At 44.0% G+C, this 131,991-nt stretch overlaps 2 protein-coding genes across 4 annotated transcripts; one reads left to right on the top strand and one right to left on the bottom strand.

Annotated features, from left to right (window-relative positions):
* Window positions 1–11,122: 11,122 nt before the first annotated feature.
* Window positions 11,123–107,338, top strand: LOC137419517 (hemagglutinin/amebocyte aggregation factor). 3 transcript variants are annotated; one of them, XM_068105546.2, is made up of 5 exons: window positions 11,123–11,223; window positions 35,783–35,858; window positions 65,244–65,438; window positions 80,760–80,912; window positions 107,050–107,338. In XM_068105546.2, exons 1-5 carry the CDS (start codon window positions 11,172–11,174, stop codon window positions 107,093–107,095), a joined length of 522 nt encoding a protein of 173 aa, XP_067961647.2. In that variant the 5' UTR covers window positions 11,123–11,171; the 3' UTR covers window positions 107,096–107,338. The 3 variants fall into 3 exon arrangements, with proteins under 3 accessions (XP_067961647.2, XP_067961645.2, XP_067961646.2); XM_068105544.2 differs by lacking the exon at window positions 11,123–11,223 and adding an exon at window positions 15,320–15,470; XM_068105545.2 differs by lacking the exon at window positions 11,123–11,223 and adding an exon at window positions 35,177–35,277.
* LOC137419516 (uncharacterized) lies at window positions 43,725–44,598 on the bottom strand. Its single transcript, XM_068105543.2, has 2 exons — window positions 44,227–44,598; window positions 43,725–44,110 (listed from the first exon to the last, which is right to left on the bottom strand). The coding sequence occupies exons 1-2, from the start codon at window positions 44,515–44,517 to the stop codon at window positions 43,793–43,795; spliced, it is 609 nt and encodes a 202-aa protein (XP_067961644.2). The 5' UTR covers window positions 44,518–44,598; the 3' UTR covers window positions 43,725–43,792.
* Window positions 107,339–131,991: the final 24,653 nt, after the last annotated feature.

Genomic DNA, 131,991 nt, shown 5'->3' with positions numbered 1-131,991 from the left:
GGGCCCGAGAATCCTGGAAGAGGACTCCGGTGCCAAATGCCTAGGTTGGCATCAATTGGGAAGAGCCAAGGAGGGCCTTCCCCAGATAGGTTAGTGAGGAGTAGGTGAGCTCGGTAGACGGCACCGGTGGACCAGGGGGTGCAGGCAGGTAGACCTGCTGGTGAAGCCACACGTCCCAGCCCCGAAAATGTGCAAGGGCACAGATTTAAAAAAAATCGTAGGGCGAGACCCAAATTCAGGAGAGCACCACAGTGTGGGCAATGGGAATTCGGGTTCTTAGAACCACATAATTTAAAGAAGGCCGATTGGCAGGCTACAACCCCGTGGAGATTAAATGTGTAATGATGTTAGTGTAGCTAGGATTTTGTGAAGACCCCTTCGCACCATCCACAACCATCCACAAGGGGATGAATTTTGCACCACGGGGCTCAATGTTTGATTGGTAAGATGCATCACGACGTGAGTATCAAACATTGTGTTCATTCTGCCTTTCCTTCCTGGGAGAACCTGGGGGGAGTTGGAGACGAGTTTGGCATTAAAGAGGGGACGTGGGCGACAAGACGTACATACGAATTGTAAATACAAGGAGGGCTAGGGTAGTGTAGTTAACGGTGGGGGTACGTATGGGTAGGGCCAGGCTCAAGTTCACTCTGCCGGCGTTCCTCTCACCTGCTTGTCATACCTGTGTTTTGCATGTACCACCGTGCCCTTTCCTTGTGCTTGTTGCGTTTTCTCCTCCTCCCCGATACAGGACCATCAAGAAGACTCACCTTGCTGTCGCAGCATCTTGCTGCCATCCACATTCACTTCCATCATCACATCACTCACCCATTATGGACCACGAGCTCTGTAGCTACACCCATTTCCACTGTTACACCTCCTGGCTGCCCCCATCATCTTGCTACATGGACCACCTGTTGGGTGGCATTGGCACCACACATATGGATCACCTGTTGGGTTGCATTGACGCCACACATTTGGACCACTTGTCAAGTGGCCCTGCTCACAAAATAAAAAGTGATCCATGTCCATGTGTGCAATTATGAAGATTTAGATGGCCCTGATCTTGAAATGGCCTGTATGCCGGTCAGGGCCTGCCGGTTTTGTTAGCCCGCGTGCCAAGGCAAGAAGCCAGAAGATGATAACAGCAACAAATTCTCCAAGTTTTATTCCTTGATTACAGGTCCTGGGTCATCGTTTTTGTCATAGTAAAATGTAAAAATGTTGCCCACCGGGTTTTTTTTTTTTTGTGTGTACAAGATCAAGGCTCGTGAAAGAGCTAACGTTAATCACACAGAAGGACAAACCGACACATAAAACATATAACATGGGGAGCGGTAGGTAAGATGGGGCAAGAGGGGGTGGAACACAAACACAACATCTGAGAGCAGGGACATCGAGAGATCTGTGGGAGGGAGAGGGCTTTGGGTGGAGGGGGTATGGGAAAGGGGGGGGGGGGGTGGGAGAGGTATAACACATATGGACACTGCCGGGACTTCCAGGAAAGAAGTTGGAATTTCAAACAAGGTGGATCTGGGGTGAATTAGTGGGGGTAGAAAAGATCAAGGTTTTGGATGGGGAAAGATAAGAGATGGTGGTGAACAGCTGTTTTAAAGACCTGGAGGGAGGAGTGGGATTGAAGGGAGTGTGGGAGTTTGTTCCAGGGGTGGGAGAAAAGAGGAATGAAAGAGTGAAAGAGTGAAGGTGAGTAGAGAGCCGAGATTTCGGCAGTTTAACCATCAGAGGGTTACTGGCAGATCTTGTGCGACCTGTAGGAATATTTGGGGGACAAAGCACAGAGAGAGCTGGGGGAGCAATGCCGGAGAGGAGTCCCTGGTTATGTGTTTTGTTTCAAAATTCCGGCAATACGTGAACAGTATAAGGTTGTGGGTGTGAATCTGTTAGGTAGTTTCTCAACGCATTAGGAGGGACATATTTAGTTGAAAAATGTACATTTAAATGAAAGAAATTAATGAATGATCGTTTTAAGGCCATTTTCCCCGCTAGAGCGGGGGTTAGCCTTGCGGCCCCCATGACAATCATGGTTCCCTGTTTGAGGCAATGTTTTTATGGCCGGATGCCCTTCCTGACGCCAACCCTTGGTCGCCCCTTACGATGCGCAGGGATATGGTGTACCTATTCTAAATCAGGGTACACACCGTGATCATTCATCCCAGCAAGCTGGTACTCAATTTGCCGACCTCGGAAGGATGACAGGCTGAGTCAACCCCCCTGGCGTTAATTCAGCGATCGATCAGGATTCGAACCCAGGATCCCAGGATCCCAAGCGGGCACCTTAGCCGCTAAGCCAACACCAGGCTATTAAGCCAACAACATTTAAATGTTTAAAAAAAAAAAAAAATGTCGCACACATTGGGATTAGAGTTTAAAATGTTAGGGGAATCACATCTACGTGTCACACTAATAGTAATGTTTAAATGAATGCCAGTTCACCCTAGCCGCTCCATGTGGACGACTCGGGTCGAGTCTCGGTGAGAGGAGGGGGGGGGGGTAGTGTTGCGGTCTTGCCATAAAGGCAAACCCCCTATAGTTAATTGCACGACAACATGTAGCCTGCTTTAGTTAGTTACTTCTTATTGAATGTAAAGATTAGCCCTTTCCCGTTGTGTAGTAATCAAGACCAATATGCGTTGAGAGTAGGCAGGATTTCAAACCTTCGTGTGGTTAAGGGAAGACATTTCTAATGAGCAGGAAGGCGTGGCCAAAAGAACAGGCCCACGTGACCAAGGACGGGTCGGAAACACGTCACCAGCAACCGACCAATGGGGTGTGAAACCTCCCCAAATGAAAGGGTGAAGGACTGAAACCTTCATTGGGGGAGGAGAGATTGAAGGCCAGCATGTGACCAACCTCAGCCAATGGGAGGCTGTGGAACATTTTGGAGGTGTGGGTGGGTCTGATAAAAAAAACCCCGCCCATCACATTTTTATTCTCTTGCTTTTTGCGTCGACGCCCGACACCCATCGCTCTTCGCCGATCTCTCTACTCTGGCTCTGGACTCTTGCTCTTGCATTTTGCTTCGACACCGCTTGCATTTGTGCTTCGCCGACGCCTCTTGCTTGTCCAACCTGTGCTGAAGTTCGTCCGTGCCGACTTCGAGGCGGCGGTTCGTCCTTCGGACCTCACCTCATCCAGGATGCACGTCCGGATCGAGCGGTGCTCTGCGCACACCAGACCACGTGGCCACCTTCAAAGTCAGTCCCTGCGAAGCACATTGGTACGATAATAACCCGAGTGTTATTCCCTATGTGTGTGTGTGAGAGTGTGAAGGCGCCAGTGGGGTTTATAATAGGTAAGAATTGATCAGGTACATCTTCGTCTTTTTCTCTATGCCTTCAAAATAAAAGGCTGTACATTTTTGTTGTTACTTTCAAACCTGTTCAGGTACCTCTTTTCTCCATTGGCCTAGCATCATCCGAGACCGAATTTGGCTTGAATCAGGTCCGCAAATCGCGTGAGGTAACGCCGCTTTCCACACCGTGCTAATCCATTGTGCTTTGCATGCGCTCGTGCACTTTGAAGGTATCCGTGATTTTCCGGTATTAACCGAGGGGAATCACGCAACAAAATTGGTGTCAGGAGTTTGGGATATTTGGATGGTGGTGGGCGAGATGGGCGAGAAGGTCCCAAGGGTGCACGACGAAGCAACGCGGGTTGAGGAGCGCTGGTTGAGCGAAGTGGAGGAAAGCGCGGGTACAATGATGGGTATAGAGATCGCGACCCGGGGTATGGGGCAGCCGGCGACCGCTGAGGTAGAAGAGGGAATTTTATTAAAGCCAGCGGTCGTCGAGGGGAATAAAGAAAAAGCAGTAGTGGGTAAAATTAAAATTGAAGAGACGACGGAGGTAGCCCAGGAATCGGAGGAAGGAATGGAAACTGTACAAAGTCCATGCTCACATCACGATGCTGTGCTTAAAAATCCTTATAAAGATTTGCAGGTGTTGGTGCAGGGAGGAAGAAGAACCCCGAAGGTGAGACGGGCTGTGTGTGGTGCCGGGAGATTTTGTAAGAGGGGGTTTGGCGCGAAGAGAATTGTCACGCGATTGGGGTCAATATGGCACCCGGGCGTTGAAGGGTCCCGTGTGAGTGGAAATGGCGCGCGTGTGAGGAAAAAGTGTGCATCGGCGAGTGGGTGTGTTATAAAGTGTGGGTGTGAAACCGAATGCGAGCGAGAATGCACTTCGGGGTGTACGGAGTGTGACACAAGGAGTGAAAGCGATACGGAGTGTACGTGCGAGGGTGAGGGTGAGTGTGAGTGTGACTCGGAGAGTAAAGTGGTGGTGGAGCGTGTGCGAGGAAGCACACCTGAGTTGGTTGTGGCGCGAGTGCGAGGGAGCACATCGGAGCGCGGTAGTGGGTGGATGCAAGAGTGCACGCCCATGGTGAGTGGTACGGAGTACGTACCGAGGGAGAGTGCGCAAGATGGTGCGTGAGGTGTGTTAAGGGAGTGTGCGAACGGCGAGTGTGCGCAAGAGGTGTGGTGTGTAACAGGGAGTGCGTTGGTGGAATGGATGGAGTGTGTGGGATGCACTGGAGGTGCCGAGACGCCAGGTTTTGTGAGTGTGAAACGGATCGCGTATGCAAGTGAAGCATCGACATTGAACGGGTTAGCGTTTAGGGCGACGGATAGCCGACGCGGGCGCTCGGTGCACAGTGCGCTTTGTTGGATGCTAGGCCCCGCACGGTCGAGTCCGGGCCTTGTCGGGCGAGATGACCAGTCCGGTTCAAGGGCGAGTGGGAGGAAGCGGAACGGTGCCCCCTCGTGGGGACGGGGTTCCGACCGGGCGAGCCTCGGTCATCGGGCCCGGGACCGCAGGGTACCGAGCCGCGATGATGCGTGGAACCTCGGTCCGAGCATGCCTCCTCCCCAGAGTCGTGAATGCCGGACGGATCCAACTGCAGGCGACCAAACCACCCAAATTCATTGCTCGGCTTTGCGAAGCCGAGTTTTAATGATGTGACGACGCACCGAGGCTCAGATAAAGTGGACTGTGATGATGATGATAGTGTTTTTGATCCGAAATTTAAAAAAAGTGAATAGAATTGGCAGTAATTGGAAAATTTTTGATTGGCTGGAATTGGATGAACAAAATTGATAGTGGTAGTGAGAGATACCCGATGTGGTGGGATGGCAACTCTGCCATCTCTCACAACGGGGGCAAAGGAGCACTAGTTTTATGGGGTTGGCAGTGAAAACTAGCCCGGGAGGGTTAGGATAATGATAGGGATCTAGAGAAGATGACCTTAGGTAACGTTAAGATTAGGTAGTGACAATGATACCTGTAGTGGGGACGCAGGTAGATTAGTTTGGATGATAATGACGTGGTATGTGCTTAGTTTAAAGGGAAGACGGGGAGCACTAAGTTAGCAGGGCAACAGGTAGTTCAGATGATGCCGTGTGTGTGGTTAAAAGGTGTGATTGCACAGGTGTGCAACTGGACAGGTGTATGGAGCAGGGTTTGAGTGAGTGATAGTGATGTGAGTTGTGCTGACCAAATGGTCCAGGAAGGAAGGAGGTTGCAGGTGGCACCAGGTGAGATTGCACAGGTGTGCAACTGCAGGTGTATGGAGAATGGTTGTGTGGAAGACATGGAGTGTGGAATATATGGAGTATGGAATGGGTGGTCGTGGAGTGAGTATGGTGGAAACTGTGGAGTGGAGTAGATGGTGCGAAGGTGTGGATGGGGGAAAGGAGGATGGACCCCCATCACGAATACCCGGGGAGGGTAGTGTAAGTCTTAGGTAGAGGGTACAGGTAAATTGTGGTTGGATATTGGCATCTGTGGTGCATGGTGGAAGAATGGTGATTGGATGGGTGCATTAGTGTTATGGAAATGGCTGGGCGTGTAGCCTGTTAGTGCGTGTAGTCGGATGGGCACTCCACCACTGTGAGGATGTCGGCCAGGTGAGGCCGCAGTTGGGCTCTGGGAGCCGGTAGAGTTGTTGTGGATGAGGCCCGAGGATCCGGAGGATGGACCCGGGTAGCCCAGTGCCAGAGGGCACCAAGGGGTGACAGAGCCAGGAGGGGCCTTCCCCAGTTAGATAGGTTAGGGTGAGGAGCTAGGTAAGCTCGGGTGGCAACTGCAGTGGTAGAGGTGTGCAGGTGGGTAGGCCTGCTGGGAGAGCGACACGCCCCAGTCCTGAAATTGTGCAAGGGCATCGGGAGATGAATCGGGGGAGTGAGACCCCAAATTGATAAGCACCACAGTTTGGTCAATGGGAATTGGTTTTTAGAACCCACAGAGTAAGTTGGCCAATGGCTTGGCAGGGAAAGACCCCGGGTAGTGTAAAGTGCGTTAGTCATTTAGGAAGTAGTTAGGTTTGAGATCTCCTTGCACCATCTACATGCACTCACCTGAGGTGACAAAGCTCCACACCATGCCGGGGTTTGTTGGTTTTTATTATTTTTGTTGTGCAAATGTCTGGAATGTGAGATGCATCATGACGTGGGTGTGACATTGTGCTTTGTTGTTCCATCTCTTCCTCCTTATGAGGATTGATGACGAATTGGGTGATGGCAAATTTTGGTTAGAGGGATTGTGGTGACGAATTTGGTGTAGGAGAAATATGGGGGAGACGTGACAGTAGTGACGAATTTGTAAATGTGTAGATTCTTGTAAATATGGGGTAAGGGCAAGGGTAGTGTAGGTGACAGGGGGGGTGACGTACGGTAGGGACGAGCTTTTCTCCGCTCCGTCTCCATACGCACCTCGCCTTGCATTGCCTTTATTGATGTGTACCCTTGTGACCTTACCCCTCGCTCATCTGTCTTTTCCCCCCTTGTCTCCCACACGAGGACACCACGCCACTGGGCATCGAGGGGAGCGTGCGGAGGTCGCCTTGTGTGCCAGGACCCTCGCAACCAGCATGCATTGCATTGATGTACCACTTTATGGACTGCTGTTCTGCGGCCAAGTACCACTTGATGGACCCCAGGTTCTGGGGCAGGGCACCTCTGTTGGAGACCGGCCATAGTGGCCAGGGAATCTTGCTTGCGGACCTCGGTAAGGTGGCACCTATGCCAAACAGGTTGACCACCCTTAGTTGGCCCCTGTGGCCCTAAATAAAAATGGACACGGTTTGTGCTTTTTATATTTCCAAGTAGGCCGCATGAAGCAAGAAGACATCGGGAAGAACATCGGCCCAGCAGAGAAGGAGAAGACCACCACCAGTTGTTGGAAGACCACCACCAGACCACCACCAGAAGACCACCATCCTGTGGGCGCAAATCTGTTAGGCAGGGTGCAATGCAGCAGGGGGACATATTTATTTGTGTTTTAAAATTGTCGCACTCAGGGTCAGGTTAATTGTAGAGGGAATTACACCTACGTGTCACACTAAAAGTAAAGTTTTATAGGCCCGAGGACGGGCCTGAAGGAAGGAGAGTGCAGTGTAACGAATTTGAGAAGTGTAACGAATTTGAGAAAATGTAAAGAATGTGAGAATTATGGTTTTGTTGTGTGTACATGGCACCCTCCGTAATGTAAAGAAAGATCGAAGCTCGTCCTCTTAGTTAATTCCATAAACCTACACACAGGGCACCATATATCCTTTTAAATAGTTAGTCCCTTATTTTATGTAGGTTAAGGATGTGTTTCCCAATAGTTTGACTCTTCATTGCACCGAATTAAATGAGTAGGTCCCTCCGACGCCCCATGGCATCTTCCAAGTGCCAGGTTTGCCAGGTTTGCTGCAATTGACTTCTTTAGCAACTTTGCTGCATTTCATCCACTGTTTGCTGCATTTGACTCCATTACGCACGAGGTAAACAACGGAGCAGAAAGGCGTGTCTCCAGCTCGTCATCGGGGGGGAGGAGTAAGGCATGGCTTTGCCAATGCGTCATCAAGAGGGGCGGGATCGGTAGCCCTCGCGACCAATCAAGGCCGAGGCGAGCTGACCGAGGGGCGTTTACAACGCACGTGGGTAAGAAACCCAAAAGCACGTTATAAAAGGACACGCGTGGGTTTCTATAGGGCTGGCTTTTTGGAGGAGATTGAGAGAGAGGTGCGGCAGATGCGCGATCCAGCTAAAGCAGCCAAGAGAGAACGAGACGTGAGGGGGTGCTGATACTGCAGCAATACGCCGAGACCCTCTAGGCCCTATTGCCGGTTGTGGAGACGCGGAGCTGCCAGCTGCTGTTCGCTTCGAGCACGGAATGTGGACCTTGACGGTGTGGAATTGCCCGGACCTTCCTGCCCTGCCATCGGCTTGGACCTTCTCCTCCCTCCAGTGATTCCTGCCATCATTTCCCCCGTGTAAGTGTGCCCGTTTGTCCGTCTTTCATGTTGTCTTGGGGTTTATAAGTAAGACTGCCATATATATAAGCTAATCATTGCACTATGTCTCCTGCTCCTTCCATTGCCTTATAAATCATCTTTCTTTTCCTTTCTGCTTAGTGTGTATAAATAGTAATAAATCTTGTTATTCCCTACTTTGTCTTTACTTCTTCATGCTCTTTCGGTCGCTTTAGAGGTTTCCATATTGAGTGTACGTGGCGCGATTCGGCCAACGTTCAGGATCGGGTTTAGTGAAGGCTAATGACTCGAACTTCGGGTTGCTAAAAACCGCTTGGCAACTAACTAGACCATCCAAACCGGGGTTCGAGCGGTACTTGTCTCCCTAGTCTGCGGAGGGATGCATAAAGGTATTCGGGATAAACCCTGGACCCATAACCCTGATCCGTTCCATCCCACGGGATAGCGTTACAAGTACCAGGACCGGGGAGAGGGCCAGCTTAACAGGACAAGGGGCTAATCACCCCTTGCTAACGGGAGAGCCGTCCCCCGTATCCGTAACAATATATATATATATATATATATATATATACACAAAGAATTAAGTTAAGCACCCCTACACAACGAATTAAGGTAAGCACCCCCTAATATATATTCTTTGTGTATATGTATACATTGGCATATATTCTAAGGTATGTGAGATCAAATAATGATTGGGAATGGAACAACCTGCCACAGCAACGCATACGACGGCTTACAGGGTCTATGAGACGTAGGGTTGAGTCAGTGATCCGATCACGTGGGTCCTACACACGTTATTGACGCAAAGATCGCTAGAGGTCCTCTCAGAACAATGACTGTACGTTAGAAAACATAAACGTCATCCACACTGTCCGTGATGGACCTATAGCTCCATACTTAAATTGAGGTGAAAATATGCCTAAAATTCCCAAAAAATTTCACCTTAAATTATTCAGAATAAAATATTGAAAACGGCATGATTGTTATGTTTTTATGTGACCATAATATCACTTCTCCAGAAAATATAGCAATATCATGGGTATATTACACTGTTTTGACGACAACAAACTTGTAATGTGCGAGGTTGTTAAAAAACGGGGGGGGTGCTTAACTTAATTCTTTGTGTATATATACGTGTATATATATATACGTATATATATATATATATATATATATAGATATATATATATAGATATATATATATATATATATATATATATATATATATAGATATATATATATAGATATATATATATATATATAATGTACTGTCGTGGCCAAACATATTAGCACCCTTGCACTTTTCTCAAATAATGCACCATTTCTTCCAGAAAATTGGTGAAACAAAAATATATTTTGGTATCCACAAATGTATTTCTTTGTTTTGCAGTGGAAAAAAAAAAAAAAAAAGCCGAAAAAATTACTAAATCTTATTTTATTCCACAAAGATATCCTAAAATGGCCAACAATGTTATTGACACCTTTTAGAGGTTAGAAATAATTAGATTTCAAGCAGGTGATTCTCCTTTACATTGGAATTGAACTCACCTGTGGTCAGTTGCAGGTGCCTGCAATATAAAAATCACTCATTCAACCAGTTTGAAGAGAGAAAAGGAGTCATTCTGATGTTTGAAACAAAGAAAACCAGAGAATTGTCTGAGGAGGTCAGACACAGGTTTGTCGTCAAGCATGGACAATCTCAAGGCTACAGGTCCATCTCCAGAAACCTTGATGTTCCTGTGTCCACCGTACACAATGTTATCAGAAAGTTTAAGGCCCTTGCCAACCTCGCTGGACGTGGCAGCAAGAGAAAACGTAATCGAACATTGCAGTGGAGGATTGTTCGAATGGTGGAGAAAGCACCTCTATCACCTGCCAAACAGATTCAGGCTGACCTTCAGATACAAGGTACGACAGTTTTAACTCGCACCATCCATTGCCAACTCTATGAAAGGTTCTATGGTAGGAGACCCAGGAGGACCCCACTGCTGAGAGGGAGGCGTAAGAAAGCCTGACGAGTTTTCCAAAACACACCTGAACAAGCCAAAATCCTTCGAGGAGAATGTCCTGTGGACAGATGAGACCAAATTAGAGCTTTTTGATAAAGCACACCATCTCTATGTTTATAGAAAACAAAATGATGCCTTCAAAGAAAAGAACACCTTCCCTCCAGTCAAATATGGAGGAGGTTCAGTGATGTTTTGGGGTTGCTCTGCTGCCCATCTGGCACTGGGTGCCTTGAATGTGTGTATGGCATCATGAAATCAGGAGATTACGAAGGCATTTTGGAGCGCAATGTTCAACCCAGTGTCAGAAAGCTGGGTCTCCGTCGAAGGTCATGGGTCTTGCAGCAGGACAATGACCCCAAACACACTTCAAAAAGCACCCAGGAATGGTTCAAGACAAAAAGCTGGACTGTTATGAAGTGGCCAGCAATGAATCCAAATCTAAATCACAGTGAACACATGTGAGGAGATCTGAAAACAGCAGTTTGGAGAAGGCACCTGTAATGGAATTTATCCAAGACCTCGTTCACAGAAGTGAGGCTTTATTGAAATCGATCTTCCACATCAATATTGGATCAAAGAAAACCCCTTAAAAATCAGAAGATTTGGCTTGCACCAAGTCCTTCACAAGACTGCACAGGGTAAGTATTCTATGAATACCATCTAGTCTTTTGTCGCACCACATGAATGGATGTTTTTTCTTCTGTACATATGAATAAACCTTTGCTTTCAATGTACGCATGCCTTTCCTCTCTCACATGTAAATAAATAAACCCCCCCTTACACTTGTTCTTCTAATCTGCCTGTGATGTCTTTTCCTCTGTTTGTGTAGCACAGTTGCGGGACCCGACGACACAGCTCGGCCAACCCGATGGAAACACGGGAGGAATGGTTGTGGACGTTGGAGAAAGGGAGGAGTCCCCTTTGGCATTCTCTGGGGGTGCGTGGTGGGGGGGGGGGGGGGGGAGAGACTTTGTTTGAACATTTTCTGCAGTCATGTCCCTCCTCTACCCCCTCCTCGATGTGGCCATGCTTTTTAGGTGGCATGATGCCCTTTTTGGATAATGATTTGAAGATCCATCAGGGCGTGCTGGATGTCTCAGTGTGTGCGTTGCTCCAAGTGGTTTCCTCCCTCTCGGACGGGGTGGTGATCATGGGGCACCATTTCTTCCCCGGTGGAAAAGGGAAGGGGGGGAGTAGAGTAGAGTAGAGGAGGAAGGGAGGGAAACGGGGGAGAGTCGAGGAGGAAGGGGTGGGAAGGGGGGAGAGTAGAGGAGGAAGGGATGGGAAGGTGAGAGAGTAGAGGAGGAAGGAAGGGAACCGGAGGAGAGTAGAGTAGAGTAGAGTAGAGTAGAGTAGAGGAGGGAGGAAGGAAGGGAACCGGAGGAGAGTGGAATAGAGGAGGGAGGAAGGAAGGGAAAGGGAAAGGTAGCAGGCATGGTCTATGCAAAGAGAAAGAGGAACATTTAAGCCTTGCACCATGTAAAGGCACTCGACGTGGTAAATCAATCAAAAATGAACGATTTTCAAACAATTTGTTTTCATCGAGTCTTTATCTGTCTAAGCAACTACCACAAATGAAAACAGATATGTAATCTGAGTTAAAATGAGGGTGTGAGGCAATCGGGAATAAAAACTACATTTTCACCAAAGAAAATTTTCAACAAAGTCATAAAATGCAATTTCTACAAAAGTGATGTATACAGCAAATTGTCAGTATGAAGATCAGACATTCGAAGGATGAGTGAGGAAAGTGAAAATATATATGTTGAGCATGTTACGTGTTACCTCCCCATACCCCGGTTACGGTGCTCCTCAGAGTCTCGAGAGGGAACGCGGCAGAAAGATTTTTTTATTTTGAGTGTTCTAATAAACCATGGTAAAACCACACCAATGCAATTGTAGAACAAAACAAGTAACTGTATTAAAAACTCTCACATACACAATAATAACACTATTAAAGAAAGTACCATGAAAATATCACTTGCATCAAATGAACAATACATATGATGGTACCATCATTCCACAATGCTCTCAAAGCAATAAACTCACAATACGGCAGACGTGAGTGGAATGTAACACTTCCAAAGTCCGTGCACGAATCCCAACACAGCGTGAAGATGGAAGTCATGTAGAACGGCAAGAACAGTCAGGTATCGGCGCGGCTGCGAACAAGCAGTTATGAGGTGAGAGGTAGATATGGGAATTGAGCCGATATGGGAACCAACGGCAATCCACACAATGATGTCGATATAGGAATCCCAACGACTAAGCACCTGGCGGACGGCCTTTTCGAGGAAAAAATGGCGGATAGGCTTGTAATGGAGGCTCTTGCTTTCCCACCAACAACAACTCACGCTTGGTAATAAAACCTGAGACACCGTTTTAATTGCAATCACAATATAGGACGATGTCGCAGGCAATCCCTTTCACGGGAAGCCTCGACTCATTTGCGACCAGTATCAAAAAAGTCCGCTCGCAGCCTCGATGCAACTCACGGCTGTATCTCTCATGGCCGTCTCCACCCCCTCTGATCTCCTCCTCTCTCCTCTTCCGGTTTCTTTGCCGCGTTTTCCTTTTTCATACACAAACATTTATTTTTACCTTTTACTAAAGTCATCTCCATTTCACACAAAAATCTTAACAACAATATTACCTGAAACTAAAAATCCTATAAGTACAAAATAACAACAAAGGTGGAAGTGACGAATCCGTAACAAGCACTTAATCGTGCAGAAACCATTGCAGCCTGTTTCAAGGCAAGGCGTTTTGAGCTAAGACCCCTGCGAGGGATAGCGGGCTGACCAAGGATAAAGCCTGTTTTTGTTTAAATTAAATAATCCGGTCAATCATCTTCTAAAGGGGTGTTTTTACATACCAAAAAACTCAGTTTTCATTCATGCACTCCCTTGGAGTTCGCTAAGTATGCTTGCAATGTTTAGGGCTGATACGTTTCCTGGTTTTGGAGTTATGGAGGAGACACACACACACACACACACACACTGACGGATACACATTGCCTTTTTGTATTATAGATTATGAAAAGAAAATACTTTGAGTTAATCGATGACATTATATTTACAACGAATACCCATTTACCATTATATGGAGCAATCGCATTGAAAAATATTGTAAAATTACTCGAAATAGGAAAGATTGATAATAAAAAGCTGACTAAAGCAATCTGATTCGATAGGATTTTCACAAATTACATTTGTTCATGCTTTTAGTATTACCTCCACCACCAAAGGTGGATGGAGGTTATGTTTTCACCGCTGTCTGTCTGTCCGTTTGTTTATTACTTGCCGGAAAAGATTCCGGCAAGTATGTTGGTTGGTTGGTTTGTCTGTTTGTCTGTCTGTTTGTGCGCAGTACTACGTCTATACCGTTGCACATAGAATAGCCATACTTTACACACATATTTGTCTTGCCCTGGTATAGACTGTGCCAAATTTTTAACTCTCTCGGCCCAAGGCCTCCATTATGACGTCATAATTCGATAATTCGACAAATACAAGACTTCATCCAATCAAGATGCAATTTCTTGAGCGCCATGTCGGCACAAGCTGGTGGAATTTTTTAATATAATGATGACGTCATCGGTCATGTGGTTCAGCCGCTATCTTGGAAAAACCGAAAAAAATTGCACCTCTATATCTCCGAAAGTGCTGAATAGAAAAAACTGAGACATGGCTCATTGTAAAGAACTCACCATGGGGAATAAAATATGTTAACTAGAACGCTACTCAGTAGAGCGCATACTCCCGCTGTGGGTGGCCGCTGCTGAGCCCTATCTTCCAATTGTAAAAAATCCTGCAAAAAATTCCTGTATCCGGAATAATATCCCGAGCTTCACCAAAAACTAATCAATTCTTTGTTATCCCAAGGGCAATCATCCCACCAACTTTCATTCAAATCCGTTCAGAACTTTTCCAGATATCGTGTTCACAAACACACGAACACACACACACGGACGGACATGATCGAATGCATTCCTCCCTGGCGGGAGTAATGATGATGTCATCATGGTTGCCTCCATTATGACGTCATAATTCGACAAGTACGAAACTTCATCCGATCAAGATGAAATTTCTTGAGCATAATCTAGGAATAAATTAGTTTAGAAAACAAATAATGATGGCGTCATCGGTCACGTGGTTCGGTCGCCATATTTGTCCAAAATGGCCGATAAAAAATTACATTCCGGCAATTCCTCGGTCTCTGACCGATTTTTCATTTGTCTGTCTTTCCGTTTGTGAACAAAATATCTCATAAAGTTGTAGACGGATTCGAACAAAATTTGGCAGAGATGTAGCGTATGCGACAAGGACGAAATGATTAGATTTTGGTTAAGATCCGGACTCTGGACCCAGCTACTAGAATTTTTTAAGTGATTCTTCGCCATTGGGAGATAGGGCCAAATACGATACATAGCAGTATATCTCAAAAAGTTGTGGACGGAGTTGGACGAAACTTGGTGGAGAGGTTGTGTGTGTGAAAAGGACTAATCATTTCGAATTTGGTAAAGATCTCAACATAGATTCGGATATGAGAATTATTTAATTTTTAAGTGATTCTTCACCATTGGGAGATAGTGCCAAAAACGATACATAGCAGGATATCTCAAAAGGTTATGGATGGATGTGGACGAAACTTGTTGGACAGGTTTTGCGTGTGACAAGGAAGAATCGATTCCATTTTGGGGAAGATCCGGATCCGGATCCGGATCCGGATGCAGCTAGTTGAATTTTTAAAATTATTCTCACCATTGAGTGATATGGCCAATCAGGTGGAGGTATGCTCTCTCCTGAGTGCCGGTCTAGTTTTGTCTATGAATAAATATACAGTGATGTCAATTATGTCATGATAAAAGTAAATGAAGAGAGAAGTGTTCTTTCAGTCCATCTTTTCTTTATTTGTGGTCTCGGTAAGGATTTGGGTCTTTGCTAACACATGTGGTTTGTGGTTAAAGTTTGGTAATAGTGGTTTCTAGATTGTATAATGTCAACCTACATGACTCAAAACTCCTTAATCCTCTGCTTTCAAGCAACCAGCATATACTTCTTGTGCAGAAAGACGTGTGGCCCAAAATGCAGCTTAAACCTGAAATATTAGTAAAGAAGAATGGAATTATTGTCAACACATGTGCCTGCATTGTTATTTATATGACAATCGCGAGCATGGCTGGTGAGTAATTTAACTTGTGATTTCACAGTATCAAACTGAATTGCAGAGAATGAATATAACAAAGCTGTTATGTATTTTTAAACAAATTAATCATATTCCGCACGAATGCACGGGCGTGTCTTATTATATTCTGAATAAACTTCAAATTTTTTATAAATTTAGCTGTGCATACCAATGGTTTTAATCAGCAAGTATGTTGCACTTCACAAACATATTGCATATCTATCTGCGAGTCTCAATGAGAATGTAAAATTAAGGGAAAAGGTGAGAAAAAATTTATTTTGTTAAGTTATAATGGAAGCGACAGGGTATCAGAAGTTGTTGTTCGTTGTTGTTGCAACAATAGTTTTGTTCCCTTTTCCAGCAAAGATTGGCGGAGGTTATGTTTGTTGTTGCTGTCGTTGTGGTTTATTACATCATGCTATTTTTCTTCCTATTTAAAAGGCTTTTTTCAAATTCCTCTCCAACTCATTCCATTTCAAAAAAAAAATTCAATCTCTTATAACTCTAAATCACTACATGCTCTAAATTCACATTCATTCCACCCCTCCTCTATCGTTATTAAACGGATCGCTAACTTGAAAATCACTATAAACCCAATTTGTTATAAATGTTCCTCTTTAATTAATCATCCACTTCCTAAACTCCCCCCTTGCCCCTCCCCTCCAAATCTCCCCCTTGCCCCTCCCCTCCTAAACTCCCCCTTGCCCCTCCCCTCCAAAACTCCCCCCTTGCCCCTCCCATTCAAAACTCCACCCCAACCCCTCCCCTTCTAATCTCCCCCCCAACCATCCCTCCCAAATTCTCCCCCCTCCCAGCTCCTCCTCAAAGCTGCCTCCTCACCCACTTCATCTCCCTTCTATCTCATACCTCCACATCCCCCAACCTTCTACTTTCCTCTGCCCCCCCCCCCCCTCAAACAACCCCTCACTGTGCCTCATCCCATCACCATCAAACCTTTCATTCTCCTCATCCTTCCCTCTCTTGTAACTCTTCTGTAATCTCTGACACACTATCAACTGCTCTCCCTACCTCCCCCTCTCATCCTTCATCTGACCCGGCCCCACCCATCCCCTGTCCTACACCCGATGCTCCTCTCTCCTCATTAGCGGTATGGACCTCAAACATCCGGGGCCTTCCCTGAAACCTGATTGATCTCTCCATTCAGGTTGCTTCTGACAATCCAGACTTGATCTGCTTAACAGAAACTTTCCTCCTTCAAGATGTCTCTGATTCCTTATTATCTCTTCCTGGTTACTCCCTCCTCCGGTATGATAGACCTGAGCCTCGTCCTGGTGGTGGGGTTGCTATCTTTATCAAAAACTCTCTTCCTCACTCTCCTTGCACTGCCCTCTCTCCACCCCACCCCCAGGAGTACCTCTGGCTACGGCTTCCTCTCCGCTCCCACCTTTTGTTCATATGTCTTTTTCATATGTTCATATGTTCATATGTCACCATCGCTCTCTTGTCTTTTTTGAAATTGTTGTTTTCATGTATTGTTATGCATTATGTTTGCCACTCTGTCAAAGCGCCTTTGGGCTTCTGGAAAAGCGCTATACAAAATAAATGAATTATTATTATTATTATATGTGTTCTGTACCGTCCTCCAAACACTGATGACTCCATTTACATTTCGCTGTCTGACAACATGGACCAACTTCTATCAACTCATCCAAACTCTCTCTTCCTCATATGTGGCGACTTCAACTGTCATCATGCCAGCTGGCTGGGTGTGGGTTCCTCTCTCACCAGCCATGGCACCTCAGCAAAGGACTTCTGTGACTCATTGGGACTGACACAATCTGTCAATTTCCCGACCCGGATATCAGTCAATGGAGTATCTTCTCTTCTAGACTTGGTTATGACAAACTTCACTGCAAATGTCTGCTGCTCTTCTTCTGCTCCAATCAGTTCTTCTGTTCATGTGCTGTTAAAGTGGACATCTCTCTGGCCATTCTCAGAGAGCCTCCTCAGTGCCGACGAGTCTGGCATTTCACTCAGGCTGACTGGCACGGTCTGCAAGCAGCCATCAATCATCTGGACTGGTCTCCCATCTCTACTGCCTCTGACATCAATTCTTCCTGGGAATTCTTCCAAAGCAAACTGCTCTCTCTCTCTCGTGCACAGATTTATCCCATCTTGTCTTCAGTTGTTTTACCCTTCCTCCCGTCCATGGTACACTGAATCTTATGGTGAGGCAGTTGCCCTGAAACAACTTGCCTTTGCCTCTTGGAAGGCTAATCCAACTGAAGGCAATCTCAGTTCCTTACACCAAGCTCGGAACAAGTGTGTGTCTACCCTCAGGAGTGCCAGGAAGCACTATCTCTCCACTCTCAAGATTGAACTCTCAAACCTGTCTCCTTCCTCCAAATCCTGGTGGCATCTAGTCAAATCCGTTTCTGGTGTTTGTTCCCCCTCCATCCCCTCCCTTACCTCAAATGGCTACACAGTTGACACCGCACGTGACAAAGCCGAATGCCTCAACTCTGTGTTTGCCTCAAAATCTTGTGTCCCAAACCCATCTCTCTCTGTTCCCACCTTTCCCAGTCGAACCCAACTGCTCCTGGACTCTGTGTCCTTCTCTCCTGACAAGGTGGAGAAGTTTTTATCAAATCACGACTCTGATTCTGCAACTGGACCAGACGGCATAAGCCCACGGGTCCTAAAATCCTGCTCTGCCACTCTATCTCACCCTCTCTCTGTTCTTCTCACCCTCTCTTTTGCTCAAGGTCTTCTGTCAGCATCTTTGAAATCAGCAAACATTTCCGCTTTCCACAAAAAAGGTGCAAAAACAGATCCTTGCAACTACAGACCAATCAGCCTGCTCCCAATTATCAGCAAAGTCATGGAATCCATCATTGCTTTGGATCTCAAATCCTTCCTCTTCTCCAATGGCATCATCTCTGATCATCAATTTGGATTCAGACCTGACCATTCTACTCTGGACATGCTGCTTCTGCTGTCTCAACAATGGATGGAGGTCCTCCATGCCAAACAGGAAATCAGAGCTGTCTCCCTTGACATATCACGTGCCTTCGATACGGTCTGGCACCCCGCTCTGCTCACCAAACTCTCCTCCTATGGTATCCGGGGAAATCTCCACTCATGGCTTGCGGACTTCCTCTCTGGTCGTAGGCAACGTGTGGCCCTGAATGGATTTCTCTCATCTCCCCTTCCTGTTCTGGCTGGAGTTCCCCAAGGTGGTGTTCTGGGCCCTGTGCTATTTCTGGTCTTCATCAATGATCTCTCCGACTCTCTGGAAAATCCTCTCTATCTCTTTGCTGATGACTCGACTATCTGACGCTCCATTCCTCGTCCCTCAGATCAGCAGTCTGCAGCCTCCTCACTCTCTGCAGACCTGGCCAAAATCACAGACTGGTCAAACAAGTGGAACATGTCTTTCAATCCTGACAAATCCCACACTCTTACTAAGTCTCTCCGAAAAGACCGACTGGAAAACCCTCCCATCAACTTTCTCAACAATCCTCTCCAAGAAGTTCTGTCGCTCAAGATTTTGGGTCTCCCTATCTGCCATGATCTTTCTTGGGATAACCACATTTCCAAACTGGCCTCCAAAGCCAGTCGCCGACTGGGCATCCTCCGTCGTGCGAAGACCTTCCTTGGCACACCTGAGCTCCTCACCACATACATGGCTTTCATCGGCAGCTCAATGGAATACTGTTCCCCCCTCTGGGCCGGTGCTCCTGCCTCACACCTAGCTCGGCTTCATGCTGTTGAAACCAAAGCTTTCAGAATCATTGGAATCTCCTGCAATGAAGCTAACTCCGAGGGCCTTTCACTCACTCACCACAGGCAGGTTGGTGGTCTTTCTGTCTTTTACCGACTCCTCTCCGGCCTTGCCCCCCCTGCTCTCTCTGTGCTCTGTCCTCCTCATATTCCTACAGGTCACACAAGATCTGCCAGCAACCCTCTTATGGTTAAACTGCCAAAATCTGGGCTCTCTGCTCACCTTCCCTCTTTCAGTCCCCTTTTCTCCCGCCTCTAGAACAAACTCCCCCACTCCCTTCAATCCCACTCCTCCCTCCAGGTCTTTAAAACAGCTCTTCACCACCATCACTTATCTTCCCCCATCCAAAACCTTGATCTTTTATACCCCCGCTATTTCAACCCAGATACACTTTTTTTGAAATTCCAACTTCTTTCCTGGAAGTCCTTGCAGTGTTGATATGTTTTATACATCTCCCACCTCCCCCCAAGCCCTCCCCCTCCCACATTGCTCTCGATGTCCTTGCTCTCAAATGTTGTGTTTGTGTCCTTCCCCCTCTCTCCCTCATCTTGTGTTCCGCTCCCCTTATTTTGTGTTTTATGTCGGTTGACTTTTTGTGTGAGTAATATTAGCTCTTTCACGAGCCTCGATCTTGTATACAAAAAATAAATAAATAAAATTGTGGCTTTCGTTGCTGTTGTTTGTGTTTCCTTCAGTATACTTTCATTTTTTTTTTAAATTGCTTTGAGACGTATTACCATATATAATTTTGTGTACTTCCATGTCCATGTCAAAGTTGGTCGAGACCTACCTATCCCAACAGAATCAGCTGTATTTGCTATCAAAGAAGCCTCCACCACGTATTAACTCAGAGGGTGGACACTTATCCAACCAAGATAATCTAGTTTTGTATTTTAAGTTAATTTTCTGAAATTTGCAGAATTTTTCACTTGGAAGTTGTGGGTTACGACGTGTAAATAAAGATGGAAAAGTCTGATTTAATGCACTTTGATTCCATGCCATAAGGGAACAAAATGTGAATAATTTGAAAGGTGGTGTAGACGTTTTTCGGCCTTTCACTGGGCATCCTCCCAGATGGCCGCAGTGGTGGTATGTCCAGTGCATTCAGAAAGTATTCAGACCCCTTCACTTTTTTCACATTTTGTTATGTTGCAGCCTCATGCTGAAATCGTTTAAATTCATTTTTTCCCTCATCAATCTACACTCAATACCCCATAATGGCAAAGAGAAAACAGGATTTTAGAAAGTTTTGCAAATTTATTAAAAAGAAAAAACTGAAATATCACATTGACATAAGTATTCAGACCCTTTGCTATGACACTTGAAATTTAGCTCAGGTACCTCCCATTTCTGTTGATCATCTTTGAGATGTTTCTACACCTTGATTGGAGTCCACCTGTGGTAAATTCAATTGATTGGACATGATTTGGAAAGGCACACACCTGTCTATATAAGGTCTCACAGCTGACAATGCATATCAGAGCAAAAACCAAGCCATGAGGTCGGAGGATCTGCCTGCAGAGCTCAGAGACAGGATTGTGTCGAGGCACAGATCTGGGGAAGCCTACAAAAAAATCTCTGCTGCATTGAAGGTTCCGAAGAGCATCGTGGCCTCCATAATTCTTAAATAGAAGAAGTTTGGAACAACTGGGACTCTTCCTAGAGCTGGCCGCCAGGCCAAACTGAGCAATCAGGGGAGAAGGGCCTTGGTTAGAGAGGTGACTAAGAACCCGATGGTTTCATGATGTCTCTGATTCCTTGGTATCTCTCCCAGGTTACTCCCTCCTCTGATATGATAGACCTGAGCCTCGTCCTGGAGGTGGGGTTGCTATCTTTATCAAAAACTCTCTTCCTCACTCGCCCTGCACTGCACTCTCTCCACCTCACCCCCAGGAATACGTCTGGCTACAGCTTCCCCTTCGCTCCCACCTCTTGTTCATATGTGTGTTGTACCGTCCACCAAACAGTGATGACTCCATCTACATCTCGCTGTCTGATAATATGGACCAACTTCTATCTACCCATCCCAACTCTCACTTCCTCATATGTGGTGATTTCAATTGTCACCATGCCAGTTGGCTGGGTGTGGGTACCTCTCTCACCAGCCATGGCTCCTCAGCAAAGGACTTCTGCGACTCACTGGGACTGACAATCTGTCAATTTCCCGACCCGGATCTCAGTCAACGGAGCATCTTCTCTTCTGGACTTGGTTATGACTAACTTCCCTGAAAATGTGGGGGCTCCGGGCACATGGTTATATTGCCCCCACCCTCGCCCGAATCGAATGTTCCAAACCCCGCCTTTTGCCGCAGTGGTAAGTCACTCCCCTTGAGCCCTGATTGGCGGCTCGCGCTTACCGTTGGATCCTCCTCCACCTTCCTTTGCCTTGATCGACTTGTACAGGCCTGCCTCGTGGTATTTCACGCCAAAACCAAAAGCAGGGAGGCATCGTAAGGCACCTAATTCTCATTATCCTACTCAACGCAAAACTAACACAGGAAACGTCTACGCTTGCATTTACTAAGAAATAACTGAGCTTAAATGAGGCTACATGTTGTAGTGTAACGAAACTATGAGGGGAAATTAACCTTTATTATAAAAACACAAAACCACAACAATATATATATATGCAGTCATGTGAAAAAGTAAGTACACCCCATGTAAAGTTTTGACTTTTTCAACATATTTCAACATACAGCTATTTGATCTTCATTTCAACAATATTGATCGATAAAGATCATATAATGTAACAAATTACATGAAACATTTACATTATGTAGTCCATTGTATAATTTAAATAAACATAAATGCAAATTTCGCATGTGGAAAAAGTAAGTACACCCTTGGCTCTAATCGGTGGTATTGCCCCCTTTAGCAGAAACAACCTGAAGTAGGCGTTTCTTATAACTGTCTACCAGTCTGACATCGACTGAGAGAAATTTTTGCCCACTCCTCCATGCAGAATTCTTTCAGCTGTGCGATGTTTGAGGGGTTTCTTGCATGCACAGCTCGTTTCAAATCCCCCCACAACATCTCGATTGGATTTAGATCCGGGCTTTGACTTGGCCATTCCAGAACCCTCCATTTCTTTCTTTTCAGCCATTCCTTGGTGGATTTACTGGTATGTTTCGGGTCATTGTCATGTTGCAAGGTCTACCTTCGGTTGAGCTTCAACTTTCCGACACATGGCCTCACATTATCCTCAAGCACCCTCTGGTACAATGAAGAATTCATAGTGGATTCTATGACGGTGAGCTGCCCAGGCCCTGATGCAGCAGAGCTGCGCCAAACCATAATATTTCCACCACCATGCTTTACAGTTGGTATCAGGTTCTTGTGGTCAAATGCTGTCTTTGGTTTTCGCCAAACATGTCTTCTTGTACTGTGGCCAAATAGCTCTACCTTTGACTCATCTGTCCACAGCACATTGTTCCAGAAGTGCTGGTCTTTGCTCAGGTGTTCATTGGCAAGCTTTAGTCTTGCCTTGATATTCTTTCTGGACAGCAAAGGTTTCCTCCTGGCACACCTCCCATGTAGATCAAATTTGTGCAGCCTATTTCTAATGGTAGACTCGTGCACTTTGACATCAACAGTGGCAAGAGCTACCTGTAGGTCCCGTGATGACATTCTGGGGTTCTTAGAGACTTATTTCAGCATCTTGCTGTCTGCTCTCGGGCTGAACTTGCTGGGGCGGCCTGGCCTGAACAAGTTGGCAGTTGTTTGGAATCTTCTCCACTTGTAGATGATCTTCCGGACAGTCAAATGATTGATTTCAAATTGTTTGGAGATCTTTTTTAATCCCTTCCCAGACTCGTAGGCATCTATATCCTTCTTTCTGAAGGCCTCAGGGAGCTCTTTTGATATAGGCATGGTGACGCCATACACTTCATCAACAAAGAGCAAACCAAACTAAATGTCTGAGGTTTAAATAAGACAGGTTCCTCCAAGATCCTCTCCAACGATGTTCTAATCATTTGCACATGAGCTGGTGCACCTGATTCTAATTTTAGGTATTTGAAGTAGTGATAAATGTAGGGGTGTACTTACTTTTTCCACATGCGAAATTTGCATTTATATTTATTTAAATTATACAATGAACTACAAAATGTAAATGTTTCATGATATTTGTTATATTATATCAACTTTATCTATCAATATTGTTGAAATGAAGATCAAATAGCTGTATGTTGAAATATGTTGAAAAAGTCAAAACTTTACATGGGGTGTACTTACTTTTTCACGTGACTGTATATACATATACAGGTTGAACCCCTCAACTTGACTGGGAAGCAAGGCACAAAATTGAGTCTCACCCTCAGTAATTGTTGCACAACCTGTTTAGCAACAAGTGCAGCCTGCCACGCTGACACATTGTCTCTGTTCTGCTCCTCGACAATTCGGAGGTTTGCAGTCAGGAACATTAAATTTAACTAAGGCAGCACACTAACCTTATGACATGACACTAACGTCATGCACATAAATTATACATGCGTTATGTATAATTATACACGTCAATTAGTGTCATTCATCAGGTTAGTGTGCTTCCTTAGTCATATATGTGTATATATATATATATATATATATATATATATATATATATATATATATATTGTTACTGACCGCGGATTAGATGTTATTTTGACCGAGCGGTGGTGTAACCGCGGCCGAACAGTTATTCCCCGACTAAAACCCGATTTACCCAAACCTTGGCCGTATCGCGCCGCAGCTGCTCAATCTGGAAAACTCTAAAGTGACCGAATGCAAAGAGGAAGAAGACGTGCAGAAGAGTAACTGGGTTTATTATTATTTACACACATAAGCAAAAAGAAAGCAGTCACGTTTATTTCCAGGGGACATGAGACGCAGGTGACACAGTGAAAATACTAGCTTATCTAACAGGCTTACTTACTACCCAGGACAGAACAAACAAAGACACTGACTCACGCGGGGAATTGCAGAGTGGTTGCTGGAAGGAGGTATGTGGCTGGAGGGGGAGGACGGCACGGAGCTGGCTGGAGCTTGATCCCGCACAGGACGTCGGGCTGGACCTCGACGGCCGCTGATGCCACCGAGCCTGTCGTGTGCGCGGAGTCACGGGTCGGAGCTGCTTGTCTCAGTAAAAGCGCATCTGCTCCGACGACCCAGCTCTTTCTTTGGACTCAGTAAAAGCGCAACTGCTCTGACGACCCAGCTCTTTCTTTGGACTCAGTAAAAGCGCAACTCTCTGACGACACAGCTCTTTCTTTGGACTCAGTAAAAGCGCAACTCTCTGACGACCCAGCTCTTTCCTTTGTACTCGTCTCTCCGTCCTTGTAAAAGCTCATCTCTTTCGACCCAGCTCTTGTCTCCTCTCTCCTTGTCTCAACTCTTCGACTTCCCTTGGGAACGCCCCGCAGCGGGTTATATAGGCCCCGCCCTTCAACCTTTGCGAACCTCCCCCAAACGCTCTTCCTCCGCCCTCTCAAACCAAACCCCTCGTTCATGATTGGTCGAGTGGGGCTGGCTCACTCCTCCCCTCTCTGACGAGGTGGGGACACGCCTTTCTTCCCCAACCCTGCCTCGTGGCCAATGGCGGCAATTGGAGGGGATGTAATTGGCAATGGCACTCGAGGCCTGGCAATGACGAAAGGGGAAATGGAGGTTTTGGGACTGGAAATGAAAGGGGATCTACTCTTATTTCACTTGGTGCAATGGAGTATTTAAGTTAATGGGAGACACAGCCTTACTCTAAAACACATAATAAGATATAAGCTACTGAACAAGGGTTTTATCGGGTCCTGCAATGTGGTGTTTATGGAATTAACTACCGAGACGCCCTTTTTACCTTTACACAACTCTGGAGGCAGGAGGGGCCATATCCAAACAATGTTCATCACCATTTCCAATACAATACAATTTAAAAAATGCCATCCTCATATCCGCAACAATATATATATATATATATATATATATATATATATATATATATATATTGTTACGGAAACGGGGACGGCGCTTCCCTTAGCAAGGGGGGGGGTTAATCCCCCCTTCTATTTGCACTGGCCGTCTCCGATCCTGAAGCTACCCCGCTCCCCTGTGTGGTGGGATTGGCCGCGGTGATTGGTCAAGGGATTCCTGTACACCTCCGCCAATCCCTCCACAAGGCAGGTGGGTAACTCCGCTCGAAACCACGGACAAGATGGTATTTGCCGAGCTGGTTAGCTTCAGGATCGGAGACGGCCAGTGCAAATAGAAGGGGGATTAATCCCCCCCCCCCTTGCTAAGGGGAGCGCCGTCCCCATTTCCATAACAATTGGTGTCGGGGAGTGGGATTTGAGGCCCGAACCAAAAAAAATAAAAAAAATAAACATCCAAAAATTTGGTCAAAAATACGAGCGGCCGAAATTTTATTTAACATCTAAATTTTAAAATCGTGCCATGGATGATCAAGGCGACCGGATGCCGGTAGGGGAGTTAGAGGGGGTATAATCGACCCAGGACCCCAGGGAAGAGGTGCGAATAATGGAGGAGGAAGGCAATACAAATTGGGTAGCGGAGGTTTCAGACGGACAAAATGGCGGCCTGGCGCACGAGGTTGGGGGTGCACAAAATGGCGGCACCGCGGAGGTCGAGCCCGCGGTGGCGGCTGGGGCCGCTGTGCCAATCGGGTTTGATTTTAGGTTATTCCTGACCCAACTGGATACAAAGATGGATAAAATGAGGGACGAAGCGAGGGGTACCAGTGCCCAAATTGGGAAGTTGGACAGTAAATTTGGGGGATTAGAAAACCAAATCGGGGGATTGAGAGACGGGGTTAAGTAATATGGGAAGCCAAATAGGGGAATTGAGAAATGACATGGGAAATCAAATCGGGGGGCTAGAAGCCAAATTTGAGGGTTTAGACAACAAATTTGAGGGGTTAGACAGCAAATTTGAGGGGTTAGAGAACAGGTTGGAAGGGCTAGAAGGTAAATTGGGGGGCCAACTGGAGGATGTGGGTACTCAACTTGGGGAAATGAAGGATGGGTTAACGGAGTTGGAAAATAGAATGGCCACCCAGGAGAACCAAATGGAAGGGGTGAAGAATGGGTTAGGGGGGTTAGAAAACACCACGGAAGGCAAATTGAGGGAAATAGGGGAGCAATCCGCCCGGGAAATTAAACAGATGGGGAACCAGATAGAGGAGGTGAAAATCGGGTTGGAAACTAAATTGGATGCCCAAAGGAATGATTTGGAGCAGATGAGGGCGGCATCTACCAAAGAGATGGGGGAGGAGATAAGGCGAGGTGTGGGCGAAGAGGTCGCGGGGGTACGCGAGGAGGTGAAGCGGGGTGAGGAGCGCATGGAGAAAGAGGTGAGGAACAGTACGGCTAGGTTACAGGGGGGAATAGAAGACCTGACGTGGGGAGTAGAGCAGCTGACGGTGGGACAAAAGGAATTGGGGGAGCAGGTGGAAAAGAACACGGCGGTAATAGGAGGGTTGAAAGCGACACAAAAAGAGATAAAAAAAAGAACTTATAGCGACGAAGAGGGAATGTCAGATGGTACACGAGGGGTTGACAAAGAGGTTGGACGAGGTGACAGAGGCAATGGAGACAAAAGAACGGGAAGTAAGAACGCACATCGAGACAACCAAGGTGGCCATAGAGGAAGAAATTGAGGGGGCGCACCGGGAAATAAAGGAGGTGAGACAAAAATTAGAGGAAGTGGAAGAGGGGGTAAGTGAAATTAAAAAGAGACGGGGGGAGACTAGAAAGGAGCTGAAGGAGGAAGTGATGGAATTGGTGCAAGGTCTGTACTCAAATCGTGATGATGTGCTTACTGACCAAATGAAGAGTTTGCAGGTGGCGGAGGAGGAGCGAAGACGAGGTGCCGAGGTGAGTGGCGATATACTCGGAAATGTATATGGTGTGAGGGGAGATTCAGTGAGCTTAGGTGTTGGTTTAGACCCGGGCATTCATGAGAGGCCGCTGGTAAGGTGTGCGACAGTTGCAGAGTGTGTGGAAGGAGGAGGTGTGCAAGGAGGTCCGACTATGGGGAGTGCGAGGGGTATTGGTGAGCAAGAGTGTGCGCCGAGGAGTGAGTGTGCTGTCGAGAGTGAGAGTGAACGCACGACAGAGTGTGGTGGTGAGAGTGACACGGAGCACGAGTTGGTTGTGGCAGGTGAGAGAGAATGCACACCTGGAATGGAAGAATGCACACCTGGAATGGTCGAGCACGTGTGGGAATGCACACCTGAGTTGGTGGTGACGCACGTGATTGGGTGTGCAAAAGAGTGCACACCCATGGTTGTCACAGAGGATGTGACCGAGGAGTGGGCACGAAGAGGTGTGTTGATTAGGTGTGTGAACGACGAGTGTGTGCCAAGGTGTGCGGTGGTCAGGTGTGTGACGAAGTCTGTGAGCGGAATGAGTGTGCCTGGGTGGTGTGCAAGAGAAGGTGCAATGACGCAGTGTATGGAGACACCTGGATGTGTGAGGAGGAAGAGGAACGAGCGGTGTGAGTATGTAAGGGGAGCATCGACGCTAAACGGGATAGCGATTAGGTTGACGTTTAGCCGACGTGGGCACTCAGTGTGCGGCGCGCTATGTTGGCTGTGAGAACCGGCGTGGATAGGTGCAACGTGGCTCCTGTTCGGAGCGCCGCGCACGATCCGGGCCGGACCTCGCCCTGAACGGTCGCATCCGCGCTCTGCTAAGCGGGGCGGGCGGCCCGGTTCAAGGGCAGGTAGGAAGGGTCGGCACGGCGACCCCTTGTGGTTGCGGCGTTCCGGCCGGGTGAGATTGAGCCATCGGGCCGGAGACCGGAAGCCTCCACGCCGAGATGGTGTGTGGAATCTCGGCCCGAGCGAACCTCCTCCCCTGAACCGAGTGCCGGACGGATCCAACTGCAGGAAACGAACCACCTGCGTTCATTACTTGGCTTGGCGAAGCCGAGCTTTGAGCATGTAAAGACGCACCGAGACTCAAGTTAATTGACATTTGGTAGGGATAGGGAATTGGTGATTGGCAAAAATTGATGAGCAAAATTTGATTGGCAGATGATTGGCAAATTTTGGATTGGCAAGAATTGGAATTTGATGGGCAAAATTGATGATGGAAGATGCCCGAGGTGGTGGGATGGCAAATCCACCATCCCTCACATCACCCGGGCACATGAGCACTAGTTATGGGGTTTTGGCAGTGTAAGCTCGCCGAGGGAGGGTTTGGGTAAATGTATAGGGATCTAGAAAAATGACAATAGGTAACGGTAGAGGTAAGTAGCGACATTGTACAGGTAGTCGGGGACGTAGAGAGGTTAGAATGGTTGTTAATGACGTGATATGTGCTGAGTTTAAAGGGAAGACGGGGAGCACCAAGTTAGAAGGAAACCAGGTAGATCAGATGATGCAGTGTGTTTGTGGTTTATCGAATGAGGCATTGCGTCTGGAAGAATCTTTGTGTTGAGCAAATGAGGCAATGCTCGTGAATGGTGCCGTGTGTGTTGAAAGTGTACTCAGCAGCGTATTGTGAAAAGTGTGAGGTGATTGTGCATTGCATTGTATGGAATGAAGAAGCCTGGGAGGAAGGAGGGTGCAGGAAGCCCCAGGTGTGTGAGCACAGGTGTGCAAGTGAAGAACAGGTGAGAATGGTTGTGTGGAATAAAAGGAGTATGGAATGGATGGTGTGGAGTGAGTATGGTTGAAAATGTGGAGTGGAGTGGTTGGTGCGAAGGGAGTGTATGGGGAGGATGGACCCCTATCACGAATACCCGGGGAGGGTAGTTTAAGAGTTAGGTAGAGGGTATAGGTAAATTGTGGTTGGATATTGGCATCTGTGGTGCGTGTGGAAGAATGGTGTTTGGATGGGTGCAGTAGTGACGTGGAAATGGCTGGGCGTGTGGCCTGTTAGAGGGATGGTTGGTTGAGCGCTCCGCCACTGTTAGTATGTCGGCCAGGTGAGGCCGCAGGTGGGCTCTGGGAGCCGGTAGAGTTGTTGTGGATGGGGCCCGAGGATCCAAAGGACGGACCCGGGTAGCCCAGTGCCAGAGAGGGCACCGAGGGGGTAAGCGCCAGGGAGGGCCTTCCCCAGGTAGGTTAGCGAGGAGCAGGTAAGCTCGGGAGGCAACTTCAGTGGCGGAGGCGCACAGGTAGGTAGACCTGTTAGGGGAGCCACATGACCCAGTCCTGAAATTGTGCAAAGGCACAGGGAGTTGAACCGGGGGAGTGAGACCCCATATTGATGAGCACCACAGTTGGGTCAATGGGAGTTTGGTTCTTGAAACCGCATAGAGTGTAAGATGGCCAATGGTTTGGCAGGGAAAGACCCCGGGTAGTGTAAAGTGTGTTAATGTCATTTAGGAAGTAGTTAGGATTGAAATCTCCTCGCACCATCTGCATCCACTCACCTGAGGTGACGACGGTGCTCCACACCATGCCATGTTTTGTTATTTTATTTTTGTGCAAATGTTTTGGAAATGTGAGACGCATCATGACGTGGGTGAGACATTGTGCTTGATGTTCCATCTCTTCCTCCTTAAGAGGGATTGATGATGAATTGGTGATGGCAAATTTAGACATTGGGATTGCAACGAATTTAGTATTAGGGGAGATATGGGGAAGACGTGACGGTAGTGACGAATTTGTAAATTGTTGTGTAAATATGGGGTAAGGGGCAAGGGTAGTGTAGGTAACGGGGTGGGGGGGGGGGGGGGGTGGGGAGAACGTTAGGGACAAACTTTCTCAGCTCGCTCCCATGCGCACCTCACCTTGAATTACCTTGATTGATGTGTACCCTAGTGACCTTACCTCTCGCGAACGCTGCCACTTTGTCTTCCTTCCCCACCTATGAACCGTGCTCTCTGGGCACTGAGGGGGAGCATGCGGGAGCTCGCATCTGTGTGCCCGAAGTCCCACTGCTAGCTGCCTGCATCGATGCACCACTTTATGGACAACGTCGTTGTGGCCGAGCACCACCATATGGACCACATGTCTGTGGCCGACCCCACGGGTTGGGGCCTGGCCCCACTGCTGGGGAAGTCTTGCTTACGGACCTCGGTGAGGTGGCGCCTATGCCACGCAGGTGGACCACCCTAGTCGGCCCCTGCTGGCCATAATTAAAAAGCGGACACTTTGGTGCCCTTTTTGTGGTGTTGTGTTTTTTTTGTTTATACCACCAAATAGGCCACAAGTAAGGAAGAGAGACAAGAACTGGAAGAACGACATCGGCCAGCAGAGGGAGCGGACCAGAAGATCCAGACCACCAGTTTTTTTTATTTATTGAACTGTGATGACTGTGCACTGGATGGTGCTGACTGCTCTTTGATTGGTGCTTTGGTGTTTATTGGTGCTGGTGCGTCGATGCAGTGCATGCTGTCTTCTCCCTCCCACAGGATTTTCTTTTTGTGTCTCCCAAAAGAAATGACAGGTCCTGGGTTGCAGTAGTGTAAATACAAATAGTGTAACTTGTAAATAATGCTCCCCACCGTTCATGTATAGTTTGAAAATTAATTCCGCAATTCGGTTATTCTGTAGGTGTGAATCTGTTAGGTAGGGTGCAACGCAACAGGGGGACATATTTATTTGTTTTAAAACTGTCGCACTCAGGGTCAGGTTAATTATAGAGGGTATTACACCTGCGTGCCACATTAAGTTAAAGTTTTATCGGCCCGGGACGTGCCTGGAGGAGGAAGAGGGCAGTGTAACGGATTTGGGAAACCGTGCACTTTGTGTAATTTATTGTAAATATACCCCCTTGTAAATAATGTAATGATTCTTTGTAAATACCTCCATTCATGTAAAGATCAAAGGTCGTCCTTTAGTTAGTCCATCGCACACATGTAGAAAACCATAGGACCTTCTCTATAGTTATCTCATTATTATGTGTTTCAGGTAAGTCTGTGTTCCCACTAGTTGAACTTGCGTTGCATCAAATGAAATAAGGTAGGATCCTTGCAATATCGCCGTGGCCTCCTAAAACCGCCGTTGCATTGGAGTGGTTTTCTATCCCGCAAGCCTCCATTACGGCGTGGTCAGCTCGAAGAAGAAGGGCGTGGCCCGCCCCTCGTCATCGTGGGCGGAGCCAGGAAGAGCCCGTGCCAGACAACCGGCACTGCGGTGCGCAACCCGGTATGCGTGCCCTTGTAGCCCGCGGCTTGATCTTGGGGAGGGCCATAAAAAGGGTGGATGAGGGACTGCTTAGAAGATGAGTGAGGGAGGACGCACTGAGAAGTTCTGTGAAGGGAGGCGCATTTTTCATTTGTGGCATCTTGTGGCATTTTTCCCATTCCGGAACTATCAAGGAGGTGCGGCGAGAAGGAGAGACCTGCTGCTTCAAACAAGCTCCTGCCGCGCGCAGCTTTGACGTGCTGCCGCGAAGCAATGCTGCCGTGTGAACCAGAGTACGGAGAGTCAGCGGCCGCTCACCTCCAGCCCTGCCGTTTGCACGGACCTGAACCGCATCCTTCCAGCCCTGTGGTCCCACCTTCTCATCCTTCCAGCCAACCTGCAATTCCCCATTCGTGTGAGTCTATCCGTCGTCTGTCCTTTGTGTTGTCTGGGTTTAAATAAGCCTGTATAAGTTAAGCTTGCTCTGTGTCCTTCTGCTCCTTCCATTTTCCGTATATTACTTAGAGTCTTTTCTTCTCTTTGATTTTGGTTTGTGTAAATAATTAATAAATACCTGTTCCTCCATTCTTTGATTTCTTCTTTCTCATCCGATCGTTTTAGAGATTTCCCCATTGAGTTCCTGTGGTGCGATTTCGGCCAAAGCTCCGCAAACGGGTTAGTCTTTGTTAACGGCTCGAACTTCGGACTGCTAACCCGCTCGGCAAATACCATCTTGTCTGTGGTTTCGAGCGGAGCTACCCACCTGCCTTGTGGAGGGATTGGCGGAGGTGTACGGGAATCCCTTGACCAATCACCGCGGCCAATCCCACCCCACAGGGGAGCAGGGTAGCTTCAGGATCGGAGACGGCCAGTGCAAATAGAAGGGGGATTACCCCCCCCCCCCCCCCTTGCTAAGGGGAGCGCCGTCCCCGTTTCCGTAACAATATATATATATACAGACTTGGCATTTAATATGGAATATTTTTTTGTGGGGGTGAACTTACTTTTCAAGATGTCTTAGAACCAAAAGTTCATTGGAATTATGTTGAAATTATTCTAGATTTTGTTAATGTGACCTTTAAAAGAAACAAAAACCACATTTGACATTTCAAAACAAATAAATTGATCCTTGAAAGTGATGTAAACTGATATCGAACTCAATTCATGGACAGTACTGTGTTAAACTTCTGTATGTTTTCCAGAAGTATCTCTTTATTTTGCACATCAGCCAAATTTTTTTTTAACAAAAACAAAAGTTAAATTACGACTGGGATTACGGACAGTAAAATTACAGTTCAGTACTTCATGTAACCCCCACGAGCATTGAGGAGAGCACGTACACGTTGAGGCATGCTGTTCACGAGATTTGCCAAGGTTTGGACAGGAATCGCTTGCCATGCAGTGACAATAGCCTGCTGCAATTCACGCACAGAGGTCGGCTGCTGGTCAAAGTGGTCGATTTGACGCGTTAATTCTGCCCACAAGTTCTCTATCGGATTCATATCCGGGCACATGGCAGGCCACTCCATATGCTCTACACCACGGTCAACAAGAAAGTGTTGGATCATGCGAGCGCGATGAGGCCGTGCATTGTCATCTTGGAAGACAAAGTTTCCTCGAAAGGCTGCACGAACAAATGGAAGCAATGTTTCTTCCAGAATGGCCCTGTGCTTGAAATGGTTCAGGTTTCCATTCAGAACAACCAGGTCAGTTTTGCCCCCTGCATGAAAAGCAGCCCAAACGGTCACCCCACCACCTTCAGCTTGGACTCTTGGCACTATACAATCTTCGTTGTAGGCTTCATGCACTTGTCTGCGCACTCGGACGCGGCCATATTGACGATAGACCAGAAATCTAGACTTGTCAATGAAGATCACGTGATTCCAGTGTCCTGGCTGCCATTGACGGTGCTCTCTGGCCCACTGCAATCGGCGCTGGCGGTGTTGTCTGGTCAGACGTGGCTTTCTCAGGGGACGCCTGGCACGATAGCCTGCTTGAACCAGTCGTTGGTTGACTAGCCTTCTGGATACAGGCACATTCGTCAGTTGCTGCCACTCAGCCATAAGCCGATTAGCTGACTTGGTACGGCCATTGCGGACTAACCTGTGCAGCTGGCGATCATCCCTCCTTGTGGTTCTGCGGGGACATCCTGACCTCGGTATTGGAGTAGGGACACCCCTCTGAGCATTTCATTTCAGGATCTTTGACACCTGACCTTGAGTGATGCCATACTGCCGAGCAATAGCACGCTGTTTCATGCCGGAAATTCGTAAAGCCACCACTCCATGACAAACCCCATTGTCAAGTTGACGGACCATCTCCAGGGTAAGTGGCAACAACTTTTGTAGACGTGCAGCAGTTGTTTTCCACTAATACAGAACGCAACAACCCTTATATACCCGATTGTGAAGCCAATCGTCAAATGTACCTGTCCGTACATTTTGTCACGCCACCTGTGATATAATCCTGTTATTGACTTCTTGCTGCGACAGACAATCAGTGACATTGCTCTTTTAATAAAGAAATCACCGAAGCGTAAAAGAAACTCACCAGATTGATATACCGAGTTGAGAAAGTAAACCCAAGTCAAGAAAAAAAAAAATTCCATATTAAATGCCAAGTCTGTATATATATATATATATATATATATATATATATATGTCGGATTGAGACTTAGGACTTGGGACTCAGAAGAACTCAGAAGAAAGGAGCAACGGATATATTTATTGGAACTCGAGTACTCAAGCTTGAGGACAGCAAAGTTGCATTGAAACTCACAAGGAATGACCAACAGTACAACAAGATGCTCTGAAATAATTCAATTAACATTGCTTTATATAAAGGAAAGTCAGGGGTGGAGTTAGCTCACAAGACACAGAGACAGAATGGGCTCATTGGGTCCCCCACCATAGTCCCATCCTGTTGTTCAGTTAATTAAAGGAAGTTCATCCAAGGCCAGTCATGGGTTAGCTTCTGATAAGGAGATGGTCAGCATTATGTGACAACATGTTTACAACTTTCTGTATAGCAGCTGGCTTGGGAAAGTACAAAGGGGAGTGGACACTCGTAAAACTGTCAACTTGCAAGATAATGGCAAAACAGGAAAAAGGCAAAGAGAGATAAGAGTTGCCTCCAAGGCCTGGAAAGGGGAACTAGAGATTGTGCCCACGCAGGCCAGAGCAAAAGGCAGAGAACTCCTTATTAGGATATTACACATCCTCAATGCAGTAGAAAGAACTCAGTATCATAAAAGAGTACAGTAGCAAGTCAAAACAAAACATATAATTGGTTATACTTGGTAATTGGTAAAGCAGCAAGGATATACAAAGGGGGAGGGGCATTACAGCTCCCTACATATATATATATATATATATATATATATATATATATATATATATATATATATATATATATATATATATATATATATATATATATATATATATATATATATACACACATACATATCTGTGGTCTGTGGTCTGTTGTGTTGCCACTGAACTAATCCCTCAAACTTTTGTGAAATCGTACCACACTTCTGGTGTGCACCTACCCCACCCACGTGTGGAAAAAAAAAAATTTTTCACCTTAAATCTTCACCTTCAATTGTTTATAAAAATGTAATATGACGTATATTACAAATACATTTGTGCAAAATAATTGTTTGTATTATGATTGGTGTAAATCATGACAACACAACAACTCACGTACAGTCATTATCCTCAGCTAAAACAAGCCCGTTCCTCTGTAACGACGCGTGGAGAGGCGAGTGTAGTGAGCGTGTGTGTGTGTGTGTGTGTGTGTGTGTGTGTGTGTGTGTGTGTGTGTGTGTGTGTGTGTGTGTATATGTATGTATATATATATACACAAACACACATAGCAGGCATCAGCAGACAGACTATAAGCAAGCAGGATTGAGAACATGGGTAGTGATTGCATCTGGGACAATTGCCCAAGCGGGTCGAGGTTGGACAGAACTTTTTCCATCCTCTCGGGTGAGGACTCAAAATCGAGTAGACAATTGGCATGATAGGGTAAGGTGGGGATAGAATAGGATGAATTGTGTACATGAGATATGGAGGTAAACACTAAGTAAAGAAATTGTCTCATCATTGGAAAGGTCTTCAGTATTCCATTTGAGATGAGTGAGAGCATGGGGAGGGAGCATACACCAGAGACAGACTTCACATGGTGCCCTCATGACTTTGATGAAGGTCACCGGTCGGATAATTCAGCCTTGAGATTTACAAGATGTTTTCAGGTTTGCCTCAATCAGAATGAACGTAAACTTTCTGCGGGCATTACGGAATGACCTAAAGTTACCATCAATGTTTAAATAGCCAAATGCTTGACCACAACTGCCTTCTGTATATCTGGGTTTATGTGTTATTATAGCAACAAGAAGATGATTTTGAATGTTTTTATATAATGAAATTTTGTCATCTATTTTTTCATAATTCTTTACACTTTGGTTGTCATCACTCTTTTTGCACCATTTAGAAACACGTTCCAATGACCCGAAAGGACCTATGTATGTACTCTGTCCCTACATCCAGACTATTTCATCCATTCAGAGGTATTTTTTCATGTACTTATGGATCGCTAATAATTGTTTGTTTTATTCATTATTCATGAAATTATCACGATAAGTTGTCAACTTCTTAAAGATGGTTAACAAAGACTAACAGTAAAATATGTATTTTACAGTGATCTAAGTGCCAAGGGCAATGAGATGCTTGGAGATACAGGTAGTGGACAAAAAAAACCGAAACATTAATGTAAAGTCAATTAATATTGCTTTGGGGACCCACGTGCCGTGAATACGGCCTGTATCTGGTATTCTACAGGAAGTATGTGCCACCATTCTTCCATGAGAATGTCAATCAACTCACACCTGCCTGATGGAGTTGGAAAACACTGTCTCAAGTGTCATTCTAGAATATCCCATTAATGCCAGATTGGGTGCAGATCTGGTGACTGAGAAGGCCATGACATATGGATAACATGCTCATCAAACCATTGGGTGACCACACATGCTCTGTGGATGGGGGCATCGGTGGGATCTCCTCTTGCAGCCATGCTAGCCATAATTATAGGCAACGATGCCTATGCAGCATTTTTATACATGACCCTAAGCATGCTGGGATGCTATTTGCTTAATTAACTCATGTAAGCCGTTGCTTGGTGTTCCTCATTTACCTCGGTGTTTTCATTTTTTTTTGTCCACTACCTGGAAATGAAATGCGGGACAAGGGCGCAAGTATCGATCAGTGCCCAAATGATTTACAAGAACATTGGTGGACTTTGGACAAACACATGGTATGTGAGATTTCAACCTGGGATCTCTACAGCATGATACATTATGAGCCAGGATTTAAAATAGGAACATTAATAGGCCAACCCAACAATTGCAGAGAAAAAAATACATAGCAAAAAACTTTGTCATCGAATTTAAATCGATAACAATCCTACTTTACATATTCATTTTGGAGGTTTATGGAAGAGCAGAACGACAGAAGAGAATGGATCAACAGGCAGAAGGTGGCAAGGTAAAACAAAGAGATGGCAATAAATTGATGCACAACAGCCCAAGGAGAAGAATTGTCGGAAAAGGATGAGAACAGGGTCTCTGCAGGTATGCTAAAGCTCACTCATAGAAACAGAAGAGACTACGAGGGGGCAGTGCACATCAGAATTTAAATTCTGGATGTAAGAGCTCAAGACAATGGACTCAGGAGGATTCTGAAAGAATTTTTTTTTGTTTTGTATACAAGATCGAGGCTCGTGTAAGAGCTAATATTAATCACAAAAAGACAAACTGACACATAAAACATAAGATAAAGGGAGCGGGAGACAATATGGGGAGGGAGAGGGAAGCACACAAGTACAACATTTGAGAGCAGGGACATTGGGAGATCTGTGGGAGGGAGTGGGCTTGGGGGAGGGAAGTGGGGGGGAGGGGAAGAGTTTAAATAATGTTTTTTAACTTGTAAATCGAGTTGAGCATTTGCTGTAGACTTGGATGGTTTCCGGTATGGTGTGGTATTTTCCAGTATGTAACAAGAAAAGGGTTTCCGGTATGATCCATGTGACGTGGAAGGGGCAGGGCATGGGTGGTAAGCTGAGCAATGCAGGAGTAACATCAGAATAGAGTTCTTAAAACTACAAACATGCCAATGATGAGCGCAGGGGTGTAGCCAGGGATTTCCACTTTGTATACAGTAATGTGAGACTCCCCACTCCACCTCACACAAGGATCTTTTGTCTGTTGTGACGCATATACACTTAGTTCCAAGTAAACATGTAAAATACAATATTCACGAAGATAATATTATGACAATTCAAATATATTAATTTTAATGGAGATTTAACAACTTACGGGTTCAGTACAAATGAAATACCATGTACTGTACAAGAAACCATTCAGTCAACATCAGAGGTGAGGTCAATTTCCTCAATTAGCAAAACTAGTTCCATTGCCACACAATTGATTTCACAGCCATTAACAAGGTCAACATCTTTTTTTTTTTACTGAATCAACCTCCCATATTGAAGCTATCGATATGCATGGGCCTGCTGCCGCATCACAAGATAGTTCGTTTCTCAATCCAGGGCACACTTGTTACCTCCGCCACTGAATGTGGATGGAGGTTTTTTTTTTTGGTTTTTTTTGTATACTGAATCGAGGCTCGTGAAAGAGCTAACATTTATTTCACAAACAAATCAACCAGACAAACAAAACATACAAAAAGAGGGAGCGGAAGACAAGATGGGGAGAGGAGGATGGTATGGTGTGGTATTGTTGCATATTGCCATATTGCCCTGGAATGGACTGTGCCCAATTGATGACGTCATCGGTCACGTGGTTCGGCCGCCATCTTGGAAAAACCGAAAAACTTTGCACCTCCATATCGCCGAAAGTGCTGACTAGAAAAAAATTGAGACGTGGCTCATTGTAAAGAACTCTGCATGGGGAATAAAATATGTTAATGATGACGTCATCGGTCACGTGGTTCGACCGCCATCTTGGAAAAACCGAAAAACTTTGCACCTCCATATCTCCGAACGTGCTGAATAGAAAAAATTGAGCCATGGCTCATTGTAAAGAACTCTCCATGCGGAATAAAATATGTTATTGATGACGTCGTAGGTCACGTGGTTCGGCCGCCATCTTGGAAAAACCGAAAAACTTTGCACCTCTATATCTCCGCAAGTGCTGAATAGAAAAAAATTGAGACATGGCTCATTGTAAAGAACTCTCCATGGGGAATAAAATATGTTAATGATGACGTCATCGATCACGTCGTTCGGCCGCCATATTTGTCCTAAATGGCCGATAAAAAAGTAAATTCCGGCAAGTCCTTGCTCTCTGACCGATTTTTCAGCTGTCTGTCTGTCTGTTTGTCTGTCTGTTTGCAGCACTATGTCGACACCGTTGCACGTAGAATCGCCAAACTTTGCACATGTATTTGTCTTGCCCTGGAATAGACTGTGCCCAATTGATGACGTCATCGGTCAAGTGGTTCGGCCGCAATCTTGGAAAAACCAACAAAATTGCACCTCCATATCTCCAAAAGTCCTGAATAGAAAAAAATTGAGACATGGCTCATTGTAAAGAACTCTGCATGGGGAATAAAATATGTTAATGATGACGTCATCGGTCACGTTGTTCGGCCGCCATATTTGTCCAAAAAGGCCGTTAAAAAAGCACATTCCGGCAAGTCCTCGGTCTCTGACCGATTTTTCAGTTTGTCTGTTTGTCTGTTTGCAGCAATACGTCTACACCATTGCATGTATAATCGCCAAACTTTGCACACATATTTGTCTTGCCCTGGAATAGACTGTGCCTTATTGATGATGACATCAGTCACGTGGTTCGGCCGCCATCTTGGAAAAACCGAAAAAATTTGCACCTCCATATCTCCGAAAGTGTTGAATATAAAAAATTGAGACGTGGCTCATTGAAAAGAACTCTCCATGGGGAATAAAATATGTTGATGATGACGTCATCTGTCACGTGGTTCGGCCGCCATCTTGGAAAAACCGAAAAACTTAGCACCTGTACATCTCCGAAAGTGCTGAATAGAAAAAATTGACATGGCTCGTTGCAAAGAACTCTCCATGGGGAATAAAATATGTTAATGATGACGTCATTGGTCACGTGGTTCAACCGCCATATTTGTCCTAAATGCCCAATAAAAAGTACATTCCGGCAAGTCCTCGGTCTCTGACCGATTTTTCATCCGTTTGTTACTTGCCGGAAAAGATTCCGGCAAGTATGTTGATCGGTTGGTTTGTCTGTCTGTTTTTTACTTGCCGGAAAAGATTCCGGCAAGTATGTTGATCGGTTGGTTTGTCTGTCTCTGTCTGTCTGTCTGTTTGTCTGTTTGCAGCACTGCATCTACACCATTGCACGTAGAATCGCCAAACTTTGCACACCTATTTGCCTTGCCCTGGAAGAGACTGTGCCCAATTTTTCACTCTGTCGGCCCAAGGCCTTCGTTTTGACGTCAAAATTTGATAATTCGACAAGTACAAAACTTCATCCAATCAAAATGCAATTTCTTCAGCGACATGACGGCATAAACTGGTGGAGAAAAAAAAATAATGATGACGTCATCGGTCACGTGGTTCGGCCGCCATATTTGTCCTAAATGGCCGATAAAAAAGGACATTCCGGCAAGTCCGATTTTCCAGCAAGTCCTCGGTCTCTGACCGATTTTTCATTTGTTTGTTTGTCATGTTATAACTTGAGAACGGATTAATGGATTTCAATAAATCCATCTACGGTGGATTCGGGTAACTCCCTGGAGTGTTTGTGATCCAAAAGAAAAATCCAAAAATGTTCCTGATCCAAAAAAGGGCATCCAGAAAAAATTTAGTGTGTGGTATTGTATTACATGATACGCTTAAACTCTCAGCAATTTCGTTTGTACTCGAATATAAGACCGTCTCTTCGCTGACGGAACTTATATTCTAGTACAAACTAAATTGCTGTGAGTTTAAGCGTATCATATAATACAATACTACACACTAATTTTTTCCTGGATACCCTGAAGGGCAAACATTTTTAAAATGTGGTTGCCCGGATTGAAATGTAGGTTGCCCGGAAAAAAACAATCAGAACAAGAACTGCACTCAGTAGAGAGCAAACTTCTGCCTAGTTGGCCATATTACTCAATGGTGAAGAATCACTTTAAAAATTCTACTAGTCGGACCCGGATCTTCACCAAAATTGAATCGATTCCTCCTTGTCAAAAACACAACCTGTCCACTCAGTTTCCTCCAAATCCGTCCATAACTTTTTGAGATATCCTGCTATGAATCGTTTTTGGCCCTATCTCCCAATGATGAAGAATCACTAAAGAATTCTCGTATCCGAATCCATTTTCAGATCTTCAACAAAATCTAATCATTTCGTCCTTGTCGCATAAGCTACATCTCTGCCAAATTTCGTCCGAATCCGTCCAAAACTTTTTGAGATATCTTGTTCACAAACGGACAGACAAATGGACAGGCAGACAGGCAGACAGACAGACAGACAGACAGGGGTGAAAACATAACCGACATCCACCTTTGGTGGCAGAGGAAATAAAAAGATTGTTTTAACATTGTTTTTAATTCACTAATGATAAATGAAAGGGAGGATAAACATAGAGGTAGCTTGGGAACACAACTTCACTCTTACAACTAGTACGCCACTCAGTAGAGAGCATACTCCCGCCGTCGGTTTAGTTGGAATAATACGTTTTGTTTAACATCCCCTCTCCCCAAAACAATAAATGAAAAAGAAAGTAAACCCCAACTGTCAGAGAATTTATTTTGATATATCTCGGAATTAGAGGAGAAAAACATCATTTAAGAATAAGAATAAAAGGTTTAATGCAGTAAAACAGAAAAGTTCTTTCCCAAAAAAATTTCCAAAAAAATTTCCTGGATCCGGAATAATATCCTGAGCTTCACCAAAAACTAATCAATTCTTCCTTATCCCAAGGGCAATCATCCCACCAACTTTCATCAAAATCCGTTCAGAACCTTTCCAGATATCTTGTTCACAAATACACGAACACACACCCACACACACACACACACACACACACACACACACACACACACACACACACACACACACACACACACACACACACACACGCGGACACGAGTGAATGCATTACTCCCGAGGCACACAGCCCCAGCCTGACGTTGGCTTAACTATTATGATGGATGGCTTGAGATATTAGTGCCCTGAGTTTGAACCCCTCCTGTCATGACGTTAAACGACACCAGGTGGGTTGAGTATGCCTGTTCATCCTTCCGAGGTTGGCAAAATGAGTACCATCTGACAGGTGAGGGGGCATTGCATCAGCAGCACAGCCGCATCTCCAAACTAGAACGCCACTCAGTAGAGCGCATACTCCCGCCGTGGGTCAAGTTGGAATAGTACGATTTCACAAAACTTTGAGGGAGTAGTTCAGTGACAACACAAGACAAGACAACACAAGACAGACACTGCACAGATATATATTTAGAATATATAGAAGATAATGTTAAAAAAAACAAGGCAATTTCACTTACATTTTCGGATTCAGCGTTCAATTCTATATAAGTGAGTGTATTTTGAGGCGTGTGTGACTTCAAATAAAATTGTAAGCCAGGAAAACGTTCGTTTCATTCCTTAGGGATACAACACGTAAAACTGGCCCAAACGTCAAAACAAAACTCGCTCATTTTAAGTCGTACAAGCTAATGCGACCACTCATTCTTCTGGGAAGAATCCCGTGCACATGCTGGTCACACTTATAACTCACCTAAGTCTTTATAAGTTCATCAAATACTGACACCGCGATTGACATTCGCTGAGGTAAATGTTGATATCTCTTCTGAGGTAAAAAAAAAAAGAAAAAAAAAAGGTTTTAAAGCATCATACGTATCAGATGATACATTTTATGAAACGGGGAAACCGAATACACACTTTGGTGGTTTTAAAATGACAGAATATGTCTTAATTAGAGAAAAAAAAGAACCTTGAAGACAACGCTGCTAACAAAATACACCGCTCTAATGCATAACCACGAGTTTAAACTACATTTACAACAAATATGAAAACTATTTTCATATCATAATGTTAAATATAGCATAGATAGAAGATAATGTTTAAAAAAAATGAGCCCTATCTTCCAAAGGTAAACAATCCTTCAAAAAATTCCTGGATCCGGAATAATATCCTGAGCTTCACCAAAAACTAATCAATTCTTCCTTATCCAAGGGCAATCATCCTACCAACTTTCATCCAAATCCGTTCAGAACTTTTCCAGATATCTTGTTCACAAACACACGAACACACACACGCACACACACACACACGGACACGATCGAATGCATTACTCCCTGACGGGAGTAAAAATGATGCAGCCACAGGCCACCACCAACAGGCACACAACAAAGACCGATTGCTGAATGAAAATGCACGATATTTGCAGGGCACACCTTGTTTACATTACATTGCACTTGATTTGCAGGCTCGATGTGGCAAGCGCCATGAGCAACTCACAATGTATTCAAACCTGTTAATCTAGATTTTATAGAAGGTTTTGGCAGAATAAAGGGCATGGCAGGTGACTATTGTGTGACAGTATTTTTTTAATGTCACTTGATGGACAGAACCCATCAAATAGACTCTTTTAGATGTTACCCTTAAAGGGAATTGATGATACTTTACGATCCCTGTTCAACAGATGACATATTTTGGCATATATATTATTGTTTCCAAGAATGGAGATGAACAATGTGAGATTTTCTGAAGACATACAACAAGATAGAAAATCTATTTTAAAGGGATAAAAAATACCAGTAAAAACTTAAAGGGGAACGGACATGAGTATAGACATCAAATGCTTAAGATTAATTAATTGTAGCAGCAAAAAAGATTAAGTTTGGCGCAAAAATTGTTGCTCTAGCATGCGTGAATCGTGAGATATCCGAGTTTTAAAATGCCAATAGCAGACGATTTCTCTCGCGCCGGCCAGCATCTGGTGATGACTATCATCATCATCGTGACGTCATCGGAGGAAGCTGATGTGACTGCGCAATAGTAAACAATGGCAGAAACCGACTCCGATAGTTGCGTAAGTCTGGATATCAGCGATATTTCTGACCAATCTGATGCGGAAAATGAAGAGAAAGTTAATAATCTTGGGGAATCACAATCGATTCTCCCATACAGATTCGAACCATACCGTCCAGAGAGTGAAGAAGAGAAATCGTCGGACACAGGCACAATGGCGATCGATTTTGATCTCGGGCGCCTCCAAAATACTGAATGGTATTCATTTTTATGTCTCTTTTTTAATTGAAAAAGTTTCTTTTTCTGGTCAATGGAATACATAACTAATATTTAATTAATGTTAGGTGCCGTGAGGCAAGAAATGGATAGAAACACAGAAACGAAATACGACTTTATTGACAGTGCAGCACTGCAGGTGTATCAGTTGTAGTGTTCATGTACAGGCTTTAGTAAGAACAGACATACATATGCAAATACTTATTGTTTCTGGACAGGTGCAGTTGTGGTAATTGTGAGGCCATGCCACAGGTGAATGAGTGCAAGTGCTGCAGGGAGATAATGTAAAAGCGTTCACCACCTTTTGCAATGTGCCAAACGTCAAAGAGGTGTTTGACTTCAGGCGCATTTTCCTTCAGCCATTTCCTAACCTGGACATGCCTGTCCATGACCATTGTGTCTATGGACAGGCCTTCTTTGCTCAGAAATGCCATCACTCTTTTCAGCCCCTCCTTCTCCATGTGGCCTGAGCTTGGAACTTCATTGCACTGTAAACATAATCGTGTGTTGAGAACATCTAAGTCAACTTAAATTGTCCACAACCAATACTCTATGTACCCACACTAGTTCTATGTGTATGTCTACAGATATCTGCTGATGTTACCTGAACAAGCTCAACATCGATGATGACTTTGGCCACCAGCTCCATGATAGCATAAGAGCCAAACTTCGCCGAGTGTCCTGGCGAGTCACAGCGTCCATCCCCACCAAACATCAAACCTCTGCGCTCTGCTTGCAGGGATGCCACGAGCCACTTTCTGTTCTCCAACCAAACGTGTTTTATGGCAGGAAAAAGCATCATGTTCTGGTGTCGCGAGAAAGTTCTCGATGAAATTCCTGCCACTCTCATATGGTGGAGAACCTTGAGTACCTTGCTTGGTACAGCACCTGACATGAGAATGCCAGCTGACAAAATGATATTGCCAGCGAGTGACTTGCCTATATAAGGCTGACTCTTCCACTCTGTTGTCAGAGAAAATACACCACATTGAAAATGCACCAGCAACAGCAACATCGTGCCGTTTGTGTTATGATCCACCTTGAGATCCGTCTCTCCACACCAGCTGCAGCGCACCAACTTGAAAAGTCGCGGCAAGCTGCTCCAGAAGACTATATACTTTGTGTCGTCGAGGACATTGTTTGGCTCAGGAGTCTGTTGCTCGGAGCTGCAACTGTCGTCAGTTTCATCAGCAGATGAAGGCAGGTAGTCGTTATCACTCTTATCAAGAGGTTCAGGGCTGTCACAGCCAACATCTCTTCCAGCAGCTGCCACAGCATCATTTTGATGGCCACATGTTACACAGTGGCCTGGCAGTGGCTCAGTCTGTGTGCCAATGTGTGACACATGGCTGAGCACATCAGTTTGAGAACCTGGAAGTCATCAGCAAACATTAAACATCAAAACAATTAACAAACAATTAACAAGTGAAAAGTAATAGAATCAGAAAAAGCATATCTATATAATAATAGCGTAAGGACTCGACTTTGTTATCCCTTTTACACTGCACCCAGTGTCCCGATGCCCACGGCACTAATGGATTTACGATCTACGAACCGCGCTCTTTGTTTATCATGTACAGCCATACTCGAAAAATCTGAATTAGCCGACGTTGGGGCCCAAAAGCATCCGATTAACTGCCGATACGACGCCATCTTACGACGCCATCGTATTGGCGTCTGCTGGGCGAAGGCGAAGCAAGCCGTCCGCTGATTGGACAGGCGAAGGCGAAAGCAAGCCGTCCACTGAGTGGACAATCCAGAGCATGCATTTGTGCCGGTGTCAGCGATCGTTGTTCATATACGCACTCTTCATTCTCATCTTTCTTCCTAACTCTTACTCGGACAAGCAAATCCCCTATGCCATCCATAATGGTACACTCTATCCATACACCACATCTTCCCTTCCGTGGATGTTCCACGGGTTTCGGCTAGTTAATAATAATACAGCAAGTAATACCTTTGTGTTTAAGAGTGCCGAGCTTGGTTTGTGACACCTGAACACGCACGTGTCGTCTGGTGCAAGGCTGAAGAGATGTCTCTGTTGACTAAACCTGGAAATAAACCATACATATTTGATTAGCTATGCGATTACTTCGCTAGAAAATTGCAAAAACAAGAATTATGCTGTGGCTATTATTTGTAACAAAGTGACGAACCTCACTGGACACAGCCTCACAATCAGCAGGTGCCTGGCTCTGATCACATGTAGAAGTTGTAGCAGCAGGTTGTGCTACTTTGAGAAGTGATGAAACTTCCTGTGAATAAATAAATAATATGTATCACAAACCACAATTTCACCTGCATGTAGTGATAGAAATTTCGAATATTGGTCACCAAATGTCAAATATAAACAAACAGAAGCCACACAACTCACCCTTTTCGTTTCTAGTTTTTCTGCAGCTTTCGATTTGCGCGTCGTTTTATCCGGTTTCTCTGCCGAACGAACGAAAATAGACGGTACAGCTGAGGGAATGAGCACCCGTTTATGTTGTACAGCAAATCCCAAACTTGCTTTAAGTTGTGGGATTTCATTGAAACAGTGGCGCTCAAAATGTTCGCTGCACAACACCGACGATGAAGTTGGCATCCACTTCGCCCGTGTTCTCTGAACTTGTTTCGTCAAAATATCTCTCAGCTTAACATCCTTCGGGAATTTGAAAACGGAGACAGTTTCACTTGGACAATTAGAACAACCAGCAGCCACACAACGACTGGGCATGATTCCAACTGATCGTAACGAAAACAAAGCGATGTTCTGATCGTCACGAAGCCAACAAGGCTTTAGGAACGAAAAACTGGGTTACTTCGCAAACGTCATTTCCGGTTTGCGGTTTTGACAAAACTGATTTGGCTTGTTCAGCGATATTTTGACAAATTCTAATAAAACCGCGAAGATATTTGTGAAATGAACTCAATAGAAGTGTTTAACATATGTTTATGTTTCGAAATCTGCAAAGTTGTTTTGGTCGTGTCCGTTCTCCTTTAAGGCAAAGCACAAAAGAAGGCAAAATAAATAAAAGAAATCTCTCCCAAATCTCATAAATATTCAAAAATAATGTCATCCTTTTAACATCACACATGACATCAGTTTTAGCAAAAAATGGTTTTCATAAGACACACTGGAAGATTTGTGAGAGAGACCATGTGAACTGCAGAAGAGGAAGTCAATAGTCACGTGTTACAAAAAAAAAGTGAACAAGAACGACACTTGGTCGAGCGCATATCTCCTCCAAGCTGAACAGGTCACGTTTTGTATCACACGGATCTGGATTCAGACCTGAACCAAAATCTAAACGGTTGTGCTTGTTGCCTACCCAACACATTCACCTGGTTTTGTCAAAAGTCGTCCACAGGCATTTGAAATGTCATGTTATATGTCGTTATTGGCCCGATCACTCAATGGTGAAGAGTCACTTCAAAATTACAAAATAAAAACTGTCGTATGCGGATCCGGATTCGGATCTTCACCAAAATCGAATCAATTCTTTATTGACACATACCCAACCTGTCCAGTGTCCATCGAGTTTCGTACAAATCTATCAATAACTTTTTGAGATATTCTGTTCACAGACAAACACACAAACAGGCAGACAGACAGACAGACAGCCAAAAAGGCACAAACAGACCGACAGACAAAAAGACAAACAGACAGATAAATAGATAAATAGAGAGACAAAAGGGCAGACAGACAGACAAACAGTTAAACAGACACAAACAAACAGACGGACATACAAATACATATATAGACAAACAGACAAACAATTAGACAGATAGTTAAACAGACATACAAAAACAGACAGACAAACAGACAAACAAAAAGATAAACAAGTACAGATACATTCAAAGTACACCACCCCCATGCCAAATAATTAAATATCTTACAGCGCAGCATTGCCGGGGCGCCTCCGGCGCCCGGCAATACCGCAGTGCAGCTCATAGAGGCTGCATTGGGAGGGAGAGGTGTACACTAATTGATTGATTAATTGTATAATTAAAATCAATAAAAGATTATCACAAAATATTTTCTTAATCAATTGGCTAATAGCATAACTAAACCACCAGTCCTTCATCCGAAGATGTATCTTTTAGAAATTTAATTAAATAACTCGTTAATAAAAAATTAAATAATTAATTTATGAATCAATAAATAATTAATCGATTAATCAATAAATAATTAATCGATTAATCAATAAAAAATTAATCGATTAAATGATTAATCAATAAATCAGAAATATCCTTGATAGCCACATTACTTGGTCATTGTCATGTCTAAATATTAGCTTCCGAGCTCAAAAGGTGCCTGAGATATTGGCCAAATAAGAAAGAAAATAATTAAATGATTGATAATGAAAATAAATAAATAATAATCATAAAAAAATTAAATTATTAATCAATTCGGTCAGAGAGCACATAAACCACCACCATTTCATCAGAATCTGTAACTTAAAAAAAAAAAAAAAAAAGTCATTAATCGAATAATTAAATAATTAATCGATTAATTGATTAATTGATTAATTAATAAATCAAAAATAGCCTTTGCAGCCAAATCACCTGGTCATTGGCATGTCCAAATATCAGTTTCCGAACTCAAAAGGTGCCTGAGTTAATGGTCAGAAGAGAAAGGAAATTTGATCAATTAAATAAGTACTTAATTACTCACTAATAATTAAATAACTCCTCAATTAATTGATTATTCAAAAAACAAAAAATAACGTTTTTGACAAAGGACTTGCTCACTACTGTGCCGAAATTTCAGCTTCCTAGCTCAAAGGATGGCTGAGATATCGTCCGGAAAAAACAAACAAACAAGAAAACAAGAAAGAAAACAAGTACACATACATTCAAAGTACACCGCCCCCATGCCAAATAATTAAATATCCGACAGCGTGGCATTGCCGGGGCGCCTCCGGCGCCTGGCAATACCGCAGTGCACCTCATAGGGGCTGCATTGGGAGGGAGAGGTGTACGCTAATTGATTGATTAATTGTATAATTAAAATCAATAAAAGATTATCACAAAATATTTTCTTAATCAACTGGCTAAAACCATAACTAAACCACAAGTGCTTCATCCGAAGATGTATCTTTTAGGAATTTAATTAAATAAGTCATTAATAAAAAATTAAATAATTAATTGATTAATCAATATTATAATCCTATGGCGCCCGCCTATGGCGCCCGGCAATACCGCAGTGCACCTCATAGAGGATGCATTGGGAGGGAGAGGTGTACGCTAATTGATTGATTAATTGTATAATTAAAATCAATAAAAGATTATCACAAAATATTTTCTTAATCAATTGGCTAATAGCATAACTAAACCACAAGTGCTTCATCCGAAGATGTATCTTTTAGGAATTTAATTAAATAAGTCATTGATAAAACATTAAATAATTAATTGATTAATCAATAATTAATCAATGAATCAATAAATAATTAATCGATTAAATGATTAATCAATAAATCAAAAATATCGTTGATAGCCACATCACTTGGTCTTTGTCATGTCCAAATATTAGCTTCCCAGCTCAAAAGGTGCCTGAGATATTGGCCAAATGAGAAAGAAAATATATAAATGATTAATAATGAAAATAACGAAATAATAATCATTAAAAAATTAAACAAGTACACATACATTCAAAGTACACCGCCCCCATGCCAAATAATTAAATATCCTACAGCGCGGCATTGCCGGGGCGCCTCCGGCGCCCGGCAATACCGCAGTGCAGCTCATCGAGGCTGCATTGGGAGGGAGAGGTGTACACTAATTGATTGATTAATTGTATAATTAAAATCAATAAAAGATTATCACAAAATATTTTCTCAATCAATTGGCTAATACCATAACAAAACCACTCGTGCTTCATCCGAAGATGTATCTTTTAGAAATTTAATCAAATAAGTCATCAATGAAAAATTAAATAATTAATTGATTAATCAATAAGTAATTCATCGATTAATCAATAAATAATGAATCAATTAATCAAAAATATCCTTGATAGCCACATCACTTGGTCATTGTCATGTCCAAATATTAGCTTGGCAGCTCAAAAGGTGCCTTTGGCCAAATGAGAAAGAAAATAAATAAATGATTAATAATGAAAATAAATAAATAATAATCATTAAAAAATTAAATTATCAATCAATTCGGTCACAGAACACATAAACCACCACCATTTCATCAGAATCTGTAACTGGGGAAAAAAAAATTTTTTCAGTAATTAATCGAATAATTAAATAATTAATCGATACATTGATTAATTGATTAATCAATAAATCCAAACTATCCTTGATAGCCACATCACCTGGTCACTCATGTCCAAATATTAGCTTCTGAGCTCAAAAGGTGCCTGAGATATTGGCCAAATGAGAAAGAAAATAAATAAATGATTAATAATGAAAATAAATAAATAATAATCATAAAAAAATTAAACTATGAATCAATTCGGTCAGAGAACACATAAACCACCATTTCATTAGAATCTGTAACTTTAAAAAAAAAAAATTTTTTGTCATTAATCAAATAATTAAATAATTAATCGATTAATTTATTAATTGATTAATTAATAAATCAAAAATAGCCTTTGCAGCCAAATCAGCTGGTCATTGGCATGTCCAAATATCAGCTTCCTAACTCAAAAGGTGCCTGAGTTAATGGTCAGAAGAGAAATGAAATTTAATTAATTAAATAAGTACTTAATTAATCGCTAATAATTAAATAACTCATCAATTAATTGATTAATCAAAAAACAAAAAATATAGTTTTTGACAAAGGACTTGCTCACTATTGTGCCGAAATTTCAGCTTCCTAGCTCAAAGGATGGCTGAGATATCGCCCGGACAAACAAACAAACAAACAAACAAGAAAGAAAGAAAGCTAGAAAACAAACAACCAGAGTGAAAACTGAGTACTCTCTTTCAGCGTGCGTCACTGCCGAGCCCCCTTCGGTGCCCAGCCATGACGATTTGCAATGCCTGGAGATGGCATAGGAAAGGAGCGGTGTACAATTAAAATCAATAAAAGATTATCACAAAATATTTTCTTAATCAATTGGCTAATAGCATAACAAAACCACTCGTGCTTCATCCGAAGATGTATCTTTTAGAAATTTAATCAAATAAGTCATTAATAAAAAATTAAATAATTAATTGATTAATCAATAAGTAATTCATCGATTAATCAATAAATAATGAATCGAATAAATGATTAATCAATTAATCAAAAATATCCTTGATAGCCACATCACTTGGTCACTGTCATGTCCAAATATTAGCTTCCCAGCTCAAAAGGTGCCTGAGATATTGGCCAAATGAGAAAGAAAATAAATAAATGATTAATAATGAAAATAAATAAATAATAATCATGAAAAAATTAAATTATCAATCAATTCGGTCACAGAACACATAAACCACCACCATTTCATCAGAATCTGTAACTGGGGGGAAAAAATTTTTTTTTAGTAATTAATCGAATAATTAAATAATTAATCGATACATTGATTCATTGATTAATCAATAAATCAAAAATATCCTTGATAGCCACATCACCTGGTCACTCATGTCCAAATATTAGCTTCTGAGCTCAAAAGGTGCCTGAGATATTGGCCAAATGAGAAAGAAGATAAATAAATGATTAATAACGAAAATAAAAAATAATAATCATTAAAAAATTAAATTATTAATCAATTCGGTCAGAGAACACATTAACCACCACAATTTCATCAGAATCTGTAACTAAAAAAAAAAAAAATATTTTTGTCATTAATCAAATAATTAAATAATTAATCGATTAATTGATTAATTGATTAATTAATAAATCAAAAATAGCCTTTGCAGCCAAATCACCTGGTCATTGGCATGTCCAAATATCAGCTTCCGAACTCAAAAGGTGCCTGAGTTAATGGTCAGAAGAGAAATGAAATTTAATTAATTAAATAAGTACTTAATTAATCGCTAATAATTAAATAACTCATCAATTAATTGATTAATCAAAAAACAAAAAATACTGTTTTTGACAAAGGACTTGCTCACTATTGTGCCGAAATTTCAGCTTCCTAGCTCAAAGGATGGCTGAGATATCGCCCGGACAAACAAACAAACAAACAAGAAAGAAAGAAAGCAAGAAAGAAAGAAAGCAAGAAAACAAACAACCAGAGTGAAAACTGAGTACTCTCTTTCAGCGTGCGTCACTGCCGAGCCCCCTTCGGTGCCCAGCAATGACGATTTGCAATGCCAGGAGATGGCATAGGAAAGGAGCGGTGTACAATTATTAATCAATTCGGTCACAGAACACATAAACCACCACCATTTCATCAGAATCTGCAACTGATTTTTTTTTTTTTTTTTTTAGTACTTAATCGAATAATTAAATAATTAATCGATTAATTGATTAATCAACAAATCAAAAATATCCTTGATAGCGACATCACTTGGTCACTCATGTCCAAATATTAGCTTCCCAGGTCAAAAGGTGCCTGAGATATTGGCCAAATGAGAAAGAAAATAAATAAATGATTAATAATGAAAATAAATAAATAATAATCATAAAAAATTAAATTATTAATCGATTCGGTCAGAGAACACATAAACCACCACCATTTCATTAGATTCTTTGACTTAAAAAAAAAAATTTTTAGTCATTAATCGAATAATTAAATAATTAATCGATTAATTGATTAATTGATTAATTAATAATAAAAAAATAGCCTTTGCAGCCAAATCACCTGGTCATTGGCATGTCCAAATATCAGCTTACTATCTCAAAAGGTGCCTGAGTTAATGGTCAGAAGAGAAAGGAAATTTGATTAATTAAATAAGTACTTAATTAATCGCTAATAATTAAACAACTCCTCAATTATTTGATTAATCAAAAAACAAAAAATAACGTTTTTGAGAAAGGACTTGCTCACTATTGTGCCGAAATTTCAGCTTCCTAGCTCAAAGGATGGCTGAGATATCGCCCGGACAAACAAACAAGAAAACAACCAAGAAAACAAACAAACAAACAACGAGAGTGAAAACTGAGTACTCCCTTTCAGCGTGCGTCACTGCCGAGACCCCTTCCGTGCCCAGCAGTGACGATTTGCAATGCCTGGAGATGGCATAGGAAAGGTGCGGTGTACAACAAGAAAGAAAACAAACAAACAGAGTGAAAACTGAGTACTCCCTTTCAGCGTGCGTCACTGCCGAGCCCCCTTCGGTGCCCAGCAATGACGATTTGCAATGCCTGGAGATGGCATAGGAAAGGTGCGGTGTACAACAAACAGAGTGAAAACTGAGTACTCCCTTTCAGCGTGTGTCACTGCCGAGCCCCCTTCGGTGCCCAGCAATGACGATTTGCAATGCCTGGAGATGGCATAGGAAAGGTGCGGTGTACAACAAACAGGCAAATACAGACAGACAAACAGAATGAAAAATCGGTCAGAGACCGAGGACTTGCCGGAATATACTTTTTTATCGGCCATTTTGGACAAATATTGCGGGCGAACCACGTGACCGATGATGTCATCATTTTTTTTTTCTCCACCAGATTATGCCGACATGGCACACAAACAATTGCATCTTGATTGGATGAAGTTTTGTACTTGCTGAATTATGACGTCATACTGGAGGCACCTATGACATCATCAATAAAATATTTTATTTCCTATGGAGAGATTTTTACAATGAGCCATGTCTCAAATTTTTCTATTGAGCACTTTCGGAGATATAGAGGTGCAAATTTTTTCGGTTTTTCCAAGATGGTGGCTGAATCACGTGAACGATAACGTCATCATTATTATTTTTTTCTCCACTAGTTTATGCCGACATGGCGCCCAAGAAATTGCATCTTGATCGGATGAAGTATTGTACTTGTCAAATTATGATGTCATAATGGACACACCCATGACATCTTCATTAACATATTTTATTTCCCATGGAGAGATTTTTACAATGAGCCACGTCTCAATTTTTTCTATTCAGCACTTTCGGAGATATAGAGGTGCAAAGTTTTTCGTTTTTTCCAAGATGGCGGCCGAACCCTGTGACCGATGACATCATTCATTTTTTTGCTCCACCAGTTAATGCCGACATGGCACTCAAGAAATTGCATCTTGATTGGATGAAGTTTTGTACTTGTCGAATTATCAAATTATGACATCATAATGGAGGCCTTGGGCCGAGAGAGTTAAAAATTGGGCACAATCTATTTCAGGGCAAGACAAATGTGTGTAAAGTTTGGCGATTCTACATGCAACGGTGTAGACGTAGTACAGCGAACAGACAGACAAACAGACAAACATGAAAAATCGGTCAGAGACTGAGAACTTGCCGGAATGTTCTTTTTTATCGGCCATGTTGGACAAATATGGCGGCCAAACCACGTGACCGATGACGTCATCATTATTTGTTTTCTAAACTAATTTATTCCGAGATTATGCTCAAGAAATGTAATCTTGATCGGATGAAGTTTTGTACTTGTCAAATTAAAATGTCGTAATGGAGGCACCTATGACATCATCATTAACATATTTTATTCCCCATGGAGAGTACTTTCCAATGAGCCATGTCTCAATTTTTTCTATTCAGGACTTTCGGAGATATAGAGGTGCAAATTTTTTCGGCTTTTCCAAGATGGCGGCCGAACGACGTGACCGATGATGTCATCATTTTTTTTCTCCACCAGTTTATGCCGACATGGCACTCAAGAAATTGCATCTTGATTGGATGAAGTTTTGTACTTGTCGAGTTATCAAATTATGACGTCATAATGGACGTCTTGGGCCGAGAGAGTTAAAAATTGGGCACAGCCTATTCCAGTACAAGACAAATATGTGTGTAAAGTTTGGCGATTCTACGTGCAATGGTGTCGACGTAGTACTGCGAACAAACAGACAGACAAACAGACACACAGATGAAAAATTGGTCAGAGACCGAGGACTTGCCGGAATCTTCTTTTTTTATCGGCCATGTTGGACAAATATGGCGGCCGAACCACGTGACCGATGATGTCATCATTATTTGTTTTCTAAACTAATTTATTCCTAGATTATGCTCAAGAAATTTAATCTTGATCGGATGAAGTTTTGTACTTTTCGAATTATGACGTCATAATGGAGGCACCTATGACATCATCATTAACATATTTTATTCCCCATGGATAGTTCTTTACAATGAGCCATGTCTCATTTTTTTCTATTCAGAACTTTCAGAGATATAGAGATGCAAAGTTTTTTGTTTTTTCCAAGATGGCGGCCGAACCACGTGACTGATGACGTCTTCATTATTTTTTTATCCACCAGTTTATGCCGACATGGCGCTCAAGAAATTGCATCTTGATTGGATTAAGTTTTGTACTTGTCAAATTATCGAATTATGACGTCATAATGGAGGCCTTGGGCCGAGAGAGTTAAAAATTGGGCACAGTCTATTCCAGGGCAAGACAAATATGTGTGTAAAGTTTGCGATTCTACATGCAACTGTGTGGACGTAGTGCTTTGAACAAACAAACAGACAAACAGATGAAAAATCGGTCAGAGACCAAGGACATGCCAGAATGTACTTTTTTATCGGCCATTTTGGAAAAATATGGCGGCCAATCCATGTGACCGATGACGTCATCATTATTTGTTTTCTAAACAAGTTTATTCCTTGATGATGCTCAAGAAATTTCATCTTGATCGGATGAAGTTTTGTACTTTTCGAATTATGACGTCATAATGGAGGCACCTATGACATCATCATTAACATATTTTATTCCCCATGGATAGTTCTTTACAATGAGCCATGTCTCAATTTTCTCCATTCAGCACTTTCGGAGATATAGAGGTGCAAATTTTTCCGTTTTTCCAAGATGGCTGCCGAACCACGTGACCGATGATGTCATCATTTTTTTTTTCCTCCACCAGTTTATGCCGACATGGCACTCAAGAAATTTCATCTTGATCGGATGAAGTTTTGTACTTGTCGAAATATAACGTCATAATGGACGCACCTATGACATCATCATTAACCTATTTAATTCCCCATCGAGAGTTCTTTACAATGAGCCATGTCTCAATTTTTTCTATTCAGCACTTTCGGAGATATAGAGGTGCAAAGTTTTTCCATTTTTCCAAGATGGCGGCCGACCCACGTGACCGATGACATCATCATTATTTTTTTTCTCCACCAGTTTATGCCGACATGGCGCTCAAGAAATTGCATCTTGATCAGATGAAGTTTTGTGCTTGTCGAATTCTGACATAATGAACGCACCTGTGACATCATCATCAGCATATTTTATTCCCCATGGAGAGTTCTTTACAATGAGCCATGTCTCAATTTTTTCTATTCAGCACTTTCGGAGATATAGAGGTGCAAAATTTTTCGGTTTTTCCAAGATGGCGGCCGAACCACATGAACGATGACGTCATCATTAACATATTTTATTCCCCATGGAGAGTTCTTTACAATGAGCCATGTCTTAATTTTTTCTATTCAGCACTTTCGGAGATATGGAGGTGCAATTTTTTCGGTTTTTCCAAGATGGCGGCCGAACCACGTGACCGATGACGTCATCAATTGGGCACAGTCTATTCCAGGGCAAGACAAATATGTGTGTAAAGTTTGGCGATTCTACGTGCAACGGTGTAGACGTAGTGCTGCGCACAGACAGACAGACAGACAAACCAACCGATCAACATTCTTGCCGGAATCTTTTCTGGCAAGTAACAAACCAACCGATCAACATTCCCGCAAGTAAAAATAGTCAAGGGTGAAAACATATAACCTCCATTCACCTTCGGTAGTGGAGGTAATAAAAGTCTTTAAACAGAGCATGGGTTGCCCCCTACCCTCCCCTCTTCCTAAAAAAAAAGAAAAAAACAGTAAAAAGGCTGTGGTAACTACATGAAGAAAGGCAGGAAGTGGAAGAAACAGTTGGATGCAATTCACGTGTTGAAAGCACAGAGGACAGAGCTCACAAACGCACGTGACTTGTGTATTTTAACGCAGTTCTCACACCCACAGGGCCCGGGGAAATCTAATCACTGTGTGTTTCATCAAATGCGCACAAACATGAGGAACACTTCGCACATGCTCACTCGATGGAGCTACAAGCAAAGGATAAGGCTTTTATGGTCGTTTTGCGGATCGGATCGTGGGGTCTTACATATGTCAAAAATAATGGTTGCAGGAAGTGCTTTAGTTACCCACAAAAAAACCCTTAACACACTTTGGTACATCACAGGTGGTGAAGGTTGTGGTCAAGTTTCATCGAAATAGTGTGTGTAGTTTTAGAGAAGAAAGCAAATACCGATTTTGGGGGTCAAACCTGGACCCACTTTGACCCCTCGTAGACCCAATTAGACCCCAAAAAAAATTTCTTGCTGTTAACAAACTTGAGTTGCAACATACCAAATATAATTTGTTCCAAGTTTGGTCACAATCCCATCAGCAGTTTCAAAGAAGAAGTTGCAAGTGTTTACGGACTGACAGACGACACTCTCTGGAATCCCATCAGCTCGCTGGAACTCCATTCCAGGTGATCTAAAAAGAAGTGTGACATCATTGCCCTTCCCCTTTTATGATTTATACCCTCAAATGCCAATGCCATCTCACAACAAATTCAACAAAGAAGGCAGAAACACCCAAAAATCTCCCACAGAATGTTGGAATTGCAGTATCAGGTTTATACCTGCTCTCACGGCATCATTCATGCATTCTTAATTCGATGGCACAAAGACTACAATGACAAGAAACTCGGTCAGAGTTTCTCCTGGTACCAGCCAAATTGTTTTGTTTTGTAAAATATCTTGAAATGTTTATTGTTCCAGCAGATTTTAGATACAATTGATGTATTGTACAATATGTGAGCGTATAATTCAGCTCTATCTTGTAAAAGCCTTTGCTTGCACCACTTTTCTTTTTTTTTCTTTTTTTGTATACAAGATCAAGGCTCGTGTAAGAGTCCAACATTAATCACAAAAGACAAACCGACACATAAAACATAAGATAAATGGAGCGGGAGACAAGATGGGGAGAGAGAGGGAAGCACACGAGTACAACAGTTGAGAGCAGGGACATCGGGAGATCTGTGGGAGGGAGAGGGCTTACGGGGAAGGTATCACGGGAAGGTGGGAGAGCTTAAATAATGTTTTAAATAATATTTACTTAAATGTTTTTAAACTTGATAAGATGAGATGACGGAGATATCAAAAAAAAAATCCCAAACCATGAAGATATCATAAAGGTCCTGCATCAGTGAAAGTATGCAGATGATGGTACCTTTCTCTGTAGTTTCCAGCTAGTGTCACGTTATTATAGTCCAGGAGCCAGTTTTCAAGAGAGGCCGAGAAAATGAGTTTCGTGCAACACCCACGACACAGTTGGTTTGTCATTTCAGGGTGCTTGGGATACATCTGTAGAACAAATCCAGCCCTGATGTACAGTTAAATTGTGGCAGCAACAATAAATGGCAGCCACTTTTCTATTAAGGGGTAGCGTAAAGCTCGAAATTGACTTTTTTGGGGGGGTATTTTTGTTTATTCAGCTCTTCCAATAGGGATTCTTGAACATTATAATTAAAAGGATAGTGGGAAGTATGAGGGGACTTTCGTTATGCTGTTCAAGTATGATTTAAAAAAAAAAATTATTATTATACCCAAAACACACAAAATCGCTGAAATATGTAGTTTTTGCTTTTCGACTGTAATTATGCAATATCATCTTTATGTTGTTTAAATGCGGTTATGGTTGTAATATGATATATCTTTATGATCTTTTCAAGAAACAAAATTGGACAATCCTTAAGTAAAGTCAGAAAAATATACATTTCATTTCCCCTTAAATCATCAACCCCACTCCTGTTATGATCAAAAGTCCACAAGTAATCTCAGCAAAAATATCTCACCAGGTCAAATCTGGCTGCGTATCATAACCATAGTCATTCACTGAACATTACAATGTTAACATATAACTGTTATTTGTTGTATTATTAAAATAAACACACATATTTTGCTACTCAATCATCCTCTAAGTGGTATAAAATCACGAAAATGTAATCAATAAATCTTCCTCATCATCATCTTCTGAGTCGCTTGTGGTAGGTTCTTTGTTTGGGTTTTTGCATTGTTCACCTCCCATGCAAGTGCAGGCTTCTGTGCATGGCATGTTATTGTTCTTGCAGGCACATACGGGGCTGCGTTGATATGCAGACACTCTACACTTGCACGCGGTCAGCACAACTAGTCCAACTGGAGCAGGGTCTTTTATCATGAGGGTGGGCTGGAGAGTTCCATCTTCGATGTTACATCTATTACCATCTGGCTTTGGTAGTGCTTGGTTGGGGAGCAATGACTTCTTCCAGATGAATGACTGATAGTTAGCTCCATAAATGTGTTGCCTAATACTGTCAGATGTTGGTGGTAGGCATTCACTCTTCTGCCTTTTCTGGCAGAACATCCAATATCTGATTTTGTCCGCCGTGTCACCTGCTGCCTGAGCTGTTGTGTACAGGGAGCATATGAACCGTTCACAAGCACGGACAGTATCCTCTGTCGGTGGGATAATATCTCCCAGTTGAGACACTTTCTGTTTTTTTTGTTTTGTTTTTTTGGGGGGGTTTTTTGTATACTGAATCGAGGCTCGTGAAAGAGCTAACATTTACTTCACAAACAAATCAACCAGACAAACAAAATATATAAAAAGAGGGAGCGGAAGACAAGATGGGGAGAGAAGGGGAAGCACACAAACACAACATTTGAGAGCAGGGAGATGTGTGGGAGGGAGAGGGCTTGGGGGGAGGAGGCGTGGGAAGGGGGGGGGCGGGTGGGAGAAGTATAAAACACAAGGACACCAAGGACTTCCAGGACAGGAGTTGGTATTTCAAAAAAGTGGAATTGGGGTGAAATTAGCGGGGGTAGAAAAGATCAAGGTTTTGGATGGGGGAAGATAAGAGATGGTGGTGAACAGCTGTTTTAAAGACCTGGAGGGTGGAGTGGGATTGAAGAGAGTGAGGGAGTTTGTTCCAGAGGTGGGAGAAAAGAGGAATGAAGGAGTGAAGGTGAGCAGAGAGTCTTGATTTTGGCAGTTTGACCATAAGAGGGTTGCAGGCAGATCTTGTGCGACCTGTAGGAATATTTGCGGGACAGAGCCCAGAGAGAGCTGGGGGGGGCAAGGCCAGAGAGGAGTCGGTAGAAGACGGAAAGACCACCAACCTGCCTGCGGTGAGTGAGTGAGAGGCCCTTGGAGTTAGCTTCATCGCGGGAGATTCCAATGATTCTGAATGCTTTGGTTTCAACAGCGTGAAGATGAGCTAGGTGTGAGGCAGGAGCACCAGCCCAGAGGGGAGAGCAGTATTCCATTGAGCTGCGGATGAAAGCCTTGTATGTGGTGAGGAGCTCAGGTGTGCCAAGGAAGGACTTCGCACGACGGAGGATGCCCAGTCGGCGACTGGCTTTGGAGGCCAGATTTGAAATGTGGTTTTCCCAGGAAAGATCATGGCAGATAGTGAGACCCAAAAGCTTGAGTGACAGAACTTCTTGGAGAGGGTTATTCAGAAAGTGGATGGGAGGGTTGTCCAGTCGGTCTTTTCGGAGAGACATCGTAAGAGTGTGAGATTTGTCAGGATTGAAAGACATGTTCCACTTGTTTGCCCAGTCTGTGATTTTGTCCAGGTCTGCAGAGAGTGAGGAGGCTGCAGACTGCCGATCTGAGGGATGAAGAATGGAGCGACAGAGAGTAGAGTCATCAGCAAAGAGATACAGAGGATTTTCAAGAGAGTCAGAGAGATCATTGATGAAGACCAGAAAAAGCACAGGGCCCAGAACACTGCCTTGTGGAACTCCAGCCTGAACAGGAAGAGTAGATGAGAGAAACCCATTCAGGGCCACACGTTGACTACGACTAGAGAGGAAGTCCGCCAGCCATGCGTGGAGATTTCTATGGATACCAAAAGAGGAGAGTTTGGTGAGCAGAGCGGTGTGCCAGACCGTATCAAAGGCACGTGATATGTCAAGGGAGACTGCTCTAATTTCCTGTTTGGCATTGAGGACCTCCATCCAGTGTTGAGAAAGCAGAAGCAGCATGTCCAGAGTAGAGTGTCCAGGTCTGAAACCAAATTGATGATCAGAGATCAAGCCATTGGAGAAGAGGAAAGATTTCATATCTGAAGCAATGATGGCTTCCATGACTTTGCTGATAATTGGGAGAAGGCTGATTGGTCTGTAGTTGCTGGGATCTGTTTTTGCACCTTGTTGTACAAAGCGGTGATGTTGGCAGATTTCCAAGCAGATGGCAGATGACCTTGAGCAAAAGAGATGGTGAAGAGAACAGAGAGGGGGAGTGAAAGAGCAGCAGAGCAGGATTTTAGGACCCGTGGGCTGTTGGTGGTCTTTACCGCCCTGAAGTTTCCTCAAAGCTGTCTTTTTACCAATTCCACTGAAGGCACTCGTCGAGTCACTTCCTGTTAGTGCATGCAATGATGGGAGTGCTTTGCATACTTCTGGACCAATGGCCAAGACTATTTCGTGGATTGGTATGTGTCGTAACTTTTGCTTTATTCCAGTACGAAACCAACGTTTTTGGCATCTCATTGTGGCGTACATGTGTATGCATATGACTGCAACGTCAGTATCTGGTGATCGCACGATCACCTGTGGGTGGTCATATGACGCATTGTGAGCATGCAGAAGAAGCCTGGTGTCTGCTTCTTCGTGGTCAGACTCCAGAGGCCACAGTTTAGTCACATGCCCTCTTACGATCAGCTTGCACTCCTTTCCGTTCTTGAAGCCACCACCAAGGACCAGCTGATTGCCTGGTGCTAGTTTTTCTGGTGCAGTTTGGCACCATCGATCACTTAGGAATGCACATAGATTTGCTTTGTTGTTTGGATTAAGTATATATTTGTCCCATTGTTCAGGTAGAGGTGTACTGGGTCCCAATATCGTAATCTCCAGTTCTGTAGAAGACCCTCGTCGCATGCGTTCTCCGGTCTTGATAGAGTAAGGGTGATCGTAGCGATCAAAGACCACATCTACCCTGTTGCAGCCATTCTTCCCAAATGGTGCTGATATCAGATCATAATACTTCTCGGCCAATTGGCCAAATGTCTTAGTGCCGCCAGATTTCACCATTTGGACCAATGCCATCGCATCAATGACATTAGCAGTGGGCAGTGGTGCTTCATTATATGGAAGATTTGGCAACACATCAGATTTTGTTTCCAACTCTGCTAGCAGATCACTCTTCACATTCTTACGCATACTGCCGTCAGAATGTGCCAATGCATAAGGCACAGATGATAGTTCATGTGCGAGGACTTCCTTGAGGTTGACATCACGTGCTTTAGCAACAATGAGTAATCTGCCAAAGATATCTCGATCTGCACTGACGGCAGCTGTCTTATCTTTTGCTGATTTCATCGTCTTTTTCTTTGCCATAGATGCAAATGTCATGATATTCATGTGTGGCAGTGTGTCCCATAACCCCTTCTCATTTATGTCGAGGCCTTTGGTAACAAACTGCAAACTGCAAACAAACTGCAAAATACAAAGTGCAGTTTCATGTTACAACAATAATATTGTTGCGGGTAGAGGGTGACACGGTCGAGAGGGGTCGCGTTCACTCGACTTCCCACTCCTGAATACCAATTTGTTACGGTATCCGGAGTGTTTCCACACACCCTTTGGATGCCGAGCGGTTTAGCACGGTGTGGAAAAGCGGCCTTACCCCAACTGGGATTATGAACCCGATTCGAGCCTAATTCGGTCCCGGATGGTGCAAGGCCAATTGGAGAAAAGGACGTACCGCACAGGTTGGAAGTAAAGAACAAATGTACAGCCTTTTATTTGTACAAGGCACAGAGAAGAGAACAAAGATTTAGCTTACCAAATATTCCTTACCTAATAATAAACCCTGACTGGTACCTTCACACTCTGAAGCACACACACACACTCACAGGGACAAAAGGGCACTGGTTAATGGGCCGTACCGATGTCCTTGCTGGGGTTCCTCGCTCGTGACCACGTGGTCTGGTGTTGTGGTGGTCACGTGGTGGTCTGGTCACGTGGTGCAGTTCGGTCCTCACTTGCCGCCTGGACGAGGTAGATTCAGTGCAGGTGAGACTGGTCGAAAGGCCAACGCTTGCACGTCAGCCAGACGGCGCAAAAGATCGGCGCAGACTCGATGTTTATCACGAAGACAAAGCAAATGGGCAACCACGTGTCGTGGGGGAACCGAAACTGCGCAAGCGAGGTCTCGTCCTGGATGTGGCAAAAGGGCAAGAGCGCAGATGTGCTCTTGAAGCAGTCCCAACGGCAAAGAGAGTTCGAGAGCAGAAGGACGTGGCGAAAGGGCGGCAAGAGAGCTCAGATGTGTCCACGCTGAAGTCCCGGATAAAAGAGAAAGATCTTGCGATCTGCGTGGGCTAATATCCAGACTAGTCACGCCCTTCGAAATGTTCAGAGCCTCCCATTGGCTGGGATTTGCCGCAACGTCGCGGCAGGTTGTCCCACCCCCTTACTGGTCACGTGGGCCGTATTTTTGGCCACGCCTCTCTGCACATCTTAATGGCCACGCCTCACCATTGGTCACATGCTGGCCTTCGATCTCCCCTCTCCCTTATTGGTCACGTTTTTAACCAACAAACATCCTACCTAACCTCAACGCATATTGGTCTTTTCTTTACTACACAATGGTGCAGGGCTAATCTGTACATTCAATAGAAAATAACTAACTAATGCAGGCTACATGTTGTCGTGCAATTTAACTATAGGGAGTTTGCCTTAATGGCACAACGACAACAATATGATATTTCATCACATCAATACTATTTCAACGCATAGACAACTGTGTAAAATGTTTTGATAGCAAAATATTTGGAAATTTCGGGAATTCCTCGAATTAGGCGATATTATTTTTGCATAATTATATGAACAGCTATGACATGCGAAATATAAAACTATTTTATAACATACACATATAGATGTCTCATACTCATGAATGAAACTTTCACAACAAAATTGGATGTATCTTGCCTGCAGGGGCTAAGAGATTAAATAAATAAATGAAAATATGTCAAAATCTCAGATTTACGCCTCGAACACCACCCCCCTCATAGAAAAGTGGCTGCCATTTATTGTTGCTGCCACAATTCAACTGTACATCAGGGCTGGATTTCTTCTATAGATGTTCCCCAATCACCTGGAAGTGACAAACCAACTGTGTAGTGGGTGTTGCACGAAACCATTTTGAGCAGATTCTGGCTCCTGGACAATTAGCCCACATTGGAGTTAGTTCGAAAAAGGGGCTTATGGATTTGGTCTCGTGTGTCCGCAACAATATTTCAGAGATGTATGGACCGATTTTGTTCATACTTGGTGCAAAGACAATACATGCTGGTATACATATGCACATCATTTTCTTTCGAGATCAGATCCAAGATGGCCGACTGGTAGACTGGCGGCCATTTTAGTTGTAAAAAAAAAAATAACCGATATTGAACACGTCCTCCACCATTTCTCGGATATTCATTTACCGATCTTGTTCAAACTTGGCACAAAGACAATACATGAGTATAGATATACAAAAGATTTTGTTTTGTAATCTGACCAAAGATGGCCGACTGATGGCATTTAACTCCATCTATCTATAATTCCAGTAATCTCTGTGTGTATGTTTGTATGTTTGTATGTTTGTATGTTTGTATGTATGTATGTATGTATGTATGTATGTATGTATGTATGTTTGTCTGTGACCGCTGTTTCTCGACAACTACCAGTCCGATATACTTGAAACTTGCCAGGTATATTGCTGGGGACCCGAGGATGTGCCTTTTCAAGGTTTCATATTAATCGGAGAAGTAGTTACCGAGCTATGTCCAAAAAACGATTCAACCAATCAGAGAGCAGCGAGCTATCACGTGTGCCGAACGTGGCGAACAGACTCTGCCTCGGACGGCACATTTGAGAGCGTATTCATTTATTTCACGTTGGAAAACTATGTTGCCGTTAAACTATGTTTTAAAACTAATTAAAACTAATTTGCGATTCATCGTAACTGCGATTTGCGACCTTCCGGACAGTCAAATGAGGACGTCACTTCCGGACATACGGATAGTCATAGTGACGCTGAACGTGGCGAGCAGACGCTGCCTCGGACGGCACATTTGAGAGCGTATTCATTTATTTGACGTTGCAATCTGTGTTGATTGTTGTAAGGTACGATCGATTGTAGTACATACATATTTATATTTTGTACATATTCATTACGGGCACGTCACGGGTACGGGTACGGTACGGGTACGGTATGGGTACGGTTCCGGGTACGGTTCCGGGTACGGTTCCGGGTACGGTACGGTTACGGGTACGCCACGTACGGGCACGTCCTAGTATAATAAAATTACGAAAACCACGGGGGCGATGACATTTTATGTATTTTTCTTCTTGTTCCTATTGGATGGTGAGTTTCTGATACCACTGGAATAAAGATCCTGTTTTCGGCTCTGAAACTTTTGAAAAGTGAAAACAAACTTTTTGAATCACCCTCACAGATGAAACTTTTAATTTCTGTCGCAGTTTCCCCTCTTCATCAGCCTCGTTGTCATCAGATAATTAGTTGTCTTCAGCCAGGATAAGAGTGAGTTGCACTTTCTTTTCTTCAGCACCTATATGGAAGAGGAGGGAGACCGCCTTTGGGAGGTTTCGTGCAAGGATACATACTCGTACAAACACATCATGAGCTGCTATACAACTCCACACGTAAACTGCTTCAAGGAGTCAACTACCTTCATTTGTCCATTCAACTCGATTATCAGTGGCATGCAAAGTTATTTTAGTGAATCTGAGAAGGACAGACGGTAAGCCATTGAAATTTGTTGTGTCTTGTGATTGTAACTATTCCAGCTGTTTATGTTCCATATATAATTGCAATGGTTCAGGGAAACATGATGTTACACACAATGTGATTTTAGTACATGGCAATTTTTTTTTTTGACAAGTTTGTTGATCACTCTGGTTTGTGTGGTTGTCTGTCCTCTCACTTATACTTGCCAACAGGTCACAGTTGCAAACCGATATTCACGAAACCTCACCAAATGGTGGGGTTATTGGTCTGACAAAATCCTATTTATTTTTGAGGTCAAAAGGCAACATAGGCCAAACACTTTTCAACAACCTTTTCAAATTTCTAAAAACCCTCAATTTTCTTCCGATTGAATTGTCATTTGAATAGGATTTTCATGTCAGCTAACAGAATTCAACAAACAACTACTTTTCAGGTCAACATAGGTCACAAGGTCAGTATAGGCCAAAGGTTAACCACTTGTTTTAGAATTTCTAACATCCTCAATTTTCATCCGATTGACTTGAAATTTGAATAGGATTTTCATATCAACTTACTGAATTCAACCACCAATTATATTTGAGGTCAACCTAGGCCAAAAGGCAAAACATAGGCCAAAAGATCAACATAGGCCAAAAGGTCAACATAGGCCAAAAGGTCAACATAGGCCAAAAGGTCAACATAGGCCAAAAGGTCAACATAGGCCAAAAGGTCAACATATGGCAAATTTCTAAAATTGTCAATTTTCATCCGATTAACTTAAATTTGAAGACTATTTGCATATCAGGTCACTGAATTCAACCACCAATTACATTTGAGGTCTACACAGGCCAAAAGGTCAACATAGGCCAAAAGGTCAACATAGGCCAAAAGGTCAACATAAGGCAAATTTCTAAAATTGTCAATTTTCATCCAATTAACTTAAATTTGAAGACTATTTGCATATCAGGCCACTGCATTCAACCACCAATTATATTTGAGGTCAAATGGATGCTCTTCTGAGGGCCATTCGACTTTATTCTCTTTTACCAAGTGGCACTCCATGAGCGATTTTTCATTTTATTATCTGTAGATGTGTGATCAAAATATTTTCGTATGAAGTGTATATGTGTTTTATTCCACAGGATGAAGATATAAGTATTGTGTGTGGACATGAAGAGTAAGGTAACTATCTGATGAACCACTTTGAGAGAAGGACGGAGGGAGAGAAAAGTTGAAGGTCTTTAGGCTAAGTTAGCTGAACATCACTCTTCCACTTTTATTGATGTCTAAAGGAAGAGCAAAAAGGCCAAGAGCATCACAAATTCTGTCGATGTCTATCGTGAGTCAGGAAGTGCTGTAACAGAGGACCAATTGCGTATCTCCAAAATATTGTACGCCATTCCCGATAGTCAAAATGGCCTTCACACTGTAGATGTGTTATCGGATGATATATCACTGCAAAAATACCAAATATAACGACACAAATACCAGATGTAAGCTCAACAATTTTCCATGAAAATGCACACATAATGAAAAACATGGATGGCAGGTGCCCTCTCTTGGTCAGGACCCTTGAAACAAGTTTGCGTCTTAGAAATGGGCAGCCCTCTCCATCCCTCGCCCCACCAACGCAAGAGTGTGGCATGGAAGAGTAAGGTTAAATTGATAGTGGGGTAGTAGGGCAACAATTGGGCACAAAAGGGAAATGATAAACAAGCAGTACACACAGAGAGAGAGAGACAGAGAGAGAGAGAGAGAGAGAGAGAGAGAGAGAGAGACTGACTTACTTACTTTTGAAACCCCTTTGATGAACAAATTCAAACAATCAACAAAAACACCTTGACAATATTTTTAAAAACACTAAAATAAGATATTGAAAACACTCATCAAATTTACGTAAAACATTATTTGGACACCGTCTTTGTAGAAAGGTTTGCCAATCATGTTTCTTATGTTATTAACCCTTCATTCAGGAAACATCTACCCAATTGCACACAACTAACTGTGCCTCGAATCTTTATTTTTGATCCGAGAAGGTGGAAAAGTTTCTGGCATCCCTCAACTATGATTCTGCATCTGGACCGGGCGACATCTGCTCACATTTCCTAAAGATCCTGCTCTGCTGCCCTTGCACATCCTCTTTCTGTACTTTTCACCCGTCATCATCATCATTACCCTATCTAATTTTCCATCTGCATGGAAATCAACCAACATCACTGGATTAGGTTAAAAGGTGCAAGAACTGATCCTCTTAACGACAGACCTAACAGCTTACTTCCAATCATCAGCGAGGTCATGTAATCCAGCATCACAGTTGATATGAAATCCTTCCTTTTCTCCAATAACCTTATCTCCGATCACCAATTTGGATTCAGACCAGGTTGCTAAACCTTGGACATGCTGCTTCTACTCACCCAACAATGGATGGAGGCCCTCAATGTCAAACATGAGATCATGGCTGTCTCTCTGGACATACAGAGCATTCAGAAAGTATTCAGACCCCTTCACTTTTTTCACATTTTGTTATGTTGCAGCCTCATGCTGAAATCGTTTAAATTCATTTTTTCCCTCGTCAATCTACACTCAATACCCCAAAATGACAAAGAGAAAACAGGATTTTAGAAAGTTTTGCAAATTTATTAAAAAGAAAAAACTGAAATATCACATTGACACAAGTATTCAGACCCTTTGCTATGACACTTTAAATTTAGCTCAGGTGCCTCCCATTTCTCTTGATCATCTTTGAGATGTTTCTACACGTTGATTGGAATCCACCTGTGGTAAATTCAATTGATTGGACATGATTTAGAAAGGCACACACCTGTCTATATAAGGTCTCACAGCTGACAATGCATATCAGAGCAAAAACCAAGCCATGAGGTCGAAAGAACTGCCTGCAGAGCTCAGAGACAGGATTGTGTCGAGGCACAGATTTGGGGAAGCCGACAAAAAAATTTCTGCTGCATTGAAGATCCCCAAGAGCACAGTGGCCTCCATAATTCTTAAATGGGAGGAGTTTGGAACAACCAGGACTCTTCCTAGAGCTGGCCACCCAGCCAAATTGAGCAATCGGGGGAGAAGGGCCTTGGTAAGATAGGTGCCCAAGAACCCGATGGTAAATCTGGCTGAACCCCAGAGATCCTGTGTGGAGATGGGAGAAACTTCCAGAAGGACAACCATCACTGCAACACTCCACCGATGTGGGCTTTATGGCAGAGTGGCCAGACGGAAGCCTCTCCTCAGTGAAAGATACATGAAAGCCCTCTTGGAGTTTGCAAAAAAAGCACCTAAAGGACTCTCAGACTGTGAGAAACAAGATTCTGTGGTGTGATGAAACGAAGATTGAACTGTTTGGCTTCCGTCTGGCCACTCTGCCATAAAGCCCAGATCGGTGGAGTGTTGCAGTGATGGTTGTCATTATGGGATAGTGTTGCAAAATCTTATGGGATAGTTGAGTCTCGTGGAGTTGGGGTTTAATACCGGAGTTTGGCGTTCTCACGCGATTTTGGAAAGTAATTTGTCATCTTAACCTTTAACAACTCTTTGATTGCCGGTGTCACATTGATGACCAATTGTTGAAGCAGTTTGTGATGCCATTTATAAAATGATCTGACATGAAATGACAGGTGTATTTGCCAATTTTAATCACGAATGATAGTTTTTCTTCTGAACGGACTGCCATTGTCTTTAAGATGGGCATGTACCACGTGTTACGGTCCGGTCCAGATCATCACTTTACGTCGAATTCCCATTTCTATCAATACAACCTACAAAAAATTGCTCATTTGAGAAGTAACATCTACGAACCCGTCGGTGATGGGTACCCAGCAATGCACCCTTGCAATGTACATACTGTTTGAATATGAGTTGGACCTCGACTACGTGTATTAATTACAGCTTAAACGATTGGAACATACATTTTAGACATGTAGACCTTTGCAGCCCTTACACCTTTTAGACCCCTTAGACCTTTTAGTCCCTTAAGACCATTTAAGATCCCTAAGACCCACTAGGATCAAGGTCAGGCGGCCGGGTTGGAGCTACCACCACTGGGATCGAACGTCCCAGGAGGAAACGGAGACCCGATTGATGGAGGAGATGGTGACCCGATTGACGGAACCTCCGTACTGGACTCGGCCTCATCGAATTCCCTGCAAGGCTCGAGATGACGCATCGTCACAGTAGTTTCATAGTGTGGTAAACAGGCACAGTAGCTAGGCCGAATTATTTGTACCTTGGTGAAGAACGGATCATTATTGAGGGAAGCAGGCCCAGGTTCGGAGAGCCATGAGGCCATTGCCAGTCCGCTACCTGTGCAGTGCTGACAGCGAATCATTTGCGATAACCGGTCATGTGGAGCGATGCACAATCGGGTAGTAATCAGGAACAGGAGCCGCATGCAGCGAAGAGCCGTCCCGGGGACCATGTTTTGACATAGAAACGAGAACGAGAAACGGGAGCACACTTCGAGTGAAAGAGAATAACGATACGAGCCAAACTCTAGCAAGAGCCCTTTGAAGCCCATAGCTAATTCCTCCCACGGCCGACTAGCTCGAGCCGATGTCAAAGTCTCCATTTCCGGTTTGTAGATGCGTGGTCACAGCTCCACGCAAACAGGCCTCGCTCGACACAAACGAGGAACATCCCCTACGGAATCGGGCAAGTTCCGGCTGTGCATGAAGTGGGTCAATTGCATCGCACCCATGTGACATAGCGATTCACGAAGATTGCGGAGAACGCGGAAAACTTCACCCACGGCGATGCCCACACACGCGGCCCATGTCGACGCATCCACAGCTAAACTTCCCCACCCCGGGCGATAAGTGATGCCCCCACAAGTCATCCTTTCGTTTCGAATACGCATGTCGGCATGTCACATGTCATCTATTAACACAACGCTCTGTTGATCGGTAATTACCGCGGAGGTGTCACACACATGTGTGTCACACTCATATGATGTGACAGCACAAGGGCGTCGTTCATTATCCCGTAGAAGGCGAGAAAACGCAGCCAGTCGCCCTCCCTGGACCAGGGTCGCCGCAATGTGTTGGACGGATACCCCTATTGCCAAAACAGAGGGTATGTTCTCATCCACCGAGAACACAGTCACGCTAGCTATGTGTACCTTCAGCCTTGATAAGGCGACCTTCACTGCCTCGGTCAGAGGGAATGTTTTACAATCAACAAGTGAACGAGGCATCTCGGAGTCTCGGAGTCTCAGCATCAGAACCCAGCGAGAATTAGGTGCAAACATGCTCAAGGACGCACGATCACGCGGCGCTGCCATGTCTAGCAAGAGTCACAGACGCTCGTTGTCGGGAGTTATCTTCCCATGGGTCACTGTGTACCCTAAAAGATCAATCGTCCTAGCGTAGGAGCGGCATGTGTCCTCACTGAGAGGAAAGTCATACTGGCGCGTGACCTGTAGGAACCGCCGCAAATGATCTGTTAATTGCTCTGTAGCGACGATGTCATCAACAACCCTTTGAGAACACGCAACCCCGTTAGGTACACCGAAGGGCAAAGGCAAGCCCGAACTGTCCCCCGTATAGATTTGGTCAACATCCCAGATAGGAATCTGGTGAGATATACTGCGCAAATCATGCATGTTATCGACCGCATATTGAGCGTCCTGGCCAACTAGCTCGTTCAGGCCAGAGTGGGTAGGCATCCCGCTGCGAGAATCTATTTATGGTTTGTGAGTAATCGATCACCATACGCTTATGATGAGTCTCGTTTCGGACTGCCAATGCTTGAGCACACCAAGGTGATCGACTTGGTTCGATTATTCCTTCTTTCAGGAGTCGACTTGTCTCTTCAGCGATGAATTGCCCATCAGCCCGTGAGTGGCGCCTCGATTTTATTGCGACCGGGACGCAATCAGGAGTTAGGCTCGGGAATAGCGACAGCGGTTCAATAGCCATGCCCGTCAAAGCACAGACAGAGAGGGTAGAGTCCTCATTGAACTTAATTTCCAACCGACCATGTCGATGGAGGAAATCGAGTCCCAATAAACCTGCAGCACATAAGGTAGGCAAAACCATTAGGCGGGAATCCGGGTACATTGTGACATTAATCACTAGCTTAACGTGACATTCCCCCTTAGTGAGCATCCAGAGTGCCTGCGAGGCCATGAAAATCCGCGCAATGTCCCCAGAATCGACCATCTATGCCGTCGGACGAGGCTCATATCAACGTAGCTTTCAGTCGATCCCATGTTGACAAGGGCGTTCGCTGACTGTCCTTCAATCAGTACTGGGATGACAGCGCTGGACAAGCCGTGCGGTTCGGGCAGTGTCAGGACCTTTATTGGTGCAGGTTGAGCCTCGCGTGTTGAGGAGAGGCCAGCATCGGTCGGGGACGCCGCCCTCGTGAAGGGCGGCAGACCTTTGCGGAATGTCCCTTACGGGTGCGCGAGTGGCATGTCACATCTCGTGCCGGGCACGCAGATCTGGGATGGGTCCCGATTTCCACAGAAGAAGAACTTCGTGTTACCCCCGGCCGAGGTGGTCGCCGCCAGACTCGTACCTTCGGCTCTGAGGGCTTCCGTCGGCTCTGACTCCTACGGGATATCAGCAACAGGGCACTCCACAGTAGCAACGTTCTCCAGGTGTCTCTCTCCAGTGAGACCAGCCGTGACGTAAGGGCGTCCATACGCCTCTGATTGAGTTTGGGCCTGATGGAGTACATGAGCCAGGTCATAAGCCTCTTGCAGAGTCAGGGTCGGCTTCTCCAGCAAACGCTGATGTATCGATGGGGAGTAAAGACCAGACACGAGTGCGTCTCACAAGAGATCGTCACACATCTGCTCGTTCGTTCGGACCTCGTGGGTGCATTCCTTGCCCAGGCGAAGAAGTTCTTGAACAGAATGGTGGAGGGCTTCCGAAGAATCCTGTTGCCGCGCAGCAAGCCCGTCTCGAGTGTAAACGACACTCCGAGGCTTGATGCAGATACTTTGTAGCACCACTATGGCGGCGTCGCACAATGCGATATGTAATCGTGAATGGTATTCGTTACATGGCAATTGAGAACGGCCCGCTTCTGCTCTGTGATGTCGGTATACGTTTGTAAATAGCCTATCAGCAAGCTGAACAAAGGCCCGAGCTGACCTGGCGCGTCTGCCGCCTGAGGATCCCCTCCGAAGGTGGGTGGCTGCAAAAACTTGAGCATCATGTCAATCACGAACGATGACAGGAGATTATTCAGATTAAGTGTTGTAAAAATCAAAGTCTACAACAGTGTCTCCAATCTGAGTTTAATCTGAATCAATCTCAGACAGATTCTAGGGAGAAATCAGCAATCCTAGTATCAGTAACACTACAAGCATACAAGCAGGAGTTGATATAACATCCAAGCAAACAAGTAAGCAACACGCAATGTAATTCCCCTTACCATCTAAGTATGCACATGAATGCCACATGATAGATGTCACAGGACTGCCCTCCGCGCTCCGCGGACAAGATCTTATAACAGCCATGTAGTGGACAGAAGTTGTCATAGCACCTGGGTTATAACTTGGATACAATTTCACTACAAACACTTATAATGATCAAGACCCTTTAAGACCCCAAAGACCCATCAGATACCAACACCCTTTAAAATCTTTTAGATCCCTAGATCCATAAGATGCTTAAGACCCCTAATACACTTTATAACCATAAGACCCTTCATGACCCTAAGACCCTTCAAGAGCCTGAAGACCCTTAATACCCTTTAGACCCTAATGCCCTTATGACCCTTTAGACACAAAAGTCTCTTTAAGACCCATAAGATCCTTTTGACCCCAAAAACCTAGAAGAACCTTTATACCCCTATAACCCTTTAAGACTCTTTGAAACCCTTATAGTGGGGCGGCTTAGCCCAAATATTCAAAAGAATTGTGCATTTTGTGATACAAGCACCAAATTTGGCACACTAGTAGACTATCATATTATGAAAAGATCTGGATATTGGGCCATCTCAGATTCAGAGATTTGATTTTTGCAAGATTTGCAGATTTTGCAAGCTGAGATTGCAACGCCAGGGACGGCCGAATCCTTCCTACGAGCTGCCCACGTCACCCGCACAAGAAGAGCTCATCAAATCACTGCAGCGGCACTGCACATCCTGCAACACCGTGCGTATGAACGCCACTGTATGACATATGCTGATGATGCAGAAGACCTGCCTGAGTTCGAAGACTGGTGTCACCAGAGAGGAGAAGACATTCCCAACTTTCAGTACTGGGCAACTGTGCTGGAACTAGAGATGTTGGTACTGGTCTACGTGCGTTCTCTGCGGCAGGCTTCATTCACGACGTACCTTGATGCCCTGACGGAACTGGTCCCATGGTGCCATGCCTTAGACCACACACACTATGCCAGGTGGGTCCCTGTTCACCTGAGGGACACGGTTGCACTCCCAATGAAGCACCCAGATGTAGCCAGAGAATTCAGGGCTGGCAACTTCACTGTACAGAAGACGAAGAAGGTGTTCTCTTCGATCCCAATCGAATCGAAATCTTGCAAAAATCAAATCTCTGAATCTGAGATGGCCCAATATCCAGATCTTTTCATAATATGATAGTCTACTAGTGTACCAAATTTGGTGCTTGTATCACAAAATGCACAACAGGTTTGCTATGCTGCTACACTATTAGGACCCTTGAAACCTCTAAGACCTATAAGACCCATAAGACTATTTAGACCCCTAAGACCCATAAGACCCCATTATACACCATTAGACCTTCTGTCTGAGGTCCTTCTGCAATAACACTTAAGGGTCACCAGCCATGATCAAAAGGCCCCTCATTGGTAAACCGCCTCGGTACAAAGCTAAGAGGGTGCAAAATAGAATTCAAAGTGGCAAAGATCCACGTGGCAAAGAAAAAGGTCCCATGTGGCAATGAGAAAATGGTTTCCATGACAACAAAATGGTTTCCATCAGTACAAACCTAAGAGGGTGCAAAATAGAATTAATCAATTAATTTCTCTTTTTTCTTTTTTAGGTTCTGCTCCTCTTGGTTGGTAGCACAGGGAAAACTCCCAAATGGCATAGAAAAAGTTCCACGTGGCAAAGAAAAACGTCCCAATTGGAAAAGAAAAAATGGTTTCCATGACAACAATTTCACCCCATTATAATCAAATTTGATTTTGTGTGATTATATTATAGGCAAACTTCAGGAATTTTTCAAGAAATCAGATCGAAACTTACACAGCTTATTTGTATGTTTGTGTAGTAGGTATATGTGCATACAATGTGGTGAAAATTAGTCATAGGGCAGGGTCAATGCCATCCAAAACATTTAAAACACCTATTGGGCCACTCAACTTTAACCTCAATCACTAGATTATAGTCAATCCCTACGTTTGCACCTCTCCAGGTTCTAGTACCCGAAACTGATGAGGTGCATTTTCTATTCATGTTGATGTGATCTATCTGTTTTTCATGATTCAATCTGGTGAGATTCCATCCGTCTGCAAATAGATATTTTGTGTTGAAACAAAGTTCCCATATTGTAACAAGCTTGTTCTCAGTACAAAAAACTGTAGAAAGCTCTCCATACGCATCAATCTCTCCAATACCTTGTCTTCCTATGCAGGCCTCGTTGCCTCGATGTCCTCCAACATTCGCACTCATGTCCCTCATAACAACTACAATGTCATGTCTCTGAACTAACATAGTCACAGATTGCAGTACATTGTAGAAACCTCTTTTTGTTGCACTTTTGCATTATTTGTTGGTGCGTTGTACTGAATAGTGTGTAGTACTGAAACGTGCGTGGTTGGTGAATAGGTCATTATGCATGCATGTTTGGAATGCCATCTGTTCTTCCAGACCAGATCACAGTTTCTCCTGTCGTAAAACAAATCTTCCCATTTTCCATCAATTTTCTTTCACTTATTGCTGGAATACGTAAGCAAAGTCCTCTAAATTAATTCGCTACTTGGGCCACTTGGTCTGTAACATCATCCTCAAGCTCGAATTTTCTTTAGCTATCTTTTTATAGCTCTTCGTATAGGTCTTGTAGTAGTAATCAGTCTGATGTCTTCCAAATGGCCTAACTCACAGACATCATATTGATAGCCTCTTCGGAATGACATCCCCTTTCTGAGCCCACATCACAGTTGCGGTTTCTATAGCGAAATCCTTTTTTTTTTTTGTAGGAACGGTTTGTTGGTCCCTTGCCAAATCCCAAATCTGGAGGAGCAGTGGCGAAGTTTTTTTTTTTAAATAGCCGCATGATTTTGCCATCGTTTAACCACAACCATAGGTAGAGGGGCTAGCCTTTGATCAGCCAAAATCATGCTTTCAAGGCAACAAGTAGATCATGTGGATACCATTAAATAAATCATTCAATTTGTCTGCCTTCTGATGGCATTTCCTCCATCAAGGATTCCACCTCCTTCCCAAGTACTCCTCTGCCCAAAGCTGATGGCACTTCCTGGGGTTGTTGAGTTATTTAACTGATCCTCAGCCTTCTGTGTGCAATACTTCTAACTATATAAATGCAAATAACTCGGTCTTAATAAATAATAAATAATAAAAACGTATAAATATAATAGTATATATAAATATTGATATGTTTGTGGGGGTAGGGGATGAAATGCAATAGTACAGGTAGGATTGTGTTGTATTAGCATGGACCGTGGACGTGTAGGAGGCATCTCGATGTATTTAAGTAGGGGAAACTGTGAGCTTAAGATTGTTTACGTGTCACCACATGGGGGTGGTGTTGGGGTTAACTAGGTAGGGTTTAAGGCTAGTTTCTTCCAGTATGTGATTGCCCCCTGTGACCTTTTCCTACGTTATTAAACAACAATTACAACAACAACCTTATATTAACCAACCATAACCGACACCATTCCGACAGAAGCTGGACGTTCTCGAAAGACAATTAACCCCGCCCACCAATCAAGTAAGGAAAAAGGCCACGTCCCGAAGATCGTCATTGATCGAGCCCGACCATGGGGTGATTCAGTGGAACTTGGCGATTGGTCGGGGTGACGTCACAGGGAAGGTTCGAGCAGAAGGAGGAAGAAGAATCGCTGGGTCTCTCTCGGTCTGGTTTTCGGCTCGGACGGTCGCTTTGACTTGGGTGCGCTCATGAAGAGAACTTTTCAGAGCTCTGTGAACCTTTGCAACGTTGGTCGAGGGGGTGTTGTTTGACTCGGTGCATTTCAGGGGAAAAGAGAGCCGCATCTCTCTTGGCGGTGGAAGCAAGGTAGGGCCAGTTGGCTGCTTGCTCACGCCTGGTCATTTTCGGCGCCATTTGTTGGAGCATTTCCCGTGCGGGTGGCTGCATGGACTGCTGCAGCCATCAAGCTCCCAGGCACATTTTTTGACCAGAGCTGAGTGCCGGTCGACTAAAAGAAAACCTTTTATTTTTATTATCTTTCCCCTGTGTGTTGTATTTGTGACTGATTGGAGACGTCTCAAAATTAGGATTTCGTTTTACCTCACCTTTCATTTCACAATTTTTGTGTTGTATTAATTTTTATGAAACCATTATTGTGTTGCATGTCATTTGCTGTTTCGTGTTTCTTTGTTGTGGGTTTCGGGAATCAACCTGTGTGTTTCGTGCAGGTAAGCACTTTGATTCTTCCCCCCGCACACGACGGACCAACCACCAGTTTCGGCTACGCGCCTCATAAATTAACGACCATTACAACCATTCGTTACCTTGCGGTGTTAACCGCCAGGGTTGACAGGACTATATATATATATATATATATATATATATATATATATATATATATATATATATATATATATATATATATATATATATATATATACAGACTTGGCATTTAATATGGAATATATATTTTTTCTTGACTTGGGTTTACTTTCTGAACTCAGTATATCAATCTGGTGAGTTTCTCTTACCCTTCGGTGATGTCTTTGTTGAAAGAACCATGTCACTGATTGTCTTTCGCAGCAAGAAGTCAATAACAGGATTATATCACAGCTGGCGTGACAAAATGTAAGGACAGGTACATTTGACGATTGGCTTCACAATCGGGTAAGAAAGGGTTGTTGCGTTTTGTATTAGTGGAAAACAACTGCTGCACATCGACAAAAGTTATTGCCGCTTCCTCTGGAGATGGTCCGTCAACTTGACAGTGCTGATTGTCATGGAGTGGTGGCTTTACGAAATTCTGGCATGAAACCGTGCTATTGCTCGGCAGTATGGCATTACTCAAGGTCAGGTGTCAAAGATCCTGAAACGAAATGCTCAGAGGGGTGACCCTACTCCAATACCGAGGCCAGGACGTCCACGCAGAACCACAAGGAGAGATGATCACCAGCTGCACCGGTTAGTCTGCAATGGCCGTACCAAGTCAGCTAATCAGCTTAGGGCTGAGTGGCAGCAACTGACAAATGTGCCTGTATCCAGAAGGCTAGTCAACCAACGACTGGTTCAAGCAGGCTATCGTGCCAGGCGTCCCCTGAGAAAGCCACGCCTGACCAGACAACACAGCCAGCGCCGATTGCAGTGGGCCAGAGAGCACCGTCACTGGCAGCCAGGACACTGGAATCACGTGATCTTCAGTGACGAGTCTAGATTTCTGGTCTATCGTCAAGATGGCCGCGTCCGAGTGCGCAGATAAGTGCATGAAGCCTACAATGAAGATTGTATAGTGCCAAGAGTCCAAGCTGGAGGTGGTAGGGTGACCATTTGGGCTGCTTTTCATGCAGGGGGCAAAACTGACATGGTTGTTCTGAATGGAAACCTGAACCAGTTCAAGTACAGGGTCATTCTGGAAGAAACATTGCTTCCATTTGCTCGTGCAGCCTTTCGAGGAAACTTTGTCTTCCAAGATGACAATGCACGACCTCATCGTGCTCGCATGATCCAACACTTTCTTGCTGACCGTGGTATAGAGCATATGGAGTGGCCTGCCGTGTCCCCGGATATGAATCCGATAGAGAACTTGTGGGCAGAATTAACGCGTCAAATCGACAACTTGGACCAGCAGCCTACCTCTGTGCGTGAATTGCAGCAGACTATTGTCACTGCATGGCAAGCGATTCCTGTCCAAACCTTGGCAAATCTCGTGAACAGCATGCCTCGACGTGTACATGCTCTCATGAATGCTCGTGGGGGTTACACGAAGTACTGAACTGTAATTTTACTGTCCGTAATCCCAGTCATAATTTAGCTTTTGTTTTTGTTGAAATTTTTTTTGGCTAATGTGCAAAATAAAGAGATACTTCTGGAAAACGTACAGAAGTTTAACACAGTACTGTCCGTGAATTGAGTTCGATATCAGTTTTCATCAGTTTCAAGGATCAATTTATTTGCTTCGAAATGTCAAATGTGGTTTTTGTTTCTTTTAAAGGTCACATTAACAAAATCTAGAATAATTTCAACATAATTCCAATGAACTTTTGGTTCGAAGTCATCTTGAAAAGTAAGTTCACCCCCACAAAAAAAATATTCCATATTAAATGCCAAGTCTGTATATATATATATATATTATTATATATATATTATTATATATATATTATTATATATATATATATATATTATTATATATATTATATATATATATATATATATATATATATATATATATTATTATATATATATATATATATATATATATATATATATATATATATATATATATATATACATACATATATATATATGTATATAATATATATATATATGATATACAATTATAATAACTTTTTAATAATAATAATAATAAATATAACTTTAAATATACAAATGCAAATAAATCGCTCTTAATAAATATTGTTGCGGTTTTGTGTTTTTGTAATAAAGGTTAAATTCCCCTCCTAGTTTAGTTACACTACAACACGTAGCCTCATTTAAAGCTCAGTTATTTCATAGTAAATGTAAACGTAGACCTTTCCTGTGTTAGTTTTGCGTTGAGTAGAATAATGCGAATTAGGTCCTTTACGATGCCTCGATGCTTTTGGTTTTGGCGTGAAATACCATGAGGCCGGCCTGAACAAGTCGATCTAGGCCGAAGGAAGGCGAAGGAGGAGCCAACGGTAAGCGCGAGCTGCCAATCAGGGCTTGAGGGGAGTGACTTACCACTGCGGCAAAAGGCGGGGCTTGGAACATTCGATGCGGGCTAGGGTGGGGGCAATATAACCCTGTGCCCGGAGCCTCCACCTCAGTTATGAGTTGGAGGGCAAGTTCAGTTATGAGAGTGGCGCAGCCCATGAGTTATGAGGCAGACGAGTTATGAGTCGGGGTCCTCCGTTGAGTTATGAGATGGGAGGAGGCGCGCTGAGTTCAGTTATGAGAGTGGCACAGCCCATGAGTTATGAGGCAGACGAGTTATGAGTCGGGGTCCTCCGTTGAGTTATGAGATGAGAGGAGACGCGCTGAGTTCAGTTATGAGATCCGCGCAGGGCAAGCCAGTTGAGTTGTGAGACCGGAGCGCGCAGTTGTATTAATCGCGCTGTGAAAGACAGCCGTGCCGGGCCACAGACGCGCGTATATTACCTTCCGCCTGCCTTTGCCAAGATACACGCCGTGAGGATTTTCCCACCAGCCTGCCTTCGCCGGGATACGTGCTGTGACCGCCAGAGGGTCACGCCGGGTGAGCCGTTCCTGGAGGACCAAAGCCGGCGCGTTCGGCGCGTGAACATTCTTCCTTCATCTCCCTGTGTGTGTGAGTGGGCCCATTGTCTGGGGCATAAGTTAAGACGGTTTAAGACTGCCATGTGTCTCTTCTTCTTCTACCATTGTACATTGTGTAAATAATAATTAAATCTGTTCTTCCTTTGATTCGACCGTTTCGTCCCTTCCATCATTGACTTAGCATGGTACGAATTAGATCGCTCTTATCGGGTTCCAATAGCAAGGTAACAGCACGGACCATGTGGTACGCCATCCGCTGGGGTGTACTCAATTACGCGTGGTTCGTGCGAGACTCGATCCCCACTTCCGCGGTGGCGTGGGTACTTAGGTACGTGCGAACTTGTCCCGAGACCCTTTTCCACGTCTGCCCGGAAGTGGCGACTCAGTCTTGCGGTTCGAAGACCCAAGGAGAAAAAGGGGCTTAATCTCCCCTTTGTAAGGGAACGGGCTTCAGAAAACCACAACAATATTAAATAATAAATAATAATAACTTTTAAATATAGTAATATATATAATAAATAATATATAATAAGGCATAATAATAATAACTTTTAAATAACAAATATAATTTTGAATATATAAATGCAAAATTAGTTTTTTCATTTTAATGTTTTGTATTGATGTAATCTACAACAATGTTGTACAATAATACTTGGGTCTCTTATTAAATTGTTGACAGTAATAATGTTTTTTTATTTATCCAAAGACATGGTTGACAACCACACATTTATGATTTCATTAATTTAGGTGGAGATTCACTTGCTGTCATCAGGTATACTTTTGCCTCCAAGACTGTGTGTGGACGGCCTACAAGAACAACCCTGAAAAGGCTTTCAAGTACAACCTGCAGAAGGACATGTATCTCTCTGGATTGAAAAGTTACTACGACAAAGCTACAAAGTATGGAAACAACTTTCTGAAAAGATTTTCTTTATGCGCCTTTTTTCCTCATTGACAGTATAGTAATGCAACGTAGAGTCTGATCTTTATTATCTTACTTTTGTCCTTCTACAATTTCCAACAGCAATGCGTATTTGGAAAATTATTTTATTTTATTGCTTCAGGTATCGTGCAGTTGAGCCTAGGTTTTCCGTAGGCTACATATCTTATCCCCACAAACCTCTTCCCTAATTTTGGTGAATCTGCAGTCGGTGTTTGTTCATTCCCTACCTTACAACCAAATTCATACCCACCACCACTTTTTCCAAATTCTAATATAAAAATTTATTATGCACATGGAAAATGTCACTATGGGCTGGTATTTTTCTGGATCATAGCAAAAAAACGGAGAAAATTGTTCTGAAACCGTATTTATCTCTAATAATAAAAGGGTGTGTGTGTGTGTGTGTGTGTGTGTGTGTGTGTGTGTGTGTGTGTGTGTGTGTGTGTGTGTGTGTGTGTGTGTGTGTGTGTGCCCAGCTGATGATCCATGCAGTCGGGAAACTAGTCAATTGCTTACGGGTTAACGTTCTTGCTTTAGGTGGAGAAACTATGTTTGAGGTTTGCAATTTAAATAAAGTTGAATATGGGTTGTTGTGAAATTAACATTATTTACAACAATCCTTTAAATTATTTAAGTTTAGGAACAACCGATACTGTACAATTAATTAAGTGTGTGTGTGTGTGTGTGTGTGTGTGTGTGTGTGTGTGTGTGTGTGTGTGTGTGTGTGTGTGTGTGTGTGTGTGTGTGTGTGTGTGTGTGTGTGAAAGAGAGGGATATAATTGTGAGGAACAGAAATGAAAAAACAAGATGTGTGTGTGTGTGTGTGTGTGTGTGTGTGTGTGTGTGTGTGTCCTCCGTAACTCCAAAGCCATGAAACTTAGCGGACATTTTAACATCACAATCAATTTTATAAGTTCGTCTCTTCGAAATTCGAGATGACATGACCTTAAAAAAAGGAAGGTTAAAAATAACAAATAACAAATTACAGTATTGTTCAATGGGAAGTGAAGCAAAACCTGCAGAACAGGGTTGCAATAATTTTGGCACTTTTCTATTTGCTTAGCAACTGAAAAACTGCATGTCTAACTGTCCATAAATCAAACCACATTCCAATATTGGCTATACATTTTTACGGCGAAGCCCATAGGGCAAAGCCATCTAGAACAGTGTTTTTCCGTCCATATGTATGTCCAATCAAACTTATACCAATCAGAGCTGAGGATCTGGTCACATGACAGGTTGACATGATTAAGTCTGATGTCATTACAGCGGTACGGCGGCTGACTCCGCATACCGCAATTTTAATTCCAATTTCGTTCAGGCCAAACATATCGTCGAACCTGTCATATATCACAATCGCCATGCTCTACCTTTACTTTTTCACTCAGTGTGAAACACAAACAAAGCAATTGTTTAATTGGCCATGAAATATCGGAAGCATCGGCCAACAATACGGTACGTATAGGCCTTAGGCTTCATGCCTCATCTTCGGACCGCTTCGGACAAATTAAGCCCAGGTTTCTTAATACAGTAGTGTATCGCTTCAGTTGTATCGTTTTTATAATAATAATAATAATAATAATAATAATATAGTAAATATAACCATAACACTTTAATCCCAATGTCGTGAATGGAGAGATAATGGATTGAAGGGGTGTATGGTTCATGAATCAATGATAAGCGGTGTAACCGCGGAAGTAAGGAATTAGCCTCGTTTTTTTATAGTAATATCATTTTCGTAATAATGAAAACGTAACGTTAATATTATAATAAATGTAATCATAACACTAATCCCTTTGTAGTGACTGCAAAGTTACTAGAGGTTAAAATATATCTTCTATATCTTTAAGTAGCGGCAGTTTTGTGTCACGCTACGTCATTAGGTCTATTTTCAACTAAAGTATCAAACAAGCCCGGCTATGCCGCTGTTAGACTTTCGGTCTTGTTTTATGTATTCTTACAATAATTGACGGACTGGTGTGTGTGTGTATTTGTTTGTTTGCTTGTCGCGCTACTTCTCCTACAGTTCTGGGCCAATTACATCCAGACTTGGTGCACAGGATCAGCATGATCCCAATTCATGTATTGGGGCGTTTTTATCTTTGACAGTGGTCTTGGGAGTGTGGGGGGAATGGGGGACGGGAGGAGAACGGTAATTCTCTATGTAAATGTGTATCGTGTAGTGCCCCCTCCAGGTGGGAGAAAGTATTACAAGTTCCACCCTTTACAGTACAGTATTGTACAGCAGTTCCTGAGAAAAATGTAAATCACCTAATTTTATCTCTGATTAATTCAGTGTGTTAAACTCACTGAAATAGTCTTAAAATAGTGCTTTAAAACCCTTATAATCCCCATTGTAAAAGAAGATTGTTGAATACTCCTCTAGTGCGAATCCTGGCACTGCATATCCCTTGCTAGCTTCTCAGAGTCTGGGCTGCACTGGGTTGCAGCCCAGTGCAGCCCAGCGATCGTTGTTGAGCGCATCAGTGAAGCGTGATCTGTACTTTCACTCCAGATATTTCACATTCAGAAAACGACATCTCACACAGGTATGTAGATCTGAAGAAATCATTCATGCAAAGATACACCTCTTTCAAAAGGGGATACTTTGGTCTTTCCACGAGTGTCCAAAATGCCTTGTCAGATGATCAGGACCTCAGTTGTAAATCATTCTGAAGGGGATTGTTTCCATCTCTGGGTCAGCATTGTCAAGTTTCACCGCATTTGCTATCTTTGCTCTGGTTTCATTGTTATTGATGTCTGCGGCAGGGTTCTGAAGGTAAATGGCAGAGGGTTCCACATGTCTCAATTCACCAAATCGTTCTTCTGTCTTCAATCTATCTATAATTCCAGTAATCTCTGTACGTTTGTACGTTTGTACGTCTGTACGTCTGTACGTCTGTACGTCTGTTTGTCTGTGACCGCTGTTTCTCGACAACCACGGGTCCGATATACTTTTAACTTGCCAGGTATATTGCTGGGGACCCGAGGATGTGCCTTTTCAAGGTTTCATATTAATCGGACAATTACTTACCGAGCTATGTCCAAAAAACGATTCAACCAATCAGAGAGCAGTGAACTAGCGCGTGTGCCGAACGTGGCGGACACACTCTGCCTCGGATGGCACATTTGAGAGCGTATTCATTTATTTCACGTTTGCAAACTATGTTGGCGTTAAACTATGTTTTAAAACTAATAAAAACGAATTTGCGATTCATTCGCTTTCCTGCGCGTTTGTGCACGCGATGGCGATTTCTTTACCAAACTCCGGAAGCCGTTCGCTTTGGACCAAACCATTTCATGTAAATAGAGGGGGGGGGTTGTCACCGTACTCGCAAGCCGTTCGCTTTGGACCAAACCATTTCATGTAAATAGAGGGGGGGGGGATATAATTTTAGATATAGATATAGTACGGGCAATGCCCTAGTTTTGTCAATGTGTTCAGTGACACATGGTCTTCCTGCCTCTTCTCTATATCTGAAAAGTCAGTGAAAATCTTCTGTAGGTTTGAAAAGTGAGTGAAAACTCTTCTCTAGGTCTGACAAGTGAGTGAAAACTCTTATGTAAGCCTGAAAAGTCAATGAAAACTCTTCTCTTGGCCTGAAAAGTCAGTGAAAACTCTTCTGTAGGCCTGAAAAGTGAGTGAAAACTCTTCTCTTGGCCTGAAAAGTCAGTGAAAACTCTTCTCTTGGCCTGAAAAGTCAGCGAAAACTCTTGTCTAGGCCTGAAAAATCAATGTAAACTCTTCTCTAGGTCTGAAAAGTGAGTGAACACTCTTCTCTAGGTCTGAAAAGTCAGTGAAAAGTCTTCTCTAGATCTGAAAAGTCAGTGAAAAGTCTTCTCTAGGCCTGAAAAGTGAGTGAAAACTCTTCTCTAGGTCTGAAAAGTGAGTGAAAACTCTTCTCTAGGTCTGAAAAGTCAGTGAAAAGTCTTCTCTAGGCCTGTAAAGTCAGTGAAAACTCTTCTCTAGGCCTGAAAAGTCAGTGAAAACTCTTCTCTAGGCTTGAAAAATCTGTGAAAACTCTTCTCTAGGTCTGAAAAGTGAGTGAAAACTCTTCTCTAGGCCTGAAAAATCAGTGAAAACTCTTCTCTAGGCCTGAAAAGTCAGTGAAAACTCTTCTCTAGGCCTGAAAAGTCAGTGAATACTCTTCTCTAGGCCTGAAAAGTCAGTGAACACTCTTCTCTAGGCTTGAAAAATCTGTGAAAACTCTTCTCTAGGTCTGAAAAGTGAGTGAAAACTCTTCTCTAGGCCTGAAAAATCAGTGAAAACTCTTCTCTAGGCCTGAAAAGTCAGTGAAAACTCTTCTCTAGGCCTGAAAAGTCAGTGAATACTCTTCTCTAGGCCTGAAAAGTCAGTGAACACTCTTCTCTAGGCCTGAAAAATCAGTGAGAACTCTTCTCTAGGTCTGAAAAGTGAGTGAAAACTCTTCTCTAGGCCTGAAAAATTAGTGAAAAGTCTTCTCTAGGTCTGAAAAGTGAGTGAAAACTCTTCTCTAGGCCTGAAAAATCATCAGTGAAAACTCTTCTCTATGTCTGAAAAATCAATGCAAACTCTTCTCTAGGTCTGAAAAGTGAGTGAAAAGTCTTCTCTAGGTCTGAAAAGTGAGTGAAAACTCTTCTCTAGGCCTGAAAAATCATCAGTGAAAACTCTTCTCTATGTCTGAAAAATCAATGCAAACTCTTCTCTAGGTCTGAAAAGTGAGTGAAAAGTCTTCTCTAGGTCTGAAAAGTGAGTGAAAACTCTTCTCTAGGCCTGAAAAGTCAGTGAAAACTCTTCTCTAGGCCTGAAAAGTCAGTGAATACTCTTCTCTAGGCCTGAAAAGTCAGTGAACGCTCTTCCCTAGGCCTGAAAAATCAGTGAAAACTCTTCTCTAGGTCTGAAAAATCAATGCAAACTCTTCTCTAGGTCTGAAAAATCAATGCAAACTCTTCTCTAGGTCTGAAAGGTGAGTGAAAACTCTTCTCTAGGTCTGAAAAATCAGTGAAAACTCTTCTCTAGGCCTGAAAAGTCAGTGAAAACTCTTCTCTAGGCCTGAAAAGTCAGTGAATACTCTTCTCTAGGCCTGAAAAGTCAGTGAACACTCTTCTCTAGGCCTGAAAAATCAGTGAAAACTCTTCTCTAGGTCTGAAAAGTGAGTGAAAACTCTTCTCTAGGCCTGAAAAATCAGTGAAAGTCTTCTCTAGGTCTGAAAAGTCACTGAAAAGTCTTCTCTAGGCCTGAAAAATCATCAGTGAAAACTCTTCTCTATGTCTGAAAAATCAATGCAAACTCTTCTCTAGGTCTGAAAAGTGAGTGAAAAGTCTTCTCTAGGTCTGAAAAGTGAGTGAAAACTCTTCTCTAGGCCTGAAAAATCATCAGTGAAAACTCTTCTCTATATCTGAAAATTCAATGCAAACTCTTCTCTAGGTCTGAAAAGTGAGTGAAAACTCTTCTCTAGGTCTGAAAAGTCAGTGAAAAGTCTTCTCTAGATCGGAAAAGTCAGTGAAAAGTCTTCTCTCGGCCTGAAAAGTGAGTGAAAACTCTTCTCTAGGTCTGAAAAGTGAGTGAAAACTCTTCTCTAGGTCTGAAAAGTGAGTGAAAAGTCTTCTCTAGGCCTGAAAAGTCAGTGAAAACTCTTCTCTAGAACTGAAAAGTCAGTGAAAAGTCTTCTCTAGGCCTGAAAAGTGAGTGAAAACTCTTCTCTAGGCCTGAAAAATCATCAGTGAAAACTCTTCTCTATATCTGAAAATTCAATGCAAACTCTTCTCTAGGTCTGAAAAGTGAGTGAAAACTCTTCTCTAGGTCTGAAAAGTCAGTGAAAAGTCTTCTCTAGATCTGAAAAGTCAGTGAAAAGTCTTCTCTAGATCTGAAAAGTGAGTGAAAACTCTTCTCTAGGTCTGAAAAGTGAGTGAAAACTCTTCTCTAGGTCTGAAAAGTCAGTGAAAAGTCTTCTCTAGATCTGAGAAGTCAGTGAAAAGTCTTCTCTAGGCCTGAAAAGTGAGTGAAAACTCTTCTCTAGGCCTGAAAAGTCAGTGAAAACTCTTCTCTAGGCCTGAAACGTGAGTGAAAACTCTTCTCCAGGCCTGAAAAGTCAGTGAAAACTCTTCTCTAGATCTTAAAAGTGAGTGAAAAGTCTTCTCTAGGCCTGAAAAGTCAGTGAAAACTCTTCTCTAGAACTGAAAAGTCAGTGAAAAGTCTTCTCTAGGCCTGAAAAGTGAGTGAAAAATCCCTTCGTGATTTGAGATCCCCACAATCTCAGCTTGCTTCAGAACACATTCACTGATCCAATAATTTGTGTTGGATTTTTTTGTCCTTGCCTTTATATCAAGGTTAATTAACAGGGTTTTGTTTGGAAGTCAATTCAGTCAAAAACACCAACTCAGTGAGACATTGTTGATCGCTGAGCTCCTGGTAGTGTTGATTTCTCTCTTCGAAAAAATATTTCATTTGTGGAAGGAGTTCTGGAAACACTAAAAATTTTCCCTTGCTGACCCATCACACTTGTGGTCTCGGCAAGAGAAGGGGTCTCGTGGCAAGATAAGGGGTCTCGTGGCAAGATAAGGGGTCTCGTATTGAGCAACAAGTGCAGATTGGAGTGTGTTCAATAGCCTGTGTGTGCCGTGCCTTGCTTCAGATCGATTTGGCAATCTTGACAATCACACTGATGTCATGCTGAAAACTAGAACGGCACCCGGTACAGAGCATACCTCTACCTGGCTTAACAGTAAATTTTGTATCCCACTGATGAGCTGGATCTGCATCCGGATCTTCACCAAAAATCCAACCGCCTTGTTCTTGTCACACACACACACACACACACACACACACACACACACACACACACACACACACACACACACACACACACACACACACACACACACACACACACACACACACACACACACACACACACACACACACACACACACACACACACACACACACACACACACACACACACACACACACACACACACAACCTATCCACCAAGTTTCGTCCAAATCCGTCCATAACTTTTTGAGATATCGTGCGATGTATCAGTTTTGGCCCTACCTCTTCATGGTGAAGAATCTTTTGAAAAATTCTAGCATCCGGATCTTCACCAAGATCTAACCACTTCAACCTTGTCACACACCCAACCTCTCCACCAAATTTCATCCGAATCCATCCACAACCTTTTGAGATATCGCGCACAGACAGACAGACAGGGGTGAAATCTTAACCTCCGTGCACATTTGGTGGCGAAGGTATCATAATTAAATCAATCCCAAATGGATTTGATGTTGCTGTCAATGTAAAATGGGCTCACACTGATTAATTGATTATAAAGTATACAGACTTGATTTTTTTTCCCCCGATTATAATAAGGGATGTTATGTCTTTAAGAGTTCATGGAAATCCCTTGAAAGTGATTTTGGTTTCTTATCCATGATTTATCAATTAATAAAATTCCTACTGGGCTCATACTTTTGCACCCCACTGGACGAGAAGAGAAGAAGACCACTCCTTTTCTATCTTCAGATGCGTAGGGTTGCCGAAGCAGTTTCCTAGGCTTTTTATTTTTATTTTTTTGTATACAAGATCGAGGCTCATGTAAGAGCTAACATTGATCACAAAAAGACAAACTGACACAACAACAACAACACAACAACATGCATTTTAAAGGCCATTTTCCCTACTAGAGCGGGGGTTAGCCTTGCGGTCCCCATGACAATCTTCTCCATTTTGCCCTATTTTCTGCATCTCTCCTTGTTAACCCCCTTGCCCGCATTTCTTCTTCCTCCATCTTTAGCCAAGTCTTTCTCGGTCTTCCCCGTCCTCTACTTCCTTCTACATTAACTTCCATCACTCTTCTCAACCAGTCACTTTCATCCTTCCTCAATACATGACCAAACCATCTCAACCTGTTCCTCTTCACAGCATCAATCACAGGCTCTATTCCCATCATCTTTCGCAATTCATCATTTGTCTTCCTCTCTCTCAACGATACTCCGCACATCCGTCGAACCATTCGCATTTCCCCCCTTTCCAACCTTCGTTGCTGCTCTATGTTCATTACCCATGTCTCGCTCCCATAAATCATAACACTTCTCACACATGCAGCATACACCTTTCCCTTCAGCTTCAACGACACTCCCCTCATCATCAGCACGCCACTCAGTTCCCGAAACTTCTTCCATGCACATCTCACTCTAGCAACCGATGCCGAGTCTGATCCACCTTCTCCATTCAGCATGTCTCCGAGATAGCAAAATGTTTTCACACCTTCCAGCTTCACGCCGTCTCCAAGATCCAACTCAACATTTCCTCCATCTGCAGCTCCCTCTGTGCACACCTTACATTTGAATGTAGGTGCCACACTGGTTAATGACCCTCTCAGACCACTACATTTTTGATGAACCCACTCAGCGCACATTGTACATTGAATGGATTTCACTCCGACACCCTTCCTACACACAGCACAGGGCCACTTCCCAGTTCTTTCCACCTCACCACATGCTTTACCACTTGCCATCACCTTCATCTTTCCGATATTCACCTTCAGACCTTTGTCTCCATACATTCCTTCCACTTGTTCATCTTTTCCTTCAGTCCATCCATACTTTCCGCAATCAAAACCAGATCATCTGCATACAACAACTCCCATGGTAAACCCTCCTTTACGTTCTGAGCCAACACCTCCAACACAGCTACAAATAGTAGTGGACTTAGTACCGACCCCTGATGCACTCCCACCTTCACCTCAAACTCACCACTGTTCCCGTCCTTCGTCCTTACAGCTGTGCACACTCTTTTGTACATTGCCATCACTACTCTGATCAACCATTCCTCCACTCCTAACTTCCTCAATGCCCATGTCAATACTTTGCGTGGAACCCTATCGAATGCTTTCTCCAGATCAACAAACCCAAGAAACAACTTCTTCCTCTTCTCCATGTACTTCTCCTGTAACTGCCTCACAATGAAAAGCGCATCTGTCGTTCCTCTTCCTGGCATAAATCCAAACTGCATTTCGTCGATTTTCACTTTCTTCCTCATCCTCCTCTCCAACACCCTTTCCAATACCTTCATTCCATGCTCAAATAACTTTATCACTCGGTACGAGCCACACTCCAGAGGGTCACCTTTCCCCTTGTATAGAGGGACGAGGGTACTCAGTTCCCAAACCACTGGAATGCGGCCTTCTTTCACCACCAGATTACAGATCTCTGTCATTCTCTTCACACCCAATCTTCCTGCTGCCTTCAACATATCTCCCACAACTCCCGTCGGCCCTCCCGCTTTTCCACTTTTCATTGCTTTTATCGCTTCCTCAACTTCCTTCTCGGTTATCTTCTCTGCCGGTCCTAAAACTGGGTTACTCTCTATGTTGCCATCCCATTCATTCTCTGTATTCAACAGCATTTCCATATATCTTTTCCATCTTCCTTTCATTCCATCTGGGTCGACAACGATTTGTCCCACTTCATCCTTCAAGCAACTCACCCCCATCATATCACACCTCTCCTTTGCTATCTGCTTTGCAATCCTGAATACTGCTTTCTGACCCTCTTCCGAATCCAAGCGTTCTCCGAAAATTTTCCTACATGCCTCCTGCGCCTTTGCTACCTCTTTCTTTGCAGCTTTCTGGCTGCCTTATAACTTTCAACTCTGCTGTTTCTGCTCCCGTACCCTTCGCCTTCTGCCACTCCTTGAACTTCTTCCTCTTCTCGTAAATCCTCTTTCCAACTTCATCATCCCACCACCATGTTTCCGAGTGCCTCTGTGGTCCTTTTGTCCATCCACATACCTCACCAACGGCTCCCAACAGACTAACTTTCATTGACATCCAACCACTTTCAAGCTCAACCACATCATCCTCTACCCTACTCAGCCTCTCTTTTAATGCCTCCCTTACTGTCACCTCTTTCAACCTCCACACCTTCATTCTCGGTTGGTCCTTCACCCGCCGAGCTCTCCTCGCACCTTTCACCCTTATGTTACAGACAACCAAGTGGTGCTGTGAAACAGCCTCCTTCCCCGGGATCACCTTTGTGTCCCGGAGGTGTCCCCTATCTCGCCTTCGCACCATCAGGTAGTCAACGGTTGTCGTCGACCCACCTGACGTGTATGTAACAAGCTTATTATCCTCTTTCTGGAACTGAGTATTACAAATCAACAAATCAGCTCCATCAGCAAACTCCAAAATCCTTTCACCTTCTCCATTTCTCACACCATATCCGTAACCCCCATGAACTCCCTCAAAACCGTCCATACTCCTTCCCACATGTCCATTTAGGTCTCCTCCCACCACAACAACTTCCTCATCTTTCACGTTTTCCATCAGCTTCTCTATCGCACACCAGAACTTGTCCTTCTCTTCATCGCTTCGACCAACCTGCGGAGCATATCCCGAGATGACGTTCACCAAGAGCTTTCCAATCATCGTTTTCACCATCATCAACCTATCACTCACTCTAGTCACACTCACCACACTGTCTACAAACTCCTCAGAAAACAGGACACCAACACCATTCATGCCCTCCGGGCACCCTTGCCACATAAACTCGTATTTCTGTCCCTGCCTACCCTTCACCATTCTCACACCACTTCCCTTCCATCTCGTCTCTTGCACACAACATATGTCGACTCTTCTTCTGACCAATACTTCCACCACTTCTCCTGATCTCCCTGTCATTGTCCCTACATTCCATGTCCCAAACCTCAGAAACCGATCTCCACTTCGGGCTTTACCCTGCCCATATGTAGTTGTAATTGTCATGGTTCTCTTTTTGAGGCAATGTTTTTTATGGCCGGATGCCCTTCCTGATGCCAACCCTCTTAGTCGTCTCTTACGACACGCAGGGATACGATGTACCTATTCTAATCCAGGGTACACACTGGGAAACGTTTAAAACATGGAAATTCGGGGGGGGGGGGAGGGCGGCGTCAGTATCACGGCTGCGGTTTAAACATATTTTAATAATATTTAAACAAAACCATGAAAAATAATCTGAAAAAAAAAGAATAATAATAATAAAAATAATCTGAAAAAAAAAAAGACAAACTGACACATAAAACATAAAATATATATATATGATAAAGGGAGCGGGAGAACAACATGGAGAGCAGGGACATCGGGAGATCTGTGGGAGGGAGAGGGCTTGGTGTAAGGAGGCATTTGAGGTGAAAAACAAACAAAAACAAAAAACACGTGGACACTGCTAGGGCTTCCAGGAAAGAAGTCGGTATTTCAAAAAAGTGATCTGGGGTGAATTAACGGGGGTAGAAAGCGCTCTAACGGCATGGCATTGTATATTGAGCACAATCCTGGGCGGGTCACCACAGTTAGTATAGTACAGTTAATTGTACTGCGCTTATCTACATATATGATGACATTTAATCCAAATATTCGCAAAGTTAAAAATCGGTTTTGTTAATTGAGGATATAACAGGAAGGTGCAACCAGTATTTGAAAATGGGACGTCCACCAGATGGGGAAGATACCATCAGTGGTGTTTTGCAATTTAAAAAAGCTGTGTGATTAAATAAAACAGGCTGTTTGCAAAAAAAAAAAAGGAGGTTGAGTCAGAGCTGCACATAAAACACACATCTGGTTTGAATGAGCTCAATGTGCACGTCTGCAGTTTCAGCCTATCAATCACTTATTTTTTTCGCAACATGCAAAACTTGCATGCAGAATTGAGCATGGTGCCAGACAATGCATTGTATACACAATATATCCTTCCTATAGTTCACGGACCAGTGAGCAGTTTGTTTTGTGTTTGTTACTTGCAAAATCGAAGATTTTTAAAGTATATTGGTCGGTTGAGTTTGTTATTCTGTCTGTCTCTTTATCGCCTACAGGTCACAATTTTAGACCCATCTTCACGAAACTTCACCAGATGGTAGAGTTGGTCATAAGGAAGAAGCCTGTCGAATTTGGGGTCGAATTACTAAAATTGGCATTTTTCATCCGATCGACTTGAAAATTAAACAGCATTTGTATATCGAGTCACTAAATTGGAAAACCAACTATTTTTGAGGTCAAAAGGTCAAAGGTCAACTCGAGGTCAAACTTCTAATATCGATTTTCATCTGAAAAATCATCAATTTTAATCCAATTGACCTGAGCTTTGATTAAGATCGTCAATTTTAATCTTAATGAAATGAACAATTTGATGTATCCATGGCAGCTTTTTATTTTGGGGAGGGCTAGATTTTGCAAGTATCGTGCTCTGCATGACGTCTTCTTGTTTGTTACTTGGCAAAAAATAAAAATAAAAATTGCAAGTATGTTGATCACTCCGGTTTGTGTGTGTGTTTGTTTTGTGTGTGTTTGTTTGTGTTTGCGTGTGTTTGTATGTCCGCTGAGTTGTTAGTCACTTAGTCGCTGAGTTTTTGCACTTATACTTGCCTACAGGTCACAATTTTAAACCGATCTTCACAAAACTTCACCAAACGCTAGAGTTCGTGGTCCGCCAAAATCCTATATATATTTTGGGGGTCAAAAGGTCAACATAGGCCAAAGGTCAACCAATTTTTTTCAAATTTCTAAAATCCTCAATTTTCATCCGATTGACTTAAAATTTGAATAGGATATACATATCGACGAACTGAATTCAACCATCAACTATTTTAGAGATCAGCGTAGGCCAAAAGGTCAACATAGGCCAAAGGTCAACCATTTTTTACAAATTTCTAAAATCCTCAATTTTCATCGGATTGACCCTGAAATATGAATAGGATTTGCATATCAGCTTTCTGAAACCAACTACCAACTATTTTTGAAGTCAACATGGGCCAAAAGGTCAACATAGGCCAAATTTCTAAAATTGTCAATTTTCTCAGATTAACTTAAACTTTGAAGACGATTTGCATATCAGATCACTGAATTGAACCACAAATTATTTTTGAGGTCAAAAGTATTCTCTACTGAGTGCCATTCTACTTTGTTCTGTTTTGCCAGGTGTCACTATGAGTGAATTTTCATTTGTTTGTTGTGCTACCCCTCCTCCAGTACTGGGCTGATTACATCTAGACTTGCTACATAGGATCAGCATGATCCCAATGAGTATACAGGGGTGTTTTTTATCTTTGTCGGTGGGGCAGCGCATATTCTCTATCTAAATGTGTGTTGTATAGCGCCTCCTCCACATGGGAGAGGGTATTACAAGTCCTCACTCTACAGTACAGTACTCCTGTCTCTACAATTTCCAATATTCCCAATGCAGTGAAGTGTTTTGAATTACACGTTTGAACTAGAACGGCACCTGGTAGAGCACACACCTCTGCCAGGCTGAACAGTTTACATTTTGTATCGTACTGATAGGCCGGATCTGGATCCGGTCCTGAACCAAAATCGAGAACTTTTTGAAATATCATGCTTTATATCGTTTTTGGCCCCATCTCTCAATGGTGAAGGATCATTTTTTAAAATTATAATACCCGGATCCGGATCTTCACCAAAATCTAATCGTTTTGTGCTTCGCACACACCCAACATGTCCACAAATTTTCTTTGGAATCCGTCTGCAACTTTGAGATATCCTGTTCACAGACAGACAAACAGATGGGTGAAAACAAAAACCTCCGTCCACCTTTGTTAATATAAGGACAATAACACAATCCCCCTGGCCGCTAACATGAGGCATGAATGCAAAACGTACCAAAACCTATTTTTAAAACACACATTTTGTCACTGTCGAGCAAGACCCATTACCATTGGCTGATGAAGCACAAATTTCCCATCATCTGAAATAAGACAAACTACAGTTCATGTGTCTATTATCATTGTGAGCTGCCAGTAGGGATAGCTACATAGGCCAGGATTGAGATACCATTGCCATGCTGATTGACAACGGTAAGCATGCTTCAAAATGACACGATACTGGCATCACATTGGCCATCTTACTCCCGGTCAAATGTTGCAGACCAGGAAATAGTAGTTGGCTAGAACCAGCACCGCATTTACGCCAGGGCAACCAGGGCACGTGCCCCAGCGATTCCACCACCTGGAGCGGTGAAAGCTCATTTTCTAAGCTCAAAACAGATATACAACCCCTTGTGCTAGACTTGACACTGGCCCACATCCAGACTCTTAAAACAAAATTGGACACTGTAAAGTATGTAACCGAAACAAACAAAAACAAAAGCAAGGCATTTATAAAATCAAACAGAGGTACCCGCACCTTGTGCGGAAGAATTTAGAGTTCAGCAAAAGATAACCAGATACTATGTATAATTCCATTTGATCGTTTACAGCTATGACATAGAGTCACATGAAAAAGTAAGTACACCCCATGTAAAGTTTTGACTTTTTCAACATATTTCAACATACAGCTATTTGATCTTCATTTCAACAATATTGAAAGATAAAGGTGATATAACATAACAAATATCATGAAACATTTACATTTTGTAGTCCATTGTATAATTTAAATAAACATGAATGCAAATTTCACATGTGGAAAAAGTAAGTACACCCCTACAGTTATCACTACTTCAAATACCTAAAATTAGAATCAGGTGCACCAGCTCAGGTGCAAATGATTAGAACATCGTTGGAGAGGATCTTGGAGGAACCTGTCTTATTTAAACCTCAGACATTTAGTTTGGTTTGCTCTTTGTTGTTGAAGTGTGCGGCATCACCATGCCTAGATCAAAAGAGCTCTCTGAGGCTTTCAGAAAGAAGGTTATAGATGCCTACGAGTCTGGAAAGGGATTTAAAAAGATCTCCAAACAATTTGAAATCAATCATTCGACTGTCCGGAAGATCATCTACAAGTGGAGAAGATTCCAAACAACTGCCACCTTGTTCAGGCCAGGCCGCCCCAGCAAGTTCAGCCCGAGAGCAGACCGCAAGATGCTGAAAGAAGTCTCTAAGAACCCCAGAATGTCATCACGGGACCTACAGGTAGCTCTTGCCACTGTTGATGTCAAAGTGCACGAGTCTACCATTAGAAAGAGGCTGCACAAATTTGATCTACATGGGAGGTGTGCCAGGAGGAAACCTTTGCTGTCCAGAAAGAACATCAGGGCAAGACTAAAGTTTGCCAATGAACACCTAGGCAAAGACCAGCACTTCTGGAACAATGTGCTCTGGACAGATGAGTCAAAGGTAGAGCTATTTGGCCACAGTACCAGAAGACATGTTTGGCGAAAACCAAAGACAGCATTTGACCACAATAACCTTATACCAACTGTAAAGCATGGTGGTGGAAATATTATGGTTTTGCGCAGCTTTGCTGCATCAGGGCCTGGGCAGCTCACCATCATAGAATCCACTATAAATTCTTCATTGTACCAGAGGGTTGCTTGAGGATAATGTGAGGCCATCTGTTGGAAAGTTGAAGCTCAAACGACGGTGGACCTTGAAACATGACAATGACCCTAAACATCTATCTATAATTCCATTAATCTCTGTGTGTATGTGTGTATGTGTGTATGTGTGTATGTGTGTATGTGTGTATGTTTGTCTGTGACCGCTGTTTCTCGACAACTACCGGTCCGATAGACTTGAAACTTGCCAGGTATATTGCTGGGGACCCGAGGATGTGCCTTTTCAAGGTTTGAAATTAATCGGACAAGTAGTTACCGAGCTATGGCGATTTAGCCGTTCGCCGTTCGCTTTGGCGTTGCGAATGGACCAAACCATTTCATGTAAATAGAGGGGGGGGGGTTCTGTGGTCGTTGCGAATGGACCAAACCATTTCATGTAAATAGAGGGGGGGGATTGTCACTGTACTCGCAAGCCATTCGCCGTTCGCTTTGGCGTTGCGAATGAACCAAAACATTTCATGGACCAAACCATTTCATGTAAATAGAGGGGGGGGGGATTGTCACCGTACTCGCAAGCCGTTCGCTTTGGCTTTGCGAATGGACCAAACCATTTCATGTAAATAGAGGGGGGGGGGGTTCTGTGGTCGTTGCGAATTGACCAAACCATTTCATGTAAATAGAGGGGGGGGATTGTCACCGTACTCGCAAGCCGTTCGCTTTGGCTTTGCGAATGGACCAAACCATTTCATGTAAATAGAGGGGGGGGATATAATTTTAGATATATATATAGTACGGGCATGCCCTAGTACCAGTAAATCCACCAAGGAATGGCTGAAAAGAAAGAAATGGAGGGTTCTGGAATGGCCAATTCAAAGCCCGGATCTAAATCCCATCGAGATGTTGTGGGGGGATTTGAAACGAGCTGTGCATGCAAGAAACCTCTCAAACATCGCACAGCTGAAAGAATTCTGCATGGAGGAGTGGGCAAAAATTTCTCCCAGTCGATGTCAGAGACTGGTAGACAGTTATAAGAAACGCCTACTTGAGGTTCGTTCTGCCAAAGGGGGCAATACCACCTATTAGAGCCAAGGTGTACTTACTTTTTCCACATGCGAAATTTGCATTTATGTTTATTTAAATTATACAATGGACTACAAAATGTATATGTTTCATGATATTTGTTATATTATATCACCTTTATCTATCAATATTGTTGAAATGAAGATCAAATAGCTGTATGTTGAAATATGTTGAAAAGTCAAAACTTTACATGGGGTGTACTTACTTTTTCACGTGACTGTATATATATGTATATATATATATACACACATCAGTCATTATTCGACTTCATACCATGTATATATACATACATACACACACACACACACACACACACACATACACACACACACATACACACACACACTACCAGTCAAAAGTTTTAGAACACATCAATTTTTCAGTTTTTATTGAAATTTACGCAGTTTAAATCTCAATGTACTCTGAAATTAAGCATAGAACAAATAAATAATTGGAGATAAAAAAAATAAATCATAGAATCATTTTGTTTAACAAAATTTAATTTACATTTTTGACAGCAAAGTAGCCAGCTTTTGCAGATATAACCGCCGAATACACTCGTGGCATTCTTTCTACAATGGAAATCAAATATTGTTTGGGAAGTTCTTGCCAACACTGTTGCAGAAGTTCCCACAAATGTGTTGCACTTGAAGGTTGCTTTGCTTTCACCCTTCTGTCCTGTTCATCCCAAACCAGCTCGATGGGGTTTAAGTCTGGAGACTGTGCTGGCCATTCCATGATTTGAAGCCTACCGTCTTGTTCTTTTCCTCGAAGGTTGTTTTGACATAGCCTGGAGGTGTGTTTATGGTCAATATCTTGCTGTAGGATGAACCCCTGACCAACTAGGCATATACCAGAGGGTATTGCATGGCGCTGCAAAATGCTGTGGTAGCCCTTTTGGTTCAGGGTGCCAGTCACTCTGTGCAAGTCGCCGACTCTGGATCCAGCAAAAGAGCCCCAGACCATCACGCTTCCTCCTCCATGTTTGACAGTTGGTGTCACACACTGAACCATCATTTCGCCTACTCGACGGCGAATAAAAACCCTGCGTGATGAACCAAAGATTTCAAATTTTAATTCATCGGTCCATAAGACCTTCTTCCAGTCTTCAGTCGATCACTAGCGGTGCTTCATAGCCCAGGCAAGCCTCTTTTTCTTATTTTGCCATCTTAGCAATGGCTTTCTTACTGCCACTCAACCTGTCAAACCTGCAGCTCGAAGTCTTCTCTTCACAGTTGAAACTGAGACTTGCATACTCTGACCAGTGTTAAGCTGTGCTTGAAGCTGTTGTCCTGTGAGCCGCCTATTGTGAGCTGTTGACTCTCAGAATCTTGTCTTCTGACTCTGTTGTGGCTTTGGGTCTGCCAGACCTCTTCCTTTCAGAGTTTCCTCCAGTTTCCAGGTGCCTTTTGATTGTGTAGGAAACTGTACTCACTGACACCTTGGCTTTCTTTGCAATTTATCTAAAGGAAAGACCGACACTTTTAAGGGTTATGATGGTCTGTCTGTCTTCCTTTGTTAATTGCTTTTTTCTCACCATTATGATAGCAATATACTACTTCCTGCAGTGCAATATTGTCCAAATAATGCTTCAGAGGGTGTAATAACAGTCTATTCCAATACTGCTTTTATACAGACAGGGGGTTTGTCATCAAGTATTCAGTAGAGGTTGGGACACCTGTAGGAATTGTTTGCATCAACTTTCAAGGCTTAATTTACTTACATTGCTGCAGAACAGCTGTAAGTTGTTCACCCATTACTTGTTCCCTGAAGAAGGTCGTTTTTTCCGAAACTTTTTTTGGGATCCAGAGCAGTTTACTGCTTACATTTGTACCATTTCAGGTTATTCACTGGACTTGAATTGCTTAAATTTCAATAAAAACTGGAATAAGTGAGGTATTCTAAAACTTCTGACCGGTAGTGTATATATATATTGTTACAGACGCGGTGGTGGATGTTAGTTTACCGAGCGGTTTGGTATGACCACGTCTGCACAGTTTACCCGATTATGCTCGAACGTTGACTAGTCGCGCTACGCTAGGTCAATGAAGGAAAAGACACACGGCTGGGATTAAAATGACACGACACCAGGGATACGGTTCTCAAGACCTCCGGAGGAGGTTATATTCGTTCGGAAGGTTAGATTACAACTACCAGAGGGACAGCATAGTAAGGTGGGCACTTAAACACAATCTTATATTAACCCCAACAGACGACAGATAAACGGGACAAAAGGCTGACTCACACGGGGATTGATGGCAAGGAAAGGCAGGCAGTCGATGGCTCAAGGTGCACTCTTGGCTCAAGGCAGAATCGACTCGGTCCGGTCCAGAGATGCAGGGAGGTCACAGCGCTCGGAAGGCGACGTTCTTTCTCCAAGCTGGGGGCGCATCTCACCTCACATCCGGTCAGTCGCTGCGTATATCCGGCGGGGAGTGACACGCCCTCGGCTCGTTAGCTCCGCCCCAGATGGAATCGGCTCGTTGCTTCTCATTGGGTGCATGCGGGGGGGTTACCGGCTCCGCCCTTGACGAGGGGCTGACAGGGAGCCCCTTCGTGGTAACCCCGTGGAGCGCATGGTCATGGCGGCTAACCGAGCTGGTGGGAGGACGCACACTCCCCCCGCGCGCCGTGGTTGTAGTTGTTGTTGTAGCTGTAGTTGTTGTTGTTGTTGTTGTTTGGGGAAGAAGATGGAAGGAGGTATGGGAAGGTCCTAAACTCACTACTGGTGCCATATAATCACATTCTGGTGCAACGAAGAGTCAGAATTAATGGAAAGGAGTCCTTAACTGACATAGACTAAGAATAACTAGCAAGATGTCCGAAAGTTGTCTACGTGAGATGCGGTGGACCTGGGCACGACATTTAATGGGGGAAAAAGGGGAAGGTCGGTTCTACAGAGTGTTGTTTACAGACAATGGGACTAGGGAATGGGGGATTGGGGATAGTTGGGGAGTATTGGGGAAATAGGGGAATATTTACAAGCGGATATGGAGGCCAAATTCCATATTCGCAACATTGCACCCTTCTCTACCCTCGGGGCGTCCCGACCCGATAAATTTTTACCTACTTTAGTGTGGCACGCAATGTAGTTCCCTCTACTATTAACTCTACCCTGAGTGCGACAGTTTTACAGATATTCACAAATGAGTAAATATGTCCCCCTGCGACGTTGCACCCTTCTCCTCACAGAAACACACCCACAGGATAACCGAATCCGGAAAGAATCCTCAAACTAAACATACAGCCGGTAGGGAGCATTATTTACACAAGACTACGCTGATATTTACACTACGATCCAGGACCTGTTTTTGGAGGAACACATGCAGATGTTATGCATAGAGAGAGCACGCATGCCAGCATCGATACACCAACCCACGAGTGCTCTGTGGCCTACGGCCTTTAATAATGTGCAGAGCACCCCTTCCAAGCATCAAGCACCACCCCATCACACAGTGAGCACCATCCGGTGCACCAATAAAGTGTTTATGAATCATTGTGTGGTGTCGCAGCCGGCCGATGTTCTGCCGCTGGTCTTGCCTTCGTGTGGTGCACTTGGCCTTCTTACTTCTTTCAAAAATAAAGAAAGGCGCCAACCGCGTCCATTTCTCTATTGTGGCCGTCAGGGGGCCAACTGTTAGTGGTTCACCTTGTATGGCATCGGTGCCACGTTGACCCATAGGTCCATCCACGGGTGGTGCTTGGCCGCATAAGAACTGCGGTCCATGGTGGGTGGCCACAAACATTGCGGTCCATATGGTGTATCGATCCAGGCAGCAAGCAGCGAAAGTGCAGGCCCACAACTGCGTAGCCAGCACCTCTCTCTCCTCCCTCTCTGCCCCCAAAGCCAGATCCTCGGAGGTGGGAGACAAAAGAAGCAGACAAGTGAGTAAGGTGGTAAGGGCGCAAAAGTGCACGCAATGTAAGGTAATGCACACTGGGGGCACATGGGAACCAGGTGAGACAGGTACGTTCCTACCGTACGCCCCCCCCCCCCCCCACCAGGTAACCTACATGGCCCCTCCCTTACCCCTTACTGTATCCACAAAACACAACACTACCCATAAACATCTACTTTACAAATCAACAAACATCCCTACTGTCTTCCCCGTTCCTCCCATAAACCAAATTCGTCTTCTCTCCCTCCTAACCAATCAAATTTGCTATTTCCAACTTTCCTCTCAATTTGCCATCTCCAACTCAACATCATAATTTGCCATCACCAATTCATCATCAGTCCCTCCTAGGGAGGGAGAGATGGAATCACCCCAATGTCTCATCCACGTCGTGATGCGTCTCACAAATCCAACAGCAATTCTCATTTCCTGCACACAGAACAAAGAAAACACAGGTGTGGAGTCATCATCATCACCACAGGTAAGTGGCTGCGTATGGTGCGACAGGTTCATCAATCCTAACTATTTCCTAAGTGACTTTACAACTTTACACTACCCGGGGTCTTCCTCCGGCCAAACCATTGGCCCTCTTACACTATGGGTTCTAAAAACCAATTCCCATTGGCCAAACTGTGGTGCTTTTCAATTTGGGGTCTCACTCCCCCGATTCATCTCCCGGTGCCCTCGCACAATTTCTGGGCTGTGGCGTGTACCTCTCCCAGCGGGTCTACCCACCTGCACACCTCCACCACTGCAGTTGCCTCCGAGCTTACCTGCTCCTTACCCTAACCTAACTACCTGGGGAAGGCCCTCTGGCGCTCTCCCCACTCGGTGCCCTCTCTGGCACTGGGCTGCCCGATCCACACCCGGGATCCTCAGGCACCCACTCACAACTACCGGCTCCCAGAGCCCACCTGCGGCCTCACCTGGCCGACATCCTCACAGTGGTGGAGTGCCCAACCAACTACACACACTAACAGGCTACACGCCCAGCCATTTCCACAACACTAATGCACCCATTCACAACACCATTCTGCAACCGCACCACAGATGCCAATATCCTACCACAATTTACCTGTACCCTCTACCTAACACTTACACGACCCGCCCCGGGTACTCGTGAAAGGGGTCCACTCTTCCCCATCCACACCTTCGCACCATGCACACCACTCCGTACCACTTACTCCAACTCTCTCCACACACCTGTACTTGCACACCTGTGCTCTCACACCTGGTGCCACCTGCACCCTTCTCTCCCCAAGCGCATTCGCGCTGATCCACAACACTCACTACTCATACACTGCTCCACACACCTGTCCAGTTGCACACCTGTGCAATCACACCTGTTCCACCCTCACACACACACGGCATCATCTCATCTAACTACTCCCCTCTGAAACTTGCGCTTCCCAGTCGTCCCTTTAAACTATTGCGCTCCCTCGTCATTATCATCCACACTAATCTACCTGCGTCCCCACTACAGGTATCAGTCACTAACTAAACTTAACGTTACCTACTGTCATCTTCGCTAGATCCCTATCAATATAACCTAACCCACCCGGGCTAGTTTTCACTGCCATACACCCCATAAACTATTGCTCCTTTGCCCCACTATGGGAAGGGTGGCAGGGATGCCAGCCTTACCCACCGGGCCCATCGCTCACTACCAATTTTGCACATCAAATTTCAACAAATCAAAAATTTGGCCAATCACTGCCCATCATCTGCCAATCACTACTGCCAATCCCTTGCCAATCATCAAATTTTGTTTTTCTCTAATTTTGGGGCCAAAACACTAACCTCATCACCCAGTCTCCTCACTAATGCCTCTCGGTGCGCCAATTCCTGTCCAAAGCCCGGCTTCGTAAAGCCAAGCCATGAATGCGGGTTGTTCTGTGCCAGCGGCTGGATGCGTCCGGCACTCGGTGCAGGGACGGGGCTTACCCGGGCCGAGATCCCACGCACCATCTCGGCGTGGAGCCATCCAATGTCCCGATCTCGACCTGCCGGACTGCCTCAACAAAAAGTGGTCGCCATGACGACCCTTTCTATCGGGCTGCCCGCTCCGCCTAGTGGAGCACGGACGCGGCCGTTCAAAGCGAGGCCCAGCACGCACCGAGGGCCCGCTTCGGCTAAAGGTCGACCTAACCTCTAACCTGGTTACCGTCGATGCTTCACCTGGACGCTTACACCCCGCAGCCCGTTCCTTGCTCACACATCCAGCCGTTTCCATGCTCCTTGTACCGTTCCTTACACACCCAGGTACACCCATTCCACTCACAGCCTTGGTCACACACCTGACCACCGAACACTTTGGCACACATTCGTCACTCGCACACCTCACCAATACACCTCTTCGCACCCCCTCCTCGGTCACCTCCTCTGTGACAATCACAGGTGTGCTCTCATTCGCACACCCAACCACGTGCCTCACCACCAACTCCAGCGTGCATTCCCACTCACGCTCTCCCATTCCAGGTGTACATCCTCGCTCACCTGTCACAACCAACTCACGCTCCGTGCCACTCATACTACTCTCACCTCCACTCTTGACAGCGCACTCTTTCCCCATGCACCTGTCCGTCACACACCTTTCTCGCACAACCTCTCCCGTTACACCCTCTGTAACACTCACCACAGGCGTGCATTCTTCCTTGCCTTTGACAGCGCACTCTTTCCCCATGCACCTGTCCGTCACACACCTTTCTCGCGCACACTCTTGCGCACACTCTCCCGTCACACCCTCTGTAACACTTACCACACCGCGCTTCCATGTGCTCCCTCGCACACGCGCTACGACCGACTCACTCTCGCCAGCACCCTCACTACTCCTTGGCACGCACTTTTTCCTCACACACCCCAGAGTCGGACTTTCTCGCACACCTCCTTTTTCGCACACCAGACCTGTCGCACACTTCACCAGCGGCCTCTCACGAACACCCGGGTCCATCTCGACCCCCAAGCTTCTTAAATCACCTGGCGCATCATACGCACGACCATATTGGTCCCCACTTACACCGGGTCCTCTTCCTCTTCGCTTCTCCTCCATCACCTGCGAATCCCTCATCCGGTTAATGAGCACATCATCACGATCCGAACACAGACTTTGGACCAATTCTTTTACTTCCTCCTTTATCTCTTTCTTATCCTCTCTCCGTCGCTTCTTAATTTCGCTCACCCCTTCTTCCACTTCTTCTAATTTCTGCTTCACCTCTTTTATTCCCCGGTACGTCTCTTCAAGTTCGTCCTCCAAGGCTACCTTGACCGTTTCCATGTGCGTCCTCACCTGCCGGTCCGTCGTCTCCATTACCTCTATCACCTCGTCCAACCTCGTTGTCAGTCCCTCACGTACCATCTGACATTCCCTCTTCGTCGCTACCAAGTCATCTTTTAGATCTTTCTGTGTCACTTTTAACCCTCCTAATACCGCAGTGTTCCTTTGAACCTGCTCCGTTAGTCCTTTTTGTCCCTCCGTCAGCTGCTCCACCTCCTGCGTCAGGTCCTCTATGCCCCCTTGTAACTTTACAGTCCCCTTTCTCACCTCCTTCTCCATGTGCTCCTTACAGTGCCTCACCTCCTCGCGCACTCCTCCGACCTCCTCACTCACTCCTCTTCTGATCTCCTCTCCCATCACTTGCATCTCCTGCCCAGATGCCACCCTCATCTGCTCCATTTCCTCCCTATGAGCATCCAGTTTGGTTTCTACCCCCATTCTGACCCCCTCTATCTGCTGCTCCATTTGTTTAACTTCCCTTTCCGCTTGGTCCCTCATGTCCCTCAATTTGCCTTCCATACTGTTTTCTAACCCTATTAACCCATTTTTCACCCCCTCTAACTGATTCTCCTGGGCAGCCATTCTGTTTTCCACCCCCGTTAACCCATGTTTCACCCCTTCTATCCCATTGTCTAACCCCTCAAATTTCTTGTCTAATCCCTCAAATTTCTTGTCTAATCCCTCAAATTTCTTGTCTAATCCCTCAAATTTCTTTTCTAATCCCTCACCGGTACCCCTCGCTTCGTCCCTCATTACCCCCATTTGGTTTCCCATTACCCCCAATTGGCCCTCCAATCGCTCACCCATTTGTTCCATAAGGGCCCTCATTTGCAACATAAAAAGGTTCGGATCCACCAGGGGCGCTGCCACGGTCGCGGGCGTGGACGCCGTGGCCACCTCGTGCGTGACAACGCTATTTTGCGACTCTGCCGCCCTCACTGCTTCGCTCTCCTCGCGTCCCTCAATTTGGTCCTGGACCGACCCTGCCTCACTCTCCCCTACCGGACCCCAGCTGTCTTGGTCTGCCATAGCGCGACTTTCAAAATTCGGGTTTTTATTTCCGTATAACAAAATCAAATTTCGCCGTTATAATTTCGCGCGGGAAACGCGCTCCGAATTGATTCTACTACAAATTTGGGCCTAATAAATTTAGTCCCGGGTTCGAATTCCACTCCTCGACACCAATTGTTACAGACGCGGTGGTGGATGTTAGTTTACCGAGCGGTTTGGTATGACCACGTCTGCACAGTTTACCCGATTATGCTCGAACGTTGACTAGTCGCGCTACGCTAGGTCAATGAAGGAAAAGACACACGGCTGGGATTAAAATGACACGACACCAGGGATACGGTTCTCAAGACCTCCGGAGGAGGTTATATTCGTTCGGAAGGTTAGATTACAACTACCAGAGGGACAGCATAGTAAGGTGGGCACTTAAACACAATCTTATATTAACCCCAACAGACGACAGATAAACGGGACAAAAGGCTGACTCACACGGGGATTGATGGCAAGGAAAGGCAGGCAGTCGATGGCTCAAGGTGCACTCTTGGCTCAAGGCAGAATCGACTCGGTCCGGTCCAGAGATGCAGGGAGGTCACAGCGCTCGGAAGGCGACGTTCTTTCTCCAAGCTGGGGGCGCATCTCACCTCACATCCGGTCAGTCGCTGCGTATATCCGGCGGGGAGTGACACGCCCTCGGCTCGTTAGCTCCGCCCCAGATGGAATCGGCTCGTTGCTTCTCATTGGGTGCATGCGGGGGGGTTACCGGCTCCGCCCTTGACGAGGGGCTGACAGGGAGCCCCTTCGTGGTAACCCCGTGGAGCGCATGGTCATGGCGGCTAACCGAGCTGGTGGGAGGACGCACACTCCCCCCGCGCGCCGTGGTTGTAGTTGTTGTTGTAGCTGTAGTTGTTGTTGTTGTTGTTGTTTGGGGAAGAAGATGGAAGGAGGTATGGGAAGGTCCTAAACTCACTACTGGTGCCATATAATCACATTCTGGTGCAACGAAGAGTCAGAATTAATGGAAAGGAGTCCTTAACTGACATAGACTAAGAATAACTAGCAAGATGTCCGAAAGTTGTCTACGTGAGATGCGGTGGACCTGGGCACGACATTTAATGAGGGAAAAAGGGGAAGGTCGGTTCTACAGAGTGTTGTTTACAGACAATGGGACTAGGGAATGGGGGATTGGGGATAGTTGGGGAGTATTGGGGAAATAGGGGAATATTTACAAGCGGATATGGAGGCCAAATTCCATATTCGCAACAATATGTATGTGTGAAGAGGTGATGGTGAAAACATAATTATGGAAAATAAAATCACAGCTGCATTACATCCTCCAAAAATATGTAGGATGTAGAAAGAGATGCTAATGCACAGACAAAGACTGCAGAAAGGGGAAAAAATCGATTGAGAATGGAAGAGAAATTCAGAAACAAGAAGAACTGAGATAAATAAAATGAGGGGAATGGAACTGAAATAATAAGTGAGTCAGATGAAGAGTTAGCTGCAAATGGATCAAGTGTAGAGCAGTCAGCAGTAGACCATGGAATAGGCTTGGCACAAATACTGATTGACATTATTAATTTGTGTTTCAGGGATCGTCGCTGGAAGTTCATGCTGTGCAAAAAAAGATCTTGCTAATGACAGAAACGTCCCCATCCTGGTTAATGTCAAAGGTTGATTTGCTACCTTCATCTGCTGAAATACCATGATTATTTGCTTTGTAAGCTTTCTAACATTTCTATAATGTAATAACACCTCAAAACCTCACCAATTCTTGTGTTTTGTTAATAGCCACTAAATCGTTTATTATCAGTGCAAATCTTACATTGTTAACAAACATTGAAAAGTATCAAATATTTAATAAAGGGTTCAAAAATGAAACGGTTTCCAATTTATAGCTGTGAATGTTGTTGTTGTTGTTGTTGTATAGCCCCACACAGTTCTCTTGATCAAGTCCACGACACAGAGACTGCCGTTCGATGTTGCAGGAGTATTCCAGAGAACCCCCACATCCAGGGTGTTGTAGCCTCCACCTACACAAAGTCAGGGCCATGGCAGAGTTGGAGAGAGAGAGAGAGAGAGAGAGAGAGAGAGAGAGAGAGAGAGAGAGAGAGAGACTTTGACTTTTGACGTCCTTTTATTCCCAAAAAATATAAAGTGCATGGATGTACAGTGTATAAAATCAACAAAGCCGAAAACGATGAAGCGAGGAAACAATACAGATACATGCACTGATCAGTTCAAATTTTACCGAAAACAAATGCAATCTTCTGCAGCAATACTACGAAGTGTAGAAATTATGAACAATCAAGAGAAAAATAATACCAACTCGTTTTGGCAGACTTCACAGACACTTTTCAAACACCATTTTTCTACAAATCCATCAATTTCACCCATGATCTTGGAAAACTCAAACTCATGTTTTAGCCTTGCAGCACACAGTGCATTGAAAAACGTCATGACATTGCATTGATGAATGGGCTTACCATGCCGCTTCTCCTTTCTGGACAGGTAAGTAGCAAGCTTTGCTGTAGCTACAAAAAAGCACAACAGTTCATATTCTTTGTTGTGTTGCCGTCTCTTTTTGAGCCCAAAAATAAAGGATCGAAAAGTAAATCTGAAATTCATTTTGAACGACACAAAGTCTAACCATTCAAATAAAGGAAAAAGTCTTTCACAACCAATAAAAAAATGAAAAACATCCTCATTTACAGAACAAAAGGGGCAACATGCAGATATTGGGGCAAAATTCCATACATATGTATTGCATGGGATGATCCAGTGGGCAAGGCGCCACTGAAGATCACCTGTTCTTTTGTTAATCAGCTTACAATACATTGATTCCCATACAGGTTCATTGGGGGGCCCGGCAGGGAGTAGCCTCTTCCATCGTGCTACTCCATTTAGCGGAGGAATACCAAGAACTTGAGATAACCACCACCTATACAGGCTCTTGCTGCTCTCAGCGTGCAATACACTTGTCCCTGTGCTAACAGGTGGAAGTTCCTTGGGAAAGCAGTCAAAAATCAGTTTCGGAAACGGGGACTCGTTGGGGTGTCCAAAAGTATTCCAAGTCCAAAGTTTCTGTAGTTGATGACGTTTTTGAACAACTTTCCTCAAAATCGTTCCAATTGTCCTCTTGGACCGAATCGCCGTCAAGGTTGAAATTTCCTCCACATTCCTCCACCCGACACCGGAGTTTGGCCGAAGGTGCCATACTTTGTTTATGCCTGCCTCAATAAAGCGTTGGCACAAATGACGACTCTTGAGAACATCAGGGAAGAGAGGATTGAAGAACAGGGGTTCAACCTCGAACATCCCTGGGGAGTAAGTGTCCGCTTTACGGCTCACGGAAAGTCTTTCCCAGGCACTGAGAAGGCTCTGGTAAAATATGGGGAGCGTTGATGTATTCACGTACTTAAGGTGAGTCAGGAATACTTCGAGACCATAGCCGAGTCTACCCGCCTGCTGTAAAATATGGCAAGCCAAGGCATGGTTTGGCAGGTTTTCACCAAATAGGAGGCGTTGAATGGAGCACAGGCGAAAAGCCATGAGACGGGATCTCACGTGAACAAGGCTCTGACCACCTTCAGATGAAGTATGGCATATTACGCTTGGCCGCAGCCAATGATGGCCTCCCCAAAAAAAGTCCACAAGCTTGGCCTGTATCCTGTCCAGCAGCACTTCTGGTGGTTGCAGGCAAATAAAGCGATGCCACAACGTTGTAGCAACCAAGTTGTTTGCCACTAAGACTCGGCCCTTAAATGAGAGGTGCGGTAGGGCTCTTTTCCACAGGTTCAGCCTCCTGTCTATTTCTCCAGTCACACCTTCCCAATTCCTTTTCTCAAATTGTGTAGAGCCCAGGGACACACCAAGGTAATCAACACCATCTGCTTTCCACTCCAAGTTTTCTGGAAGAGCAGGCAGATGTGTTGAGACAGGTAGGCAACTATTAAGGTATGGCACCCAAAGAGCTTTGCTTTTCGTCCAATTAACCTTCAGAGATGAAGCCATGAAAAAGGTTCTTAAGGACTTTACAAGAGCAACAATGTCTTGGTGGTTTTTTATAATGACGCAAACATCATCTGCATAGGCCGATATAGTCATTGGTGGGGTTCCAGGAAAACAGGTCAGGCCAGAGATATTCTTTCTCAGTGTGCAAAGTAATGGCTCCATTGCTAATGCAAAAAGCAAACCTGAGACTGGGCAACCCTGCCGTACCCCCCTCTGAACCTTTATGGGGGGAACCAGTTCATTGTTCACCTTAATTACACTGGAGATGTCAGTGTACAATAGAGTTATAAAGGCCCTGAAAATTACCCCAAACCCACATGCTTCAAGAACATGGCACAAGAAAACATGGTCAATGCTGTCAAAGGCTTTTTCAAAGTCTAGAAAACATATTCCAAAATCATTTTGGTCATGGCGAGCATACATTAAATCCCGCACGAAAAAAATGTTGTCGTAAATCGAACGACTGGGGATGCAGAATGTCTGATCAGGTAAAACCAGATCACCAATGACTTTTTTCAAACGATTTGCCATTGCTTTCGAAACCATTTTATAGTCAGTGCACATTATTGAAACCGGTCTCCAATTCTCCATCCGCTGGAGATCTCCTGACTTTGGGAGAAGACTCACCACTGCTCTCCTTAGACTTAGTGGCATTACACCTTTTCGCAAGGATTCTTGGAATACAATCAATAGTTCCGGGCCCAAAATGTCCCAAAATTCCATGTAAAACTCAGCTGGCAGGCCATCAATTCCCGGAGCCTTTCCAGATTCCATTCCAACCAGGGCACGCTGTAACTCATCAAGGCTTAAAGGCACATCCAGCTCCAGGCGTTGAGTCTCAGTTAGGGTTTGGAGATGGGAGGTAGAACATTTTATTTTATCCTCATATATATCTTTTTTAGCAAATAGTTCAGAATAATACTTTCTAATAGTGATTTTTACCCCATCAGAACTTGTAATTTCATTCCCACTGGGGTCCTTAGCTGATAAAATAAGCTGGGGAGGCTTCGTTTCAGCTTCTAAGTGAAAGAAGGCTTTGCTAGGACTATCCGATACTTTAATGCTTTTTACTCTCAGTCTAACTAGTAGTCCTGCAGCCTTCTCCTGTAATAGTTCCCGGAGTTGGGTCCTTTTTCAAGGAGCAATTTATAATTTGTCTCATTTTCTTGCTCTGCCATTTTGTTTTGCAGTTTTAGAATTTCGGTTTCCAACCGTGCCAATGTGATTTGACTTTCATGAGTGATGTGGGAATTAAACTGTTGACAAAACAGTCGTATATGAGTTTTCATATTATCCCACCAAAGGTTAGTGGAAGCAAAGAGGGGCTTTTTTCCAACTATAGCTATTCATAGGATGCGAAAGGCTTCCTTAAACAGGGTATCATCCAAAAGACTTGTATTGAATTTCCAATAGGCGCTCCTCCGTTTGAATTGAGGGAAAGATAGGCCCATCGTGACCATGTGGTGGTCAGAGAAGATGGAAGGGGTAATAGTTGAGGAGGTTACAATATTCCTTAATCGTGGGGTGATGTACCAGCGGTCAAGCCTCGCTAAGGATACTTGGCCATTGGAGCATCGACACCATGTAAACTGCCGGTCATTTGGGTGCATCAATCGCCATGCATCCAAAAAAGCCCCACCTGAAAGAAACTGGGAGAGGTCACCATGGGACTCGGGATGTGGTTCCGGTGAATTTCTGTCTATTTTGGGCTCTAGCGTACAATTGAAATCTTCCCCCATGCATATGCACTGATTTGGGTCAAACAAATTTAAATGGTTTATCACTTCAGTAAAGAAGGCTTTACGGTCAGTACTCTCACTTGGTGCATATACATTAAAGATAATAAGCTTCAGGCTATTGATCACCAATTCTAGGGAGGCAAAACGTCCCCGAATCACCTCCTGAAAGAGGCAAGATTCAGGTACAAGTCCTGGTTTTAACAAAAACCCCACTCCAGCAGATACAGATGACATATTACTGAAGAAACATTTACCTTTGAACATGCTGCACCAGTCATGTTCAACCTTCTCAATAATATGAGTTTCTTGCAGTAATATTACATCAACTTGTTTCCGTTTGAATAAACTATTCACTTGGATCTGGCGGACGTGACTGGTCCCACCACCATTTATATTGAGTGTTGCAAGATTAAGCGTCTTCATCACTCGGTAGTAAATTTTGTCTGACACTGTGAGTACTCACTCTTTGCCTTTGTTATGATTTTCTTTAGTCGATGAAACTGCGATTTTGTTAGGTTTAGTTCCTCAGATTTTTTTATGACTAGTTTTGCAGCCTGAATAAAGGGAGCCAAATCAGGGAAATGATCCCCAATGATGACATTTCGCTGTCTATACGTTTCATTGAGGAATGAGAGAACAATATGGGGAGGGGTTGGGGGTTGATCTGCCATTAATTGTGATAATGCTGTTACCTCCACCTCCTCTTCCGATTCTGATAAATCAGAAAGTGGTCCAATGGGGTCTGGGTCAATACCGTTTTCTTCTCCTGCTATGCAACCTAGCCTTCCCTTGTCTGGGGGGTCCACGCAGTGCTGTGTTTGGGAAACATCAGCACATTGATTACTGATTTCCTCAAATGGCATGAAATCATTATTCCCACATTCCTGTGGATTTATGTTTCCACCCTTATCTGCTATATTGGCAGATTTATTATGGATGTCAGCCTGTTCGGCGACATTCGCTTGGATCAATGATGCACCATTCACGGTATCGTGGCCTGAATTATTTACATCATTAACGTCGTCTGTGTGAGTAATGGAAGTGCGTTGTTTTAGCGGCTGAACCCTGATGCTCTTTTCTGGGTTTTCCTCTTTATTTATTTGGTCCACGCTTTGCAGAGAGATTCCAGGTGCATCCTGAAGAGTTTTTCCACCAACAGCCTGCAAATCGAGCACGACCTTTTTACCTGCTCCAGATGAGTCACTATCATCCGGAGCCCTTCGTTTACTCGTCCCCACTTTACTATCAGTGTCCATTTCAACATTTTGCTGAGGAGGAATAAATACGTTCACGCTTGGAACACTGGATTCACCCTCATTAGGAATTTTAAGCGGTGGCAATGCGTTAACCTCCCCCCCACTGGGAATCTCAATTAGTGGAGCAACGTTAACCTCCCTCCCACTGGGAGTATTCATTAGTGGAGCAGCGTTAACCTCCCTCCCACTGGGCGTATTCATTAGCAGAGCAACTTCCTCCTTACAAACTATGGCAGTGTGACCTGTCTTGCCACACCTGACACACGAGGCTTTGGGACAAGAACGTTTTAAATGTCCATACGCTCCACACTGAAAGCATGTTAAGGTGGTGGACGATGCGTATAGCTGGAAATTTGCCTCTTCAAAATTAATTTTGAAAGTGATGTTGAGGCCTGTGTCGTCCCCACGGTCTGGAAGGACCATATACACCTGTCTGCGGAAGCTCATTACGTGCTTAACACGTTCATTCCGACACCCAAGAGGGATTGTTGAAATCCTCGATACCATTTTACCGTACCGTGATAGCACGGTCATTAACTTGTCATTTGGGATAAATGGTGGTACGTTAGAAATAACCACTCTCGTCACGGGAGTTAATAGCGGCGACGCCATCATAAAGTGACCGCTTTCCGTGGTTATTCCCGCACTTACCACGTCATGGACGAGTTCCTCATCCGAAACGAACACCACCACTTTCTGGTTCATACGCGAAGCTGCACGTATATTTTCATCCCCAACGATGCTCCCCACAGCGAGGATGATGTCCTCGACAGGGACTCCATCCGGAGGCACGCACACAAACGCGTGCTTCCTGGTTAAGCCTTCAAAGTCATCGCGACGAGAGCGTGCATTCGCCATTCCGGCGAAAATACCCCCCCCCCCCTCCCCCCGCTTGTCCGAGCTGGACAAGAGGGTATCAAACCTAAATAAACGAACTAAAGTAAAAAATAAACGTGCATTATAAGCACAGAAATGGCTTACAACGCGCCGTCAACGCCAGTAGGCCGCACCCATAATGGGCCCGCTCTCAATCCTCTCTCTCTCGAAGGCAAAGGTGTAGAACAGATGAAAACAAATGCCAAGGCACACAGGATGGAAAAGGAGAGGGAGGGGGGCAGGGGAGGGCAGGAGAGGGGGGAAACCTCACGACGGACTCACCAAAACACAGAGCAGTTGCTCACAGCCGCCATGACGCTACACCCAACGCACCGACGGCCGATAGGTGGCGACAGAGAGAGAGAGAGAGAGAGAGAGAGAGAGAGAGAGACAGAGAGAGAGAGAGAGAGAGAGACAGAGACAGAGAGACTTTTATGTCCTTTTATTACAAAAGTATAAAATGAAGATTTTTTTCAGTCAAAACAAAATAAACAAAACAGTTACATGCAATTTTACCATCGGGGAAGTCAAAACCAACAAACCGTTAAGCTACCAAAAAAAACACAGAAGGATATTTAATAAAGACTAGAGAGAAAGCACCAAATGACCCTCAGATATTTCACAAAAATCCTTTACACACCACATTCTTTCAAAAAGTTCAAGTTGGCTGGAAAGCGAATAACAGTAAAAATCAAGTTTTATCCGGCTCTCGCAAAAAGCTCTGAGCATTGCTACAGTATCTGTACTGTACAAGTCATTGTTTATCTTTGATTTTCTGGTTTTGTAAATTGCCAATTTTGCTTGGGAGATAAAGAAGTTTGCAAGAATTGTTGCTTGGATGTTTAAGGGGCCACTTGGCCCTAAAATAAACATTGGAAAATTGAAATCAATGGAGAGACGTGCAAATAGCACTTTCAAGAAAACAAAGAGAGGAGTTAAACGACTGCATTGAATATACGCATGGGCCAAGGTTTCTCTCTGTCCACAAAAGGGACACTGATCACTTGTCGCTTGTGAAAAGCGGTGAATGAGAGAGTTTGTGGGTATTATCCAATGTGCAATTCTCCATTGGAGATCACCAGCACGTTTTGGCACAGGATTTTTATAATACCATCCCCAGTTTGGGGAGAAAGGAGGCGTGTGTGGCAGGACTGCAGACCACTTACAAGGTGCTGGGGAAGACAAGGAGGGGAAAAGAGCTTTTAAACATTGGAAATATAAGGTTTTGCGGTTACCACTGGAAGAGGAAAAGGAACGGCCAAAATTTATTGGCTCCAAGTTTTCAGAGGCCGACAAAAGAAGGTTAGGGAAAGGAGAGAGGCTTGGCTCAGAGGGAGGTACAGGACGAACCAACCAAGGTTGGGAGGTACCGTAGGCATGAAGCACCACCCTTAGACATCTGTCTAGTTGGCGAGATGATCTGACGCCAGTCGCCAAGGCAATAGCAGCAACACTTAGCCACTTGTCATTTGCATTGTCTCTAAGGTGGCACACTTTGGTTATTGATGCAGCCACAAACTTTTGAATGAAGGCCCTGCTGCTTCCAAAACCTTCAAAAAGTGAGTTGCAAAACAGTGGCTCGTTGAAGAACATGGATCTCTCGTACGTAGTACGATCCCGATGGCTTTTGAGAGCTTGCCATGCATTTAACAAACTTCGGTAGAAAGAGGGGAGTGAAGAGAGATCAAACATTGTCAAGTCCATTAGGAAAAGCTCCTTAGCATGACCGAAATTCTCAAACCGACCCAAAATGCAGCATGCAAGTTTCCTCCAAAGCACAACAGGCTCGTGCAAAATGGACCATATCGTACGTAGACGAAAAGCCATGATTCGGCATTTTACATTGACAAGTCCTTGACCACCCTCAGGTATCAGCAAATTTAATCTTTCCGGTCATAGCCAATGCATTCCAGACCAGAAGAAATGAGTGACGCTCTTCTGTATTCCGTCGATTAACCCAGCAGGTGGTTGCAGAGCCAAGACCTTGTGCCACAGAATGGAGGTAACCAGGTTGTTTATGACCAATACTCTGCCACGATAAGACAATTGGCGGAGTAGGCCTTTCCATTTTATTAAAAGCAGTTCGATGCGTTCAGGCAAACCTTCCCAGTTATGCCTGATGAAATCTCCAGGACCTAGAAAAACTCCCAAAAACTTGATCCCATCTCTTCTCCAAGCAATATTTGCGGGGAGAAGCGGGGGTGAAGGGGGGGGGTGGGGAGAATGGGGGGTGGGAAAGGGATTCGAGCCACAGTGCCTCAGTCTTTTTCCAATTGATTTTTGCTGACGAGGCTCTGTTAAAAAGTGCTAAAGCATGCATCATCTTAGCAATATCATCAGAGTTTTTGATACACACACATATATCATCAGCGTAGGCAATAGTCTTTATAGTGTGGTTTAAACCTCTCACAGTGAAACCAGTCAAAGACTTTCGAAGCGTGTTTAAGAGGGGTTCAAGGGAAAGGGTGTACAAAGCACCTGACAGTGGGCAGCCCTGCCTAACACCTCTTTGAATACAAAAGGGGGGCACAAGCTCATTATTTATGTTTAGCAGGGCAGATACGTTTGAATAACACATATGTATACATGATAAAATAAAGGGTCCAAAACCAAATCGATTTAAGACTTCAGACAAGTATTCATGCGAAACGTAATCAAAAGCCTTCTCCTGATCTAGGAAAACAAGGCCAACACTTTCATGATGAATATCACAAACATCAATCAAATCGCGAATAACAGAAATACTGTCATGGATATTACGACCAGGAACACAATAAGTTTGGTCCATGTCTACAATGTTCTTTAGGAAGGGTGAAAAACGTAAGGCAATAGCTTTGGAAAAGATCTTGTAATCAGTACATAGTAGTGATATTGGCCTCCACTGGGAGATGAGTAAAGGGTCGCCTTTCTTTGGAAGCAAGGTAAGTACTGCTCTTCTGCAGCTCAGCGGGAGTTCCTTCTTTTCGAGGCTTTCCTGGAAGACTGATAGCAGTTCAGGGCCAATTAGGTCCCAGAAAGATTCGAAAAATTCTGACGGTAGACCGTCGATGCCAGGTGATTTCCCTTTGCCAAGGCTCTTTAATGCGATGGAGAGTTCCTCAAGTGTGAGTGGTTTCTCCAGGCTCTGCCTTTGCTCTGGGGTTAAGGTGGAAACACCGTCAAATAAGTGAGAGACACCATTTAGGTCAACTTCTTTTGTTTTGTAAAGGTTGGAGAAAAAGAGTCTAGCTTCCCTCTTGATTCCTTCAGGGTGAGTGATGACAGAATTGTCAGGGCGTTTTAGAGCAGTAATTTGGGGGTGAGGAGCCTTCGATTCAAAATCAAAGAAGTATCGGGTTGGCGTGTCCAAAAGGTTGAGCTGCTGAAACCGTAATCTTTTTAATGCCCCAATGCCCCTTGGTTCTCAATTATTGTATTAAGGAAAGCTTTCTTTTCTTTCAGTCTCAGTTCTTGTTGGGGAGAAGAGTGAGTTTTTAAATTTGTTTGAATTTGTAGAATTTCCTTTTCTAAAGTAGCCTTTGTTCTACGTTCCTCTTGTGTTCTTAGGAAACAAAATTGTTGACAAAATCCTCTACATTGGGCCTTTATGTTGTCCCACCACAAACGCTGATCTGTAAACTGGTGTTTTTGATTTAATAGAACAGACCATACGTCTTTGAAAGCAGCCCTAAAGGAGGGGTTTTCTAAGATGGTGACATTAAGCTTCCAGAAAGAATGGCGATTCAAGGACAGATGTGAATGGTAATTCACAGTAATTAAATGGTGATCTGAAAAACCAGAAGGCAAAATTCCAGTGGTAGGGGAGAGATTAAAAAATGGTGAATTTATATAGATCCGGTCGAGCCTAGCTAGGGATACTTGGTTGTTTGTGATCTTGCTCCAAGTAATTTGATGCGTCGTGGGATTTTGTTGCCGCCAAAGATCCTGAAGCTTAAAATCCCTTATTATCTCTGCTAATAATTTAGCTGGTCCGGGATGGGGCTCCGCACCGTTCCTATCTAGGTTTGGTTGTAGAGTGCAGTTAAAGTCACCTGCCATTACAATACACCTGTGCAGGTCTATTTGCCTCATATAAGGCCCTAATCTAGCGTAGAAGCGTTGCCGCTCAGTGCTATTTGAGGGGGCATAAACGTTCAACAAAATAAAATTTATGTTATTAATAACAAATTCTAGGGAGGCGAGATGCCCCGGGATTATGTTTTTAAAGGAAAGTTTTGATGGATGGAAATGGGGATTCAAAAGAAAAGCCACTCCCGCAGTTCGGGAATTAGCATCACTAAAAAAATTGGTCGTTTTCATCATCCGGTTCCATTCTGCATGGGATGCTGGCGTAGTGTGGGTTTCCTGCGAGAAAAGTACGTCTAAAGTTTTCTGTAGTGCAAGGTTCACCACTTGGAGTTTGCGCAGCTGACTCGCGCCACCATTTATATTTAAGCTTCCAAATCTCATTTGTTTTGTTCATCTTTTGCTCTCACAATGTACTTTTTCAGCCTGCTACATTGGGCTTCTGTGAAATGGTGGTCGCTAGGCCGGCGGATGATGTTCCTTGCCGTGTCGATAAACCCGTGCAGGTCAGAGAAGTGATCTTTAATGTCTACGTGTCTCTTTCTAAAAGTGTGGTTGAGGAATTTCAATATTTGGGCTGGTAAGACGTTGGATTCGCTTGTTGTAGGGAACTCCTCAATTTCGTAAGATTCCTCATCTGACATGTCGGAACCACTGTCTGGGAAACTTTCAATTCCTGGCTCTTGGGGCTCTGAGGTAACTTGTGCTGTGCAGGTGTCATCCTGCTCCATATTAATAGGAGCAGGAGGGGGTAGTGGAATTGAAGGAGCTTCGGGTAGTGGGAGGGGTGCGGGGGAAACCGTCGCCGGTTTGACAGTTTGAGGTTCTCCATCAGTTTTACCAATGTGCTCAGGCATGTTATGTAAGACCGCCAGCACAGGTACTGCTGGGGTTAGAATATTTTCATTGTGCTCAGAAATTGGAGCCGCTGGAAGTACGATCAGGTTTTCTGCGATCACGTTTCCTCCTATTTTTACGATCGGGTCTTGATGCACTTCGGCATCATTCACAGAAGGACACGGAACAGCTTTAATTTTCCCTTGAGGAGGGATGTAATTCCCCTCCGTTGCATTGTGGGGGAAAGTCTCAGGTAAGGGCTGGGGATCTACATTCTCATGCATGAGCAGTTCGTACCGGTTGCTGGTCGTAGTTTGGTCGGACAGAGGCATTCCCGCAATGTTTGACTGAAAAACTACCACCTTTTCGTTACGAGGTGTAACTGCATCCTGGGGTGTTTTTCTCTTCCTTAATGAGGAAACAAGTGTAAACCCATCCCAGATGTTCATGTTCGTTTTATCAGCGGTCGTTAAATTTGGTGCGATGTCATCCGAGACAGTAGTTGGGGGAGTTTGACCATCAGTGTTGGGAGGTAGTGGGGGGTCTGAGACAGTAGTTGGGGTAGTTTGTCCGTCAGTGTTGGGAGGTAGTGGGGGGTCTGGGACAGTAGTTGGGGTAGTTTGTCCGTCAGTGTTGAGAGGTGGAGGGGGCACAGTATTGTCTAGAGAGCCTGTCTGCTCGATCACAGAGGGTGCAGTTCGGGGACAGAAACGTTTTAAATGTCCGAACTTTCCACAAGTGAAGCATTTTAATGTCTCGGTTGACGCATATACTTGGTAGTCGTGATCTTTTATACGGAATTTAATTACCACGTTTAATACTTTGTCCACGTTGGATGTGGGAAGTACAATGTATGCCTGGCGTCGGAAAGACATGACGTGCTTCGCCTGTTCACTCCGACAGCCCAGCGGCAGCATTTTGATCTGGGACACGACTGTACCATAGCGCGATAGTTCCGCTAACAGCGACTCATTTTTTACAAACGGGGGGACGTTGGATAGGAGTATTTTGACAGCTGGGGTATCGAGTGGGGAAACTAAGACGAAATGTCCATTGTCTGTGGACAGACCAGCCGCGACAACCTCATGCACGAGGCTTTCCTCGGCTAAAAAAACAACGATACGTTTATTCATCCGTGACGCTGCACGGATCTTTTCCATTCCAATGATATTCCCAATAGCAATAACAATGTGTTCCACACTAACCTCATCGGGAGGAACGCACACCACGCCATGCTTCCGTGTGAGAGCTTCGAAAGCCGCATACGGGGAACGTGTCGACATTTTACTAATTCAAATTACCCGGGCTAAGCCGAGTTGGGTCGGGGGAAAAGGAAGGGGTCGGGGGAAAAAGGGGAGTGGTCGGGTACAGTACAGTTTTCTGTAAAGCAAGGGGGAAAAAAAAACCGCAAAAAAAAACGCCACTCGGCATGTACCAGCACGAGAAAACGAACGCGGTAAAACACACCTCTTAATGAGGAAAGGGGCGAAAACCCATCGCAACTCCTTAGAGTGTCGATAGGAATACGACTCACCCGTAGACCTCACCGAAAGGTGTGGGCTCTCGCTCTCTCTCTCTCTGTATCTCAGAGGAAAAAAAGTCGAAAAAGCTAGAAGAGAAAGAAAAAAGAATCGAGACAGCAACACATGCGAGGGATGTACTAGGGGGGATAGGGGGGGGGAAGGGGGTGTGGGGGGGGAAGGGAGGGGTGTGGGGGGGGGGAGCGGGCAGAGGGAGGGTTAGAACGGGTAGGATAGAACGGGTAGGATGGGGAGTTGCAGCAGCGGGTTGTTGAACTGGGGTGGTGGGGGCAGACAGAGAGTAGGCGAACGTGAGGATAAGAAGAAAAGTGGAAGAACAGAAATTAAGAAAGACAACGAGCAAGGGGGGGAGGGTAGAAAGATCAAAGGTTGGAGCAGCTCACACCTCACCACACATGCACGGCTGCCATCTTGCCACGCCCAACAGCTAACGGCCAGCAGGGGGCGCGAGAGAGAGAGAGAGAGAGAGAGAGAGAGAGGAGAGAGAGAGAGAGAGAGAGAGAGAGAGAGAGAGAGAGAGAGAGAGAGAGAGAGAGAGAGAGAGAGAGACAGACAGACAGACAGACAGACAGACTGACTGACACTTTGACTTTTGAAGCTCTTTTATTATAAAGGTAAGAAAACCACACAAGTCATGCAAATAATAAAGTCACTACAATTCCAAACATGTGCAGCCGAACAACAACAATAAAAACACCAAACACTAAAATAAAAAATTTAACAAACCATTGTCAAGTTAAAAAACCCCACCCTTCAGACACCATTTTTCCACAAAGGTTTGTAAATAATCTTTCATTTGGCAAAAAGAAAATTCCAAGCATAACCTTGCAATGACCAGAGCCTTAAACACAATTACCACATCACATAAAATATCAGCATTTGCCAGGAGCTTTGCTTTTCTTGTCTTGTAGATTGCTAATTTTCCAATAGAAATTAAGAAATTAGCAAGAGCAGTCTCAGAGCGCTTTTTGTAACTAAGTGGTATTCCAAAAATAAAAACACGTGTAGAAAAAGAAAAGTTCATACGATTTTAAAAAGTTGATAAAAAAACCAAAGAAGGGAGAGAGTCTTGCACAATCTACGTAAGCATGGAAAAGGTCTTCAGAAATCATACAAAAAGGGCATTCCACTAAATTTTCCTCATTAACACGATGTAATAAAACATTGGAGGGCAACACCATATGGGCGGGTCTCCAAGCAATATCACCAGTTCTTTTAACAATCGGTGAAACATACAGTCACGTGAAAAAGTAAGTACACACCATGTAAAGTTTTGACTTTTTCAACATATTTCAACATACAGCTATTTGATCTTCATTTCAACAATATTGATAGATAAAGGTGAAATAGTATAACAAATATCATGAAACATTTACATTTTGTAGTCCATTGTATAATTTAAATAAACATAATGCAAATTTTGCATGTGAAAAAGTAAGTACACCCCTACATTTATCAGTACTTCAAATACCTAAAATTAGAATCAGGTGCACCAGCTCAGGTGCAAATGATTAGAACATCGTTAGAGAGGATCTTGGAGGAACCTGTCTTATTTAATCCTCAGACATTTAGTTTGGTTTGCTCTTTGTTGTTGAAGTGTGCGGCTTTACCATGCCTAGATCAAAAGAGCTCTCTGAGGCCTTCAGAAAGAAGGTTATAGATGCCTACGAGTCTGGGAAGGGATTTAAAAAGACCTCCAAACAATTTGAAAAAAATCATTCGACTGTCCGGAAGATCATCTACAAGTGGAGAAGATTCCAAACAACTGCCAACTTGTTCAGGCCAGGCCGCCCCAGCAAGTTCAGCCTGAGAGCAGACCGCAAGATGCTGAAAGAAGTCTCTAAGAACCCCAGATTGTCATCACGGGACCTACAGGTAGCTATTGCCACTGTTGATGTCAAAGTGCACGAGTCTACCATTAGAAAGAGGCTGCACAAATTTGATCTACATGGGAGGTGTGCCAGGAGGAAACCTTTGCTGTCCAGAAAGAACATCAGGGCAAGACTAAAGTTTGCCAATGAACACCTAGGCAAAGACCAGCACTTCTGGAACAATGTGCTCTGGACAGATGAGTCAAAGGAAGAGCTATTTGGCCACAGTACCAGAAGACATGTTTGGTGAAAACCAAAGACAGCATTTGACCACAACAACCTGTTACCAACTGTAAAGCATGTTGGTGGAAATATTATGGTTTGGGGCAGCTTTGCTGCATCAAGGCCTGGGCAGCTCACCATCATAGAATCCACTATGAATTCTTCATTGCACCAGAGGGTGCTTGAGGATAATGTGAGGCCATCTGTCGGAAGTTGAAGGTCCATGACAATGACCCTAAACATACCAGTAAATCCACCAAGGAATGGCTGAAAAAAAAGAAATGGAGGGTTCTGGAATGGCCAATTCAAAGCCCGGATCTAAATCCCATCGAGATGTTGTGGGGGGATTTGAAACGAGCTGTGCATGCAAGAAACCTCTCAAACATCGCACAGCTGAAATAATTCTGCATGGAGGAGTGGGCAAAAATTTCTCCCAGTCGATGTCAGAGACTGGTCGACAGTTATAAGAAACGCCTACTTGAGGTTGGTTCTGCCAAAGGGGGCAATACCACCTATTAGAGCCAAGGTGTACTTACTTTTTCCACATGCGAAATTTGCATTTATGTTTATTTAAATTATACAATGGACTACAAAATGTAAATGTTTCATGATATTTGTTGTATTATATCACCTTTATCGATCAATATTGTTGAAATTCAACTCAATGGAATACTGTTCCCCCCTCTGGGCTGGTGCTCCTGCCTCACACCTTGCTCGGCTTCACGCTGTTGAGGCCAAAGCTTTCAGAATCATTGGAATCTCCTGCGATGTAGTCAACACCGAGGGCCTTTCACTCACTCACCGCAGGCAGGTTGGTGGTCTTTCTGTCTTCTACCGACTCCTCTCCGGCCTTGCTCCCCCAGCTCTCTCTGTGCTCTGTCCCCCCAATATTCCTTCAGGTCGCACAAGATCTGCCTGCAACCCTCTTATGGTTAAACTGCCAAAGTCTAGGCTCTCTGCTCACCTTCACTCTTTCATTCCACTTTTCTCCCGCCTCTGGAACAAACTCCCCCACTCCCTTCAATCCCACTCCTCCCTCCAGGTCTTTAAAACAGCTGTTCACCACCATCTCTTATCTTCCCCCATCGAAAACCTTGATCTTTTCTACCCCCGGTAATTCACCCCAGAGTCCTTGCAGTGTTCATATGTTTTATTCCTCTCCCACCTCCCCCCAAGTCCTCCCGATGTCCCTGCTCTCAAATGTTGTGTTTGTGTCCTTCCCCATCTTCCCCCTCTCTTTTGTGTCCTTCCCCCTCTCTCCCCATCTTGTCTGCCGCTGCCCTTGTTTTTTGTGTTTTGTGTGTCGGTTTGTCTTTTTGTGTGATTAATGTTAGCTCTTTCACGAGCCTCGATCTTGTATACAAAAAAATAAAAAATAATAAAAAAAATAAAATGAAGATCAAATAGCTATATGTTGAAATTTGTTGAAAAAGTCAAAACTTTACATGGGGTGTACTTACTTTTTCACGTGACTGTACGTTGCAGACCATTGCAGATGGGAGGGACACCCAGAAGGCAGTTTCTCTTTCCATCGAGCCCCAAAAGAAACCGAGTGTAACGAGGGAAACCGGATTGAAATACACAAACGATAGTCTCTTTTTATCCTTGCTGGAAAGTGGTGATGAGGACAACAAGATAGATGTTGTGGTGCTATCAGCCGGCAGGCTAGAGGTAGCACAGATCTGAGGTGGTGTATGGTGGTCACCAATGTTGGCGGTTAAGCTCAGGCCCAAGTGCCTAAAAACACACAGGATTTCCTGAAGGACCTTGGCAACGCTCCTCAAAGATCTGATACCAGTTCTTACTTGAAGATGTCCTGCGGAGAACCAACTGTTTCTGTTACAGTCACGAAGGTCCCGAGTCGTTTTCACGCCAGCACTCAAAAAACGTTGCACAAAAGCACGTGAGTGAGGCATAGCAGGAAAAAAGGCATTGTAGAAAAGGGGTTCCCAGAGGAACCTTTCAATGTTGTATGTCCCCATTTGCCGAGTTACTGAAATGGACCGCCAGATGTGCAAGACATCTTGGTAAAAGTCAGGGAGCAGCGAAGCATCGACATGTTGCAGCTCCATGAAAAAGAGTTCACAATTGTAGCCTAGCATGCCAGCTTGTTTTAATATACAGTTTGCAGTAGATTTCCAGGGCAAGGCCTCCAGAAATATAAAACGACGAGCTGTGGAGACTCGGAAGGCCATCACCCGACAAAGAATGTCCATAAGTCCATGACCCCCTCCCGCCAGTGGAAGGGAAATAGTCTCTGGCTTTAGCCCGTGTTTGCCATCCCAAAAGAAGTCAAGTAAGCATTTTTGGATTGACGACACCAACGTTGCAGGTGGCTGCAAGGCAATCATTTTATGCCTCGAACAAGAGAGGGGCCACCAGGTTGTTAATGACCAGGGCACGACCTCGAAAAGACGAGGTTGACAAAATTCCTCTCCATCTGTTTAATTTATTGCTAATTTTGTGGGGCAATCCATCCCAATTCCTTTTGACAAACCAAGGGGTTCCAAGATAAACACCGAGGTATTTCACACCTTCTTTTCCCCATGTCAAATTCATAGGGAGAATTGGAAGGGTAGAAGGTGCATACCGCCGACCCAAACTGCTTTGCATTTCGACCAATTAATTTGTGTTGTACAAGCTTGAGAGTGGAGCCGTAGGCACTCAAATAGCAGAACAATGTCATTACTGCTGCGAACAGCAACACATACATCATCAGCATAGGCCGAAATGATAACGGGCTTTTCTGATGGAGTCACTGAAAAGCCCATAAGAGAAGATCGTAAACGAATCAAAAGGGGCTCAATGCAAAGAGAGTACAAGGTTCCAGATAAGGGATAGCCTTGCCGAATTCCTCTCCCAATCCGCAAAGGTGAACAGAGACCATCATTGATTTTGATCAAGCTAAAAATGTGATTATACAATAAGGATACATATGAAATAAAGGATGCCCCAAAACCAAATTGCTTTAAAATGTGAAACAAATACTCATGATTAACAGAGTCAAAAGGCTTTTCTTGGTCAATAAAAAAGAGACCGGTATGTTGTTGTTGAAATGCACACACATCCCACAGGTCTCGTACCAAAAAAATGTTATCGTGCATAGATCTGTGCATAACACAGTACGACTGTTCCTGATGTATAACTGTGCTTAGAACAGTCTTTACACGGTTAGCTAGCGTTTTGGCAAAAATCTTGTAATCTGTGCAGAGAAGAGAGATTGGACGCCAGTTCTGTATCAATTGCAGGTCGTTTTTCTTAGGGATAAGGCAAACAACTGCACGTCGACAACTAAGGGGTAACAATCCCTCACGCAGACTGTATAAAAACACTGAGTGCAAAGCAGGTCCAAGCATGTCCCAAAAAGTTTTATAAAATTCAGCTGGTAACCCATCAAAACCAGGAGCCTTATGATCAGCAAGGCCATCGAGCGCAGTTTTAAGTTCACCGAGAGTAATGTTCTCATCCAAGACATGCCGTTGATGCTCATCTATCTGCGGTAAATTGGTCGTAATATTCTGCATTGCAGGCACATCATTAGGCTTATAGGAAAACACACTCTCAAAGTAAGACCGAACAAAATGAACAATCTCCATATTATCACTAAGAATATGCCCATCACCAGCCCGAAGACTAAGCATTTGCTGGCTCGCCTTCGTCGTCTTCTCAAACTTAAAGAAATCTTTACAACATGTGTCTGATGACAGTAAACCATTCACTCTCAGCCTGACTAAAAGGCACCGATACCATTTTCTTGAATTAATTCCTTAAGCAGAGTTTGTTTTTCAAAGAGGAGTTGACACCGTCTTTCATCACTGAGGACCTCAGCACCTTCCTGCAATCGTAGAATTTCTTGTTTCAAGCCATCAATACATAATTGTTTACTTTGAGAGCAATTGGTTTGGTGTTGCTGACAGAAAACACGGATCTGCGCTTTAGCATAGTCCCACCACTGACAGAGATTTAGGAAACGATGTTGGAAATACACAACCTTGTCCCAAAAAACCACAAAGGATGACTTAAAGAAAGGATCGCTCAGAAGTGAGGTGTTAAAGGACCAATACAGGGTGCGGCGTTTGAAACGAGGAAAAGAAAAACACAGTTTTACCAAAGAATGTTCAGAGAAGCCTGAAGGGACAATAGCCGTATATGTCACAAGATTGACAGCAGAGTTAGGAATATAAAATTTATCAAGACGAGCAAGTGAAAGATGATTAAGTAAAACCCGAAACCAGCTAAATTGCTGCAGGTTTGGGTGTTGTTGCCGCCATACATCGTTGAGGCCATGCCGCGAAATTATATTAGAAAGAGGCCTACTTGAAGCTGGATGTGGCTCTGCACTGTTCCTATCTAAAGTTGGGTTTAAAGTACAGTTAAAAGTCACCCCCTAAGCACAACAACGTATCAGAAGAGAGGTGTCTCAGGAAATTAAAGGACTGATTAAAAAAAGTTCCTCTATCTGTACTATCGCTTGGAGCAGAGATGTTAACAAACAAGAATCGTTGCTGATTGTATTCAAACTCGACAGAGGCTAGATAGCCTGGTACGATTTCCTTAAAGATAGGGGGGGGGGGGGAGACAGACAAACGTGTACTGACAAAAAAAAGCAATACCCGCACTCACAGAATCTGTATTACTAAAAAACCAAGTGCCAATCAGCTGTTGCTGCCAATCAACCATGCAGTCTGCAGTGGCACGAGTTTCTTGCAATAAAAGTACATCAATCTTTTCCCTCCTGGCTAATTGCACAGTTTGGGACCTACGCAGCTGACTGCGCCCACCATTAATGTTCAAACTTGCTATGTTCATAAAAACATAGGCAGCAACACAGCCATTACAGGTTTAATTCTGTCCTTGCTGTGACAAGGTACCTCTTAAGTCTTTTCAGTGATTTAGCAGAAATATGAAGGACCGCAGATTGTTGTACAACTTCCTGAGCCCCAATAATGAAGGCGTGAGTGTCAACGAAGAAATCGCAAATTTTCACGCGCCTTTTACGGTAAGTTTTTTGGAGGAAATCCATGATTTCAGCAGGAGGGACAGAGTCTCCAGAGACATGCTCCGATGAGAAGTCGGCCTCATCATCACTCAGTGAGGCAACGGAAGAACCCCCATCAGTCACAATCATTGCATTGAAAGTCCATTGCTGAAACAATGGGCTCATCAACGCGACAATCTGAGACTTCAACACTATCACCCTGCTGACCATGAGCTTGACAAGGCTCAGCTGCCTCAATGGAGGATTCGATCACAGACACATCACTAGTTCCTACACACTCACCACTCCCCACGGAGGGAGGGGTGGCACAATAAACACAAGCTTCAGCAAGGGACACACATGGAGGCTCAACCTCACATGGAGGTTTACCTTCAGAACACCGGAGCGACTCAGGTGCTGTCTGGCCAACACATAAATTTTCAGTATTTATCACATTACCCTCAAAAGATTCTGAAGGCAGAGGAGGTTGAGGAATTTCCTCAACTGGAGGCAACTGCTGAGGAGGAGGTTGCGCTCCATCGTCACCTTCACTAACCACTTGAGCATAGGTTGGAGGACTGGCCAAGACCTTATTATCAGGCTCTTTGAGGTCGCTAGAAGATGGGAGGGTTCTTTTCCTGGTTCTCTGTTTGTGTCAGCACCATCCATACTGTTTACATTATCGACAACGATCTCAGTGGAGCCCTGCTGTTCATCAACATTCAGGCTAGTGACTCTATCCGTGGACTTTTTCGGGCACGAGTCTTTTAAATGACCATATTGACCACACTCAAAACAAACTGGAGACTCTGTGGAGACAAAGACCCGATAAGTGTGACCTTTGACCTTGAAGGGCAATACCGCATTTAAAGAGGTTACACCACGTGGTAAAATCATATAAACAAAACGACGAAAGGACATGACGTATTTAAAACGGTTATTTTCCCCTCGTATAGGAACCATAGTAACTGAAGAGACGACAGAACCAAGTTTGTTTAGTTCAGTAACCAGGTCTTTGTTCTTAAGGAATGGAGGAGCGTTAGAGAGAGAAACGCGAACTGCCGGCGTGTCGAGTGGACAAACCTGAACAAACACGTCGGGAGCAAAGAAGAGCTCGTGCTCGACTATTTGAGCAACCATTGGTACTGTGGAAACAAAGATTACCACACGTTTATTCATGCGAGAAGCCGCTTTTACATTATCCAAACCGATTATCTCTCCGAAGGCGAGGATAATGGCCTCGACGTTGATTCCCGACGGAGGTGAACAAACTAACCCGTGCTTCCGGGTTAGCGCTTCAAGAGCCGTGTAATGAGAGCTATCCGCCATCGTTTCCACGTTTAAACAAAGGATAAATGTGTAAAGGGTTAATGAAGCCAAAAAGCTCCAGTAAATAAACGAAAAATAAAAATAATTACGAAAAAAGAAACGGAAAAAGTACTATGATTTGTAACACAAAGCGAAAAAAACCCGTAGAGCGAACCGCCCTAAGAGGGAACCTTTACCGGTCTCACCACGTGTGCTCCCTCACTCTCTCACTCTCAAGAGGGTGGAAGGGATGATAACGTGGAAGGGGGATACACAAAAGACGGCACAAAGGCGAGAAGAGGTAAGGGGAGGGTAGAGATACAAACCACGAGCACGGAGCTACAAGGCCAAAACACGAGCAGACCCATGACACCGCACCCAACGCACCGACAGCCGACAGGTGGCGACAGAGAGAGAGAGAGAGAGAGAGAGAGAGAGAGAGAGAGAGAGAGAGACTGACTGTTTCTTCCTTTTATTACAAGAGTACAGAAAATCAGTTATGTTCAGTCATAAAGAAACAAAACAATAAAAATGGTCTCAAGGAAAAGTTATTATCAAATCATCATCATCAAGTGTGCATATGACATCATTAAAAACCCACTTTTCTTTAAAACATGTTAAATTCTTGTTCATTTTAAAAAACCGGTATTCTAGCTTTAGTCTTGCATTTACAAGAGCCTTAAGGGTGAGCAGTACATCATATGATGAGTCAGAAGCGTTTCCCATTTTTTTCTTCCTGGATTTATAAATTGCAAACTTGGCCTGGCCAATTAAAAAATTCATTAAAACCACATTTCTAAGGGAAGACGGTCCTAAAACACCATAAATAAAAACATTGTGATTGAAGAGGGAACCAAGCTTCACAAAGCGTTCCTGAAGGAATGTAAAAAGAGGTTGCAATCGTTCACACTCAAGGTATATATGCGGTAGGGTTTCAATGGATGCACAGAAAGGGCATAGATTAGAGTTAGCAGTAGAAAACCGGTTCAGTAAAACATTATAAGGTAAAATCCAGTGTACAAGTTTCCATTGAATATCTCCAACATACTTTGGAGTAGGCAAGAGATAAAAACTTCGCCAATTGGGGCAATTGGGGGGCATTGGGGGTAAAACATCCCGCCATCGAAGCCTCGGGTGCTCAGAAAATGTTTTTGCGTATAAAATTTTAACGTACGCGTTGTACAAAGTTTTCTTTGGAAAGGCGGGAAGGGATAATGCAGTATCATCAGGGCTGTTCAGGCCAGGGGACAGATTAAGTGGCGGGCTGAAGACTAGGAGTTTGGGGAAATCACCCGCTGTTTCCTCGGGGGAAGGGCCAAGTTCCTCGCAGGTATTACGATACGTTGTGGATATCCCTTGAAGGAACCGAGAGATGATCCTGACAGATTTTATTCCGGTTTTTTGTGCCACAGCGGCAGCACTCAGCCGGCAGCTCCCAGACTCTGTCATGAGGTCTTTCACTCGCAGCAGCTTGGCATCAACAAAACGTTGAACGAGTCCCCTATTATTCAAGCTGTTTTCCAGGAAGGGGTTGTAGCATAGGGGCTCATTCAACAACATTTCCATGTTGTATGTTGCCATTTCACGGGAAAAGGACAGGGCTTGCCAGGCGTTCATCACCCCTTGGTAAAAGGTGGGCAGAAAAGATGAATCGATTTGATGAGGGTTCATCAAGAAAAGTTCTCGGTCGTAACCCAGCTTGCATGTAAGCTGCAATATGCAGTTAGCCAGAGGCCTCCAGAGTAGGGCTTCATCTCCATATACAAGTTGGTGCACGATATGAAGCCGGAAGACCATAATCCGGCTGCGGATATCAATAAGACCTTGGCCACCTTCAGTGAGTGGTAAGTATGCCACGGGGGGTTGGAGCCAGTGTTTCCCGCTCCAGAAAAAGTCGACAATGCTCTTTTGCAGTGTAATAAGAAGGCTCCCGGGCGGTTGTAGGCATATCATCTTATGCCATAGCATAGAGGCGACAAGATTGTTAATGACGAGAGTTCTTCCGCGGTACGAAAGTTGAGAAAGAAGTCCTTTCCAGCAGGCCAGTTTTGCCATTACCTTGTCCGGTAATCCCACCCAGTTCTGCTGCTCAAAGGTGTTGTCTCCTAGGAAAATACCGAGGTATTTAATGCCACTTTTCTGCCAGTTCACTCCTTCTGGTAGGACAATTGGCGGGCAATCTCCAGGTCCTATCCAAAGGGCTTCACTCTTCTTCCAGTTTACCTGGCCTGAACAAGCCTGACAATATGTTTTTAGTGCCTGAGCCACCACAGTGACGTCAGCACTATTTTTTATATAAATACAGACATCATCTGCATAGGCAGAGACTTTTAGCGGTGTGGTAAGAATTGATCCAGTGAAGCCAGAAATGTGCGTACGTAATTGGAGCAGAAGAGGTTCGATGGCAAGAGAGTATAAAAGTCCAGATAGCGGGCAACCTTGCCGTACTCCCCGTTGTACAGCAATGGGGCTACACAATACTTGATTAATTTTAAGAACACTGGATATATTACAATACAAAAGTTTAACGTACGAGATAAAAATAGGTCCAAACCCAAAATTCTCTAAAACTCTAAAAAGGTACATGTGGTCAATACAGTCAAAGGCTTTTCCTTGGTCAATAAAAAACAGACCAACATTCATATTAAAATTGTTACAAAACCGAATGGTATCACGGATAAGAAAGATATTATTAAAAATAGTACGTCCAGGAATACAAAAGGATTGATGTTCTCCTATTAGTACATTCATAAAAGGTTTCATTCGATTAGACAAGGCTTTGGCTAAAATTTTATAATCCGTACATAAAACAGAAATAGGACGCCAGTTCTCTATAAGTTGAGTGTCCGCTTTCTTAGGAATTAAGGTGGTGACTGCTCTCCGGCAACTCCACGGCAGTTGTCCATCCTCTAAACATTCATTCAATACCCGCAGTAGGTGAGGTCCAATGGCGTCCCAAAAAAACTGGAAAAATTCACTAGTCAGCCCATCCAGTCCAGGGGCTTTATCAGGTTCCAAGGCCTTCAAGGCAGCAGTGAGCTCAGGTAACCTAAGAGGATCCTCCAACTGCTGCTTCTGATCCTCCGCCAATGTTGGAAGGTTAGAAACAAGTTCCGATATTGCATCCTGGTTAATGTCATGCCGCATAAACCGTTGTTTAAAATGTTTCCGGGCACATTCCCTGATTCTGCCATCTTCATAAAGGAGTTCCCCATCATGGAGCAAGCGTGTAATCATTGACGAAGAGGCCCCCCTTTTAAGGCTGAAGAAGAATTTGGTTGGAGCATCAAGGTCATGTATGTACCTCATCTTCAGGCGCAATAAAGCATTTTGTGCTCGCCTTTCGGATATGGAATTCAGTAAGGCCGTTTTTCCATGGATTTGTTGCCTCATTCCCTGGTAGCTCACACTTGCAGTTCCCTGAAGCTGTTCCTGTAATTCCAGGATTTAATCTTCAAGTAAGGTTGTGGTTTTTCTTTCCTCTTGAACACCATACGCACGATATTGTTGGCAGAACAGTCTGATGTGCGTTTTGGCATTATCCCACCATTGTCTGAGGTTTGAGAAATTCCCTTGGGAGGCAACCAGAATATTCCAAATTTCCGGAAAAAAGTCCTTAAAGGTACTCTCATCAAGTAAGTTGTTATTAAATTTCCAAAAAGCACTCTTGTGTTTCGGGCAGGGGGCAGAAATTTTGAGAAATGTTGCGCTGTGGTCCGAGAATCCTGATGGGCAAATTTTGGATGACAGAACAAGTTGTTCAAGTGGAGGATTAATATAAAACTTGTCCAAGCGAGCAAGTACAATATTACCCTGAATGCATCGTA

This window comes from Myxine glutinosa, chromosome 1 (genome assembly GCF_964187855.1).
Source record: "Myxine glutinosa chromosome 1, kmMyxGlut1.1, whole genome shotgun sequence".
Lineage (NCBI taxonomy): Eukaryota > Metazoa > Chordata > Myxini > Myxiniformes > Myxinidae > Myxine > Myxine glutinosa.
The sequence above is the reverse complement of the archived record's forward strand: the minus strand, read 5'-3'. Positions and strand labels throughout refer to the sequence as shown.

Bases quoted from the DNA above. Each gene is read 5' to 3' on its own strand.
- LOC137419516 (XM_068105543.2), bottom strand. From the start codon at position 44,517: ATGTCAGGTGCTGTACCAAGCAAGGTACTCAAGGTTCTCCACCATATG. The intron at 44,111-44,226 runs GTAACATCAGCA...TTATGTTTACAG, and splicing joins TCGATGTTGAGCTTGTTCAG to TGCAATGAAGTTCCAAGCTC.
- LOC137419517 (XM_068105544.2), top strand. From the start codon at position 15,374: ATGCAGCTTAAACCTGAAATATTAGTAAAGAAGAATGGAATTATTGTC. The intron at 35,859-65,243 runs GTATTTTTTCAT...TCTTTTCTTCAG, and splicing joins ACTATTTCATCCATTCAGAG to CACCTATATGGAAGAGGAGG. The intron at 80,913-107,049 runs GTATGGAAACAA...TTTGTGTTTCAG, and splicing joins TACTACGACAAAGCTACAAA to GGATCGTCGCTGGAAGTTCA.